At 32.7% G+C, this 119608-nt stretch overlaps 3 protein-coding genes across 4 annotated transcripts in view; 1 reads left to right on the top strand and 2 right to left on the bottom strand.

Annotated features, from left to right (window-relative positions):
• Positions 1-10671: 10671 nt before the first annotated feature.
• Positions 10672-56123, top strand: LOC140443051 (calcitonin gene-related peptide type 1 receptor-like). The gene is made up of 10 exons (XM_072534096.1): positions 10672-10835; positions 16958-16984; positions 19342-19518; positions 19667-19832; positions 29101-29223; positions 29409-29650; positions 41251-41497; positions 41589-41796; positions 43240-43423; positions 52661-56123. Exons 1-10 carry the CDS (start codon positions 10773-10775, stop codon positions 52802-52804), a joined length of 1581 nt encoding a protein of 526 aa, XP_072390197.1. The 5' UTR covers positions 10672-10772; the 3' UTR covers positions 52805-56123.
• A 3972-nt stretch (positions 56124-60095) lies between these two features.
• Positions 60096-94358, bottom strand: LOC140443046 (uncharacterized). Of its 2 annotated transcripts, XM_072534090.1 has the most exons (4): positions 94211-94339; positions 85655-85837; positions 71275-71722; positions 60097-61040 (listed from the first exon to the last, which is right to left on the bottom strand). In XM_072534090.1, exons 3-4 carry the CDS (start codon positions 71699-71701, stop codon positions 60256-60258), a joined length of 1212 nt encoding a protein of 403 aa, XP_072390191.1. In that variant the 5' UTR covers positions 71702-71722; positions 85655-85837; positions 94211-94339; the 3' UTR covers positions 60097-60255. The 2 variants fall into 2 exon arrangements, with proteins under 2 accessions (XP_072390192.1, XP_072390191.1); XM_072534091.1 differs by lacking the exon at positions 85655-85837 and having other exon boundaries at positions 60096-61040; positions 94211-94358.
• Positions 94359-101506: 7148 nt separating this feature from the next.
• The window catches only part of LOC140443049 (rho-associated protein kinase 1-like), a 63080-nt gene continuing 44978 nt past the window's right edge, over positions 101507-119608 (bottom strand). Inside the window, 1 exon segment of the mRNA XM_072534094.1 lies at positions 101507-110649. Within this exon segment, the coding sequence (XP_072390195.1) occupies positions 110559-110649 (91 nt within the window). The 3' untranslated portion in view covers positions 101507-110558.

Below are 119608 nucleotides of genomic sequence, written 5' to 3'. Positions count from 1 at the left end.
TAGCCGGCTTCGCAGATACAGACTATGTTGTCTAAGCTAGTTCTAGTGATGAATCTTCAGGTAGTTTTAACTGTCAAAATTCAGCACCTCCTCGAGTTAACCCTTCTCCATCTCCGCCAACAACACCAGTCTTAGAGATCAAAAATTCGATTGAGAAGTCATTCATTGAGCCTCAAAAGATTAGTTTTAATTTCCATAAAAATCCTGGTTTACTTGTTAACGTAAGTAAAACAATCGATTTTTCTCACTTGTTAGCAACTGATGATTTTTACAATGAACTTTTTGCCAAAGCAAATGCACATGCTGTCGAATTATTGTGTCAAAGTTCCGGAGTTAAATCAAGAATTGCATCTTGGAAAGATATAACTATTGACGAATTAAAGAAGTTTTTTAGTTTGCTGTTTCATATGGGAACAATTCGAGTAAATAGACTTAACGATTACTGGAAAAAGCGCTATCTCTTTAATTTGACTGCATTTTTAAAAATTATGGGCCGAAACAGATTTCTTCGCCTTTTAAGAGCTTTCCAATTCGAAAATCGCCAAAATCAAGTCACTCGAACACAAATCGGAAAAATTAAGAGAATGAATGCCGTTTATTGTACCAATAAAGAATTGTCATTTGATGAATCCATAATCCTATAGAGAGGCCACCTAAGATTCCGGCAATACATCACAGGGAAACAACACAAGATTGGTGTAAAGCTGTACTCACTATGTGAGCCGAATGGGCTGGTATTCAAATTAGTTGTCTACTCAAGTTCAGCTGATGTACAGTTAGAAGGTTCACAACAAACTGAAAAGCTGGTTCTATATTTATTAGAAGAAAAACTTGGTGCTGATCATGCGGTCTAGATAGACAACTTCTATAATAGTGTCAATCTCACTGAGACTTTATTGAATAACCAAACATATGCAACGGGCCCACTAAAGGATAATCGAAAATAAAATCCGCCTGAAGTTTTAGCAAATAAATTGAAAAAAGTCAACCAGTATAATTCTCGATGTATATGTGTCACAAAGTAAAAGGACCGTAGGGAGGTGTTAACCATATCCAGTGAATTTAATGGTAAGAAAATACGAATAAACTAGGTCAGGTGAAGCAGAAACCATAACTCATAAATAAGTATAACGACAGTTGCGAGCATAAAACTCTTATTTGGGATAAGAAAGTTGCTATTTATATGTGCCAAATCATGCTCTTGGATTCATGGTTTCTATATAACGGCAATAGTTCAAACAAATTAAACTACTACGATTTTCGGCATCCCAAGATTTCAAGTATAACTGCCAGAATATTGCCCCAAAAGTGAAAATGGAAAGGAGAAAAGAAGACGATGTCAGGTATGTTGGTCTAATGGTAAAGTCAGAAAGGATTCCGTTTACTATTGCTCTTAATGTCCTGAAGGTTCCGGAGTAAGTCTAACTCCATGTTTCTGTATATTTCATGCAAACCTATAGTAGTATATAGCAGGTAGTTTCAGTTATTTTGTATTAGAATAATATTTTCGTTTGCATTTTTATTACGGGATATGTACGGGATGCAATAAAACACCTAAACAATAATAAATATCCAGGAAGTGATGGTATACCCGCGGAACTTATTAAATGTGGAGGTGCTACTCTGACTAATCATATATATAAAATCATACTGAGAGCCTGGAATAAGGAACAAATCCCGGAAGAGTGGTGTATTGGGATCATTTCCCCCGGTGCACAAAAAGAGTGATCAATTGGAATATAGAAACTATAGGGGAATAACCCTCCTTAATATAGCATACAAAATATTTTCGAGTATTTTATATGGTCGCCTGAGTGCATATTCAGAGGAGCTTCTTGGCGAATATCAAAGTGGTTTTAGGCCTGGTTAATCAACAACAGACCAGATTTTTGTGCTAATTCAAATACTGAAAAAAAAACCAATGAATTCAATATCGACATATATCATATTTTCGTAGATTTTAAATCGGCCTATGATAGTGTCCTAAGAAATAAATTGTATGAAGCCATTGATAAATTCCACATCCCCGATAAACTGATAAGATTGGTTAAGGCTACAATGTGTAAAGTTGTTTGCAAAGTCGAAATACAGGGCGAACAATCACAGGAATTTGAAACGCATGTTGGGCTGCGACAGGGAGATGCGCTGGCGTGTCTCCTTTTTAACATAGCTCTGGAAAAGGCAGTCAGGGATTCCCAAATAGACAACAGAGGAAACATTTTTAATAAATCATCCCAAATTTTGGCATATGCAGATGATGTTGACCTAGTTGCCCGCACAACACGTAAGCTAGAAGAAATGTAGGAGAAAACTAATATAATGGCATTATCACCCAACAATAGATCCAGAAACATCGGCCACCAACTCACGGTTGATAACTCTACCTTTGAAGTGGTGGACAAATTCATATACTTAGGCTCCCTGATAACCAAGGAGAATGTCATGACGGAAGAAATCAAGCGAAGAATAATCCTAGCAAACAAATGCTATTTTGGTCTGCGTAGACATATGAGAAGCAGAAACTTAAGCCAAAAAACAAAAATAACCATATACAAAACCCTTATACAATCAGTGTTGACATATGGGTCGGAGACATGGACCATTTCCAAGGCAGATAAAAACCTCATGCTTATAAACGAAGGATCCTGAGAAGAATTTTTGGTTGCATCTGTGAAAATGGTGTTTGGAGAAGGAGGTAGAACTACGAGATATATCACAGATACCTATTAACATATATTTGGTGATAAAGACGTAGTATCCTTTATAAAAATAGGAAGACTAAGATGGGCAGAACATCTGGCAAGATCACAGCAGAACAACCCTCCTAGAAGAATCCTTATGCCACAACCTGTGGGAAGTAGAAGTAGGGGTAGGTCAAAACTCAGATGGAATGATGGTGTAGATGATGATGGTAAAAAAATAGGCGCAGCAAACTGGCAACATTTGACTGGCGTAATAGACTTGGGAACGTCGAGGCTCTTTCATAGAGCTGTATAAATTGTAATATTACCCAGTGCCCACAACGCGCCTGACGTGTTTCTTTTTTTCTGTAATATAAATTGATAAAAACTAAGATAAAATACTATTCTGAGAGGTTATTATGAAAGAACTGACAGCTATAAAAAAATAAAACTGGCTCACGGGTATAACTCTCCCGTCCAAGTTGGCAATGAATGTGTTAATAAAATAGAAATCAACAAAATACATAGTTAGGAAAAAGTTCAGAGAATATATAAGAAAGTACAAAATTAAACAGTTAACTGAAATGTTACAAAAAATAAAAAAAATAAAAAAAATAGATGTTAGAAAAATTATAAATATAGAGAAAGACGGAATAATAATAATGTGTGAAGGACAATCCGTAATAAAAATGCCAAGTATTCACAACACTTGGTTAAATGTTGCTAAGTATTATTATTTAAAAAAATAAAATACATAGATCAATAAGTTTTTTATTATTGTTGTAAAAACTATTTATAAAGATTTGCTGGTGGTGTATTTGGCTTTGTCGTTTTTGCTTCGTTTCGATTTTCTCTGTATATTTCTTAGTATCAAAAAAATATCAATAAAGAAATCCTAAATTCAAAATTATCTACTAATCAAGATAAAAGTTATCTTAAAATAATTCTACAAACTATTGATCATATAATGACGCATTTGCTTTATCTCAATTTTAATAATAGTTATTCTTTTCTGAGGAGAAATCAAAAACTGTGTGATAAAATATTAAATTGATAGCATATTATAGCATGTTACATAGATTAATAGAAATTACCATGTCAAAAAACAACTTCGCGATAGAATTGAATATCATTAAACAAATAACAGTAAACAATGGCTACAAAGAATAGACAACAAACCAAAAACTGCATAAGAAAGCCCTGAAATTAGTCTTTCCACCAACAGAGAAAAAATCCAGTACTTTCTGCTCGATTACATATACAGGCAAGATATCATCAAAAATAGCCAAACACATAAAAAAGAAAGGAATTACGCCAGCTTTCAGAACAAACAACAACTTAAGCAAATATATTAAAAACAACAAGAGCCAAAAGAAAAAGCACTTATAGTTTATCTCAAAATATATCGTTTTGACTTTCCCGTCGTTAAAGGATTAGTGGTATTATCGCCATTATTAATAGACAAATACGTTTTAAATTTCTACCTGACCGCTCAGGGTTGAATCAGGTACGGCTAATGTAATCAGTCATTAAAAATCTCTACTTGCTACTGTGTGTATAGTATATTAGTGAAGATTGTTCGTAACAAATATGTTTCGTCCACGGAAAAATAATCGCTCGAGATCTACTAAACATAATCAAAAGCATTTGTCATTCGACGCAAAAAAATAGTTAAAAATGTGTGTCATACTTTAATAGATAGGGGCCTAATCAAACAGAATGTTGTGAAAAGAACATATTTACTTACAAAAACGTCGATATCGTCAACAAAGGCTATTGTAAGCGAAGAACCATTGACAAGACGAAAAAAAGTAGTACGCTAATAATTATGCTCGAGAAGATAATGCGATTTTATCATCGTGTGTAATACAACATTTTTTTCTATAGCAAGACTTCAAGTTCAGGTGAAAAATATATTTTCAAAGAAAATTGTAATTTTTAGCACAAAAATCGCAATTGTGTTGCTCCGTTGCTAGGGATATGAATTACTCTGTCAACAAATGTCAAACAAATGTTACGTTTTGGTTTTTGCGGAGAATATTGTTGCGTTTTGTGTACAAAGTGAATAAATACGAAATGGACGGAAAAGAATTGACACAAGAAAAGGAAAACCTGCCATCAGATGTAGAAAATGCAACGTTGGAAGCAGAAAGTTTATTGTTGCCACAAAAATCTAGGATGATGTATGAGAAAGAATACCAGTCTTTTAAAAAGTGGAAAAGCATTAAGAATATCAATGGCGTGAGTGAAAAAATACTTCTGGCGTATTTTTCTGAAAAGTCGAAGAAAGCGATGCCATCGTCATTATGGTCGTATTATTCGATGCTGAAGCGTACGTTGTTGGTGAATGAAAATTGTAACATTTCTAAATTCAGCAAGTTAACCACCTTACTAAAAAACCTAAGTGGAGGATACAAAGCTAAAAAGTCCAAAATCCTGGAGTCAGATCACATTATTAAATTTCTGACAGAAGCTCCTGATAACGTCTATTTGTTGATGAAGGTTATTGCTATTTTTGGTGTGCATGGAGCGACTAGGTCCGATGAATTGTACAAGTTAGAAGTTTTTAACGTGGACGACAGAAAATCGGTGATAATCGTTTCATTATCTGATACTAAAACCAAGCAGGAAAGGTCGTTTTGTATTACTGACAAGAAAAGTGGACTGAGTTTCTTGGAAATTGTGAGAAAGTATATTGCCTTGCGCCCCAAAAACGTACCTCACAGTAAGTTTTTTGTAAATTACCGACAGCAAAAGTGCACTACTCAACCGGTGCGGTGTGGATTAACACTATATATAATATCCCCAAGAAGATTGCAGATTTTTTGAAACTTGCAAATTCAGAAATGTCCACGGGGCATTGATTCCGTCGTTCTTCAGCTACTATGTTCGCAAATTCTGGAGCTGGTCTAGTAAAAGTTAAACGTTTAGGTGGATGAAAATCGTCATCTGTTGCAGAATCTTATATTGAAGAGTCAATAAGCAATAAGATTGCTGTATCCAAGTGTATACTTGGCGGACCAGAAAATCAATCCAGTACCTCGAATCAAGTGTTTAAGCAAACAAGTACAAGTTGTGATGCTCCAGAAATAGATATTCCTCATAACGTTAATTGTAAAATTTCAGTTGTTTTTAATCCTTAATGTGTTTGAATTTGTAAATTTTATTGAATAAAAAAAAGTTAAAACATTTTATCTACTCTTGCTGTTAAAGTGTCACTTTATCTACCCTTGCGGTTAAAGTGATACTTTACCTACTTAAAACAGTTGTTATAGCAACACTTTAACATTAGCTATTAAAAAAAATTATTTTATCTGTTTGCAATATTCGGAAATGATGCGATACTTATTTAACTGAGTATATAAACATAAACAAAAACTACCTTCATACTTATTTACAACATTACCTACATCTAAAAATACTAATAGAAATCTAAAAAAAACTTAAATTTTAGTATTTTCTTGACCATAGTAATTTATTTATTGGACTGACTCATTTATTTTTACAGGACGTCGATATAAAATTATGAAAAAAGATGAAAACCTCAAAGAATGTAATAATCTCATTAAGAAATTTTGTATGTTTATTTTTGCCGAGGTAAATTTGTTGATAATAAAAACAATATATTGATCTATTGGTATAGGTAACGTCCATCGGCGTCTCTTTGAAGAGGTTAGAAGGGGTTAATACGAGGACGCTGAATTCAATAATTTTAATCATTTTTAAAAGTTATATAGCGCTTTCTAGTAATTTTCAACTAAAATTTTTAAGCTTATACAATCTTCTAGAAGAACAATTCTAGAATGCAAAATTGAAAAATTTGCCGTTAATGAACCGTGGAAGATTATCCATGATTTCAAAAGCTTTTTTAATAATATGTACTAATATTACTGAGTAGCCAAGAGAACAGGCTAGTTTTTAATCCAAATTCGGTACACCTGCAACTTACAGTACATAAAAATCTTGATTAAAAAATCTGTAAAACACAATAGACACCTAATTCTAAGGTTTTTAGACTTCCATAAAACGTTGGCTGCTATCGAACTACCCGCAAGCAATTCTAAGGAAAGGAACGAAGGAAGGAAGAAAGAATCTCTTATTGATGATAGATACAACACCAACATTGGTCTAGGGAAGAGAAATGAAAGGGGAGAAAGAATAAAACTATTTGTAGAGGAAGAAGAATTTGCAATACTAAATGCGTTCTTTAAACTACTACCAAAACGTTTGTATACTTGGGTCTCTCGGCAAGATCAACCAGGAAACATAATAAGAAATCAAATTAATTGCAAAATGGATGCCTCCCAGTTAAAAGTTACCCCGTTACTATAGTTTATTTTTATGAACGAGAGAGTAATTAGCATAATTTTAACTGGTAGCTCCGACCACTCCATGGGCGTGCTCAAGATTAATTGAAAAATTACTTTGAATAATTGTAAAAAATAAATGAATTATTTCAGTGTTATAAAGTGTTATGTGTATGTAAACAAAAGTGACCTCTTTTATCACACACTATATTAGAACTGACTGGCCTACATTAAAAAGGGTTTTAAAAAATTCACATTTTTTTTAATTTTTAAAAATTACAAAAGAGAAAAAGAGTTTTTAAAACCGTCTAAGGTATGTTAAATAGATGAATAAAAATATTAATATAAAACTTACAACTTGTTACAAATCCAAATCAGATTCAGAAGATGAACTTTCAGAACCAAGATTTATAATAACTGGCTCGATCATTTAATCAGTAATATTGTCCAGCTTCCACATTTTTTCCTCTTCTTTAATAGTGTGATTTACTGCCTTTTCCCCGTTTTCAGGTTTTACATTATTTACGGCCTCCAAAAACAACTGTTTAACATCATGAATTTTAAAAGTGGTATTTTTTCTTGAAACTTCACTCTTTATCTGTGCCCATACCAGTTCAATCGGGTTTAATTCACAATGATATGGTGGGGATCTAAGTACTGTCATTCCACGATTTTTGGCAATTTCATCAATTTCGTATTTTTTAAATTTTTCTTTATGAAGGGCACACAACGAATAAAGTTCCTTTCTTATAGATCGGGGATGGTACGTAATATTTTTTGAACTCAGCCAATTCTGCAAGTCTTTTTTTAACCACTTGGTTGTGGGCAGTCCTTCTATAAGTCTGGAGTGATAACTTGCATTATCCATTACTATTACACAGTTCTTAGGAAGAAGATCTATCATTTGTTCGAACCATTCTTGAAAGACATCAGCGTTCATGTCTTCATGGTAGTCACCGGTACGAGTTGATTCAAAAGTTAATAAACCACCTTCAACAAAACCGTCTGAACTGCCAATGTGTACTATTATCAGCCTGCGTCCCTTTCCTGATGGTGGGTTTAAACCAGTAGATAAGTTATTTACAAAAGCGTGCCTTTGACTTGTAACAGTTTCATCCTGCCAAAATTTATTTGGTGTATGACCCTCGTTGATCCATGTTTCATCAAGATAAAATATTTTTCTTTTTTGGTTTCTCATTTCCTTTATGGTTCTTAGAAAATGTCTTCTCCATATGACAATATCGCTTCTTTCTAATAAAATAGACTTTCTGGGATTCTTTTTCCAGCGGAAGCCTATTTCTTTTAAAAGTTTCCATAACGTACTTCGACTCATTTCTGGGTAATCCTTATCATCTCGAACTGAGACAAGAACTTTATCCAATGTTGGAAATTCTTGTCTAAAGAAGAATTCATGCACTTTCCGTCGAAGTCCTTCTTTAAAATGATATTCTATTTGAAATTTTGGTTTCCCTGGAGCATTACGTGGCATTTGAAAACTACCACATTTCTCTTCTTTAATAACTCTGTAAATCGTAGATTTCCCAACACCAAGTGTACTGCTAACTAACTCAACGGTCTCATCAACACTTTCACATAAACGTTTGTCTGTAAATGATTTAAAACAATTAAATATTAATGTTTTTTCATTAACTGTTAGAGGACCAATTTTTCGGCGTTTACACGGCACTTATAAATTTTCCATAACACTAGTATACACAATAAACTACACCTTGCAACTGAAGTACCTACTTTTAGTGAACTGTTAAGAATTTTGAATACGCCACTTGGACCTTCCTACAAAATGGAAAAACCCACTATCACATTTTCTGTGGAATAAGTTTAGAAGGTAATTATCTAGTCAATTACTGTCGTAGATTCCTGGAATTAAAGAATTAAATGTTTGATTGTTGAAACCCTTACTTCGTGGAATGCACTCATTTCAGATAAAATAAAACGTTTTATTTTATCTAAAGAATTAAACTTTATTTTGCAAATAGGTAGGTACTTATTAAACTTTTATTGGTTATATATAACCAATAAAATAAACATCTTACATTTCTTGCAAATTCATTAGTACCTGTTAACCTCCATCACTCCGACACTGGCAACCTTATTTAGGGATTAGAAACCGTCACAACTATTGTATTCTATTCTGCTCCAACCTTTATACCTGGTGGTCATACTCAATTTAAAATTGTTTTCCTATATACTTCTGTAAACTTGTTGACAAATATCTGTTTTTCATTGAGTCACCCGTATCAACAGTTTAGGGATTTGCATACATAATTTATTGTTTTATTACTCTCTCATACATAAAAATACACTATAGTATCGCAATAAACGGTACCCAACTCAAAAAAGTAAGCGAATACAAATACTTGGGAACCCTCATCAATGAAACAGGTGACCAAAATCACGAGATAAAAAGACGTATTGAAATTGCCAGGTCTACCTTTATAAAAATGAAAAAATTATTCTGTAATCGTGATATTAGTATTCAGCTACGAACTAGAATTTTAAAATGCTATGTATTTAGTACTTTGCATTACGGTGTTGAGGCATGGACTCTTAAACAGAGGAATGTTAAAAACCTTGAAAGCTTTGAGATGTGGTGCTACCGCCGTATACTAAAAATAAGTTGGGTGGATAAAATTACAAATGAAGAGGTAATACGCAGAATAAATAACGATCCAGAAGTTATACTGAATATAAAAAAGAGAAAACTTGAATACTTAGGCCACCTGATGAGAGGACAAAAGTACACATTCCTACAAAATATAATGCAAGGAAAAATCCATGGACGCAGAAATCCAGGCCGTAGAGGAATGTCCTGGATAAGAAATTTAAGAGAGTGGTTTGGCTGTACCACTAACGAATTATTCAAAACAGCTGTAAATAAAATTAGAATCGCCCTAATGATATCCAATCTCCGATAGGAGAGGCATTCAAAGAAGAAGTCATAACTTTGCCTATTATTATTAATATATACTTTTTTATTTCGTTCTTCTTATAGTTGTTAATAAACACATTTTCTCATTCAAGTAACTTGTAGTAATCTTTATTGAACCCTTATTTCAGTTGATGGGAATAACAAAAAAATTGCCAGTTTTGTATTTGCCTTAATTAGTCTTGAAAGACAAAATGTTGATGTGCAATAGTGACACAACTCAAAATAAGGGTTGAATTTAAAAGTCTGTGTTACAATTCATTAAAGGCTACTTAACGCTCTCCCAAATAAACCAAAATTTATTTTTTTTTTCAAAAATCCCAATCCATGTAGTAAAACAAATAAGACAACATTATTGGCACATAAACTTTAAACCCCTGTTTTAAAAAATTGCCAGTTTTTGTGTTGTGTCACTATTGCATACAGCCGACGATATAAAATAGATGTAAACTATGGAAGCAAATTACAGATAAAATAAATCTCATTTATTAAACAAAGTCGTTAATCGCATCTTCCTGCTTTAATATGTATTTTCCTTAAGGGCGTCTATGATCCACTTAATGATATACCGAACCTAAAAATAGTTGAAGTCCATAAACGATGTTTACTCCTTTGAAAATTCGTTAAGGAGTGCGTACCGCAATATAAACCGGTGATTACTTTCAAGCCGTCGCCGTCGCGTCGTTTTTATCTCAAAGCGAACGGGTATCTACAATTCGGATGTAGGAGCTCAGAGAAAAAAACAAATGATAAGATTCCGCGAATATCAACAGTAATTATGTTTGACTAGATAAGATTGGAGGATTTCTTCATTAAAACTGATTTTTGTGAGAGAGTATGTGGTGTTTAATGTTATTTCGAGTGGGATTTTGTGTCTTATTTTTTATTCAGATAACATTAGTAAGTACACAGATTTTTTTATACTGTACATTAGGTGTAAACTTTATAAAAATTAAAAAAATATATATTTAACCCTGAAAATACCGCATTTTTGGGATGACACGTGATAAAAGTGAAGTTTTAAGACACCATAGGTTTTTACTACAAAATACAATAAGGTTTTTTTAAACACCAATAAAATGCTAAAGAACAGTACAATATGTTCAAACAATACCAATTAGCAAATTGAATCAGTAATTTCAGAAACAACATGAGTTAGAAATTATAGTTTTGAGTAAATTAAAAAAACTGTTCTAAAGCGCTGTAAGAAAAACTGCTTTAAAATTAATTGTTGCAATAATATTTCACTATCCTGTACATTATGCATTACATATTTTTTGTAAAAATTGTTTTTTCTTAAGTCATATTACGATTTAAAAAAAAAGTGACTTATGTTGTTTCAGAACAGAAATATTTTTTTTTTAAATTTTATTGGCTGTCAAACAAAGTATAAGCATAAATCTTCATTAATTGCATCAGTAGTAGGCCACTGCATAATCTCTTCAAAAAATGATCTTTTTTCCTCTGTAATGTTGTCCAAGAGCTTGCTTATATCTTCAATTTTTTTCATTAATTGGTACTTTACCATCCGGAAAGGCCAGAACTGTTGGTAAAAATGGAATTCTATCACTTATTTTAAGTTTAAAGTTGTTAGTGATGAATCCATTAATATATTTCGATACTGTTACAGTCCGTAGTTCGTTTGAGAATTAAAAAAATTGGGAGTAGTTTGAAATCTAGAAAGTGATTTTTTAATCCTTTTCTTTTCTGCCCATTGATTCGGTAGACAAACACGTTTTTTTTTGTAATGTTTAGGTCACCACTTTCTAAATTTAAATATATTTGATGTTTGAAGCATTATAACAAGAAACATTATAACAAGAAACTTTTGTGTCATGTAGACTTTACTATCATCTCTGTATATTCTTTTGGGTGGTAAATACGGTCAAAGTTTTTGATGACTTTTTTTATTGCCGCAAAGTTTCTATCGTTCGGCAAAAAAGAATGACCACGTTGTAGAAAGTACTGGTTTTACAGTATGAGTTCGGTTTTGACCGGCACAGCTGTCAGAAAATAAGTGAAGATGTTTCACAATAGTAAGCACTTCAGACTTAATATAATTTATAATTATACGATTATATATGACTTATAAGAAATTAAACAACTTCATTGGGACCCTTTCTGGTCTGACCCTCGTGGTAGACATAAAACAACCCTTGTTTTTTGCATATTGTGAATTCCAAAGACGTAGATTAGTTGACGTAAGTAAAAGGTTGTTGGTAAAAAGGTAAGTTGAAGATTTTGCATATAATCAAACGTCAGGTCACATACAGTGGCATCTGTCTTGCATATGTCTGCAATTTCTGCCATTTTATTGTAGAACTTCTTTGTACGTCTTTTAGGTACAAATAATTCCGCAACGGCCACGCGCTTCGCTGTCTCGTTTAAAGATGGATTCTTAATCTTATATACTAAAACGCTAAGCCTTTTTCTTGTCCACCACTTTACTCAAAAACCATATTAGATAATTAAAATATTTTTTCGGAATATTATTAGTATTACGTATGGGATTGTCAAGATATACTTTTGGTACAAAAATTCACTTCCGGTTTTGAGATGACCGGAAGTTAAAATTTACTTTAAGTATTAGACCCCACAATGTATATATGGATCGAAAGGTCTCGTCGAGATGAATCTAAATATGTACTTCTGGTTGCGATCCGACACCGGAAGTGACCCAAAACGCTCATAAAACGTCAAGATAGAGCAAATCTGACACCGGATTCGTGATCAGCATGCAAAATTAACTGCTAAATGATAACATTGTATCAAAACACATTGTTTTCGACGAAATATTTCGTGATATTTAATACACTTTTTACTTGCATTATTATTGATAAATCTTATATACTAAAACGCTAAGCCTTTTTCTTGTCCACCACTTTACTCAAAAACCATATTAGATAATTAAAATATTTTTTCGGAATATTATTAGTATTACGTATGAGATTGTCAAGATATACCTTTGGTACAAAAATTCACTTCCGGTTTTAAGATGACCGGAAGTTAAAATTTACTTTAAGTTTTAGACCCCACAATGTATATATGGATCGAAAGGTCTCGTCGAGACGAATCTAAATATGTACTTCCGGTTGCAATCCGACACCGGAAGTGACCCGAAACGCGCATAAAACGTCAAGATAGAGCAAATCTGACACCGGATTCGTGATCAGCATGCAAAATTAACTGCTAAATGATATCAATGTCGACATTTGATGAACTAAAAATTGCATTCCGGTTTTGTGGTCGACTTCCATAATCCTTTTTTTTTACTTGCATTATTATTGATGAATGTTATGTATATTCTTGCTTATATTGTTTGTATTGATCTCTTAATTTTTCTCGCAAAATAAAAATTTCATTTAAAAAACTCAATGTCGAGTTGGTCCGCTAGTTTTTATTTCTAACTCTTCAGATACGCAGTAAGTGTCTACCCGTGGACGTCCAAAAGATAGAGAAAATTCTTCCGGAAAAATCTTTAGATAAAATTTATACTTCACTGAATTATTATTATTATCAGGAAATTTGACACAAAATGCTTCTCTTTCCCTGTGTAATGTAAAATCTTAGTGGGAAAACTCCCAATATTAATCTGTTCTATTAAATTTTCAGACTTAACCTTCTCTGAAATATTTTTTCCACGTTTATCTAGTGGTGCTTTTCCTTGTACAATAAGCTTAGAAATTCTTTGAATTCTTTTATGACTCACATTGTGAATTCTCATGAAAGCTTTTTTGCAATCAATAATTTTGCCACCCGAGCCTATCATGCACTAACTATTGTTATATCTTCTATTCTTTGGATTTTCATTTCGAGGTCACCTTTTTTCTATTTCACACTTTTCCGTAAGCCCGTAAGTATGAATCTAGTGCATTCTTGGTAAGCATACTTCTGAATTTGGCAAGTATTTCAGCCCGTACATCCGCATTAATTTTTTAAAGCACTTCAAGCGACAACTACAAAAAATATTTAATAATTTTACGTTTTAAAACTATCTTAACCTTAAAACTTACCGACTGTCTCCTCCTGGTTTTCTTGCAATTACAAGATTACCTTTAGAGTTTTCATATTCTGCCCCACACAGCTCAACTTTCTTAATTTTTAATTGTTTTGTTTACCTCTTTTTTTACTTTTTTCTAAATTCAGATCAATATTTGTGCCATTTATTGCAGCCATCTTGATCGTTTTGTTTACAAATGACAATTCCGCGCCGAAACAACATCAGTCGATGACTCATGTAGTTTTCGAATGGAATGGGTATTTATATTAAGCTGTAGTTCATTACAGCAAGTCGAGACTGATGTCTTTTCTGCTTAGAACTGTGCGTTCACGTATTTTTCATTTTTCCTAATTCAATTCAATTCAATTTTTCCTAACCTGAATTATTACTAAAAACTTAAGACTAAAGGCAAATACACTAATGCCCCTTAGGTTCTGTTAATTTATTGCACAAATATTAACCTGTACCATCACTTGCACTATACTCTGCTTCTCGTTTAACTACCTCGAAAGGTTTCTTTGTCTTGAGTCATTTACCCAGATCCGAGTTGTTGTGGAGCTGGACTGACGTGTTGAGAAAGTCGGTGTTCTTGACTCTTGGCAAATTGTTGAAAACAATTTACAAATATACAATTTAAAATTAATTTTACAAATTAATTTTAATTTTTCTAAGCAGAATACTATGTGTGACACAATCGAAAGCCTTAGTAAGATCTAAAAACGATGCAAGAGTATCAAGATATGTTTCAAACCCTTCCAAAATATTGCTAGTGAAATGATCAATAGCTAAAGTTGTAGTTTTATTTTTTCGGAATCCGTACTGGTTTATGGAAAACAGTTTTAGATTCAAAATGTAGATTAATTTGATTTTTTAAAATTCGTTATTAAACTTTTGATAAGATGGGCAACAAAGAAATGGGTCGATAATTGTTATAATCATCAATAGAGCCTTTATTCTTAAACAGAGGTACTACCTTTGCAGTTTTAAAAACTTGAGGATAAGTATTACAAGATATTGATTGGTTTATTAAAGTTATTAGAGGTTGAACAATTATATTTTCAATTGTTTTAAAAATTTTTGTGTTAAATCCATCAGGATCTTTGCTGTTACTATTTTTTATTTCTGTAATAGCTAAGTCAACTTCACTAAAGTTTACTGGCTGAAAACTAAAACACGGGATATTTTCCTGTGGTATATACTTTAAATAATCATCAAGAGTTAGCTGAGGAACCTCAAGTTCATTTATTACTCTCTCAGCAGTTGAGCAGAAGTGGCTATTAAAACTATCTGCCTTGAGTTTAGAATTATCAGTGAAAACATTTTTATGTTTGTTACCATTAATAAGTTTCCACATGGCTTGTTGAGAGTTGCCAGAATTTTTTATAAACTTATCATTTGCATTAATTTTTGCAAGCTTGATGGCTTCCCTGTACTCTTTTCTAAGTTTGATAATGGTACTTCTAGGTGCAGCAATGGGATCATTTTTATTTATTGCTATAATAAATTGAAGTCTCTCACGCATTTTTCTCAAAGTGTCATTGAACCAGTTTACTTTTTTACCTGGATTATTTTTATTCAGCAATTTCGATTTTTCTGGAAAAGAGATATTTATGGAATTTAATAACACATCAATTAGCATTTTAATATCCAAATTATAATTGTATACAAAATTAAAGTTGCAATTTAGCAAAATCTGGTTCAGATTGAAGAGTCCTTCATCTGTGATAGGTCTATAACAAACTCTGGTTGCACAATTTGTGGATGAGTAAGCTATCTGAAAGGAAATAGCTCTGTGGTCAGATGTGTGAGTGAGAGCCACAGGTTTTGTGGTACCATCAATATTTGCGAAAACATTATCAAGACATCTATTACTTCGAGTATTAAATTTAACTTTTTTTGTAATATTGTAAGATTAAAAAAAATTACAGAGAAAATTACAGAATCCCCTACAAAATCACTGTCGTCTTCTTTAAATCTATTAGTCTATAGTTGCTCAGATAACGTTTCGACATTATCCTCTGGTAACATAGGTAGACTGCTAACTATTGGAATGGCTGTATCAGAACAGAAATAGCAATCGTTAAAATGATTTTTTGGTTCACTCCATACCATTGGAACACTAAACTTTAAACATTTTCGTTGTACTTTTGTCCAATGTCGCAAGTTTTCAAGACAAGTTTTGCACACTACATGTGAAGCTCAGGATTTATCTCGATCTCCTAAATGAACACCAAAATAGGCCTGATATGCCCTTTTTATAAAATCACAAACTGATTTTCTACTTTGCTTTACAATGTACTCGCCACATATGTAGCAAAAAAACGTCCGGGTTATTCACACAGCAACGCCTACTTGTAGAAGTCATGATACTTAGTTGTCAAAAACAAACTCTTGCAACGAAACTTAAGTTCAAACTAAATTTTACAATGGAGTGCAGTCGACTTTATAGGAATTTATTAGGCCATTAAGGCCATTTCAGAGAAAATACTATTTACTTATCGAACAATAGTTAAGAAGCAATTAGCGCTAATTACAATGTATGGACATTTCCAATAAGTACACTTTAAGTGAAAGTCATTAGTATGCATTTCTCTTAGAATTTGTTAAATTTGTTTATAAACATATTGCAATTATAGTGCAGGAATATACAAAAATGTAAGAATATTTAAGTATTTGATGATTATGTGAGTTGATAATTTAATGAATATATTCGACTAATATTAAATGTATGTAAAAAGGTGAGTTTGATGAACTATACGTTATGAACATAGTGATCCTGCAGTGGGATCTTAGACTATTAGTAAATCGACAATAATGCATCGCCATTTTACTTTAAAAGTGTTTTATTGAATAATTGCCTTTTATTCAAAATGATTTAATTTTTACTGGTACACGAAAGTTCTTAGAATAGTGCATTTTTAAGTTATCGAAAAATTGTCAGACACCTAGCGGAGTCAAAGTCACTGAAATACCTTATTTTTCTGGACAAAAACAATTTACCAACTGTGTCTATTTGTTTTAGGCTCTTCCTGATGAATGTAGTCCTAGGGTAAGTAGACAACTTTGAATTATTAATTTTAATGAAAATAAAAACAATATGAAGTCACTTTCTTCTCCCAATCTTCTTTTGTTCTACCTTTATTGAAATTATCTACGTATATTTAATTTTCTCTGTGTTTACATCACCCTGTCTGTCTTAGCATATCATCACCACTCACCATCACCCACAATCTGATTCTTCCCTACTTCTACACCTTTATGCCTCATTTCTACACTTCTCTTTCCACGTCAACATTTCTCAAACTCTCGCTGTATGTTGCATTTTCGTCCTCCCTTTTATATTTCTCTCTCTCTCTCTCTCTCTCTCTCTCTCATACTTCTTGTGTTTCTGTTTTTTATACCTCTTTCTATCTCCCAATTTTTTGTAGCCTTGTTTATTCATTCATTTTTTTTACGTTCAAGGTGACCATAAAACGTTGATCTCCGTTTTCTCATGTTAATGACAATCAATGTCTTCCAAGTTTTTATATGTCATGATTATGGTTTTTCTTTCAAGTTTTTGTATTGCTCCTTTATTTGCCATATTTAAACATTGGGATGCATATAGGGCTAACTGCTTTAACGACAGAGTGTTAAGTCTAAAGATAAGCTTCTGCATTTGTACAGGTTTATGCATAGATGAAATGCACCTTCTAATTTTGAACATCTACTTTCAATGGCACAATGAACAATCATTTGTAATAAATATACTCTACAATATATTTAAACTTTTTTCAGTGTTTTTGACTTAACCAAAGCCTATACTGTGGTCTATTTGTTTACATTTATTGTTCCATGTTTCATGTTATCCCTTCAGTACTGCTTTTTTACCATCTTTGCATCATCTTGTATATCTTCACTGTACCATTCTTTTGTATTCCTTTGATCTATTATTTGTTCTCACAAGGCTTCTTTACCCGCTTCATTTATCTTATTCTGTAGAGGAATGCTGTTGACTCATATTTTAAACTATTTATATTATACCTTTTCTCACAAATTTCTCGATAATTTAAATTTAGTTTTAGATCATGTGTGTCATTAAAGTCTCTCAACTATCGAGTTAGAATCTATGGAGAAGCTATGAGCATATTAACGTGAGTATTAAAAACGGCGTAGGTAGGCGTGGCTAACGGTGATACCAATATGGCGGTAAGATCATGGCCGGACTCAATAATATTAAAACTACTATAAAAATATGACTAGTTATTCAGAAGATTTAATCATAATCTACAAAGTGCAATACATTTTTAATAAACTATGATTTATTTATCCTGCGGTAAACACTAAAAACACGATATATTATACATAAAGATAAATTAATACAGTCAAATACTATTAATTTATTCTCTGAAGTACGGGCCATTACTTTGTTTACATATTTGTATACTAACCTGTAGAACGTTATTCCTGAAGATTTTTAACATTGCTTCTGCCACTGCAACTACGTTGAGAACAAGAAACCATTATTATGCACTATCACAATATATTATTACAGTTTCTATAAAAGTATTATAAAACTAAAAATATTCGAAAATCAACAAACGTAAACAAACATATACGATCTGTCAAAAGTGTCAAAACAATATGGCCGAAGTGAGGTCGTTTTTAGTCACGTCCTCTCCATAGATTCTAACTCGATGCTCTCAACATAAAAATTTTCTTTCTGCTGCTGATATTATTTAAAAGTTGACTTATTTTTTGATCGTGGTCGTCACAGTTGCCGCTAAAGAATTTGGATGGTGCATACACCGCTATTCTCAGTATTTCATAATCTTTTGAGTTCGACTTTTATTATGCGTTCATTCACAGCATCCCAGGCTTTGACGCATATGGCTCTCTTATTTATAATGACTATATAAACGCCCGACTTTGCGCTCTGAACCTTTTTAGGATCACCATTTCTTTATTTACACTACTGTATAGATGTATATACTCATCATTTAATATTCCAGGTGCCAAAATTCATAATCTTTTTTCCTCTTTACTAGTAATTTTAACGTATAACTTTTTTATAACAGCAGGGATGCTGGCCCTACGTCTCAACCCCTCAAGTTGGAGGACCAGAGACTTTTCTATTAGGCTTATTCTATTAGTTTTAGGGCACCGGAAACTCGCAATCACCTTCTTCAATTAGCTACATAGTGTACTTTAATTGCATGCCAGACATTGTCTAGAAGTCAGGAACATGTATGTAGGTGTAGGATTTGCAGGGATGTTCTGATTCCGCGGGCATTTCTCAGAATTTTAGCATAGCAAAGACCTCGGTAATTTTTGATATCTCTAAGACCCAAACTTTTATATTGCATAAAAAGTTTAGAAAGTTTATGGCTTCTTCTAACATTTTTTATGTATCTTTTATCGTTTTAGTCACATGTAAGAAGTTGCTTGCTGAGGGAAAATCCCATAGATATAAGGCTGTGGAACTATTTTGCGGGTTATTTCTGTTACAAATATACAAATGAAGCCAGGCTGGACATCATATATAAAACTGTTTCTCACAATATATCGTGTGACGGTAACCTGACACCGATTCCCGTAGCACTGGTAAGTTACGCGTACTAATGTGTCAAATTTTTTTCGTTTTTTTCAGGGTCCAAGCACACTTCTTTCAACGTTTGCTTTTTTCGGTAGTTGGTTTCTCTTCTATGATCTCTATGTTAGTTATCATTAGCAATTCATAGTTTCATTTCAGGTAGAGGCAAATATAACAGCTAGCTATGACTATTCTGATAAAGACGACGTACGGTATATCAGAAGATCGTTTAAGACTGACGCGAATTTTGATAATTATATTTCTTGTTGCCAAGGAGCCGAACGGTGCTGCTATGATTACATGGACGACGTAAATGTTATTCCAAGTAAGTTGTATTTATTATCAATGTTCACTAAAACTGTATTTTTTTCGTATTAACTCCAACTATAATTACAATCTATCTAAATATAATATTATAAGTAATTTAACTGACTTTCAGAAAAGTGAACCTAGACATAAAATAATACAGATTGACAAACCTGGGAATCTACGGATGCAATTTGTAATATCACTGCACATTTTGCAATATCACAAAATAAAAATCAACTGTAAAATCTCATGGATCTCAATCGGCCACCAAACCCCCCTTTGTCCCTAGACAACAAGAACGTGATAAAAATAAAACCGCAGATTAACTTGAGTCCCTAGCTTGTTCTTTTTTATATCCGAAGCAGTTTTCTTTTTTGTAACATAATGAGATCATGGAATTATATTATCAGAAATCTGCTTGAGGCCTTTTCTTTAAACCCTTATTTCAAATGATGTATAAATAAAAAAACGGCACTGTGTTACACAATTGTTAATTATTAAATTAAGAACCTTTTAAAAAAAATTTAATTATTAGCCCTAATGCACAATAAGTTGCTAAATAAAACGCAGTCTTTTGGTTGTAAGTATTTTATATTCTTAAAGTAAAAATAACTAAGAAAATAAAAAAAAATTAAATGGCTCTCCTGAAAAGTTTGTAAAATATGACATTGTGCCCTTTACCCCCTGTACACAGACATACAGTGTGTAAAAGCCAAATGGAATAAATTCATTATTTAGGTTACTGTACATATTTATAAAAAATCCCGAAACACGTCAAATTTAAATTATAACTTGACATTCTTTAACGTGAAAATGCAACCCCTACCTTCAACCCCCTTAGAATGACAGGTACAACCCCCAATTTTTAAAATAGGAAGTGTAGGCTTGTGATATACCGTTTGAAAGGTCTTTTCATTCTCCATTCAAAAATGTTGTCGCTTTCAAGTTTATTAATATTAATTAACATAAAATAAATTAAAATCATGTGGTTACCGAAATTTGCTAAAATATACTCAAAACTTATTTACCGTTTAGGTCTTGATAATGAGAAAGTGAACAAAAACCATAGCAATGTGGTTTTTAGATGGTAACCATTAAAAAACTTTAAAGAATTTCCGTGACAACGTTATTTTAACACGCATTAGTAAATTGTTTTATTTAAGTTGTCAGTATTTTAATTTAAGTAAAAAGTTCGTTCAATTCAATTCTAAAAAATGGTTAGATTAACGGAAATGCATAAAATAACAGTTTTACAAATGATTGGTTACGGAGATAACACCCGAACACAACAGGAAGTAACTCGCCTATTTCATGAAAAATTTTCTAATTTACCGCCTATATCCCAAGGAACAATAAGTAAAATAGAGAAGCAGTTTCGCGAGTTTGGTCATGTAAGGCAGATAAAAAAAGCAGCTGCCAATGCACTGAGTGATGAACTCAAATTAGATGTGTTGCTTGAGTTTCAGGAAAATCCACATACATCGAGTAGACAGGCATCCACTACATTCAATGCTAGCCATACATCGATAGTAAACATATTAAAAGAAAATAAATTGCATCCCTAGAAGATGATACCTACACAGAAGCTCATGGAAGACGATTTTGATAGGAGAACTTTTTTTGTGAGCAAATGATGGACATGTTGGATAACAATATTATCCAATTAGAAGACGTTATGTTTTCTGATGAGTGTACCTTTTCACTTAACGGTCATGCTAATCGGCAAAATTGACGCTACTAGGCCACGGAAATCCTCACTGGATGAGAGAATAACACACTCAATACCCTTAAAAGGTTAATATTTGGGCAGGGATTGTAGGAAACAATATCATTGGTCCCTTTTTCATTGAGGGCAACTTGAATGGCAACAATTATTTGGCACTACTTCAAAATTATGTCATTCCAACGTTGGCAAATTTATATCCTGATCCAGGAAACCCTCAAGTTCCAGCGAATACGATATGGTTTCAGCAGGATGGAGCACCACCACCTTACCAACTTAATGTCCGGCAGTACCTCGATACAATATTTCCCAATCGGTGGATAGGGAGGCGAGGATCGATTGAATGGCCAGCGCGATCACCTGATCTTATATTATTAGATTTCTTTTTATGGGGATATGTGAAGAGCCATGTGTACAAAACTGAACCTTCTGATTTAAATGACTTAAAAGAACGAATAACGCTTGCGATTAGGTCGATCACGCCTGTTATGTTAAATCATGTTAGAAGACAGTTTTATTTGAGATTAGGATGTTGCCAAGACGTTCGCGGTGAACATTTTGAACATCTACTTCATTAACATTCATAGTTCTTTTTCGTGTTCTACATTTTATTACGTTTTGCATTACATTTTAGTTTTTGATTGTATTGTAGCGAATTTCGGTAACCACATGATTTTAATTTATTTTATCTTAATTAATCTTAATAAACTTGAAAGCGATAACATTTTTGAATGGAGAATGAAAAGACCTTTCAAACGATATATCACAAGCCTATACTTCCTATTTTAAAAATTGGGGGTTGTACCTGTCATTCTAAGGGGGTTGAAGGTAGGGGTTGCATTTTCACGTTAAAGAATGTCAAGTTATAATTTAAATTTGACGTGTTTCGGGATTTTTTATAAATATGTACAGTAACCTAAATAATGAATTTATTCCATTTGGCTTTTACACACTGTATACAATTCTGATTTGGTCTTTTTTAGATGTAGTTCATAATATAATGATTCGTAATAAGGCTATAAATATATATGACTTATAGGGCAGTATGTAATTTCATACGATTGTTTGCTTAGTTATCGCCACTCAGCGTTTTTTGTAATAAAAAAATCGTAGATTTCAATATAAATGGAAGTAAAAGAATTATTTTTGTTCTAATTATAACTTATTTCTCGTTTTTTCTTCATCTCTTTTTTGATAAATATATTAAGAGAATGTTTCCTTGAACATTAAAGTCACCGAACGACCTCGACCATTTTAGTGAATTTTTGAGTGTTGCGACTATTATAACTGAGTGTTAACGATGGTTAATGTAATTAAAGAGGTTATGTTATACATACACACATTTCCCAAAAAATGTTTATATATTGCTCCTTTGTTTACCCGAAAGTGTAATACTCCTACATCGTTTATTTTCTTTGATGTCTTTTATAAACAAAATAAAAATTGTTCACATAAACTAAAAGAAACGTTCGTAAAATACACTGCGATCGAAGAAAAAAAAAATACATTTTAAACGAAGCTCTAAAATTATAAATTAGCAACTTGAGACTCTAAGAAACTGAATTAATGATACTTCAGTTATATTTATGAACACAAAATTCTTAAATTCAAAAACGTTTGTTTTAATAATTATCTAAAATTTCAGGAAGCTGCTGCTGCTCGCACAAAAAAAGCTGTAAACGCAAAAAGTTGCATTAAATGGTGTTCTTGTTTTAATAAAAGTACTTCTTATAAGGAGCTATGGTCACAAGCCAACAAAATTAACCGAAAAAGTCAAAATCGTCAGTTTAAACATTACACATGCCAACAGTGAATTTGATGTTTTAAAATAAACATCATTTGTTAGGTAATTTTGACCTCCTGAATCCAAAACTGATATTAGTTTTTTTCTATCACCTTCCAATTTTTCGCAAATCGAGATCTTATAAAAATTCCTTGATTATACGAAAAGTTTACATATAAAATTAGAAAAACAGCTTTTAGTGTAAATATATATGGCACAAACAGTTGTCCAAAGATATTTTAATAAAATTCTGAATTGTGGCAACACTGTAAAATTAGTGAGCTAGTGCAATACCGCGGCTGCACCTCTCCCAGTCGTAAAGAAACTCATCAAAATCAGTTGTTTGTTTTTAGCAGTTCCAGGAAGTTTATCGCTGTGTTTCGAATTAGTGCTATTATTTGTTACTCTATTCATTTCTCGAGCTATGGAAAGGAGACATTGTGTTAATAATGCAGACTGCTTTTGAAGGGACTCGGGACGCGCGAAGCATCATTCTGCTTGAATACCCTGGTACAAAACTGTATGGACCAACGAAAAGATATAGTCATCACATTCCTCGACTACGAAAAAGCTTTTGACACCGTAAAACACGATGAAATAATAAAAATGCTACATAATGCTGATATTGATGAGAAAGATATAAGAGTTATCCAGAATCTCTATTGGAATCAAAAGGCACGTGTGAGGCTGAACAAATCAACAAACACAGAGGAATTCGAAATTTTACGAGGGGTGCGACAGGGGTGTATTTTGTCTCCTATGCTGTTCAACCTCTATGTGGAGAATGTTTTTGCAGAGGCACTTGAAGGCACTGATTGTGGTATAAAGGTCAACGGGTACCCGATAAATAACATTCGTTACGCTGACGACACCGCAATAATCACAGATAACGAACATGATATGCAGTTGATACTAAATAAAATAAACACCACAGGAAAAACATATGGCCTGAAGATAAATGCTGGAAAAACAAAATGCATGACAATAAGAAAGGGCGCATTTTTCAGAGTACAACTGCACGTAGATAATGCTCCAATCGAGCAAGTTTTGGAGTTTCCAAGGTGTGGCGTGAGCCACAAAACCATTCTGATGATTGCTACTTTTGCTCCTGCAATTTAAAGTGATTTAGTTGTAAGATTAAAAAAAGTATTTTATACCCGAACCTAAAATCTGCTATTAGGCCCATTTCTCATGGCCCTGATTTACCTATACCTATTTCACCAAAGGAATTAGAGAATGTGTTATCGTCTGATTCGTAACAGTCTGCATTTGAGTCCACAGATCCCGACGTTACTTTTGAATCAGAAGAAGGACCACACAACTATTTAATCAAATGGAATTAAACGATTTAATAAGAGAATTAAATCTTCCCAAAGATTTAATTCCCATATTTTACTCAAGAAGATTCTTTAGTATCTTGTAACAATATCTCCAACTTAGTTATTCAGCTAGGAGCTACCTCTTATGAAAAGGAAGAATGGCGACTATTTATTGACTCTAGTAAAAGTAGTCTAAACACTGTACAATGATAATACACTGGCTTCTGTTCCGGTCACTTATTCTGTTCACCTTCAAGAAACATACGAAAACTTGGAACTTCTCTTAGAAAAAAATAAATACCGAGGCCATAACTGGATGGTTTGTGGAGATCTAAAAGTTGTGTGTATGCTACTTGAGCAACAGTCAGGTTATACTAAATATCCTTGCTTCATTTGGGAATGGGACAGCCGAGTACGAGATAAACATTGGACCCAAAAAGACTGGCCTACAAGAGAAAACCTTACGCCAGGAAGTAAAAACATAAAACACAATGCCTTAGTTGATCGTGAAAGAATTTTATTACCCCCTCTGCATATAAAATTAGGTTTGATAAAACAGTTTGTTAAAGCTATTGACAAAAACGGAGAATGTTTTAAATATATTTGTTCAAAACTAGACGGCGTTATGCATCACTAGACCAAGCGCCAAAAATTGATTTTGAGATATATAACTTCAAAGTTTTCACTCTATCAAAATTTAATAATATTAAAAATATTATTGGTCATGGCAGAACTAGATATTCCGTCGCATCTAATAATATTGGTAAAGGCAACTCTTTCGAAAGTTGAGTGCAAAGTCAAGGTCAACAGTGTCAAGGTCTTTTCAAACACATACTGGATTACTCCAGGGAGACAGTCTATCGTGCCTATTGTTTAACATCGCGCTAGAAAGAGCTATAGAGAAATCGGGCAAACACCAGGTCCCGACAACATACAGAGCGAGATCATAAAACTCCTATGCGAAACGGATGACCACTTCCTCGATTTTCTGACAGGCCTTTTTAACACCTTTTACGACAATGGGGAGATTCCGGAGGAATGGCTTCGATCGACCTTTGTAGCCATACCTAAAACACCAAGTGCAAAACACTGTGATCAACACCGCTTAATAAGCTTGATAAATCACATTACCAAAGTTTTCACCAAAATCATACACAATAGAATATATAACAAATGCGAAGCAAATATATCGGAGTCACAGTTCGGATTCCGAAGCGCATTGGGCACAAGAGAGGCGATCTTCAGTCTGCAAGTTTTAATTCAAAGATGCAGAGAGATGCACAAGGACGTCCACTTGTGCTTCATCGACTTCTCCAAGGCGTTTGACAAGGTCAAACATGATAAACTCATGGAAATGCTCAGGAAGATGCATATTGATGGCAAGGATCTGCGCATAATAACCAGTCTCTATTGGAACCAAAGTGCTGAGATAAAGAATGGCAACTTACACAGTGGGAAGATAGATATTAAAAAGGGTGTACGACAGGGATGCGTCCTCTCGCCACTCCTGTTCAATATATACTCTAAACAAATCTTCAGAGAAGCACTGGGAGAAGTTTCGGAGGGTATCAAAGTAAACGGAGAGGTAATCAATAATATTAGATATGCTGACGACACAGTTATTATCGCAAATGACTGCAACGAGCTTCAAAGACTCATGCAAAGCATACACACAGCAAGTCAAGAATATGGTTTAGAACTCAATACAACCAAAACTAAATGCATGCTCATCAGCAGAACACAGCAACCTCCGATGCAATTGACAATAAACAACCGAAAAATAGAACAAGTGGAGACATACACATACCTTGAAACCACAGTCAACACAAAATGGGACCAGTCAACAGAAATAATATCACGAATTGAAAAAGCGCGAAACGCGTTCAACAATATGAAAAAGTGGTTCACAAGCAAAATCTCCTTGGAACTAAAATTAAGACTGGTCAAGTGTTATGTCTTCCCGGTCTTGTTCTATGGAGCAGAGGCATGGACCACAACGGAAGCCACCCTGAAGAAACTAGAATCCTTTGAGCTGTGGATATATCGCCGTATCTATCGCCAGAGAATAGGCAAAAGCAAAGAAATAATCTTCACCGTAAAGAAACGGAAGCTTGAGTACTTCGGACATGTCATGAGGCATACTAAGTACCGGCTGCTACAGTTAATAGTCCAAGGAAGAATCGACAGTAGGAGGGGACCGGGAAAAAGACGACACTCATGGATGCATAACCTACGACAATGGTTCGGACTAACATCGACCGAACTGTTCAGAGGTGCCGTAAACAAAGTCAAAATAGCCTTGTTAATAGCCAACGTCCGAAACGGATAGGGCAAAGGAAGAAGAAGATCAATGCTATAAAAAATGCAACATCGTCCGGTCTATTAAAATTAATAGACTGAGGTGGCTAGGACACCTTGAAAGAATGGACACTGGAGACCCCCCAAAGAGATATTATATCAAGAGCCAGTAGGAACCAGGAAGAGAGGCAGGCCAAGATATAGATTTAAAACTCAAGTCGAAGATGACTTGAGGAATCTACGGGTCAGAAATTGGAAAGCCAGGGCGAAAGATAAGGGGGAATGGAGACTAATTTTTGAACAGACCAAGACCCACACAGGGTTGTAGAGCCAAAGATGATGATAATGATGAATAGAATATTAATCAACACTTTTACACTAAACTTGATAATCAAACCAATAATGTAAATCACAAGCACGCCACGTTGATTTGGCCCAGTCACCCCCTGGATCCAGTTGCCACACATCACCCTAAACTTTTTTGCATCTTTTTTGGGGTCCCAAAATTAATATTATCCGCAAAATTCAGCTTATTAGTATGATTTTTAGGGGCAAAATCTCTGACGACTGGACTATCGGTTCTATATTACTAAATTTTAAAGTAAGAGACGATATCAATAATAATGAAGGCGGTACTAATAGTATCATCCCACCAGGAAATCTACTATTATTTTAATTCGTAAATGTAAAGAAGGTGGAGCTGGTTTGTTACTAATTGATTTTTAAGCACTTCCTTTCTATTTGTCGATTTGATTTGACACAATTTATAAAAAAGATACCACCTTATGATTCACCAAGAATTCATTGGACGTGAGCATTTTAACGTTTCGGTCTGTACTTTTTTGTTTTTTGTAGTTTTTGAATTTATGAAGAAATAAATTATTAGTAGACAGGAGTAACACATTATTTTTACTTTTTAATATTACTTGTCATTTTTAGTTTACCTAATTTGTGAAGTATATATGTAGAAGTGATAGAGTACCTACATACATATTATACAAATACAGTATTATTATTATATTAATTGCTTGCACGTTTTCACCTAAAATCAAAATTCCACCTTTTTAAGGCCCGTTTTCACGCTACGTCTTATTGTACGTTTTGTTGGATAGGACAAATCCTATAATCCAATAAAACGTGGCATGTAAACAGCAAAACGTACGTCTTGTCGAATCGAAATGAAATCCAAGGTCAGATCGTAGAAATTATGGAAGAAGCATAGTTTTGCGAGAACTGATAGGATAAAACGTTACGTGAAAATACATATTCAGACAAGTCGTCCGATCTGGACTTATTTGACGACTAGTTCCACTGCAGTCCGTTTCATTTTTCCCAAAAAAAGCCTAATAATGTCAGATTTTCGGCAATGCACCCACGATTTTCTCGGGGAATTTATCGAATTGTATTAAAAGTTTTTAAGTAGTTATGTTTTAAAACCAAGTAGATTGCATTACAGGTTTCAGGAATTATTTGGCTTAACGCTGGTTTGGATATTATGGTTGTGAACTCCAAGTTCTTGAGGCTGCGTCCTGTTGCAAGATATCTGAGAGTTGCTGTGAGTCTTTCACGGGGTGTAATCGCTTTTCTCATGCAAGTGTCTTGTTTCAATATGTATGGTGTTACCAACTCTAGCAATTGACAATAGGCTGAGGTGTCCATTCGCAAATAATTGCGCCAGTCATCTGGTTCGCCTCTCAGTTCTTTTAGTAGGCCATTGACCATCTTGTCTTTTCCCTCTTCATCCCGTAGTATCGTTATAGTTGAAAAAATAAAAGAAAGCAGCCGTGTTTCCTCCATAATAAAAAAACACTAAACAAACTTCACACAACTCAAGACTCTGAATTAGAAATGAGGTAGAAAACGGAAGGAAAAACGTAGTGTGTATACACTGGACAAAACGTATATTTTGTCGTACGTTTTATATGACCCACAAAACGTACAATAAGACGTAGCGTGAAAACGGGCCATTATTACAGAACGAAACGATGTGTAGAGATGGGAACTAATATATTTTTGTAGAGGCTTTTTAACTGTAAGAGAAGTTTATATCTGAAAGATATGTTCTGGGTTAATATTGTTACAAACACACACCTTGAAGTTTCTTTATTACTGTTATAAAATATTAAGTGTTTAATATTAAGTAATTACAATTAATTTTTAGCACAATCAGAATGTCCTGTAATATGGGATGCCTGGTCTTGTTTTTCACAAACTAAAGTGAATACTACAGCCAAACTACCATGTAGTAGCCAAGCATACCAATCCCCTGATGCAGTTTGTACTTGTAAGTCTAATTTAATTTGACTTTTTTTTAAATATATTCCAAGGAAAATACCACAAACAAATTATAAATTACTACATTAATATTTCTTTAACCTACCCTTATTTATTTTAAGTTTGTGTCTATATATTAAGTACTGACACAATTTTTGAACCTTATAAAAGGCTTCTGTAACGACTTTTTTGTAGTAGAAAGCGAAAAACAATGCATTTGGAACGAAGCAAATCAGACAGCAGAATGGGTCCAACAAACGGACTACACAACGTGTGCAATAGCTCCTGTTTATGAACGAAGATACAACTTTCATATTATATTTCTAGGAGTCTGTATCGGCTTTTGTATACCGGCTATATTCATATATTTCTTTTTCGAAAAACTCAGAAAGACCATCAGAGTTATTCTGCACAGGAACCTTTTGATAGCCATTGTGGTAAGTACAAAATTATTTAGTATCTAAGTCTGTAAGATCATGAGTAAGTCTGTCATTTACTTCTACTACCTAGTTTTCAATGGACTCACACGAGCAACCAATTCATTATTCTTATATTTTTTAAATTACTATAAAAATTTCTTAACTAAAGCATGAGGGTCGTTTGTGAGTTACAGTCGTCCCATCACCATAACCACAGAAAATAATAAAGATAATATGCAAGTTGTTGCTCAAGCATTCATCGAGATACCAACCAAATATAATTATAGCAAAGTCACGGTAAGCAGTTCAGTGGATTTCTGCAATGAGACATATATTCTTTTGAGCAGTAAAAGAAATGTTTCAGAAGATATTTTTTTATAACTTTTTCGAAACAATTACAGCTTAGCTGTTTAATACTTTTTGGTAAAATATTGTAATGGCAATTTTTATCTGAAAGACGTAATCTACAGCGATTTGTTCGTAAGTACTGACAGGTTCGCGTATTGTGAATGTGAACATCAGATTGCTTTATTAAATGGGCGCGTTTGTTTTTAATGCAGATGAAAGTGGCTTTGCGAACAATCTATCGAGAATAAAGGCGATTGGAGAACGAGAAAAAACTCTCTCAAGAGTCTCTGGTGGTTCGGGGAGAGAGTCCAGTGTTCTGGCTTGCGTTGCGGCTGATGGTTCTTTTCTGCCACCCTTCATTGTTTTTAAAGGATGTGCAGTGCAGGCAAGGTGGACCTCAGAAGAAGCTTTCCCACGAACAGTTTATTCTGTGTCAGCAAATGGATGGATGGAGGAACCTCAATTCTATAATTGGTTCCACTCTGTTTTCGTAAAGTGGGTGAAGGATTTGCGAGCGACAAAACATCTACCTGACCAGAAAGCGTTATTGTTATATGACGGACATAAGAGTCACCTAAGTTTGAGGATTATTGAGTGCGCACTTGAAAATAAAATAGTATTAGTTAAATTTCCCAGCCATTTAACAGACAGGCTGCAGCCGCTGGATAAGTGTGTTTTCGGCTCGGTAAAAACTTGCTGGGAGAAAAAGCTTATTGGTTATGGAAAGAAACATATGAGGCATGGAGCAACACGCCTACAGAAGAAAGAATTTACTGAGCTTTTAGAACAAGTGTGGAGTGAAGCTTTAACTGAGAATAATATTAAAAGCGGATTTGTAACTACAGGGGTATTTCCAGTCAACCCTAAAAAGTTTCCAGAAGATAAATTTAATCCTACTGATTTGAAAATATTTAAAGACTACCAGCGGAGAGCCATTCAAGATCATAACATTCAACAGGGCGAACATAATGAAGTCGAACTAGAAACAAACAATAGTGACGGAATTCCCATAGAGGCAGAACCACTACGAGTACAGCAGGGTCCGTCCGGATCTGCCACTTTAGATGTTACCACTTTAGATGTCAAGTGTATTACTGCTGCTTCAAATATTGTTGCTACATTCTCATCAGCAATTGTTAAAACACTAAATGTGGGCCCAAACAGAAATTCTGTAGAACCCATAAAAGTTACACCAAGATTAAAACACATGATATAAATATGTCTGCCGTGTACGCGACGTAGATGAAGAAAATGGTGACATTGCAGTCGTTGAATTTAGGCGCAACGATAAATTTGGAACTGAATTCGTCGAAAAGGAAACCGATATTTCGTCAATTGAATTTGAAATGATCGAGGCCTTGCTACATGAGCTCACAATTTCAACGAAAGGTAGAAAAAGAATTCACATTTCTCCGGGCACTGTCAGTGTTTTCGAAAAATAAACTTTGATTCAGCTTATTTTTGTCGGCATTTGTGTGCACCAACTGTATCTAGGGGTAGGTACTTGTGAACATGATTGTAAAGTACATTACATGTGTTTAAAAGGTTCACTTACATTGTCGTTCACAATTTCCTCGTAAAAATTCAATATAAAATTAATAGGACAACGAATTGCGTGTTTCCATTTACCGCTATATTTTTGTAATTTGAATTTTTGGTTCGGGTAATTGTAAACAGCCCCTGAAGCCCTTATAATAACCAATACGAACACGAAATTTCGAGAAAATGGGTAAAACAACTGAAACTAAGAAGGTATTACCAAAGATATAGAATTTTCTCTGTTAAACACAAAATATGTAAATTTTTAGTTGAAAAGTACAAAAATCGTTTACATTTACCTCACCTGACCCTATAAGCTTAAGAGGGATACCTCTGATTCCATAATAATTTAATTTGTAAAGCAAAATGTCGTGTGAAACGCAGTCAAAAGCCTTCGACAAGTCGCAAAAAGAAATTGCTATGCGATTGCCGCGTTCAAGCCCCCCAATAACTTTGCTAACAACGTTAAATACCGCGTTCGTAATATTAAGCTACGGTTTGTTAGAACAGTGCGCAGAGCACAGCATACACGTACAGCAGAATCTGTTCTACTCGACTTACGGCAGTTTTGGGTGAGTCGGTTTGTTAGATTAATTCGCATCAATATTCTGTCGCTCTGAAAAGAAGTGTAGAAATTAGTTTCACATAAATTCTCTCAAAGGTTGTATGTTTAAAAAAATGAATTCTCGCAAACTTAACGCAATAATTTTATGACTCCAAGAAGAGGAGGAAGAAGAAGAGTTGATAATGTTAAATTTAAATAAAAGAAATAAAAATATAAACGAAATTTTTTCATGTCTTAATACAGAAGGTGCTTTTAAATTAACAGTCGAAGAAAAATTGTTTCAAAACGAGGAAAAATTTCGAGAATATATTAGACTTTCCAGGAATTTGTACTAGATCCACTCGTCTTTCATCTTCATCGGGAGAAAATTTAGTAGACATCACTTAATTATTACAATAATAATAACTATATAAAAATACAATTATAATTTCGGTATGGATGTGTACGCTGTGAGCTCAGCTGAACGTTTGCGTCCAAATCAAATCGCAGTGGATTCCAGCGCACACCGTCGACGTACACAGCTATCGGTCTGCAGTGCGCGCAGCTCAGCAGAACCTAACAAAACGTTCTCATAGAGAACCATTTCTTTGATTTTGACGAACGTGCGCGGCGTTCGACTGACTGTGAGTTATGCGTCGCTCACTGTTCTAACAAACCATAGCTTAACGAGCACTTCTGAATCCATATTGTCAGTTGTTAAAGTAATTGTTTGACTCAAAATAGGCATAACACGAAAAAAAGGACTTGCTTGGAGAAAAATAATTTCTATAATTAAAGAGTACATCGACATTAATAGTGGCAAGAGATGTAATTATATATTCTCCAACTGTTGTAAAAAATTGATTTATTTCATCTGGAGGTAGATCAGGTTGTACCGAACTGGATCTTATTTTGTTTCTTTCGAAATTTAGTATTTTCCAGCATACTCTAGGTTTATTATTGGGATTAGTAATAAAATCACAGTAAGCTGACTTTTTAGCATTTTGTAATTGCCGATTATATTCAAATTTTTGTTGTTTATATACTTTGAATAAATCTTCAAACCTAACAGCCTTTAAATTCAATGAGAAAATAAACTCCTTCAAGAAAAAGCTGGTTCTTTTATGTTCTTAAATACAGGGGAAGAATGTCTCTGCATTTCCTATACTGTCATCATTTTTTGAAGAAAACAAAATATCTACAATACCAGATGTGGTTGCTGATAACACTTCACTTGGAACCTCTTGAAGAAAATTTTAATAAATATTTCTCTGTAGATTATTCCAAACTTGACTGGATCAGAAATCCTTTTGCAGGTACCTCACCAAGTGAGTTGGAATTAAAGGAAACATTAGACATAAAAAATTAGGATCGGGGGTGCTAACACAAGCAACAACGTTATATGAACTCTTATGAAGTTCCTTAATTATTTCTATTAATATTCCAGCTGTCATCTTTTTGTTAAAATTGATATAAATAGGTTGTTTTCAAGAATCAAAAAGACTTCTAACCATATATAGCTGCATTTGTTTGTGTGGACTGTAGACCCAAAATCATATCTTTAGTGATTTCAAACTTTTCAACAGATTTTATTTTTACTTCATGGAAATGCAGCAGTCATTTTCATAGTCGTAAAATTTTCTCCAACCAATTTCATCATTAACAATATGTCCTTCAAGAGGCCTTCACTAACACTAATCTTGAAAGCCCATTTTCTTAAAGATGATAGAGAAGGTAGGGGATAATGCAAAGAATTTTTTAAATAGAAACATTTCTTACTGAAGTACCTCAAAGTAAAAGCTCCAGATATTTCTTCTGCAGTCCAACAAACTCTCTTCTTCTTTTCAGAGAGAAGTGCAATTTGGTTTCTGGTTAACCATGTATTTAACAAATTTTCAGCTGTTTCAGATTTTTTTGATTTTTTCTGAACATTCTTATTTTTTTATTTATAGTACCTACCTCAACTTGTTAACCTTTTTATTTTCATTTGACTCTTTTTCTTTAACCCATTATCTCCCACTGGACCCATTTGGGGACAGCAAACAAAATTTCACTGCAGCGCCTTCTATTGAGAAATAGCAAGAGTTCACTACGGCAGAATGTTATTTTACATTGTTTTCTTTTTAACTTCTAGCGCTGATGTTTCTCAGTTCGATCAACTCAACAGCAGGTACAACTTTGTAAGCAAGGTCACGCCTTTGTCTGGAAGAGCGGTACATGCTTGTACTAAAAGACACGTAAAATTAAAATTTCATTTGTAAGCAGTGTTTATTATATCGAAACGTGTAGTTGTGAGTATAAGTTATTGTGTTTTCAACAAATTTTATCGAGTTTGCTGAAATTGTATATTACACAAGTTAGGTAAGTTAGGTATCCTCGTTTGGGGACACTGGGCGGAAGCCGTCTATATAAAATACGTTATTATTTTTACAATAAAATTTTATTATTTCAGTTTGTTATGGAATCAGAACATTTAGCACCAATATCTCCGAAAAGTTTTTATGGAAGGAAGTATCGTCATTTAGATGCTGCTTTACAAGATGCTGCTACAGCAAATATTGAACATTAAGTAGACATTGTTATTATACCGCCCGATGCTGACCCACAGACCGATGAAGAGGACTTTGACGAAAATGATTTAGAAGGTGTCGAAAATATATTTCCTACAGACGTAGTTGGTGAAATCGAGTTGCAGCATATAAACAGCAGTGATGAAGAAGAAAGTGAGGACGAAGACAGCTTGCCACTGTCTGAAAGGTTAAACAACTTGAAATCAAAACGGACCAAAAAAATTAAGATAAGTCAAAAATGGACTAAAAATTTTGTTGACACTAGTATGCCAACAACTTCCGGTTGGGCTGACTGTTTTGAAATTCTAAACAGTGAACTGGAAAACTGTAGTCCAGTTGAAGTATTTGAAAAGTTGTTCGATGATGAAATTTTTAACTATTTGATGCATTAAACAACTTTGTATTCATCACAAAAAAATAGGCATGACTTCTTTGTTTCAAAAGCTGATCTAAAGCTTTTTGTGGCAATGTTACTCCTAACAGGCTATCATAAACTACCAAGCGAACGTAATTATTGGAGTCTTGATGAAGATCTTGGAGTGCCTGTAGTTGCAAACACTGTCAAGGAACCGATTCCAGGAAATCAAAAGGTATATTCACTTAGTAGATAACGATAATCTGGATACCCACGACAAAATGGCTAAATTGCGACCTCTAATGTCACTTTTAAATCAAAGATTTCAACAATGGGTCGTGTTACATGAAAACCTGTCAATCGACGAAGCCATGGTAAAGTTTTATGGTCTGCATTCCAGTAAACAATATATAAAGGGAAAACCAGTACGCTTTGGATATAAGAACTGGATGCTGTGCAGTTCCACAGGATATTGTTATGCCTTTGACACTTATTGTGGTGCTAAAGGAAATCCTCAAGTTAACGATTTACCGTTAGGATCTCGGGTAGTTCTTGATCTTCTCAAAATTATTGCTGTGCCTTCTGATCATGTAATTTTTTTGACAATTATTTTAGTAGCCATGGTTTACTAAAAATGCTGAGACAACAAGGTTATCGTGCCACTGGTACGATAAGAGAAAATCGAACTAAAAAATGTCCGATGACCAAAGTGCAAATATTCAAAAAGAAAGAGAGAGGTTCATTTGAACACTATTATGATAGTGAGTCAGCGCTTCTTTTTATTAGGGGGCAAGACAATAACACTGTAAAGCAAGGTGGAGTTGCACAAAATGCACTGTGGCCTTTTGCATTAAACGGGGCTGTTTTAGAGTTTATCATTCCTAATATGTTTATTGAAAAAATCTCTGTTGTTTATTTTGCAGTAGGTACTGATTGATTTTTGTTTAGTTTTAATCATTATTGTATTTTACTTTGTACTTAAAAATATTAAATAACGTAATGTAAAACTTTAACTTTTTTTAACACTTTATCCCATTGTCCCTATTTGGGGACATATATATATATATATATATATATATATATATATATGTTGTATACCGTAAGTTATTAAGTATGACTTACATTTAATTTTTTGCTTATAATAATACCCTTATTAAGATTCAGTAAACAATTTTAAATTTTTTTCAAAAAAATTTCTTGGGTTTTAATGGGTTAAATTGGAATGATCAGCTATTAATTTTTCATACTTGTTCAATAATTCCTTCTATTTTGCTTCAAAATCTACTTCAGGCATTGAATCTATATTGTCACCAGCTTGTTGAAAAATTATTTCAGATTCAGTAATAGTATGTTGATTAAATGCAATATTCAAAATATTTGAATCAACTATTGTAATTTCTGCTACAAGTTGCTTTCTGTTTATAACATCTAATCTACTTTCACGAGGAGAGACAGAAGGTGTGTCAAAGATCTCTTTTATAGTCATTGTTTGTAAAATGAACAGAGCATATTCTACTAGAATTAGGATTCAAATTATCGGCGCTCCTACATCGATTAACCCATTCAGCTTTTATAGTTTTCGACACTAAATCCTTTCCTTTTGAAAAACTGTAAACAATAACAGACATGTCCTTAGTTTTTACACTCTTAAAATTATTGTCACAACCATATATGGCATATCTATTACCACCAATATTTTCACACAAGTAGATCGAAATATATAGAAACAGCACACAATAAATAAATAGTCTTATATGTCGAGGTCAAATAGTCTTAATTCGGCAACAGCCGGCAAAAAAATCGGCAACACCCACAACTATTCTATAGAAAACAATAAGAAAACGCCTACGTTACACTCAACACAAACGCATTTCTTACCTTAGATAAACCGTATTCATTTTACAAATTCCCAATCGTCAATAGAACCACGTGTAAGCCAAACAGGGTCGTACTGATGTACGACCTATGTGTCATATGATTTTTAAAAATATCTACTTTTGAAACTGTTAGTGTAAGAATTTCTTGAAATTTAATCATTAAATCACAATTAAACCAAACTCTAAAAAATAACACGACCAGTAAATAACTTAACAATAACTATAACATAAATATAACACAATATATTAACTTAAAAATCAACACGATACAATTTGAATTTAAAATGCTGGCAAGTTTGGATCTGTAACATGAGAATCTGTCTGACTTAAGGTAATAAATTATATTTAATAGCCTCTTGACGAATGAGACGGCAAATATCAACACGTGCTCATGTTTACTGATGGGAATTTAGTAAACGAATGTACTTTAGAGTACACTATAGGACAGAATCTATCCTTCTAGTTAACCATTCTGGACTCCGGCGGAATAACCATAGACAAGGAATGTCTAAGTGAATATCTCTCGGGTAACTCCAAACTTCCTGTCCTTGACATGTCGTAAGGACGATATATGCTTTGAAATGCTTCGTAGGAATGGTTTAGGTTTCTGAGTTTCTAGTATCACAGTGTGGGCGGATGGTCCTCGTCCGTTAAATCCAGAAAATGTCTTTGAACTTCTCATGTATTCTGTTTTATATGCGGTCTATGTTTTTGCATTGATTGTTTTGTAATTTTTCTTATAAACTACCAAACGTCCTTTAATGTAGTGTTTTTATTTACCGTATTTAAAAATGATATCCAATTATTTTGCAAACTCCAAACCTAAACATCATATTCTGTCTAATATTTAATGTATTGTTGATAAAAGATTTATGTACAAGTTAAAACATTAATCATATTCATTCATAACCACTATTTTTTTCCTGCTACCGTTTACTACATCGTTTTTCAATTATAAAAAGGAAGTATACACTAAAACGTTAATTAAAGTTTTGACTACAGCATTGCGATTGTTGGCACCGTACAAAGTAACAATCATAAACAAACTGTAATTCACGCGGTACAAAGAAATGGAAACATAGTTTTTAAACATAATAAATTTACTTAGCAATTAAATACTCTAGTGAATTAGCGAAATTGGCTCTAAAATATCTTGATCTTACTGTCATATTGTCTTAATTTTAATAATTGGTCAATTTGATAATTTTTCACTTATTTTCGACCTACAATTTGACAAAAGTTTTTAATTAATTCAGCACATTTGCTATTTCGTTCATGGTTTTACTAGTTTTGAATGTTGGACGCGTTCAAAAATAAAGCTTTTTTTAAACACTTTATTATTTGTTCTACCAACTGACCAATTCTATGACCAACTACAAGTAGAATGTGAAAACGCACAGAAGAGAGATGCAGTTATAGTTCTGGGTGATATGAACGCGAAGCTGGGAAAAGAGAAAATATATGCAGAATCCTTTGGTAAGCATAGTTTACATGATATTACCAGCAACAACGGTATGAGAGTGGCACAGTTGGCAATGGCAAACAAACTAAGAGTTGTTAGTACGTGTTTTCCCCATAAAAATATTCATAAAGGAACCTGGATGATACCTGGTACTAATAAATTTAATCAAATTGATCACATATTAATATCTAAGCGGTGGGCAACCTCCGTAACAGATGTTAGAACATATAGAGGCGCAAATTGCGATTCGGACCATTTCTTGGTTATATCGAAGATAAAACAAAGAATATCAATGGTAAGAAAAGAGAAAGGCGCCAAACAAAGAAAATGGAATACATATATGTTTAAAAATCCTAAAAAGAAGAATGAGTACCAGCAGAAAATAAAAGTAATATTAAATGAAAGAGGAGAACAAAACAACATTGAAGAAGAATGGAATATCATCAAAACGACAATTATAAATATGGCAAAGGAAACATTAGGTGAAACCTTAAGCCAAAGAAACGAGGAATGGTTTGACCAAGATTGCCAACAAGTAATAAATAGCAAAAATATAGCTAGACAGAAATGTCTACAAAGGGATTCCCGATCGAATAGAAAGGCATATGAAGAACTCAGAAAAGATGCAAAAAAATATGCAGAAGGAAAAAGAGAGAAATGTTGAATAGAAAAATACAACAAATTACAGATTATAATAACAGAAGAGAGGCTAGAAAATTTTACAAGGAAATCAAGCAATGCACCCAAGGATACATAACAAGATCAACAGTTTGCAAGGACAAAAATGGGGCAATTATCAGCGAGAAAGAGGAAATAATGGAAAGGTGGAAGGAGCATTTTCAAGAGCTGTTAAACCCAGAAAAAGAACAAAACGAAGATGAAGAGATAATTCACCACACAGCAGAACAACTAGTTGAGCAACCAACATTGGAAGAAACGATAAACGTCATAAAACATCTAAAAAATAACAAAGCACCTGGCACAGATGGAATAACTGCAGAACTGATAAAGAATGGTGGACATGCGCTATGGAGACGTATCCACAAACTAATCGACCGCATATGGACACTAGAAGTCATCCCAGAAGATTGGAAAGTGGGAATCATACTTCCTATGTACAAAGGGGGAGACAAACGACTCTGCAAAAATTATAGGGGCATAACAGTTTTAAATGTCATCTACAAGATATTATCAGGAATTATATATAGCCGCCTGGAATCGTTTTCGGAGGAGATTATTGGTGAATACCAATGTGGCTTCAGACCAAAGAGGTCAACTATAGACCAAATACATATGTTAAGAGGTATACATGAAAAATGTGTTGAATATAACATACCTATTTACAACTTGTATATCGATTTCAAACAGACGTTTGATGGAGTAGATCGACAAAAGATGTTAAAGCAACTATCTATGTTAGGGATACCCAATAAGTTGGTTAAACTTATACGAATGACTCTGGAGGGTTCCAAAGCTATGGTGAGAATAGATGGAGATATGACGCAGGCCTTTGATATTGAAAATGGAGTTAGACAAGGGGATGCCTTATCAACAACACTTTTTAATCTAACTTTAGAAGCTGTTGTTAGAAAACTGGATGTAAACGGCTGTATTAATACAAGATCTATGCAAATATGCGCATATGCGGATGATGTTGCCATAATAAGCCGCAACAAAAGGGTATTGAGCGAAAAAGTCATAGAACTGAAACGAGAAGCTGCTACGTTTGGTCTATATATAAATGAAAACAAAACAAAATATATGGAGTGCACAAAATCGAATGAACATGAGAATCTGAAGGTAGACAACCATACCTACAAATATGCCTCCACTTTTCCCTACCTAGGCTCAATAATAAATGACAACAACATCAGTCAAGAAATACAAGCACGGATTCTTAGCGGTAATAAGTGTTTTTATGCATACAAAGACTTAATGAAAAGTAAGTTACTGAATCGTGAGTCTAAGCTGAGAATCTACAAAACAGTAATTAGACCAGTGGCCACATATGGATGTGAAACGTGGACCCTCTCAACCACTGATGAAAATCAACTGAGAATATTTGAGCGCAAAATACTAAGGAAGATATTTGGACCAACCCAATGCAGCGATAGTTCGTGGAGAATTAAAATGAACCACGAGCTGGATGAACTAATGCAGAGCGCAGATATTGTCAGATTTGTAAAATCACAAAGACTAAACTGGCTTGGTCACCTAGAAAGAATGCCAGATAATCGAGCTGTAAAAGTAGTCCAGAGATGGAAGCCCCAAGGAAACAGAACAAGAGGAAGGCCCCGTAAAAGATGGATAGACGACGTAGAGAGGGATCTTAAAACCATGAACATCAGGCAGTGGCGAAGGAAAGTATCCGACAGGGCAGAATGGAAGAACATTGTTAAGCAGGCCAAGACTCACAAAGGGTTGTAGCGCCATTAGAAGAAGAAGAAGAAGAAGATTATTTGTTTATTTCACGTTGAAATATTCGATTTGGAATTTGACAAATAAGAAACTAATTTTCATGAGCTACAACTCTTCTTTTACTGCGTCTGCGGTCTTCATATAATGCACCATCATTTTTTTATATAAGCTATTTTTGCTAAGAATATTTTTTTCGATAAAATACTTTTTTTTTGAGTTATTTGTGAAAAACCGTCTGAAACGTGGTTTTTATTTTGAAAAATGAACATTTTCACTTGCAAATAACTCAAAAAATGTTGACTTATTAAAAAAAATTGCCTAGAACTAGTCAAGTTATCCATTTTAGGACTTATTTTACACGTATGTTTTTTCACCTCCGAGAAGGGGTGGATTTCACCCCCGATTAAAAGCAATCATGAGCACAAGTCGTGACGAGGAAAATTACACTACAAAACGGTCTTTTACAGGCGTAAAATTGAATTAAATAATAATTGGTCGTTTTCAGGTAAGGAATGTTTTGACCATTATGTGCAAAGAATTAGTCCTATTGGACGCTTTAAAAGCCCCAGCCCAAAGCCATCGCACAATGGAAAATAATGGAGTACCATGTCGGATATTGGCTTTTATGGAAACCTCAGCTATTAATAGTATATATGCTTGTATGTTTCTAGATGCTTATTATCTACATAAGGTAATAGTACGAGCATTTGCCAAAGAAGTTAGAATGGTCCATATTTATATAGTATTAGTAGGTAAATACAAATTATTATAACATTACATTTATGTGCATTGATTCCTTTCTGTAAAAGTTATCCAAATAATAACGATACTTTATCCTTTTAGCTTTAACTTTTACATTTAGCATTGTATGGGCGATAGTTATGGGCGTCAAAAATGCTCCTCATTGTTGGATGGTGGACGTAGATGGCCTCCAGTGGACCGTTGATGGTTTTAGAATAGCTGTCTTGGTTATCAACGGAGTAATGTTAGCAGATATTATAAGAGTGATGATATTAAAAATAAGACACGGAAGTACTACCAAACAAACTATGTAAGCTCAAAATGTTACTTTTATAATTACTTCTATGAAAAATTACGGACAAGCTTCGGCAATTTGCTGTCTTTCTGTGTATGATGAAGAAAATACTGAAAAATAATAAACTTATAGACACTTTCTAATACCAACTGGCATGTATAATTTTTACTATTTTTCCATTATTGTCATCGTCGATATCGTCTCCAATAGGTCCTTTCCATTGCCTTTATTTTTGATATGTTTCTTTGATTTATTTTCCAGAATTTCTTCAATCCAATTCAATACTTTCTTAATATATTTGATCAACAAAAGCCAAAAGAAAAAGCACTTATAAAGTGGTGCATACAAACTTACATGTGGTGATTGCCCAAACACTTACATCGGTCAAACTGGTAGAACTTTTGACAAACGTATTGCGGAACACAAAAAGGCTTTCAATATTAAGAAAAAGATTAACACAAGCACTAGATTATAATCATTCTTTTAATGACTAATTTTAAATTCTCCATATTCAAAATTAAGGCCTTAAGCTATTTTTATTAGAATCTACGGAAATTTTTCCGTCCGTTTTCCGAGGCTGAATTTAAGATTTTTTTGCAGTATTTTCTGTTGGAATTTACTTCCTCGATCATTGTGGTCCAGATTTAGGTAGATACTCGCCTTACTTTGCAGGCTTGTTGGCGATATACTACTCTAACAGCTTGTTAAAAATGACATTCTCCCCAGGTGTATAATGATTCCAACAACGTTCGAAAAATATTTGAAGGATATTATTAGTGCCAATTTGTCAACCACAAATCCTTTCACATTTGTTTCTAGATTATTAAATTTGATAGATTATACAAGTAAATGAGATCTTCTGAGCATTATAGGTAGAAAGCAATCGGGTATAGTTCAACCCATTGCCCATAGCCCATTTATGTTTAGGTAATAACTTGTTTTGATGCCAGCCATATAAAATAATTCAATAAGTACGAATAACTCTTCAGTAGATCTGCAATCTCTTGGTTGTTTGTATGAAGGTCGAAGTAAATCCAATTTTTTGTTCGTGTAGGTTACAATATCTTTAATAAAATCATTTAGGGAAAAAGTTTCCAATAATTAATAACTCCCTTTGCTTTTTTGGCATAACTTTTTACTCCATGAAGCTTTGATAAAATAATCAGACCACCAAGTTTCATAGCAGGAATTTTTAGTATGTGTTTTAGCCACTAGAATGACCCGTAATTATAAAAATATTGGGAGGTGTTAAAGTAGAAGAAAAACAAGCGGAGAAGACGAATAAAGCTAACAATTTCAGTGCTACATTTCAATTAGAACTAAAGATTGAAAAACTTCATAAATTATTGATAGTTTAAAAAACAATAATTCTTCTTTTATTGAATAATTAAAGATATGAACAAACTTTTTACTGTATATATATTAACGGACATTTTAGTCGTATTTTATTTATTTTAGGGCTGCGTTTAGAGCTACAATCTTTCTGATCCCACTTTTTGGCCTTCACATCATCGTAACTGCTAAAAAGATCGTTTATGATAACTCTTGTACTGCCGAAGACATTTACGATTATTTCAGATATGCTATGGAGGGCTTGCAGGGGATCATCGTGTCTATATTGTTTTGTTACGCTAATAATGAGGTAAGCGAAAGTTTAATTAAAAATTTATTTTTACTATTCCTAGATCCAGGTAACCTCATTGCAGAACGGTAAAGAATGTGCTGAAATTAAAAAAATCATACTGAAAATTATCAGTTATTTAGTAAAGGCAACAGTTATTCACATATTCTGAACAGCTTTAGCCAATGTGAGCAGTTGAGCAGATTAAATCATTTCAAAGAGTTTAGACAAAGAATAAAAATTTCGAAAACCGGATTTATGCGCCATATTTCCAATATGAAACATTCAAAAAACATCAACAAAAAATGGATCAAGAAAGACGGTAATACTCTGATCCAAAAACAGATGATTTTGCCGTGAAAATCGCTGACCTAAGAAGGTATAGCAGCTAGGATGAGATGGAGTAAAAGCGCAAAAACTTTAGTTGTATGCTAATTAGGTACAAAATTAGCTAGAAAGAAAACACCAATATCACGATAAATGTATTTATAGTGTCATTGCTGAACTGGTTCTGGAATATTTAGAAGAATCTGTCATGAATCATCTAAATTTTAATGTACCATTCTTCTAACGCTATATCGATGACTGTATCTATGCTATCCCAACAGATAAAAAGAACGAAATTTTAGATAACTTTAACAGTTCCCATCCAAAACTAAAGTTTACTATAGAAATTGAACAAAATAATAAAATAAATCTTCTGGATATCAACTTCCATCCATTAAATGGCACTACAGCCCAAATCGGGCCTTGGCCTTCAACTTCAACAAGCTTCTCCAATCATTTCGATTTACCGCTGTTCTTTTCCATGAACGCGTTTCCAGGCAGTTCCTGGCATCCTCATCGACTTCGTCTTTCCATCTCTTTTTAGGTCTTCCAACAGGTCTTTTTTCCTGCATTCTTGCATTTCTTGGATATCAACTTACATCGCATTAACAACACAGTTAAAACTATATGGTTTACAAAAGAAACATGATCTTCACGGTATCTCAACTATAAATCTCATCATCCATTCTCCCATAAGAAGTCTGTTTTTATGTCTTATAGATTATTATGGCTGATAGATCTATAGAATTAGCAGATCCAGAATACAGACGAAATGCAATAATTAAAGCAAAAAATGCCATCCTAAATAATGCATATCCCGAACATCTAATCGAAACTATTTTCAAATCAAGACTAAATAAATTTTACAACGATATAAATAACAATAAACCCAACAGTATCAACACTACGTGTACACCTATTTCATATATAAAAGGTTTATCAGAACAACTAACGAATCTTTCAGCCAAACATAACATAACAGTGGCTCACAAAGGCAACAACCTTTTAAATAAATATTTCACTAAACTAAAAATGCAAACTCCAAAACTCAAAAAATCACATGTTTTTTACGAGATACCATATATTACCTGTGAAGGTGTCTATTGTCTATGTTGGGCAAACCAGTCAACTGCTTCAATCCAGAATTCGTTTTCACAAATATGACAAGAACAACATCACTGTGCTCACAAAACATGAAAATGAGAACAAGAATAAATTTGACTTCGAAACCATCAAAATTTTAAAAACCAAGCAAAACAAAAATAAAAAGGAGATATACGAATCAATAGGAATAAAAAGAAATACCAACGCAATCAATGACAAAAAAGATACACAGAAACTAAATAAAATATATTTCCAACTGATTTAAATAATAATAAATATAACACCATAAAAGACTCTTTTAAAGTTATGACATATCTCCACTTTACCTTTTCTGAAAACATAGGCCCATATAAAAATAATTAAGTATATATATTAATGACAGTAAACCATGAGATATCAGATCATCATCATCATCATAAGTGGCTCGACAATCCGTTGTGGATCTTGGCCTGCTCACAAAGAAGTCGCCACTCCTGTCGATTCCTGGCAACTTCCCTCCATCTTCTAACCCCTAGAATCTGTAGGTCTTCTTCCACATCATCAATCCATCTCATTCGTGGTCGTCCTCTGCTTCTTGTGCCCTCTGGTTGTGAAAATGTTAATCTCTTCGTGTATTCGTGATCTGACATCCTAGCAATGTGTCCAGCCCATCTAAGTCTCTGCACTTTAACTAATTTCACAATATCTGGATCGGTGTATAACTGATACAGTTCAAAGTTGTATCTTCGACGCCATAGCCCATTTTCATTTACGGCCCCAAAAATCTTTCTAAGAATTTTTCTCTCAAAAATACCAAGAAGTCTTTTATCATTTTGAGATAAGATCCACGTTTCAGCCCCATATATCAAAACTGGTCTTATTAAGGTCCTGTATATATTAAGCTTTAGTGCACGTTTTATATTTTTATTTTTTAAATGTCTCCGGAGGCCGTGAACAGTTCTGTTTGCTATTGCTATGCGTCTTTTTATTTCGTCGCTTGTCGTGTTTGTTGCGTTTACTAGCGATCCAAGATATGTAAATTCTTTGACTTGCTCAAAGATATGGTTGTTAATTTGAATTATTTCTTGGATATTTCGAGGGTTTTTAGAAACCAACATATATTTGGTTTTTTCCTCGTTTACCACAAGTCCTAATTCACTTGCTGCGTCCGCAAGCCTTGTAAAACACTGCACCATGTCTCTCATACTTCTGCCCACTATAAATATATCGTCATGAGGTATCAGATATTAATTTTTATTTCTGTCAATTCATTAATGTCAGTGTCCCGTTTTACGTTTTGGTAAGTTGTTTAATATATTTTACAATAACTTTTAGTTTCTAATCTTGTACATTTTAGAATCTTGACAAAGTCAAGGGTTATCTGCCGAAACGTTGATTTCAATGGCACAATAAAATCTAGTTCCAAATTTAATATTACTTATTGAACCTTATAACTTATTAAACTCAAGAAATACGAATTTTACATTAAATATATATATGATAAATACTTAATATGACTTGTGATGAGAATATGGGTACTAGACATAATAACAGTAGTGGCAATATGAGGGGGGGATCTTGGTATTGGGCACAGCAATAGTAATAAAGGTAGGGAAAAATTAAATATTAGTATTCAAGTAAACACGGTAATAAAACAAATAATGCACATAGTGGTAATACAAAAATCAGGTAGCATGAAATCAACGGTTAATGACACTAGTACTGGAGAAGAAAACTTTAATGAGGAAATATATCATAAAGAGACAAATCATAAAGGAATAGTGACATCTGTGACCGGTAAGGAAATAGAAACTATAGAAGAAATTGGAAAAATGGATGTACAAATACTGGAAATAAGCGAAACAAAAAAAAATAAGGAGGGGACACATCAATATCAATGATGAATATTACCTACACTATTCTGGAGTACTGCAGGAACACAGAGCAAAAGAAGGAATCGGTATATTAGTAAATAAAAGAATAGAATTAGGGATACAGTTCAAATAGAATTAAAAGACAAGATAAGGATAATACAAATATACGTACCAACAGGAGGTAATGAGGAAGAGACAATGATAGAATTCTACAACGAACTTCAAAATGCATTAGATAAATTAAGAGAAACAAGAGAAAAAATTATAATATTGAAATTCAAGAGTAGGTAAGGATGGTAGTAGGAGATTAGGATGTATTGGACAATATGGGGAAGAAACATTAAATAGAAATGGAATTAAAATGCTAGAATTCTGCCAAACGAATGAACTAATAATAGAAAACACTAAAACAAAACATACAAAAACATCTTAACGAAAAAGGAACTGGAACTGTCTACACAACACAAAATGAATGCAAGACTGTAGGATGAAAAAATGGATGAGGTGCAAAAAAAAGAGTACAAGAAAGTAAAGGTAGACAAACTTAAGATAGAAAGTGTGCGAGAAATTTACAAGAAACAATCTAACAACAGATTGAGGTAAATAGAGGGCCAAAAGAAACATGGGCAATGTAAGAAAGATGGAATATTTACAGTGAAGTGTTAAATAAAATATCAACTGAAGTGTGTGGAATCAAAAAATGTAATACAGAATTGAAAAAGACAAGATAGTGGAATAAAGAAATGAAAAACTAAAAGAAATAAACGCAGTAAAAGATACATCAAAGCAAATCCAAATAAACCCAAAACAAATAGCGGTTATGGAGAGAGTATTATGAGAAAAAATTTGATACCGAAGTAACGAAGAAGAAAGAAAGAAAGAAATGCGAAGAAAACATAAGGCTAGAGTAAATAAGTAGAGAAGAAGTAATAGAAGGATTATCAAACATAAAAATAGGCAAGGCAGGTGGAGAGAATAAAATTGAAACGGAAATGGTAAAATACATGGGAAAAGAAGAAATAAATTGGCTATGGAAAATATATAAAGAGACGTGGGAAACACAGACAATCCCTAAAAACTGACAGAACAACATCATCGTGCCAATATACAAAAAATGAGAACGTACTAACTGCGACAACTATATAACAATACGTCTGTCATGGGTATGCTTCAAAATATATACGAAAATAATAGAGAAGATACTAAGACAAGGAGTAGAGAGCAGACGATGAGTAGATTATTATCATTCGGTACCTAATAGAAAGAAGCGTAGACACGGGAGGAAAACTATTATTCTATTATTAGCATTCATAGACCTAAGAGCAGCATTTAACACGAAAGAAAGACAAATTATGGGGAAATGTTTGAGGAAAATAAATGTAGCAAATACACTGATCAAAATTATAGAAAGTACTTACGAAGAGGTAAAAGAAAAAGTACAAATAACGTGGGAAAGATCGAAACAATTTAATTGGAAGAGAGGTATTGAACAAGGAGATAGTTTCAGCCCTTTGCTATTCATAATAGTAAATACCGAATTGATAAGGAATACTAGAGTAAGAACCAACCAACTACAGACAATAATATGATACCATAGATTAAACCGGTAACAATAAAGTCTTTTTAGAGTTATATATATATATATATATATATATATATATATATATATATATATATATACTAATATCTGTCTATATATAATTATATATTAGTTTAATTTGCTAGATTGCCAATAAAGCTTGTGATTAATTTTATGAGGTTTACTTAACAAAACCCAAAAATAACAATTGACTAAGATAAAAATATAGCCCGTGAGATTATTGACATAAGGTAGCAAAATTCAGTCTATTGTTTTAACAATATATCACGCTGTTGATAAACACGAGATAAAATAAAAGTTTACAATGACATAAATGACGCAAGGCTCAAACGAGATTACGATCGAAATATTTGTTTTAAGACAATACCAAAATTCTGGTAGGCTGAGGAAAGATAAACAAATGCCTACGGTCGGTCGTGTGTATATGTGTAGTTGATAAAATAGAATCGCATAAAATAATATAGATTAGGGAAAAAAGTATTTCACGGGACTTCAAAGTAAATTTTTGTAAATAATACACCTATAGTACATTTAAAAATGATTGATAGCACAAAATTTATACCAAAGGTCTATAAATGCTGAAAAAACGTAGTAATTGATATCTTCTTATCTGCATTTTTACTCGACTTTAATATGAATAGGGGAAAGTGTTGTGTCTTGGACCATTTTTTTTTAAGTCGATATTTGGGTAAAGATAACGTTAAATAAAAAAATTATGGATAAACAAGATTCCTTTATTTAATCAGTTTTGTAATAAGCATTTAAAACTTTAATATAATTGAAATAAGTACTAGGAAAATAACTAAATAAAATAATCACTCTCTGGTCTGAGGTACAACATAAGGTTGTACCTTGAAACAACTTCTAAGAGAAAACTGTACAATGTAACTTAAAAATAAACTTCATTTAAAGATATAAATGATAAACTGATAAACTAAACAATATTGTGTTGACTAAAATCAACTGCAAATATAACTTTGTTATGCCTCTTGTCGTTTTGACAAACCTACAGATTTAGGTTCAAGAAGACGCAGTATCACATCAGAGTTGTTGACAAAAGAAGGGTCTTCATTACTAAGTATGCAATTTCTAGATGCTACCGTAATATCAATTTTCTTGTAAAATTTAACATTAGAACCGTCATCCAGGACATTAATAACTTTAGCTACAAAAAGGGCGCTTTATCTTTTTGTGGCTAATTCTACTAAAACAAAATTATTACTGTTAATTTGATAATTTTCTTTGTCTTCCGCTTCTGCTATAATTTTCTCAAAAAACTCTTCTTTGTCTGATGACGAATCTTACAGTGAGATTAAGAAGACTTACTTCACTTTCATCTTTGCTACTTTTATCTTTATTTTTGTTTATTATTTTCCTTTTAGGGATTTATTCCCACCATAGTTATGTTGACTTCTCGTTCTTCTTTCTATTTGTTTTTGACCTTTTTGTGCTAATATTTTTGGATGAACATGAACGGTAGTAATACCAGTTTCATCAACATTATGTATTTTGTTTGCCTCAAAATGGTAGCGATCGTAACAACGTTTTAACAGAGAACAACCGAACACAGAGAAGCGACAGTCCTTTGAAGTTACGTGGCCAAGCCGCCAATGACAGCTTACAACCAGAAAATTAATAGTTAGTGGGCATATCACACAATATAAATTCACAACGAAACAAAGAAATTACTAAAAATCTTAAAATTACAACAGAACAAGACTCCAAAATTGCAAAAACATGGTTGCATATAAACAAACTTACATTAAATTATGAAAAAACTAAATAGGTACTCATCTACTTTTTGCTATATGCAAAAATTGTCTGCCAATTTTTAATTCGTTAAATATACATTTACATTACATTTCTTTTGTTGGACTAAGGTACATTAAAAGCAGATACCATTTTCCAAGTTGATATTGTGTTTTAGGTTATGTTTAAAAATTTGGCCAGTACTGCATTTAAATGAAGAATATAAAACAAACTTACCTACACAGGAACTGTTACCTAATATTAACAGAAAATCCGGTTGAGTTTACCACAGACCACTAATAAGGTGATCTGTGGAGTTTACCGAAGGTACAAGCTGAATATAGCCGCAAATGTCAAAAATATTTGGGTTTGGCAGTGTTGAATGTTTTTATAATGCATATGTTGTATGCTTCAAATATATAGAGAGAAAGCTTTTAAAAAGTACATTTTGATTATACTATTTTATGAACTCTGCAATTTTAAATTTATATGAAGCAATAACGAGTAAATATTTGTCTCTTTCGAGATTAATTGCAAACATCTATTGCAATCTGGCAACTGCTGATTTGACGATTGCCAAATCTATTCCCTAATATATCAAAGGGTAATTGCCAAAAAAAAATTCTAATAATTAACTGCAATTTATCTCCAAAGAAACAGAAACAGAACATTTCAACAACAACAGGATGTGGCGACATCTCTTGGAACCACCACGAAACTGAATAATGCGAGAAGTAATATAAATATATAATTACATAGATACAAAAGTTGTCTTCTTCCGATAAGGAGGCATCATCAACATCATCAGTTTCTTCAATTCCTACAGAAATCATAATTGGTTCTATTGTTTCCTCTATTGAAATATCGAGTTTCATGAATGTTTTTTCCTCTCCAATGACACATCTTATAGCTTTTTACCAATTGCCAGATAAACTTTTTGATATTTAGTCAGATAATGGTTGACGAACATCTTGAAGTGTAAAATGTTATATTATTTCTGGCGACATATTTCTCATTTGAGCCCAGATTAGTTCTATGGGGTTAATAAGTTCACATTGATTAGGTGGTAATCGCCTTTTAATATTTCATCTACACTATACTTCCTAAATTTTGGTAAATATTGTTTACATAGCTGCAACAATTCTTTTTTGAGTAAACCTTCTGCTAGCACTATTGTTTCTTTGGTTATTAGCCAATTCAAGAGTTCTTGCTTTCTTCATTTAGTATTAGGTAACAGTTGATTTAATCTTGAATGGTAACTGGCATTGTCCATGACTATTACAGAATTGTTGGGTAGTAAATCTATCATCTGACTGAAATATTCCTCAAAAACATCAGCAATCAGTTGTTCATGGTAGTCGTTCGTAGGAACGAGTAAAAAACTCTAGAGATCGAAAATCAGGGTCTACAAAACTATTATCAGACCAATAGTATGTTATGGATGCGAGACATGGGTGATGACAGAAGAGACAAAAAGAAAACTGGAAGTCTTCGAAAGAAAAGTCCTAAGAAAGATATTTGGACCTATTAACGAAAACGGAATATGGAGATCCAGGTATAACCATGAACTCTACCAACTGTTCAGAGACACCGATCTCAGAATTCGTTAAACTTCAGAGACTTCGATTGACTGTTCATGTCGTGAGAATGGAGACTGAAAGATTGCCAAATGTTAAATGTTAGTAAAAATGTTAAACTTTTTGGGGTCCCAAAATTTAGCTTGTTTATTAGGGGTTCAGTGGCATTTTTGTCTCTAAGGACTAGACTATCAGCCGGTTTTTGAAAGGCTGATCATTATCAAAATTAGGTAATCTACTGTTAACAATCGATTATGGCGAATGGATTTAGTGTCCGCAGTCATATAAACCCAAACAAACAACAAACAACAATCGATTAAATGCATTTTGAGTTGCAGAAACATCGATCAAACTTCAATCACATAACACACATTAACGATTAACAGCCTGTCAGAAGTATTTTGGGTTTCCGAAACGCTAATTATCGTTTTATCTATGTCAATCTTCTGTCATACTAGCTTGTCAGGTAATCTGAGATTTTTGGACGATTAATCTTATAATCTTTGGTTATGTACCAATGGTTGTAAGTAAGTAAAATAAAATCTTTGGTTACGTTGTAAGATACATAAACCTAAGGTGTTTTATAAAAAACTGTTGTTTAGAAAGAACCCAAAAATATTGTTACAAAGGTTCATTTTAAGAATTAAAGATGATAAATGACAAATTGGTAAACATTAACGAACGACACAAAATTATTAGTTAGTTAGGTTATGTTTGTTTGTTGATTTTCAGAATGCAGATTACACATAAACAGGAATAATGGTAAAGTGAAACAGCAACATTACTTTCTTAATTCAGAGCAGGATAAAGAACAATTCGTACAGAAATAATAAACGATTACAATCGATTCTACTGTTTCCATGTAAAATCGTATGTCAAATAATCTATAATCGGTGATCACGTAATTTTACCATAATTTTCGTTTCGGAAACCTGTCGCTTGTTAACAATTGATCAAATTTGATACTTGATTACATGATTGGAGATTTGAATAACGTTTCGGAAACCGGCCGTATATCTATTAAACTCATTATTTTATTTGATTTTAGGTACGAGGTGAAGTTAAAAACGGTTACAGAAAAGCGTGCATCTATCTAAATCAAAGGTACGGCTGGAATTTGGGAGGTGATCTGCTTTATGACAAAAGACGAGCCACAACCGCAACTTTTGTTCAAGAAGGAAATAATTATTAAACATTCTACAGCTTTATTTACTAAAAAAATAAGAGCCTGGCTTTAATATAAAATTCACAGATAACTTCATAAGATCTAGAAAAATTTTTAAGATAAATGTGTAAGGGCATAGATAGTTTCGGCATTTACTTGCAACAATAAGTAGAAAAGTTAAAACAAATCTCAGTAGCTGTAGATATTAGTCACGAGATTACCTCATATATTAATCGATCGTTTATTTTATTTATAATGCATTTTTTATAAAATATCAAAGTTCATTAAGTTTCTTTTTATAACTATTTCTCCTACGTACCATATCTATTGAGGTTGATGATCAGTATGGTAAACTCTTCTTTATTATGGGTTTGGTCTCATAATTCAATAATTATGTTTCCCCCTCCTCCATTATTTTTCCCTTAACTCGGAAAATATCGACCGCACGAAAAAATTTGTAAAAAAGAAATTGTAGAAAATCGCAAAAACGTTTCTCCTTTAAAATCAAGATGGCGTTTGACACAAAGACGGAAATCAGTCTTTATTTATTCTTCTTCTTCTAATGGCGCTACAACCCTTTGTGAGTCTTGGCCTGCTTAACAATGTTCTTCCATTCTGCCCTGTCGGATACTTTCCTTCGCCACTGATTGATGTTCATGGTTTTAAGATCTCTCTCTACGTCGTCTATCCATCTTTTACGGGGCCTTCCTCTTGTTCTGTTTCCTTGGGGCTTCCATCTCTGAACTACTTTTACAGCTCGATTATCTGGCATTCTTTCTAGGTGAACAAGCCAGTTTAGTCTTTGTGATTTTACAAATCTGACAATATCCGCGATCTGCATTAGTTCATCCAGCTCGTGGTTCATTTTAATTCTCCACGAACTATCGCTGCATTGGGTTGGTCCAAATATCTTCCTTAGTATTTTGCGCTCAAATATTCTCAGTTGATTTTCATCAGTGGTTGAGAGGGTCCACGTTTCACATCCATATGTGACCACTGGTCTAATTACTGTTTTGTAGATTTTCAGCTTAGACTCACGATTCAGTAACTTACTTTTCATTAAGTCTTTGTATGCATAAAAGCACTTATTACCGCTAAGAATCCGTGCTTGTATTTCTTGACTGAAGTTGTTGTTGTCATTTATTATTGAGCCTAGGTAGGGAAAAGTGGAGGCATATTTGTAGGTATGGTTGTCTACCTTCAGATTCTCATGTTCATTCGATTTTGTGCACTCCATATATTTTGTTTTGTTTTCATTTATATATAGACCAAACGTAGCAGCTTCTCGTTTCAGTTCTATGACTTTTTCGCTCAATACCCTTTTGTTGCGGCTTATTATGGCAACATCATCCGCATATGCGCATATTTGCATAGATCTTGTATTAATACAGCCGTTTACATCCAGTTTTCTAACAACAGCTTCTAAAGTTAGATTAAAAAGTGTTGTTGATAAGGCATCCCCTTGTCTAACTCCATTTTCAATATCAAAGGCCTGAGTCATATCTCCATCTATTCTCACCATAGCTTTGGAACCCTCCAGAGTCATTCGTATAAGTTTAACCAACTTATTGGGTATCCCTAACATAGATAGTTGCTTTAACATCTTTTGTCGACCTACTCCATCAAACGCCTGTTTGAAATCGATATACAAGTTGTAAATAGGTATGTTATATTCAACACATTTTTCATGTATACCTCTTAACATATGTATTTGGTCTATAGTTGACCTCTTTGGTCTGAAGCCACATTGGTATTCACCAATAATCTCCTCCGAAAACGATTCCAGGCGGCTATATATAATTCCTGATAATATCTTGTAGATGACATTTAAAACTGTTATGCCCCTATAATTTTTGCAGAGTCGTTTGTCTCCCCCTTTGTACATAGGAAGTATGATTCCCACTTTCCAATCTTCTGGGATGACTTCTAGTGTCCATATGCGGTCGATTAGTTTGTGGATACGTCTCCATAGCGCATGTCCACCATTCTTTATCAGTTCTGCAGTTATTCCATCTGTGCCAGGTGCTTTGTTATTTTTTAGATGTTTTAGGACGTTTATCGTTCCTTCCAATGTTGGTTGCTCAACTAGTTGTTCTGCTGTGTGGTGAATTATCTCTTCATCTTCGTTTTGTTCTTTTTCTGGGTTTAACAACTCTTGAAAATGCTCCTTCCACCTTTTCATTATTTCCTCTTTCTCGCTGATAATTGCCCCATTTTTGTCCTTGCAAACTGTTGATCTTGTTATGTATCCTGGGGTGCAAGTCTTTATTTATTAGCGATTTTAAATTTACACTACCATTCACTCCCCTCAAGGATAGAATAATAAAATTTGTCTATGTTGAAATGCCTTTCACTCCTCAGATGCATTTTTAGGTTAGCTTTTTCTGATTTTTTATATAATTTGTTTTAAAATAAAACCATTGTTAATAATCTTAAATTTACTTGTAAATTCTCTTTTATACAGTGCCTATACAACTTCTATACAAATGTTGTTCGGTAATGACTTATATGTCTGTAGTATCCTTTTCCGTTTCGTCCATTTGTTTTATCAGTTTAATAGAAAATGTTTGCCTTGCATGTAAATCATTGTCAATTGGGCAAATAAACTTTTCTCATGATTGTTAATTTGTTTACTTTAAAATGTATTTGACTTAGTTCCGATCATTCCTCTCTGCCTGTGTCTTATTTTGCAAATAACGCATGTCCCTAAAGTTTTCGGAAAAAATAAATATGTATTTTCTAATTGTAAATTAAGTTTATTTTATGAACTAAATACAGGAAATTAAATCTACATATTTAAGGTTTATAATGTATTTTTATAGAACAGAAAGAGGTCCATGATCTTCAATGGCACGTAAATTTGGTATTGCATGTGCAATAAGCCTTTGGATTGTTTCATTTTGGGCTTCCCAGCCATTATTATACACCATTCGACTCAAAACAGCCCAAAACTCTTCTATAGACCTCGCCTGAGGCATTGGGGTGATGAGTATTTATAAATTAAACAAGCTTTGTAAGACACCTCTTAACATAATTGTCAGCATTGAGAGCTTCACCGCGAACACGCCCAACAAACGGTTGTGAAACACCAGCTTCTAAGATGGCACACCATACCAAAATTTTATCGGCAAATTTCACTTTTCCCTTAAACCTTACTTTGTCCGGTAAATCTTGTACATTGCATATATAAAATCTGTCGTTTTTGCTTTTATGTCGGAATTGGAAAGTAAAATACTTTTCATCATCAATAATGAGAATTTTACCAGGAAAATGAATACGTCTCAGACACGGCAAGATCTAGGAATTTTTTGTAACTGGGCTGGTGTGTAATTAGGAGCCTCTTTATTTTATAAATATCATTTTAAATTATTTCTAGAAATTGTTCTACTTACAGTCATTGGTGAAACATTATATCTTTGGCCAACATTTCGGAAAGACTTTCCTAACTTGTTCTTCATATTCTGAATTAATCTCTGTTCTTTTACATTTTTAATTCTTACAATATTGAGTTTTGGTACATGTCCAACTAAACGATAAACACTTTGACGAATATTAAGTTTGTACGACATACTAACGAACCGTATTTGTCAAAACTGACATTGTTTATATCGTTTAATGTGTTTACTAACTTTGGTTTTCAATGGCAACTTGATCCACTGCTTCCTACCTGATATGCTCGTTTTAATCCATAATCCTTTCCTTCTCCCTATTTTAATTTTCTTGCCTAACATTCCATAAGCTACCTTTTCTCTGTCTCTCTTTCTCTTTTTCTCTCTCTCTCTCTCTCTCTCGCTCTCGCTCTCTTTCTTATTGAAACGCAATATCAAAAATAAACTCTGCTATACTTAGAGGGTTTTCAGACGAGGATACTGTATGCGAGATACTGTATGCGAGATACAGAATTTTCGATGGCTGCTGTATCGGATTGACGGGCATGCTCGTCAGTATGAAAATAGTAGCAGTGCAGTTCGGTTATATTTTTGGATTATGGATGTAGAAGAGTATTTTATGCTGTGGTACATATTAAATAAAAAGAAAAAGAAACTGAAAAGACGACGGTATTTGTGGGTTCATCCTATTGTAAAATTAAGAGAAAACAAGGGCACGTATAATTTGCTGTATCAAGATTTATTGCAAGATCCATCGAAGTTTTTTAATTATTTTCGAATGTCTGTGAAGTCGTTTGAAGAACTTCATAAAATTTTGGAAATTCAATTGAGTAAAAATGACACAACTATGCGTAAAAGTATTTCATCAAAAGAACGGTTTTCTATGACTTTAAGTTAAAGTTACAGTGTATGACTTAAATTTAAAATAAATCTGTGTACTTTTCTCCAATTTGTAAATTGTTTACCTCACCCTAAATAAAAAATGACCGTATTCCTTTCACAATAATGTAGTTTTATATTCGTTAAATAATCAAAAGTCCAATTAGAAAACTTTTAAAACTAAACTGTATACGTATGAAACAAAATACCTATGTATTTATAATAAAAATATCTTTATTTCTTTCCATATTTATTTTGCTGTACTGCAGTCATGGCCTCAAAATTGTCGCACGTTTTCTTAGCAATTTCGACCCAGCAATGCTGCTTTTTATTTCTATTGCAGTAATCTGGCGATGCTGTATCCCATAGACAGGGATTTAATTATACCAAACAAATAAATTTGTCATTATCCAATACAGCACGCTCCATTATTTAACTATATTCAGAAAACACCTTCTTTCTTTCGTTGCTCATTCTCAATTATTCGACAGAAAATCGCGCGTCTATGGAATGTGGTGCAAAAGTATTCGTGTCTGAAAGCGTTCATTTAACGTAATGTTTCTTCTGTATCTGGCATACGAATTCAGTCGTCGGCGACAGGAATGTCCGAGATACTGAATTCGGTATCTCGCATACTGTATCCCTCGCGCGTCCCGTCGTCCCGTGTGAAATCTCCATTTGAGTCTATGTCATAGTACATAAAAAGAAATATATATATATATTCATAATCTCCTCCAATGGGCGAACGAATGGGGGGGTATATACTATGGTCTATGTAATATCTGCGTCTCGGATACGCGTATCTCGGATACAGTATCCTCGTCTGAAAGGGGGCTTACTTGATATAAGACAGAGGTTCTATAAATTGTCCAGTCTATGTTAATATATTACGTCTATTGTCCAGCTATCAACAATATTGTAAGTTTATAATTACTGAGGTGTCTGCAACCATCATTACAACGGTGTGCAGTTGTGAATGTCTAATTTAGAAGATATATATATATATATATATATATATATATATATATATATATATATATATATATATATATATATATATATATATATATATATATATATATCGATTATTATTTAATATTGATGATTCACCACGCGATATATCTACTAGATTTGTTTCCAGTTTTCTACTATTGCTCTAAATATGTAAAATTTATTTATTTTTTAACTTATAAATATTGTAGCTTTAAAAACATTCCTTATTTTGTGTAAGTTTAACATTTGAAATAGATAGCAAAAACGAAGCCTACAATCAAATAAGTATAATAGTTAAAAGAAATAAAAGTTGTTCTTCTTTTAAGTTTATTTTAAATTTTAGACTTTTAGGTATACTATTCAGGTGAAAACAGTAATTATCGTCGAAATGGAGTAGCTTTCATAGTCTTCAAACAGACTTAGAGCTGTATTAAATCAGTATGCTACGTATCCCAGAGTTATCCTGATGAAATTGAGGTCCAAAACTTGTAATTTAAATCTCGTTCCACCAACAGCAGAAAGCGATTAACGACGTATTGGTTAAGAGAAAAAAGAAAATGTAAGAGAGTTTGTTCTTGTGGAACGCAACGATAGAGGGGACTATTTTGTAGGAATGTGTAAAAAAAGTAAATCTGTGTATTATGAATATTATGAACAGATGAAAATCTGAATCTAAAAAAATCAAATTATTTCAATGAGCGTTATCATAAAACGCTTATATAATTCAGTAAAATTAGTCAAAACATATCTTAGATCTGATGTCCCTTCGGACCGTAGCCTCTTAGTTGGTTCTTTAATACTAAGGCTCAAAAATCTTACACACTGTTCACAATATTGAACATCACTGGTATCGATTTAAAACTGTTATAAACATCTGCATAGTATCTGCACATGGTACTCGAATCTTGTTGATTGGAACTGGTATATATTGTATTTTTTGTTGGTAAAAAAATGAACGTGAACAGATTTATCTTTATTTAGCCTATTTCTCCATTTATTGTCCATTTATAGATTTGGTTAACTGCTATTTGGACCTTGTTGGTCGCCTCTTCATTAGTCGTTCCTACTGCTTGGATAGCCGTATCATCAGCATAGGTGGCAACTGTGTTGTCTTCCAGTACAGGTATATCACAGGATATACGGACTTAACACACTGCCTTGTGGAATACCAGCTCTAATTTCTTTTTTAAGTATTAAAAACAATTTTTGCTTAATTTTAAAATCTTGTTCATTTACGTAAAAGTTGTGAGTACTATTTGGGCCAAAACTTTTTAATTTATGTAGTAAACCTTCATACCAAACTTTATCGAAAGCCTGTGCAGCATCAAGGAAGACAGCTCAGCAGACTGTCTTTTCTTTTGGCTATCATTCGATAATATTTGTGATTCTGTGCACCTGGTCCATTGAATGCTTATTCCAGAACCCAAGTTGATGTGTCGAAATCACATTTCTTGCTTCAACAATTGGTGCAATTCTCTTGAGGAGAAGTTTCTTAAACAGCTTCGATATCATAGGGAGCAGAGATATCTATCTGTAAGAAGGAACCTCATGTACTGGTTTTCCTGGTTTAGGAATCATAATGACTTCTGCCACTTTGCATATCATTGGTACATATTTTAATCTGCATGCAGCATTAATTAAGTTTATTAGTTTTACGATACCCCTTCAAAAAAGATTTTTTTGAAGGGCTATCGGGCCTTTTTGAAGGGGAAAGAAACAGTTCACCCGTAATTAATTCATAGCCCGAAGCTTCCTTCGGGTTAATATTTTTCTTTATTTCTATAAGCACTTCTTGGTGTAATTAGTCGAATTTTTTTCTCGAATTGAACAGGTTCCTCTCATCTTTTTTTATTATCTTCACATGCATCTGATTTAAATGTATTTTCGAGATATGTAGCAAATAGCTCTGCTTTTTGTGTACTACTTCTGGCTAAGTTTCCATTTCAGAACAACACATAAGAAAAAAGGAAAGCACATCAAGAATTATGAGATAATAAATGTACTAATAATATATCTTGGCTGAATGGATTAAGCAATCCAAAACCTTTAAGAAAACTATAGGCAAAAAATAGTTTAAAAACAATTAGTAGTACAAAACAATTTTTTATATCAAAATATAACACTTTTATTAAACCTATTAACACATAATATCTTTGGTTTCTATACTATCATATGCTAAAATAAACTACAAATTTTTCTATACATATTCAACAAGTTCTAAAAATTTACCCACCCCCTTTTATCGAATTCTTTAAGAAGCCAAAACAACCTATCCTTATCTTCCCGATTTAAATGCTTAACGTTTAATTGCGGAATTTCCTTTGGGTCACTGTTAGGGTGGCCACCCTTTGGTCCCCTTATAATGAACAGCAGCATAAACATCATTTTGCCCAGCTCTGTTTTCATACATGCACTGATTTCTTCCAATAACTTTTCGTATGTAAACGGGGAAATATCACAACCAAATATCAAAAGTGTTTGAGCCAGTATCTCATGGTAATGTTCGATCAATTCCTCAAAATGTTGTTTCAGTACTTGCGTTTGGACACTAGTAAATAGAAAGAACATTAGGTCTGTAGCAGGAGTATCGTAAGTGTACATCTGAAAGTCCACTATTTTAATATTTTTAACAGCTCCCTCCTCAAATTGTAGCATAATGTTATTTACCCAGAAGTCTCTGTGAACCACAGTTGAAAACGGTTCCCTAAAAGTCGTCCTTAATGTTCCCATATACTTTATGCTTTTCCTAAACTGTGGCATTAACTTTCTTCCGATTTCTGCTTCTTCTAAAACTGACGCTAGTTCGTTTGCTTCGTAATCTAACTCTAACGAAGCTGGATGTTTTAGGAAGCAGCTGCAGTGAGGCTTGATTTTTTTCTCGAAAGTAGCAGGTTCCTTTAGTTTAATCGCTAATGTAGTGGCATGGAAGCGAGCTAAGTCTTCTAGAATTAATTTTGAAGTTGACAGATCGAACCCGACGGTTCTATCCAGATTTATATAACCTGCAAAATAGAAATAATGTATTATCTTGTATATATTAAAGTCTCTAATGGATATACGAGCCCCTTTCCACATTAGCCCAGTCTGGTTAAAAAAAAGGTGGAAAAATGTTTCGCAGATATCTGAAGCTTTTAAGACATAGGTGGGGGATACTAGATGATGAATAGATGAAAAGATACTCCTAGTTTTACGTTGCGTTTTTTTTAAGCAATAATTTATGGTCACAATTTAATTTTTTGTCTATAAATTTTTTCCCTTATATTTTAAATAAACAATATTTATGTCATTTTTTTATGTCAAGAATATCTTTATTTTCCGGTTTTTTTAATTAAAATTGATAAATAATTTACAGAGATATTTGCAAAAAAGCAGTTTTTTTGCACTAATTTATAAATTTTATTAATTTTTTTATTAACAAAATAAAATGGTATTAATACATTTAAACATCAAGGAATTACCATCTTTTAGATTTGTGCGAAATTTCCCCCCGATCAGTCAAATATTTTATAAGCTATTTAATTTGTTTATCCCTGAGGCTAATTATTTAAACTATTGAGCTTGCCCTATGCATGATGCTGGACACATTCAGCAAATTTCATAGGATTCTTTAAGACTTAGACTATCTCAGAAGTTAAATGCATATTGAGTTTTCATCGAAATTATTTACAAAATAAACGTTTGAAAAAGGGGTATGTTTTTTACTTATAAACAATTGTCATAACTTCTATATGTCTCAAGCTACAGACTTGTACGTACAACCATTCGATAGCTGGTAAAAAAGCTCACATTAAAAAATAAAAAACCTTCTATGACCAATAGGAACGAAGTTAGTGACTATTTTAAAAAAAAATCATATCTCCATTGTTTATAAACATTAAGAAGTAAAATTTGCACAAATTTTGAATAAAAATCTATATAGGATAGCTGGTAAAAAAGCTCACATTAAAAAATAAAAAACCTTCTATGGCCAATAGGAACGAAGTTAGTGACTATTTTTAAAAAAATCATATCTCCATTGTTTATAAACATTAAGAAGTAAAATTTGCACAAATTTTGAATAAAAATCTAAACTGTATATTGAAACTTATAGCTATAAAATTTATCTAATTTTTCGAAACGACGGTACTTTCGAAAGATCAACATAGGAAAGTGGAGAGGATATCTGGAGAGATAACTTCAAATCGCAACACGTAGGAAAAATTTACATTATCTCGGCTTCCTTTGCAGCTGCAAGCCTCTTTTTTTTTATTCTGGGGTAGCTCGTCGAAATATGAATAACTACATAGTTTTCACTGGCCGGAAAATATGGAAAAACTCGGAAAAATTGAGTCCATTTGAAATTCACCCTAAATAGTTCCTTTTTTTTAATTTGCTCGAATAGTCTGTCGCAGTATTAATAATGATGACATAATTTTCACCCCCCATAAATCTCGGAAAATCCCGGAAAATCAACATATGTTTTTTCATTTTATATCAATGATGTAATAATACTTATATATTTTATAAATTAAATTTCAGGTAATTTTTTACACATTATATTATTATATTCCTTATATTATTTATAATTGTTTGTATTTTTATAATTAACAATATTGATTTTTATTCTATTTTTCTTACAAATATGATATACAATAATTAATCTAATCTGCCTTATTGCTTTGATAAAATAAGTCGATTTTTTCATCACTTGCCTTATTAAATTTTGCAATGTTTATTGAACTTATATTTTTTTATGTTCTTTACATACATTGGTTTAAAAGTTAAAATTTGGATCATTTATTCGACTTCACTGTCAGGTCTGAACCTTTTTGTTGCAGGTTGTTTGTCTTCATTTATTAAGTCAGTCTTTCCATACATTAACATATTAATGGGCGATCTTAATGCCAAGGTGGGTCAAGGGTAATAACAAATACCTTTTTCAAATTACCTCCTCGACGGTTATATACATGGACATCTCCACAACATACCAAAGAAAAAATAGTGAGAAATCAAATAGACTACATTATGATAGCAAGCAGGTATCATAATGCTGTTAAATGTACTAAGACGTACCCAGGAGCTGATATAGACTCAGATCATAACTCGGTAGTTACTGTGATAGAGGCGAGACCAAAAAAGATTAGAAGACCACACAGAAAGGCACTAGATTTAAATAAACTTAGAAACAAAAATATACGACAAGAAACAGGAGAAGAAATAAATGAAAACCTCCGTTCAGTGCAGCAACAAATTAACGATACAAACAACGTTAACCAAAAATTAAAGTACATAAATACAGCTATACAAACAGCAGGAAAGAAACATCTTACAAAAACAACAACAAAGAATAAGCGGTGGATGACACAAGATATACTAGACTTGATGGAACAAAGAAGAAAGATGAAGAATTACCCAGACAAATACAAAGAAATAAATAAACACATAAAAAAGAGAAAAAAAGAAGCCAAAGAGGAGTGGATTAAAGAACAATGTGAAGAAATGGAAACCTATGAGAAAAAGTACGATGCGTTCAATATGCACAAAAAAGTAAAAGAGATAACAGGAAGCATAAAGAAATGCCAAATAGATAAACTTAAAGACAAAGATGGAAATCTTATTGTAGATCTAGAGAATAAAATAAAAAGATGGACAGAATACCTGAATGAATTATTTGAAGACGATAGAAACAACTTAACTCAGATAATCAATGCAACCGGGCCAGACATATTGAAAGAAGAAGTAGAATACGCAATAAGAAACGCTAAAAATGGAAAAGCAAATGGACCTGATGAAATTCCTACAGAACTGTTGAAGCTTTTGAATGATAAATCCGTAACCATAATATTAAATTTTGTAGCGAGGAGCTAAAACAGTTTCCCCTCCACTTCCCTATGTCGATCTTTCGAAAGGTTTTAAGTTTCGAAAAATTGGATGAATTTTATAGCTATAAAATTCAATATAAAGTTTAGATTTTCATTTAAAATTTGTGCAAATTTTACTTCTTAATATTTATAAATAATGGAGATATAATTAACAAAAAAATTGTCACTAACTTCGTTCCTATTGTTCATAGAAGGTTTATTTTTTTTTGTTAAATGTGAGTTTTTTTACCTGCTATCGAATGGTTGTACGTACAAGTCTGTAGCTTGAAAAATATAAAAGTTATGACAATTGTTTATAAGTAAAAAACATACCCCTTTTTCAAACGTTTATTTTGTAAATAATCTTAATGAAAACTCAATATTCATTTAACTTCTGAGATAGTATAAGTCTTAAAGAATCCTATGAAATTTGTTAAATGTGTCTAGCATCATTCATAGGGCAAGTTCAATGGTTTAAATAATTAGTCCCAGGGATAAACAAATTGAATAACTTTTAAACTATTTGACCAATCGAGGGGAAATTTTGCACAAATTTAAAGGACGGTAATTCCTCAATGCTGAAATGTATTAATAACATTTTATTTTGTTAATAAAAAATTAATTAAAGTTATAAATTAGTGCAAAAAAAACTGCTTTTTTGCAAACATCTCCGTAAATTATTTATCAATTTTAATTGAAAAAACGGGAAAATAAAGATATTCTTAATATAAAAAAATGGTATAAATATTGTTTATTTAAATTATAAGGGAAAAAACTTATAGATAAAAAATCAAATTCTGACCATAAATTATTGTTTAAAAAAAAACGCAAGGTAAAAATAGGAGTATCTTTTTATCTATTCGTCATCTAGTAACCCCCACCTATGTCTTAAAAGCTTCAGATATCTGCGAAACATTTTGCCGTGAAATCGATGATTTTTGTATAACCAGACTGGGCTACATCAGTTGGCCCAACGTTAGATTGATAAGAAAATTAAATTTTAGAGAACAAAAATAAAAGCGCAGCGTAAATTTTAGAAGTTTTATTGCATCGAATAACATTTTTGAATTTCCTAATTATAGAAAATATTTTATAACGTAATGAAAACTATTGATTATACAGAATAATAATAAATTTTAAAAAACGCATAGAATATGTAATATTAACAAAAAAAATGTGAAAATGCACCGTTGATCCCATCCCATAGAAAGTAGTGTACATATTTTGTAGCTAAATTAAACACCAAGCTGAAATACAGGGTGTTTTAAAAAGGTATGTCATAAATTAAATCACGCATTTTACAAGTATAGCATAGTACAAAAGTATACACAAAAAAAGTTACAGCCCTTTGAAGTTACAAAATAAAAATTGTTTTTTTGCATCTCCTAAATTACTATCTCCTAAACTACTTGACATTTTGTAATAAAAATGGACACGTTACTTTCTTGTTCTGAAAGCATTTTTCATACAAAAGAAACAACAAAATCTAAGAGCACAGAAAAATTTTAAGGGGGTGTGCTGCTCTAAATCCCCCCAAACGTTCAAATCAAATGAATTTTGTGGCATCATTAGTTTAACACATTATTTTTAAAACTTTTTTGCCTCCTTTCACTTTTGTCAAAAAACAGTTTTTATTGAATTACGGCCCTTTTCATTAACCTTTAAAAAATTATATGCAACTAAATAAATGGCTTAAATGAATTAGCAAGTACAAAGAATATCTATAACCTCTATAAATATGATATTACAATAAATGTTTAAAATGACCCCCATTTTCTTCAATACACATTCGGTATCGTTTTAATGAGGAAAACCGAATGCGCTGAAAAATCATATTTTTCTGACGAAATTAATTTGCAGCTTCAATTATTCTAACCCTCAATTGTTGTTCGTCCTCTATTGTTACAGAATACACCTTCCCTTTCATAAACCCCCAAAAGCAAAAGTCCATGGGGTTAAGACCTGGACGTCTGGGTGGCCAAGAAATAGGTGCGTCACGACCCCTTCGAATCCACCGACCAGGATACTGCCTGTAAAGGTATTCCCGGACTTCATTACTGTAATGCGGTGGAGCGCCATCTTGTAGAAACCACATATTTTGCCTTATTGCAATATTCACTTCTTCCAAATACCCTTGTAAATCGTTTGCCAAGAACTGCAAATAATTTTATCACCATTTATATTGTTGGGAAGAAATACTGGGCCTATCAGATTGTAATCCACAATTCCTGCTCAAAACATTAACTTTGAAAGTCCTTTGGTGATGAGTCGTTTTTTTGGCGTGAGGATTTTCGTCGGCCCAAATGTGCTCGTTATGATGGTTTGTTATTCCATTTCTACTGAAGGTAGCCTGGTCGGTAAACAAAATATTTCTAATAAAATTGACATTTTGAGTATTTTTCATTAACAATCAATCGCAAAATCCAATCCTTTTAGGATAATCTTCAACCAATAACTCTTGAACCGTTGTTAAGTGATAGGGTTTAACCAGCTGATCCTTCAAACGCCTCCAAACCCTTACGTGAGGAACATTTAGTTGTGCAGCTATTACCCTTGTACTTGTTTCAGGGACTTCTTCAATGATTTCTAAAATGTCTTCATCAGTTGCATCCATTATTGGACGACCACTATTGCCAGCAACTTGCGGTTGGAATGTACCCGTTTCCCGTAAACGACGATCAATGGTCAGAAATAATCGTCTATCGGGTGTATTTCGATTGGGATATTTTACTGCATAACCCGGTTTACTGCGTAACCCATATTCCCGATAGTTTATTGAAATCATAATTTAATCTGATCCAACTTACCCAAAGCATTGTTTACCCAAAGTTAAATGCATATCTGCCATTTCCTGAAATGTGTAGGCCATTAAAATATCAAAATTTTTAATATTAATCTTATTCACACAATAAATGATAGCTTCAAATTATTGACTATTATTGATGGAACTGTTTTTAATTATTGTATCCGTAGAAACTAATTGTGATTTTATGGCCAACTAGGAAAAAAATAGTTTTTCGAAAAAGTAATAAGCGGCAAAAAAGTTTTAAAAATAATGTGTTAAACTAATGACGCCACAAAATTCATTTGATTTGAACATACTCAAAAGTTTGGGGGGATTTAGGGAAGCAAACCCCCTTAAAATTTTTCTGTGCGCTTGGATTTTGTTGTTTCTTTTGTATGAAAAATATTTTCAGAAGAGAGTAACGTATCCATTTTTATTACAAAATGTCAAGTAGTTTAGGAGATAATGCAAAAAACCCATTTTATTTTGTAACTTCAAAGAGCAGTAACTTTTTTGTGTACACTTTTGTACTAAGGTAAGTTGGATTCAATAAATTTATTTTTGTCCCCCGAATGCGTGATTTAATTTATGACATACCTTTTTGAAACACCCTGTATAGCAGAACATCACAAATAAGGAGCAAGTTTACTGCTTGCATATGAATAGTAAGCCATAAACTCTGTTTCTTTATCTTTTTTCTTTTGTTGTCTTGCTTCTGTTTTTCTTTTCTGGTGTGCTTCATATTCTTCATTTGTTTCATGGCCATGTTTGTAGGCCATACATAAATCGTACTGGTCTTTTTTTGGTCGAAATATACCCAAGTTTTGCTTGTTAAATTCAGCAGTAAATGAACTTCAGCTCAAAGCTCCTATATTTGTCTCTTTTGCAAATTTTATATATTCCCTAAACACCTTGCTTTTAGATCGAAAAACTGGTTCAAGGTATAATTTTGTCGTAGAGGCTCTACGGTAATGACTCGGTAGTAGTCTATAGTATTCCTTGTACAAATTCTAATTTACAATACATTGGCCATTCTTCAAGGCGATTAAAAGACCGTATCACCTCCCACAAGAGTGATTCGAAGAAATATCCAGATAGTTGTAGTTTATCTATGCACGTTAACCAAAACGATCACACAATGAAATACATAAAAGCCAAGGTATTAGCAATTGAAAATAATTATTTTAAAATATTGTTTCTTGAGATGACTTTTATCTCCGAAACATAGAAAACCGTAAATAAGAAATCTGACATCAGTCACTTAAGTGAGATTTATTTTCGTTACGTTTAAAAGTTATGATTTTCTGTTGTTTCTGATATAGAAATTCTTCTGATTAACAGTAAAGATAGAGTCCAGCTATAAATTAACACAAAACAAACTGTCACATTAAGTCATTGCCAACTTTCACTTGTTGTATCATGGAACACATATCTTAATGCCTCCAATTCAATGTCACAGAACAATAAACAATTGTTATTTATTGTGTGTCAATGCAATGCCAATTTTTCCTTTGTCGAAAAAAACTTTCTGTAAAAAAAGACTCACATCGTACCTAGCAATCGAAGTTGCTGATAATATAAAGTTTTTTAAAGTCTCCTGTGATAATGTTATTGTTATTAATTTCTTAAACCAATCTTTGTTTTTTAAAAAAAGAAATTATAACTCCACTTAACATATTTTTTGAATAAAATCCTTTATAAAAAGGTATATAAAAACCCAGTTGGGTTATGTTGCATTGACAAAACGTTTTCGGAATAAATATTCCATCATCAGTGTCAAGTTAATACATGGATGTAGCCACTAAATATGTGGGTAAAAACCCTTTAAAAATTATTAAATAAGATTTGATTTACATTATGTCTAATTTACAGTTAAGATGTTAAAGTTACCGTTGGATTGGTAACATGGCGACATATGACTCTACATTAGTTGCGAGTCCTGAGACGGTATGTCTACGAGGACTTTGTCAAAGCAACTAGTTAACAACAGATAAAATTTCACTGAACAGCACTGATTCCGTTTAAAACATGGCTGATTCCGTCTGCGCGAACGAGATGCGCTTACTTATACTCGGTTCGCTATTCCCAGTCCGAACTGTCTAGTGAATTTAGTAATTATTTTTTTGCGAAGTTAGTTACTTTTTGACAGACTAAAAGTGGCTGGAAATTACTATACAACCAAGCACACGTACTCATAGCCAATATTAATAGTAAACAAACTAAATAGTAAATAAAATAGAACTTTGCAAATTACCAACAATCAATATTTATTTATCTGCACCATATAATAAATAGTTATGTTAAATTATAATAAATAAAATATATTTTTTAAATATATACTACCCAAAATTTGATGAGTTTAGTATACACTTCCACTATTTAGAATAATTCTTCTTTTTTTAAAGAAAGAAGTCTGCAATAGAAGGACACATGAGCTATTAATACTGAGAAGTAGGAATAGCTATCAATACCAATACTGAGAAGTAGGAATTGTTGTGTTGTAGGTTTCCGACAATGAATCTGTCAAAATATGCCCGAGCTAAGCGAATGAAGTATATCTAGACAAGCAGTGTGGGCGTTTTGATTGTTTATTATCCTGTGACATGGTGATATGTTTGTTTTTTTCGAGTATTTTTTTACATACCATTTCAATCTAATGGCCGCAATCTTAAATATGCAAGTTAATTATTTGCTTATATATACTTAATGTCACTCATCATAAACTTTTTAGCTATCACTGAAGATGGTATAAAGTATACCGAAATATATTTGTATTGTAACTTTCACCGGTTTTGTATTCTGCATTCTCTAAAGATGACCCCATCAAATGAGTTTCTTCCTTCTATATAATTTAATGTTGACTCTATTTGCAAATCTTCTCTTATTTGAGTGTTCCGTAGTCTATCTCTTTTGGTAACTCCTCGAACTTGTCTCAGCTCTTTTGTCGTTCTGTTAGAACTCATAACTCGCAAGCACAGGTTAGTACAGGCCTATACAAAATTTATACTCGAATCAATCAGCCCAGAATCTACAAGGCGTTAGTCGTTTGCTATATGAGTATGAAAGACGGGTTACAGCACAGAGAGGTAAAGTCTAATCTATGCTAACCATGAATAGATGACAAAATTTTGCAAATATAGATGGCAGAAAACTAAAAAACAATAAAGCACCAGGAACGGACGGAATTTCGGCAGAAATATTAAAGCATGGAAGATCCGAACTCTGGGAAAGAATCCATTACCTAATAACATTAATATGGACGAAGGAGCAAATGCTAGAGGAATGGACAGTTGGCCTCATACAGCCAATATATAAAAAAGGAGATAAGAGTGAATGCCAGAATTATAGGCCAATTACATTGCTAAATGTAATATACAAAATTCTTTCTGGTATAATCTACAATAGATTATTAGAATACTCCGAAAATATAATTGGTGATTATCAAAATGGATTCAGACTAAATAGAGCCACTACAGATAACATATTCATACTAAGAACGATACAAGAAAAAGCTTATGAATACGACATGGACCTATATAATATGTATATAGACTTTAAACAAGCTTTTGATAGTGTGAAAAGAGACAGAATGCTGGAAGACCTTTGTAATCTAGGTATACCTAAGAAATACATCAGCCTCATAAAAATGACGTTGCAGGGTTTAAAAGCCGCAGTCAGAGTAGATGGAGAACTGACTCCCCTGTTTAACATCAACATGGGAGTAAGACAGGAAAATGCCCTATCAACCATGCTATTCAACCTAGTTCTTGAGGCAGTCATCAGAAAAACCAATATAACCCATATATACATCAAATCAGTACAAATTACTGCATATGCAGACGATGTAGCCATCATTAGTAGGAATAAGCCACGACTAATGGAAGGGTTCAAACAAAGAAAAAGAGGTCTGAAAATAAACGAAGCAAAAACGAAGTATATGACAGTCAAAAGAATAACTGACAATGAAAATAATATCACAATAGACAACTATACTATCGAACGAGTGGATGCCTTTACATATCTCGGCACAGAAATCAATCAGAAGAACTCCGTAAGTAGCGAAATTAATGCACGTATTTCCAGCGGGAATCGTACATACTATGCTAATAAAAGATTGATGACATCGAAATTATTAGACAAAAGAACCAAAATGACTATCTACAGAACACTGATTAGACCCGTAGTAACCTATGGATGTGAAACTTGGGTAATGACGAAAAAAGATGAAGCCCAACTCAGGACATTCGAGAGAAAAATACTGAGGAAAGTATATGGCCCGGTACAAGAGGAAGATGGCACATGGAGAATCAGGAGAAACGACGAGGTTAATGCGTTAAATAAAGGTTATGACATTGTAAGATTTGTGAAAAGTCACAGACTGTCATGGCTGGGACATTTGCAGAGACAAAACGATGCAAAAACAACAAAGAAAATGTTACAATGGAAGCCCATAGAAAGGCGAAAAAAAGGAAGGCCCAGAACGAGATGGTTGGATGACGTGGAAGACGACCTGAAAACAATGATCATAAGACAAATGGCTAAATCAATGTTAAAACCATCATAGCGAAACAATAATTCATTGTACCATATTAATAAAATAGAGAATCCTACCTTTAATTTTTAAGTTTTCCAAAACAATTAAACCATCTTTATCAACTACGTTATTTACACCATTCAAATTATTCCTTGCTCCGTAAAATCTCGGAAAACTATCTGAAGCCGGTACATTATATTTCTTCTGAAACTCATACAGCGTCGGTACTATAGTATTATAAAACTCTTTTTCAATATTGAAAGTAACTTGGATGTTGAAAACTTCTTGGTAATACTCGGAATCTGGTATTTGCTTGGCAACTACATTTAAATCTCCTATATCTCCACTTTCCCTTTTTACCTTCATGTCAACTTTATAAATTTGGCTTCCATAGTTGTCACCGGGTGCAGTTAGATTGCTGATTTTTGTTTCTACAATTTTACTTCCTTTGGGAATATGTTTGTATATCATTTCGTCCAGTTTTTCTATTGTTTGAGTCCCCATTTTTATAGTTTATGGATGGAACTATAAACAAAATTGAATGCGAATTAGAAAATATTGAAAAACAGAAACCAAAAATGATAAAAATAAAGACATGAAATTTTTAATCTCAAAGAAAAGCATTGGTTTAGTAATAATCTTGAAATTTTTTATAATTAGGAGAAGGGCTATAAGCTTTTTATAAAACGTGCTGGAGAAAAATATTCAAAATACATTATTAAGTTCGTGCGAAATTCTAGTGCCTACCTTGCAACTAAAACCTGAAAGAAAAAAGTCAAATAATTAAGTAAACTTCCCACAGGATAAGAGTGGGAGTCATCCATACGCAAATGTTTTAATTCCTACTAAAATGTCACCATAAGGTAACTCCTATTCATACTCCTTGTATTTTCCTATGTATTTTTGATTCATCAGCATACAAAATTAGGGAACCTGTTGTAAGATGAGCGATTTCGTTTTGTATTAACTTACACTCTTTATTAACAACACTTTGTGAATTCAAAATTATATTTCTGGATTGCGCTGTTCCACTAAAATCTCTTGATGTGCTGTACGAACTCCTAGTTTCAGATGCTGAGCTCACGTTAGCCTAAATGCAAGTTTTTAACCTGGTGAGTTTCACAACATTTCAAAACATTATTCTTTTTAGGGTGTTTTAGGGATTTTTCATAGATCCTTTGGCTTTCCAGAACCGAAAATATGATACGTAACAGGATCTACTTCCACAGATGATTAAAGCTAGAGAAATAATGGTCACTCAAGATAGAGTCCTATATACTGAAATAAGGCTAATGAAATTCGCTTAGCCCCGGAACGTGAGTTTTTAGGCTGCATTAAGTCTCCAGCTCACGTCGTTCCGCCAATGGCTTGATGAGAATGTTTCTGTAGTTTATTCCGTACAATTGGCTGGCCAATTAAGCTTCTTCTTCGTTGCATAAGAAGTTTATCTTTAGCCACAGACTTAGGAATCCTCTGTATAAAGTGGGAAGTACGCCAAATTGGGCGCCCAACTCCAGATCTCAATATTCCTCCTCTCTTTCTTTTTTGAGAACCCTCCTTAACTTCCAATCCACCAGACTATATCACAGTAACACAATTGTAGCAAGTGCCTCATATTTTCAATGTAGATCTATGCTGGTTTGAGGGGAAAGGAAATCGACGAGTCAAAGGCGTTCGGTTATTATTAAAAAAGTAAATTAAAAAAATAATCAGAATTTTTAGAACGAATTAATTATCATAAAAATTATTTTCTTATTTTATAGATGCCTTAGATAAAGAAGACTAATCCTTGTTAGGTTAGGTTAGGTTAAAAAATTGGATATATGTTGCTCAGGATAGAGACCGATGGAAGGAGTTGGGAGAGGCCTATGTCCAAACATGGACGACAGAAGGCTAAGAAGAAGAAGAAGAATACTTGATAAATATTTTTTTTGGGAAAACCCTTTATCCGATTCAATTAACAAACTTATGACTGGTTCAAGGAATAAATTTAATTCCTATTATCAAATGAGATTTAATGACATGGGATTAGAAAAAGGGTTGTCTAGTAACTTTTAGTACAGATAAAACTGAATTACTTAAACAATTTTTGGTACGAAACAGTAGGTACTATACTTCGTTCAATTTCCAGATAAGCTTGAGGTAAACAGATTTAGACACGTCATCGGTAGGTGTGTAAAATTGGCGCAGCTTATCATTGGTTAGCACTTAATTTTTAGCCAATGATAAGCTGTGACGATACTACACATCCACGTATCACGTGTCTAAATCTGTTTACCTCAAGCTTATCTTGAAATTGGACAAAGTATAGTAATAAATGATTCACCTTAACTGAATATTTATTTCCATAAACTATAAAAAATATGTTCAAATAAAAATTAACATTAATACAGTAGACTCCCTCTATAACGAGAACTGAAATGGCAGACTAATTACCTCGTTATAAGCCGATCTCGTTATATCAAACAACAATAATACTGTGCATACATATGAATATGTAGTTTTCTAAAACAATAAATTCCTATAGTGAAGCGATTCGGGGCAATATAAGATGCTAAATAATTGCTATTGAATGGAGTTTTTGAAAAAAAGTTGTTTACTTTTATTGTCAATGATATACGTTAAAACAAAAAATCCTCATTCTGTAAATCTATATAAAGCGTATTTTCAAGGACAACATAAACTATTGCTTCTGCAATTGGAAGAAGTCTGTCATTTTTGACTGCTTCAAATTGTCCAGTATTCTATCTATCATATTTTCTAAAGATGTGAAAGTTGTATACTTCTTTATTTGCGTTTTGTCTTTAGATAAAGTTTCTTATAACGTTTACAGCACTTTCCACTTGTTCTCTATTAGGACCTTCTTATTATTATGTGCGAATGGTCAACTCCCTACAATGAATACTTGTGAATCATAAATTGGAAATTTCGGAAGAAGTTTATTGCAGGTGGCAGTTAAAAAGAGTATTTATTTATAGCAACGGCCGGACCAAAAACGTAAAAAAACACGTTTTTCGATCTTATTTTCTCTCGTTATAACCAAATTTGCCTCGCAATAGGGAATTATAGTTCAAAAGAAATTTCACGGAACATCTAATGTACCTCGTTATAAGCGAAACCTCGTAATAACCGCATTCGTTATAGAGGGAGTATACTGTATAATCTAATCTTTATGTCATTTCCAGATTCATCAGTAGCATCTTCACCTAGATCCACACCTACTGGTTCCGTGGTAATTTCAATGAAGTTATCAAGGTTTCACATATTCTGCTCTTCTTTCACTAAATGTCGATACATAATTATCCACGACTGTGAGGTCACATTGCTGATGGCACTATTAAGCAGATTTTTTACATCATTTAATTTGAAAGTAACATTGTTCCTTGCTACTTCACTTTTTATTTGAACCCATATAAGTTCTACTAATCGTAGACCTATGTACAGCACTGGAGGAAAGAAACGTAGACCTATATAGAGTACTGGGCGAAGGATCTGTGTCGAGCCTATATGTAGTAGTGTATAAAATATTGGATTCACATGTCAAGCAGTGGAGGTGCAATTAGTGAATATAAGAAGGTGACGTGAGACGAAAAACAGATAATCTGACAAAAAAAGACGAAAAGAAGAAATGACTCGACTTGTCAGTGAGAGTGACGTCACTTGAACACCTGAGCAAGTGCAAACAATTGGCAATACAATGGCAATCGAACTGTAATTATGTCTCTTTCTTGCGTCATTTCATCTAGGTACTACATCTAATATATTTGTCTTTCTGACACTGTGCTAAGTTTAGTAACTTGATTTTCAAAATACAGGCCTCCGGCTGTCGTAATATGAAATATTAGTCTATTTTCAGCAACAATTTGACCAATATAGTATTTTGGTAAATTTACTTTTAAAACCACGAGAGGCATTTATTTTATTAAACATTTTTATTTATATTTAATAAAATCTAGTAGTGCCATCTTTGAAGCAATATCTCAATTTTTAGAAGATCTTTACCGCTAATAGCTAATTTTAACTAACAGTAAAGCTTTAAATATTGCTCAGTAGAGGGCGAAACTAACAATTTTACTGAAATATACAAATTCTGAGAATTTAAAAAAAAGTGGCTTATGTCAGGAAATGTTTTTTACATTTTATAATATTTGTTAAGATATTTTCACAAATTTAAAATTAGTTCCAAATAATAGAAAACATTTAAGCAAAATTTTAATTCTTAGAAGCAATAAAGGTTTTATTTTATAAAATGGAACTTGGTACAAATTGACGTGTAAACAAAAAACGGATGAAAACAATTTACAAAATCATCTTAATAACTGTCGTGTTAGCTTCTAACAACTCAGATTATCTTAAAAATCGTCGCATGCTAAAAGTAATACGTTTTAGTTAAAAATGTAGTGGATTGCGTGTCTATTAAAAAGTATTAATCAATTACGATGGTGTGTAGTATCACTATACAAAATATTATTTATTGATTATGATACGCGAAATGAAAATTTCCATTAAAAAATAAATAAAACCCAAGTGTATAAAAATCTTCTTGCAGTGCCTGTGCCTATCCACAGTATAGACAACAACAGACGGCCTATCCTTTACGGATGTTGTACTATTGGATTCTTAGGTAGTGTAACCAGGATATTCTTCTTTTCCTGGACCTCTTTTTCCATACACCTTACCTTGAAGTATGGTCCGAAGTAGGTCGTATTATTGTTCATTACGCATTATATGGGTCAGGCATTCCAGTTTGCGACTTTGTATGGTCATGACTACTTCGCATTCTTTAGGGGAGAGTGTTGTACCTTGGGTCAATTTTTAGTTTTTATTTTTTTCTAAATCCTAAAATTATATATTTGCAAAGTTTATCCAATGTATTAGTTACTTTGTCTATTTGGCTACATGCTTTCTTTTTATTGACACATTTTAAGCTTAGTAGTTAGTTAAAAAATATAATTTAGCAGGCCCTTGCATGTTGACCCAAGGTACAAACTGGTAATGTACCTTGGACCAGCATATATTGTACCTTGGACCAGCATTATATTGTACCTTGGGTCAGTTATAAAAAAAAATAGAACAAATCTTGAAATGTTTTATTGAATATCTCAAAATAATCAGAACATTATGATTAACTAATGATTAATTTAGTAAATAAAAACTTATTTGACATTATATCCGCTAAATTTAACATTAAATTTCAGGTGCGCATCGTGACGTGCAGTTCCGCTTATTTTGTGCGGTTGTGGAAGTTTACGTACAATATCATTGCGTAAAAAATCATAAGTCTCGGTTGAGTCGTTTATAAACTTATTGGAATCTAGAATTCTACGTAAATATCTAAGTTCATTATTAATTCCACTGTTCAGTATCTCGGCAACATAATAAACAAATGTTTTTTGGTCATTTAATAATTCTTCTTCTCTAGTTACCAAGTCCTCAAATGTACCTCCATCACTTGAACTTGATTCACTATCATACTTAGCAGCTCTCTTTGGCACATTTTGTATATCTTCTGTCGCTATTTGCTTTGTAACTGCCTGCACTTTCTCAAATGATACCGTCTTTCCCTTTTTAAGCGTAGCTATTTCATCTTTCTCTGGAGTATCTGTAAGTATTCGTGACTTTCCTCTTGCTCTTCCTAACTTCTTTTTGCGAACAGGTGCCATTGGATAGGGTCGCAACATTTCAGGTGTAATAGAACTTTCTGAAGTTCCTGCTTGACGAATATTTGAGGTAGAAGGAGTAGAGACTTCCATTTCATTAACTGTAGTTTTAGTTTTTTCCCCGTCCTGTTCAACATTGACTTGCTCGCGACTGTCAGTAAGCTGGTTTAAAGGACGATCAGTTACATAGGAAGACAGAAACTCATTATCTTCAAAAATGTTTTCATTGACGGGATAGAGACCGCTCACCTCAAATCCCTTCTGGATATTAGATGTCGCTCACCTCAAATCCCTTCTGGATATTAGATGTAGTAAATGCTTTTGGAAATGCCTTACCTGCAAGTTCGGCTATATCGTAAATCGTAATAGGTTGTCCAGGGTGCATAATCATCCACTCACTACAGGCGGTATTATAGTAAGTTTTCATCGGTCCAAAAACTGTTCGATCGAGCGGTTGCATTTTGTGGCTGGTGTGGGGATGAAACGTTATCGGTAGAATTCCATTCTTCTTACAGAAATTAATGACACTTACATTCACGTGGCTATCGTGATTATCCAAAAGTAATATAACTGGATTTTCAACTGTTGATTTCACATGATTTTTAAAGTGTTGTAGGTATTCCAAAAACAATATTTCGTTTGACCAGCCGGACGAATTTGCACCTCCTATAGTTCCAACTGGACAACCTTTTAGCATGTGAGGCTTAAAATTAACCCTCGGAAATATCATCATTGGCGGAATATGATTTCCGATTGCATTTATTGAGGCTATCAAGGTTACATTTTGACCTCGCTCTCCACTTGTCATTTGACCTAATTGTTTTATTCCCTTAGGTCCTACAATTTTTGGTGGTGCATGGACAGTCGTTAACCCTGTCTCGTCACAATTCCAAATTTTTTCTGGGGAAAAATCTCCACGAGACAAAGCTTCTTTGTAGTTCTTAAAAAAGGAAGATATATTTGTTTTATTGAAGGATGTTGATCTGGCCAAACTTGTAGGTTCTGGTTTACGAAGTGATAAATCTTCATGTCTTCTAAGAAACTGCCTCAGCCATTCCTTGCCAGATATCTTTTTTTGGTCCCAAGAAGGCGGATAAGACTTGTTATTTGCAGTTGCATACTGGTATGCTAAAGTACGAACTTCCATTTTCGTCAAACCATAGTGGAGGCGTGCAACAGTGAGAAGATATATTTTTAACTCAGCTTCCTCTTCTTTATTAAAAACTTGTTTTACATTATTGGCAGCAACATAAGAAAATTCTGAAGCCCCCGACTGCCTGAAGGATTTTACGTGCCTGATCAGCGTGGTTTTTGATATGTTATAGCACTTTGCTGCTTCCCTAATTGATAATTCACCACTTATGCATTTATTTGCGGCTGCAGTTAAATCCTGGGCATTTAAATGTGGTCTTTTGATACCCACTTTACTTCTCGGCATTTTAAAATGACTATCTGAAACAATAATAAAAGGTTTTTTTGGTAACAGACACACCAATTAATTTAAATAAAAGTCAAAATAATGTTAATTCGCAATAAGATTGTACCTTGGTCCGGTCCAAGGTACACGACCTACCGGTGACCCAAGGTACACAACGTAACAATTTCAGCTGTTTTTTGTTTTCTAATATTAGGTTATGCGTTTAGACAAAAAATACATTCATGATTATCAAGCGTAAATATATATTGTCCATTAGATAATAATAAAATATATATATTTACATTTGAAGCGGATTTTAACAGATAACAAATAGGTAAATAATTTACTTACGATCAAACAAAACACAAAACGCTCTGCAAGTCACCACGCTGCAATTTTTTGATAAGTGTATTTAGATGCCATCTACCGCTGATATTATTAAACCACTAATTCAACCAAATCGAAGAGAAATCTGCAGTGGGTAAGAAAGAAAGTCAACTGACCCGAGGTACAACCCGGTCCGAGGTACAACACTCTCCCCTACCCATTTTGTGCAGAACTTCTTCATTGGTAACTTTGTCTACCCAGGAAATCCTCAATATGCATCTATAGATAATGTTTACTTTGTCAATCTCACTCTCAATTAATATTATAGCTGCCATAGATAAAGAATATATATTACTTAATTTTCTATTAGTTATTATCATTTTATTGTGATTTAGTTAATCATTGTTTGTTTTATGTTGTTTCAGCTAGTAGTTTTTAATATAAATAAGACTAATGTACTGGGATCTGATGATGAACATATTTTGTAAGGCTTAAAATCGGTAGTCAAAAATTTACCAACACTAAATAATAAAATCTACTTAAGATTGTGAGTATTGGCTCATTTCCCATATACTGGTATAGTTCTAATGAACTAAACAGTTTCCATAATCTAATTTCTACTTTTGGCTTAATCATAAATATTAATGAATTTAATAGAATCACAACTAGATCATTAACTTGTTTAGATAACATCTTAACAAACATAAGCAGTGAGATAGTTGGTTGTAGAATTGTGGACCCATGTATTTCTGATCATCTTGCTCAATGTCTCTACTTAAAAACAAAATCTCAAAAAAGTCATAGTGCTAATACATACAGAAGACATATAACAAGTAATGGCATCCTGATGTTAAAACAGTCGTTAAATAACGTTGACTGGGTTTCAGTTGTTTCTCTCAAAACAGCAACAGAATTAGTTCAATTTATTACCGAAATGTATGTACCTAGTTATCCGAAAATAAATTTGTCAGTAAAAAAATTACGAACTCATAGTAAAGCTCCAATTTCTTGGTTTGATGATGAACTAATAGTAAAGAGAGAAAATCTTTCCACAGTCAAGATACGAAATTGCTGATGTTACAACAGATTATAGTGGGGGGGGGGAGTATAAAAAGTTTAAAAAGCATTATAAATCAATAATTTCATTAAAGAAAAAACTGGCTTATGAGAAATTCTTTTCCAATTCAGAAAATACTTATATCTTGTGACAGTTGGAAAGTTGTAAATTATCACAGATATAAATTTCAAAATAGAAAAGTCTGTCCAAGCGCGATTACATCAAACGAATTCAATGATTACTTTACTTCAGTAGCTAAACATATTAGTTCTTTTAATTCCACAAATGAAAATGTAGCTATAGATTTTTTGAAAGATGTAAAGAGAGTGAGTCTCCTTGCTACTCTTTATTTCTATTACCTGTTAGTCATACTGAAATCAAGAGTGTTTTGCATAGATTGAAAAATTCACACTGCACGGATTTGTATTTCTTAAGCAAAAAAATAATTGTGGAAATAATCGATGTGATTATTGACAAAATTATACTTTATAATAATTGTCTTACTAAAGGGATTTTTCCAGATGTATTAAAAGTAACAAAAGTGCTACCAATGTTAAAAAAGGGAGCTTTAGATGAAATTGGAAATTATCGTCCCATCTCAATCATTCTCATTTTCTGCAAAATTTTTGAGAGTATTCTAAATGTTCGTTTAATAGAATATCTAGAAAAATACAGAATACTTCACTGTAATCAATATGGCTTTAGAAAAAAGTGTAGCACTACACTAGCTATACAGAAAATTGTGAAAGATATAGTTGCATGGCTTGGAGGAAGGTAATTTTGTGTCTTTGACATTGTGTGACTTATCCAAAGCTTTTGGCTTGTTTCACATGAATTACTGTTGGAAAACATGCATAAATACGGTATTAGGGGAAACACTCTTAATCTATTTAGATCATACTTAACAAATAAAAAACAGGCAGTTTTTCTTAATAACAGCTATTCTGAGTTTAGCACTATCAGATGGGGTTTCTTAAGATTCGATTTAGGATCCACTTTGTTTCTATTCTATTATCTAAACGATTTATTTTACTATACTTTTCCTATAAAATGTGTTTGCTTGGCAGATAATACAACTCTCATTAATACTAATATTAATCAGAATAATTTAAAAATTAAAATAGATAGTGATACCGATACCCAGAAAGCAAAAAACTGGTTTTTACATAATGAAAAGAAAAATCAGAATTTGATGTTAAGTTCCGATTGGAAGTATATCTCAAAAAATAGTGTTAAACTATTAGGAATTTTTTTTAGATGATAATATGGATTATAGTGCTCATACAGATTACTTAAGTTCTAGACTTGTAACAAATATATTTTTAATACGCAACTTAGTTTATATGATTCCTAAAAGTACCCTTGGAATGTGCTACTTTGCACTATTTTGTAGCCATCTACAGTACGGAATAACTATTTGGGGTAATTCTTATCACGCAGATCGAATTTTTAAACTACAAAAAAGAGTAGTGTGGATACTTGCAAAAGCAGAGTATAGAGGACACTGTAAGCCTTTATTTCTGGATTTAGGTATTATGCCACTATCTTCACTTTATATATATGAAACGCTGATTAATGTCAAGATAAGTTTAACATAAACTCCAACTTCCATGATCACGATACAAGATCTAGAGATGCTATTAGAGCACAACGTTTTAGGTTGACAAAAAGCATAAAAAATTCGACCGATGTTGGTTTGTATAACTTTTTACCAGATGAAATAAAGGTCTTCACTTATTATCGTTTAAGCTAAAAATGAAATCACACTTTTTGAAACATTGTTTCTATTTAAAAACGGAGTAACTAAGTACACATTTTACACAATAGTACTAGTTTGGTCAGGTTATTTGCCTATTATGACGATATTTCATGTTTTTGTAATTTTATTTAGTGTGTTTGTCGTTTCTTATGTATACATTGTCAAATTGTCACTATTCCTTTGACTTGTCAAAACAAAACTAGGTATTTTGTATATTGACTTAAGAAATTCTGTTCTATACCTAAGTAAAAAATAAACATTTTTAATGACATTCAATTATCAGAACAACCAGCCGCCGCACTATATCTGAAAGCAGAACTATCAAAACCTTCAAATCTGAGGACCGCAACTATACTTTATAAGGAATACTAGCTTAGAAATAAAACACAGCGAATTAACTTTAATAATAAAGTTAAAGTACATTTATTAATTAAACTAGTTTGAATTTCATTTTTTCATTATTATTATTAAAAATTATAATTTTGATTTGCATTAAACATTAAAAAACACATAATGAATATGTGTACTTAATTTATTTCTACATATAAATTTTCAAACTGCTGATTATTTCAAAATTAGTTAGGAGAGAACTCTGAAATGACACACATATTCATTAAAAGATCCTTAATATAAGTACGTGGTTAAAAAATTTGTATCTACACCAAAAAGTGTTAAAAAAGCTCAAATCTAAACATGTTTTGACTTACAGAAGACATACTAAATAAAACCAATGGTAAAAATAGTCAAGGAAGTTGTCAAGGAGAAAAGAAATTTTATATGAGTTTACATTTATTATCACTCTATTTGTTGGAAAATAAACAGAATTATGCAAATATAAAAACATATCGATGTACATGTGATAACTTATATAATTGTATATATAGAAATATTGCTAATTACCTCTTTATCGGTAGAAAATTGACTGATAAAAAAATAAAACTTAAAATAAGTGAAAACTTTTTAATACTCAAGGATATTTAAAAACATAACTGGAATTACAATAAAATGAAAGGTATTCTCAAATTATTGGAAATGAATACATTATGAAGCATAGCTGGTAAAACTAGACGAGACCATAGAAGAACATCAACATCAACAGAAAATCAGCGGCGGCTCGTGGCCTAAAAAAGTAGTGAAGATGAGGAAAGCTTGCCGGACCAAAAGGAGGTTTGGTACCTACTTCGCGCCCAAATCTCATAAAAAATTCGTTAAAAAAAATATTTAGAGTTTATGGCCCTAATAACTTAAAAACAGTTTTTCTTGTTCAGTTCTGCTTGCCTGGGGTATTTAATTCTGAGGTAATTCTTCAGTAATTCTGAACCTCGACATTTCATTGAGGGTTTTTTGGTGATTAAAACACCACGCCTGGGGTTGGTGAGTTTTGATTCAGCCGCCCACTCTAAGTCAGATGCTGATTGCAGCCGACCACTCTGGATCAGACGCAGATGTTTAAAATACTGGTTGGTCGACAATGTAAAAGAACATCCCTTTTATCTTCATTTTTCCAATGCCTAAATGGAGTCTCTAATATATTACACACCAAGTCATTAATTTAGCCACCATTTAATATAGTCTTCTGCAGGTCATCATGTAGGGAAGAGTCGATGGCAAAAAGGGAATAAGTAGAAAGAGGAAATCATGGCTGCGAAATATTCGAGACTGAACAAACATGACTGTAGACGAATTATTCCACGTTGCAAAAGACAGAGAAACTTTTAGAAATGTGGTCGCCAACCTCCGTTAATGGAGACGGCATAGGAAGAAGAAGAAGAAGAAGTCATTAATTGGATTCATGTCTCTCTAAAATTATTTTTGTCCAAACGAAATCCACGAGAACACTTTATATCCGAAATCCGAAACAAACCACAGAGAAATGTATTAATAAAGTGCACTAAACAAATAAAAGTAATATTGTGACTAAACTAAACTAATAAATACTATACTATACACTATACTATATAAAAATATCTATATAATGGACTAAATTTCAAAATAATGTCGCTTAGAGAAATTTCCAAAAAATAGGAATACCAAATACACATCCAACAGTGGGTGAAGACGAATAATATATTTTTAAGCGGAACTGCACGTACCAGTTTTCTCAGCTATCACTAAGGATAGGCTGACGTCATGTTGCCATGGCAACCGTGAACGCTGATGCAGATGGATTTTGCATTTCAAAATTTATATTCACCTCTTCCTGAATCCTTTTATACACGGCTAGTGACACAGGTCAGGACTTGACCGTCAAGTACGTACCGCTAATAACGCTAGTTGTCTTTTTTTAATTTTTAGATTAATTAAAAGAGAATAAATAATTGATTTCAGAATTTAGATATAATAATGTTGTTTTCATTTTTTATTTCTTTGTCTCAATTTAATTATATTTTTTGGTGAACCTCACCTTCACCTTCTTCACCTGGCCGGCCGCCGCTGCAGAAAATAATTCAAGGCAACCACAAGACAATGCAGAAGTCAGAATGGCGACCTATTAACAACAAAATGTATTGAATAAATGGGTGGAATACTTTAACCAGGCACAATATGGAGGAGAAAGAAGAAAACCTGGAAGACGAAAGAGGTAAGATAAGGGGAGCAGATGAGAGAGAAGAGGAACCACCAACGATTTTTGAAGTTAAAGATGCAGTCAAAAAACTAGCCAGAAGCAAATCACCCGGAATAGATAATCTCCCAGCAGATCTATGTAAAGAAGGTGACCATGATACCATGATGGCATTACAGCACCTTATTAAAGAAATCCCCTAACCACAGAGGAATTACGATGGAAATTGGAAAAAACACTGGAATATGGCATATATACTCGTCACATTTTTATGGACTACAAAGAAGCCTACGACTCTGAGAATAAAAGAGAAATGTCAAAAGCAATGAAAGAGCTAGGAATACCAAATCGTTGGTAAATTTAACAGAATTATATCTTAAAAAAGTTGAATATCGAGTGCGAATTCAGGGGGAACTGTCTGAACCTTTTAAAACAAATAATGGGCTGTGCCAGGAAGATCCTCTCTCCTGTATACTGTTCAATCTGGCTCTGGAAAAAGTAATACGTATATCACAAATATATAATAAATCAGTGCAAATCCTAGCCTATGCTAATGATATCAATATTGTTGGAAGATCGGAAAACGCTGTACGAAAGGCGTATGTACCATTAAAAGAATCAGCTACAAAAATGGGTTTAATAATAAACACCAACAAAACGAAGTATATGAAAATAAGCACACAACAACAAATCCTACGACCACTCGTTATTGAAAACGACGTCATCGAAGCAGTGAACGAATTTGTATACCTGGGAAGGTAGCTACAAATGTAGTTACAATATAAGCTGTTCTCTGATTGATGGCATTAAATAAACACAGAAAACTCACAACTATATGCAGGCTACGATACATAGAAAATCATTTTTAGCTAAAAAAACTAGTGCATTCTATGTTAGAAACTTAAATATATTCAAATGCGTGCCGTCGTACCAAATGAAGATGGATTGAGCCAAATTAATAAACTATAATGAAGCAGTGGACTTAAAAACAAAGAAAAATGCTTGATTGTACATTAAGAGCGTAGGCGCAAAATTTCGGGCCAATGCTTTTTAAATGCATTAATTTTTTTCGAATCCTGAGAAAACTAATAAATATTTTTGAACAATTTAAACGCAGATTGAAAGATTACAATATAACCGAGGGCCGAAGGTCCCTTAGAATAAACAAAAAGTTTTTTTGAATGAGATATTTGAACTTAAAAATCACAGTAAATTTTCTCTTCTTTTTCACCCCTGTAAATTATTAAAATAAACATTATAGAAGTTATCAGGGACTTTCGGCCCTCAGTAATAATGTATTTTTTCATTCTGCGTTTAAATTTTTCAAAAATATTAATTAGTTTTCTCAGGATTCGAAAAAAATGAATGCATTTAAAAAGCATTGGCCCGAAATTTTGCGCCTACGCTCTTAAGTCAACTGTTTGTATGAGCGTTGTAAACATCGCAACATTCGAAAGAACAGCACATGATAAGAAAATTCAAATTTAAAAATGCTGTATCTTAAAATTAATATTTAAGCGTTAATTTTCTGACCTAACATCTTATGTTTATAATGTTCGTGCTAAATATAACTTGATTTGGTTGCCAACGATACGCAGAGACATGAATGCAACAAAACTGGCGAATGCAGCTAACAAATCGTAGGAAGTAAATTACGTATGCAATAATACTCACATACTAAATCGTCGTAATCGAAACCACCGGCACGAAATGATATGTTCACTGCACTGGATCGCACCTGTGGATGTTTATATTTTTGTACTCGTCATGTGCATAAATTATCAAATTTTTTAGTTGTAAGTAGTAGATTATCGTTGGGTATAATTACATAAACTGCAGACTGCATTCAATCTGAAACTAGACGAGAGTGCGATAGTGCAGTTGATGATTAGGGTAAATTATGATTGATAGATTATTTGCAATGAAGACAACAGAAAATAATAATCAAATTATAATCTAAGTGATTGATGATATATAATAAACATCGTTGCTGACTTGACTCTGATAATCCAATCGAAATATTTACTCAATTTTTTGTGTAAGCTTCTTATTGTTTGACATAGGCTGCCCATTGGTTCTTGGTGACTTTGACTCACTTTCGAAGTTTAAATGTAGATTTCGGTAGTCTGAATATATAAAAGTATGTTTCTTTATTTATTTGTATTTGAATTTTTGACTAATTTTTTAAAAAAATTACACTAAAACACGAAGAAGCGCCTACTTTTTTATAAAAGAAAATAAATATGTGGTGTGCAAAGTCACCCGCTAGTGTCGGGTGACTTTGTCTCAAACTACATTGTACATTTAGGCGAGCGGTTTACCCCTATAAGCAGAGCATCAACCGACTAAAATTCTTTTTGCATTTCTAATGCACCAAACCTTTTTGACGTGACAACGTCTTAAATTAGGTTGTGGCTCGGAGTCATTTAAGAAAAAGTGTAACGCCCGCTCACGTCTGTTACAGTGAGTCGCCGAACGAGAGAGAGGCCCGCCGGACCGGCGAATGCCTTGCGTCTCTCTCCCACTCAAACATGCTCGGTCCGCTGCGCGCGGCACTAGAGAATTAAGCGCGTTGAATCGCTAAAGTTGAAAATCGTTGAAAGTATCGTCAGCTGTGTCTGTAGTGAAAATGTGGAGTGCTTAGATTCGTCATTTACAACAACTACAACAATAAAGGTAAATAATTGTACACTAATATTTCATTATCGTAAACTATGATTGATTGATTAATTGTTAGATTGACACAAAAGTTGAGAAACTGAGTTTATAGGTTATGTCATACTATTGACAAATGTTGATAGTGTTAAGTAAATTATTAGTTTAAATCACTCTGCAATCAATCGTAATTCAGTCGATTGAGAAGAAACAGCGCGTATTGCTAGTCAAACATTTAAAATAGCAAATTATAACTTCTAACCTGTCAAAACAGGGCGACCAAACAAACGAACTAAACCGACCAATCACCACGCGCGGAGTTAGAATTTAACTGTGTTTAGCAAGAATTTCAAATTCCAATTTTAGTAAATGTTTTAATTTTCAACTTTACCATTTACATTTACAAATTTTAATTAATTTCAAATTTATTTAGCAAAAATTTGAACCTTCGATCTGAATAAGTGTTTTGATTTTCAAATTGATTCTTTAAAATTAAAAATATTAAAATATATATAATCAGAAGTGAACGTCACATAACATTATCTGTACTTATTATTATTTAATATGTAGGCAAATACATGTGACCATACTTGGTAGACACAATTGGAAATAGTAATTTTTTATAACTGAAAAAAATAAATATAATAAAATATAATAATATAAATATATATAAATAAAATATAATAAAAAAATAAAATACTGGTAGCAAACAATAACTTCAATGATCGATATCTCCGCAACTAATTGATATATCGAAAAAAATTTCAAATAAATTTTGTAGAAAATAATAAGATCAATAATATAATATAAAATAAATAATATATAAAATAATATATAAAAATATAATATATAAAATATAAATAATATATAAAATACCTAATAAATCGGTAATGCAATTCTTATTTTCATTCAATTCCTTGTTCTTATTGTGCAATTTAATAATATTCATATCAATAAATATTCTACCGAGAAAAAGACGTTGTCACGTAAAATCTTCGCCCGTAAAACCGACTTTACAGGCAACCGATTTTTTTACCAACTAGAGCCAGCTGCAGCAATGGTTGCTTGTTCAGAGATTTCTTGATCTAGACTACTGCCAAATACAACTTCGTTATTAACATCTCCGATGACTTCATTTTGTAGATTCTCTTTCTCTGTTTCGCAAATCTAATTATTGGCTTGATTGCTCGGCTGTTCAGTTTTTCTTCCAATGTTACGTTTTGCTGCCATTCCAGTTTTCGTTTTTGATTTTCTTGTAGTGACATTTTCTTTTACTGGCGTCTTCTTAGCCGCTTTTTTTGCAACTACAGCACCTTGTTGGCTTTTAACATCTTCAGCACAGATACTTTTTCCTGCTGCAATTTCTATTTTTCTTTTCTTTTAACAACTCTATCAGTTGTGGACTGTAATCCCCTTTTTTCTGCAAGAAAATTTAAAACAGCGTCACTTACTCTCGAAGGTACTTGCGCAGCATCAATTTTATAGTTTGGAATTCTGGTTAGTACTTCCTCTGCTTTTAGGGGGAAAATGCCACATTTTCTAAAGCTACTTTCCAAATTTTTTCCGCCATTTATACTAGTTATTTTAACCAGTTTTTTTAAAAGGATGGGAAAGGTGCTTTTTGGAATTAAGTTAATGTTAACATTCAGTGTTTTGTATTCTACCAAAATATTTCACCAAGCTATTTTCATCGGTCGAAAGTAGGCGACATCTAATGGCTGTGTTAGGTGCGTAGATTTGGCGGGAAGACACACGAATTTAATTAACACTTTAATGTCAGGAATGTGTTTCAATGTTGGCAATGAAATAGAAGTGAACGAGTCTTCGAAACAAGCTGTGTCAAACCATCCGCTTTTCGATCTGTTGTACCGTGCCCCATTTGGGCCATTTTCTACCCAAATCGACCACAGTTTATTGGATTTATATACGACGTATGGAGGTAGCATTTTTCCAGCCGCATTTACACAAAACATTATTGATGTTGCCGATTTACTAAAATTCATCATTCTTTCAGGATAACTTATATGAATTAAGTTTTAACAAGGATTTTGGAGCTGGAGTCTCGAGTGTCGTAATAGGAATTAGCCCATGTTTGTTTCTGTTTCATCCCTATTGTTCTACATTTTGTTCATTCTCGTAACACTGCTAAACATGATTATAGGTTTGGAATAAATGTTGTCGTGCTGCTGCTTCTGTCGGTGATAGCGTCGCGATATTAAATGTACTATTATTATATGCTCATGTTGTAAATATTTATACTCATTTAAAGACATGCTATTCTTACTTTTTACAGCACTATAACCGTATAATTTAAAAAGAACGCTTTTTTGCTTTAGTAGTGATTTCTGAATCAGCCACTGAAGGCATACAAAAGTAAAATATGATCTGCAACTGTTTTTTTTTGTGATACTTCTAGTGAAATGACAGTAGAACCTTTTGGAATATGAACAAAGCATTAAGAGGGCAAAAGAGAACAGTAATATACGGCATAAAAGATAAAAATAACAAGATATAACATAAACCATACGAAATGATCAAGGAAATAAAAATTTAAGGGAAGAGAACAGGAGAAGATGGAATAGAATCAGAAATGATGAAATGGATGGGGAAGGAAGCCACAGACTAGTTCTGGACCAAGTGTAAGGAAGCATTGAAACAAAATAAAATACCAAAAAGATAGGAAAAATAAGGTTTTCTAACAGTTCAAAAGAACAACCACTAGACAGAATCAAGTAGAAGGACTATGGAGCGATATGTCTACCACAAGTGGGATTTAAAGTAAATATTAATTAATTAACACGTTCCCTGCCTGACATAATTTAGCATTTTTACCCCGTGGACTGTTTATGGTACAACACAGATTATAAAAAATCTTAACCGTCACAATATACCGTATTACTCTAAAAAAAATTTGTGTTTTTGTAATTATTTTATTAGTTATCATAGAAATAATAATTAATCATAGAAATGATCATTATTAGCCTACGCTGCTGGGCTACGTGCTCCTAGCCTTCGCTGTTCGTAAAGAGATACACAAATATTTGAGTTTTAGTGTGCGTTTGGGTTGTAATCATTGTAATAATAAACTTATATGTACGTATAATACATAAGTCCAGTGGCGGATTCAAGGGGGGGGTCACGGGGGTCATGACCACCCCCAAAACAAAATTAAATAAGAATCAAATAATCCTAAAAAAATAATTTAGTAAACATCAACCTTATAAGCAGGAAGTCAAGAGTTGAAATGATTCAAACTCATTTATTCTAGGGTTAACTGTAGAATTATACGGAAGTCTTCTTAAACTGCTCTTTAAAAAAATCAACAATTCTAAATACAGTACTATCTCGACTAAGACATCCACGAATTCAGAGTTACGCGATTTTCAAATTTTGTCAATTAGTCATTTTCGATGAAATAGAATTTCCGCCCACACATTATTGCTCATTCAATGTACATGACATGACTTTTCGCACGAAATCAGCACATTTTTATTTTGTATATTAGGTATTTCTTATCTTCAGTTTTGTCTACGAATTGGTTGTTTGTAGTTTGAATATGTATTATAATTGTTGAGACTGTGTGCTACATTTTATAATTTATCTATAATAAATATCAAAGTGAATATTGTTGTTGCATTAGCTCTGTCTGATAAGTTAGTAAATACAAATAAAGGAACTGGAGGCTGCTGTCCAAGGTATTTGTGAAACTCGTTGGGTTAAAAAGCATGAAGGTTATTTTCAGTCCCAGGCCGAATCAATCATCAAAATATACAACACTCTTGAAACAATTTCTACGTGGAAGGACAGTAAAATGTCAGCTGATGCATTTTCATTAATGGAAACTATTAGGAGCCCAGAATTTCTCATTTTAGTAGTTTGTCTTAGTGATGTGTTAGGTACAACTGTATCACTTAGTCGTCTTCTTCAGTCATCAAAATTAGATTTGAAGTAGGCTACTGAGGCCATAGAGGACACCAAATGCATTCTTCAAAATAAAAGATCAAATGCTGAATCTGTTTTTAGCAAACTTTACTATGAAGTAAACAAAATAGCTGAGCAACTAGACATTCAATTGAAGATGCCTCGTATAGTTTCTCGTCAAACCTGTCGTCAAAACCAATCTGCTAACTGTTGCGAAGAAAATTTCCGAAGATCTATTTATTTACCCCTTTTAGACAATATCTTAACTGATTTAGAAGAATGAATTTCACCGAAAGTTATGAATCTATTTTTCTATTTTTCTCCTCTGTAAATATGTCTTAGATCACTCGTTTTTCTGTTGTTTACAATATTTGGGAGTTCTCTGCCTTCATTACTCTCAGCACCTCGTTGTTGGCCACGTGCTCTGTCCACGAAATCTTCAGCATCCTTCGAAAAACACACATCTCAAAGGCTTCTATACGCCTCATACTTGTAATTCCGGGAGTCCATATTTCCACTCCGTATAGCAATAAGGAATAAATGAATGTTTTTACAAATTGATATCGGATATCCAACGCTAAGATAGAGTTTATTAGGAATGTTTAATACTGTATCTATTGTATTGTAGTGTACTGAATGTACACTTGATTTTACTGTCATAGAGTATGTGGGATTAAATTTTTTTTTTCTGGCTTAAGTTTAAGATCCCTTAATGTTATATCCTTCTTTGCACCCGTAGAGTATTTGAGTTTTAATAATTTCTCATTCGTTTAATACATCGCCTAAAATAGTTATTGAGAAAATGGTTCCCTTACATAAGGCACAAATCATATCAATCGTAAAGGTGCAAAAATCTAAATCCTATATCAAAATCACCCTCAAGATCCATGACCCTTGCCCCCCCCCCCCCGACAAAAAAATTCTGGAGATCAGCCACTGAAAGGTGCAAAAATCTAAATCCTGTATCAAAATCACCCTCAAGACCCATGACCCCCCCCTGACAAAAATTTCTGGATCCGCCACTGCATAAGTCATAAACGTACATTTGTTGTTATTATAAAGGTAAGACTAAAACAACAAAATATTTTAGATGTCCAAACCAAATAAATATTAACTGTAGCTGATATTAAAGCTGATGAATCTGATGCCGATCCATGGTATATGCCCTCGTCGGACAATGACTATCCAAGTCCACTGAGTAGTATTTGCGATAAAGATACTCTGGTAAATACCGTTAACAATATTCAAGATCTACATACCAGTACATTTATCATGGAAAATAATTTTTAAGGGAAAATAAATAACAGAAATGTCGATATGTGGGGTCCGATTTTAAAAGCAGCGTTGCCAAGTCTTATGGAATTTAATGAGACTTCGGGAATAGAACCAGAAGTTGCTTCGTTGTTATGTGATGCAACGGCTGGTGAGTTTTATGAAGCTATGGTCGATAGTAAAATAATATCTCTTATTGTGGAATATACCAATCTTTATGCCACCCAGGTTTCTCACTTCTACTGATGATGTTGAACCGTTATCACGACTTCACGAAGACATGCCAACTACTCAAGAAATAAGGTCATTTTTAGGTACCATTTTATATATGGGTCTAGTAAAATTACCATAACTGGTTGATTATCGGAATATTGATGAAATGTTTAATTTGCAATTTCCCAGAAAAAGCATGAGTCGTAATCGTTTTGAAATACTTTTGAGAATGATTCATTTTGCCAAAAATAATAGTCCTAAAAAAACTGACAAGCTATATAAAATAAATCGATTGGTACAGCAATTAATACCAAATTATAAATCATTATATAATGCAGATGAGTATGATGAAACACTTTTACCATTTAGGGGTCGGTTTTTCATGAGACAATATATGAAAATAAATATGGAATAGAAAATGATATACTTATGACCTAATGATATATGTATACTGGAAAAACTACATTGTAAGAAATAAACACAACCCCATTAGGCGTAGTTATGTCTCTTAAAACTGACATTGTAAACAAGGGAAGAGTAGTAATCACTGACTACTGGTATAGCAGCGTTGAATTGGTTCACAATATGATAGATGCAAACACACATTTTATTGGAACCGTTGCAAAGACGTTAAAAGTAGGAGAAATATACGGAGAACAAAATCAAATGGGTGTATGTATGCTAGAAATGTTTTTATTTTGTCAACAAAACACGATGACAGTATGATAGATGTAGCAGGGCGTAGAGGAACTAAAAAGAAACCAAAAGTGATAGTTGATTATAATCATGGAAAAAGTTCTGTTGGTCTCTCATATCAAATGGGTGCATAGTCAAATCCATTGAGAAAATCGCTAAAGTGGTTCCGCAAGGTGGCCATTGAACTGTTGTTGACAACGTCTGTAGTAGATGCATATTTACTACATAAATCCGTTACAGGAAGCACTATGACAATAACTGACTTCAAGAAGATCTTAGTAAAACATTTTACATTCGTAAAAAACCACCGAAAACAACATCAATAACAACCGAAAGCATAAACAACACTATTTGGAACAACTTGAAGGTGAAAGTAAACATAAGAGGCCTAAAATTCTAAACAATGTTATAAAACAAATAAAAATGAACACGGAAGAAAATTCGCCATCAATCGGACGAAAACAGTTGACACCTACTACAAGGACTGTCCAAATAAGCCTTCTTTATGTTTACCTTGTTTTAATAAAATTCATACCAATATTGAGTAAGCAGTAAAAATAATTAACTAGTTTTGCACGTGCTAAATTTCTTTGAAATGCCAATTCATAGTTATTTACCTAATTATAACGTGTGTACCGCTAATAAGTTATATTTATTGTTTTTATAAAAGTATAATTAGATTAAAAACCAAATAAATAACATAGTATATTTTTTTTATATTGGGTATTTGAGACCGGGAACATAATTCGCTATGTTTACAAATGACTCAAACTGTTATTAAAGAACTATTATATAAAGCCTGGCTGATCCAGTCAGTGTGAAAAATCCACACTAATTTAAACCAGGGACCTGATACGATTAAATATTTGTGCTGGTCCCATCAGACCAACGCTGTCCATTAAAATAAACTGGGGCTGGCCCAATGGGACCAGCGCGGCAGGGAACGTGTTAAGAGCTGAAATTGAAAAATATCTAGAAGAAGAATAAGCGTCCTTAAGAAAACAGACAGACAACGGATAATATTTTTGTACTGAGAAGCATATTAGAAAGAAAATTGTACTAGCGTTTGACACAATAGATATTATATGAAAATACTAGAACGAAAATAGAAATCGGGGAGTAAAGATCAGAAAATTTTATCGTAGAAAGGCGAGTGAAACAAGTAGATAGTCTGAGCTCTCTACTATTTATAATAATCATGGATATATTTCTAATTAGCGCCTAGTCCTGCAAGGCGGGTTGAGATTTATAAATAAATAAATATCCAATCGTTGGAAAGAAGAAGCAATTGTATAATGTAGAAATTGTCTATAAAAATAAAAGCATTGAGTTCACGCTCGCGCCTACATATATACACAATCTGTGTCATTGTGTACCTACATCATGTTATTGTTGACTTTTGTGCAAAAAACCAACGGAAAACATATGATGGGGAACGTATGTCCTTATAGAATTCATTATAGTTTTACTTACCTAAATTAAGAAGAAATAATTTCAAATGTAGATACCTAAAATATGTATGTAAAAAGAGTTCAAATAAAATATGTACTTGCGCACGAATTGTATTGTTTCATGTGACAATATACAATTATTTGAGTTTTCGATGCGACTCAAAAACAACGAACAAAATTATAAATTTTAATTACCTATGCTTCAAATTATTTTCTATTTTTTAATGATATTATTTGTGGAATGTTTATTTGTATCGTTAGTGTAATAGTAACGTAGTAAATTAGGAATATACATGTATATCTTTAAAGATAATTGTAGCGTAATCTGGTATTTACATATATTATAATATTGATTCTAAAAAACCTGGAATATACATAAAAAAAATTATGAATTTCAGCATGTAACAATGAAATGGAAATTGGAAGTGACGTCAACATAAATATACAGGGTGAGTGGTGAGTCATGAGGAACTTTACATACTTCTACCATATGTAGAGTCCCTTAGGAAGCATATCATGTGGCCACTAAAAAAAGTCAACTCCTCTTCTTTATTAATTAACAGGGTGATTTGTGTAATTGACCATTTATTTCATTTTACTATAGTGTTTATACGGCTCATTTGATTTTTTTAATTTTTGCATGATACAGTACACTACTATCAAGCATTCGACTGGTATTAGCTAAACTAAAAAATTCCAGGACTGGCTTTGGAAAAATTAATTTAGGGATTCGTATTAAATATTACGCCCTGTATAAATTTTTTTTAAAATGCAATAAGTGATTTTCAAACTACATAAATAGCCAATGAAAACGACATATGCGACAATGTTGTCGCACTTTTATTAAATTTTTAGTGAACGATCAAATCTTACCAAAAATAGAACAACCATAATGAAGTATCAAATTATAAGGTATTAATTTAAACAAATGTTATAAATTTCAAACATTTTAATTAAAATGAGTTCCTACAACATAATCTAATACGTAGAAAATTAACATCTTTACTGTCACTTTGTATTATCTCTACGATAGAATCAATTGTTTTTCAATTTTAAATTTTTACTCATAGATCGTATTGGGGCATTATTTTCGATAAATAATAAATTAAATTGATTAAAAAGTCAAACCTCTTGTATGTGTTAGTTTTTGTTGATTGTAAATGATTAAAATTTTATGTCAAATAATAATACATTGCATCAACTGTACTAAATAAAAATAAATCTAAAAAAGTTTAAAATGAAGGTTGGCGTTGACCGTTTGACGTTTCTTGATATTTTATACCCATTGTCATTATTGTCATTATCAATTGTTATTTATGTGTACAAGAATACATATTTCTTCTGTTATATCTACGTTAAGTACATTGTGTTTTGGTAGAGCTTTTGTTACTTTCGTTCAAAATGCCACATCAGTTTTCGACCACAGAATATACAGACATAATATTTGTTTATGGATTCTGTAATGGGAATGGTAGGGCTGCTAGTAGAGAATATCGCAGGAGATTTCCTAATCGTCGAACTCCCAGTCATCCAACATTTGGGTCAGTTTTTAATTATTTGCGAGAAAATGGCACTTTTCCTAGTGGAACAACAGAGCGACATGTAGATGAAGCTCAGGAAGATGACATTATGGACGCCGTTACTATGAACCCTACAATAAGCACTAGACAAGTAAGTCGAGAACTCAATGTTACTCAATCAAAAGTAAGTAGAGTCTTACAAAAAAATAATCTATACCCATATCACATTCAAATGGTTCAGCGACTACATGCTGGAGATGAGATCGATAGGTTGGAATTTTGTAGATGAATTAACAATAATCGACCAACGCTATACAGGACACTATTTACCGATGAAGCCCAATTTACCAGAGACGGGATAAATAATTCACGAAATTCACATGTGTGGGCAGAAGAAAATCCCCATGCTATTCGAGAACGTCGTTCTCGGTTAAGGTTTTCGGTTAACGTGTGGATTGGTGTCATAAATAACCAATTAGTAGGTCTTCACTTTTTTGATGGTCCTTTAACAGGGCAGGTCTACACCCACACTTTTTACTGGCAGTGAGACAACATCTCAATAATGTTTATGGCAACAGGTGGATAGGACGTGCAGGTCCTATTTCGTGGCCTTCAAGATCCCCTGATTTCAATCCCGTTGATTACCATATTTGGGGACGATTGAAGCAACTAGTTTACGCAGTGAATATTAATAACCGACAACAATTAATTGATAGAATTATACATTGTTGTAATACTATTAGAAACGATCCCCAGAGTATCCGTAATTCAATACGTCAATTAACAATTCGGCAACAAAAATGTTTTCAGGCTGCAGGGTTCCATTTCGAAAATCTATTTTGAATTATTTTTATTTTGTTACCATTATTGTATCTTTTCCAGTTCTAATTTATGGGTTTATCATAACTATGTACATATTTTTAGTTTTTTTTTTAAATTGTTCTTCGTTATTGTTAGTAGTTACTGTTTTTTGTTGTGCAGTGACTCAGTTTATCATTTCAATTAAAATGTTTGAAATTTATAACATTTGTTTAAATTAATTACCTTATAATTTGATACTTCATTATGGTTGTTCTATTTTTGGTAAGATTTGATCGTTTACTAAAAATTTAATAAAAGTGCGAAAACATTGTCGCATATGTCGTTTTCATTGGCTATTTACGTAGTTTGAAAATCACTTATTGCATTTTAAAAAAAAATATATACAGGGTGTAATATTTAATACGAATCCCTAAATTAATTTTTCCAAAGCCAGTCCTGGAATTTTTTAGTTTAGCTAATACCAGTCGAATGCTTGAAAGTAGTGTACTGTAACATGCAAAAATTAAAAAAATCAAATGAGCCGTATAAACACTACAGTAAAATGAAATAAATGGTCAATTACACAAATCACCCTGTTAATTAATAAAGAAGAGGAGTTGACATTTTTTAGTGGCCACATGATATGCTCCCTGAGGGACTCTACATATGGTAGAAGTATGTAAAGTTCCTCATGACTCACCCTGTATATAAACTTATAAACTGTTTCTTGACTTTTTCACTCCAATATTTAAAAAAAAAAGATTGAGAATAAGCTCTATCTAAGCTAAAACTTGATTGACCTATAGAGTTTTTCAAATGAATTGTTTAGCGATACCTGAAGCTAAAGTTTATACGGAAATAAAATGAAACAAAATACGCATAGTACTGTAATTTATATTAAAAAGTACAAAAAATATTATTACAACTAAATAAAACAAAAAGTTGTAATCATTCACCTTCTTCAGGTATATTATTGGTCATTCAGGTATATTAAAATTATTCAGAATCTATACTGGAACCAAATGGCAAAGGTGAGGATTGATCAAGACCAATATACGGATGAATTTGAAATCCGGAAAGGTGTCCGACAAGGCTGCATACTCTCTCCGATGCTTTTTAATTTGTATGTTGAAAATATATTTGCAGAAGCATTAGAAGACACGAAAATAGGCATTAAGGTGAACGGCATACCAATTAGCAACCTACGCTATGCGGACGACACAGTGATTATAACTGATAATTTGGAAGATCAGCAGTTATTACTTGATAGGGTGAATAGCATAGGTAAAAAATATGGCCTCAAAATCAACATTTTGAAAACGAAATATATGGTCATTAGCAGAAACCCTCCAGAAAACCCGATAATATGCATAGGTGACGATCGCATAAAACGCGTGAAAACTTTTAAATACCTTGGCACCACAATCAATGACCAATCGGATCCACAACAAGAGATAAAAACCCGAATAGAAATGGCAAGACAAGCTTTTGTGAAATTCAGACCGCTCCTATGTAATCAAAACCTAAATTTCGAAATACGCTACAGAATGGCCAAGTGCTATGGCATGGAAACGTGGACTTTGAAAAAAACATCTATCAACAAACTTGAAGCATTTGAAATGTGGTTATTGAGAAGAATGATGCGCATACCTTGGGTGGATAGAGTTCGAAACGATGACGTCCTTAAAAGAGCCGGCGTGGAAAGAGAACTCTTTGAATTAATTAAAAAACGCAAGATTGGTTACCTTGGGCACATATTGAGAGGAGCAAAATATGAAATACCACAGTTAATCCTACAAGGGAAGATCGAAGGTAGGAGAGGAGCCGGCCGCAAACAATTGTCCTGGTTAAGGAATATTAAAGAATGGACATGAATACACAATACAGGCGAGCTGTGTCACGCCGCCAAGAACAGAATTCTAGTAATGAGATAGTCGCCTACGCACTCTGGTGTATGGCATGTTAAGAAGAAGGTATATTAGACCAGTTGAACAATTCAATATAATAATCCTGGATATTTTCTACATCCGATAGATAACTGTGTAGTTTTTGTATATCAACAATCTGCTTATAATTAATCGGAATCTTTCCACTGGGATACAATACTTCAGACAATATTAGTGTATTTTTTTATTATTGTTAAGCCTGAGGTGTGATTTGCTAATCCGTTAATAAAAGAGTGTGCTACGACCTAAGTTCTCGTAGGAGTGGTGAAAATGCATGTGAATTGGCTTATTTTTAGTTGAACCTTCTGATTCCTTGAAACATTTTTGCCACTGGATTCCGCGGATAACATGTTTTTTTTGTAGTACTCTGGCCACCAACTTTTGTAATCAATTACATCTTTAGCATTGACCAATACAAGATTAAAGAGGTTATTTTTACTTAAAGTTTTTATCAGCTATCCATATTCTTCCATAGTGTATATACGATCTACTTTTCTAAATTTTCGTTTAATCACCGCAAAATCCCTATCACAGGGTAGGAAAGAATGACTCCTAATAGCAAAATAATGGTATGGTCTTGAATTTTTCGAGCGAAATGAATGCGGAAAAAACCTTAACATAGTGTGAAAACATGAAAATATTTCACTAACGGCATGGTCTCTATACAATACCTCATTAGAAATTATCAAACTTCATTCGGTCATATAATACATTCGGTCAGTTAATACAAAAAACGTTTACTGTTACCTGGCGAAGATAGAAAATCTCTTTCACTGGAATTTGTGGAAGAATCTATAGAAATAATTCTAATTTCCTCGTTGGACTCGGCCATTTTTTAACAAATTTCATTTGAGTTGAAAACTTCTTAGCTTGACGTAGATGAATCATTTTCTCGGCGATTGCAACTCTCTGCATTATCGTTGCAGTTTAAGAACATCTGATTACATCCAGTAATGTAATCAGATGTTCTTAAATTCTGATATATAAATCTTTAGTTCAATTGTGTTTGGAGGAATTTACAGTAATGCACTACATGCATTATCCCCAATAAGAATTATGTACTCGAAAGAATCGCACAAGAAAGAATCTACTTTTAATTTAATTAAGTAGTAGTACTATTCTACTACATATATTTAGTTGCAATTATATTCTACGATTTCTATAACTCTGCAGGTATCTCCCACATTTTTCAAAGATGAATGATATAAATAGTCATTAAAAGTCTAAAAGTATTTTTTTAATATACATAGAATAATATATTTCAATCATTGCTGCTTTCCGGGTTAATTTCAACCAGTATAATGAATGAATTTGAATGTAGCATTCTCAGTGACGTCATTCCCGCCATCAGATTCTCGACGCTGATTGGTGTGGTTATCAGACAACCTGTCTATTTACTAACCTTGACACGTATTTATATAATTTTTGTTCTTATCCTGTTAGGTATATAACCAATAATACAGTAGTAACAATTTAATTTTACTTTGTTAATACTGTAAATGTTCTATACATATTTTGTTAAAAAAATAATTATATCTTTAATCGTAAATTTTATTGAAAATATTTATGATTCTTTAATGATTTTGATTGGAATTTTCATCATTTAGGTAGATTTGTAAAACGTTTGTAATTGGCAATATGGCCCTTACCATTACCTAGATAACGGTATTTTACTGATTAAAACGATTGTCTAGCAATATTTAACGACATACAATGATATGTTGTTTTCAACATTCGACTGGCACTTTCCCCAATTTTTTTACATTTAAAGTTTTATTAGCCATTACTAATATTTTATTTTACTTTTTTTAAACTGTATTACATTATTCAAATGTATTTGATCTTGCATTTTTTACATTGTAGAATCATGTTCAATAATTATTCCTTCTCTTTAAAATCGTAGACAGGTTGTTTATTTATTTTTATTGTGGCTTCTTCCTTCAATCAAGAAAGCCTGTACCTATATTAGGTGTATCGTTAGTTGCGTAATCATTAGTACTCATAATAGATAGGCTATTGCGTCCATTTTATTCATTTTCTTCTAGTGCCGTCTCCACTAATGAAGGTTGGCTGTAACCATTGCAAATTCGTCTCTATCTTCTGTTTTTATTTAGAGCGTCTGTGTTATCTGGCAAAAAGACAAAAGAGGGAATCTAATCGTTATGAAAAGGAGACCAAAATTCATAAAAGTGTCCTCTTAATGTGGCGGACATATCCAGAAATGCAAAGGCGCCAAATTTAAATTTTACGACACTTCACAATAATAATACTGTGGTGTAGGGGTTCTAATTTATCTAATGGAATTAGTACAAAGTTTGAAAATTTTAATATAATGATTGTTTTAATTAGAAAAATATTTCATGTATGTTTATAAGGTCATAAAACAGTAGCTATAAAATATTTTTCAGAATGTGTCTTAGACGAGAAAGTTTTAATTAGATAATAACGATAATAGTCTAAAATGTGACAAAATTGTTAAAAAACGTAAATATAAATAAGCTTCCATGTGACAGTTGGGACAAACAATGGCATAACCCAACTAAATTTGATTTCTTAAACAAGGAAAGAGACTCTCTTTCAATGTTTAATGTGGCCTCTCAAAATGGCACTTCCCGTAACAATATTTTTGCCCCCACTACCCTTACATTCCCACTTCTGTCTTTTTGCTCGATGGTCTGTGCGTTTAACCTGGCCCAATGGAGAATGTTTTTCAGCCAGGATATTTGTCGTCTACCAGGACCCCTTTTTCCCTCGATTTTACCCTTCACAATCAGCTGTAACAACTCATACTTATCATTTCTAAGTATGTGCGCAAATATGCTGTCTTTCGCCTTTTAATGGTGGTCAAAAGTTCTCTGTCTCTTCGCATTCTGTGCAACGCCATTTGCATGCAAAAACTTCCAGTTTTCTCATTAAGTCAACATTAACAGTCCAGGCTTCGACACCATTAGAGTGGATATAACATTTTACCATCCGATATCGGATTTGCAGATTGAGTCTTTGGTTTATTCATATCTGGTAAAAAAAGGTGAAAAAATAAAACAAGCAACAATAAATAAGAACAATTTATTTTACAATTGTCCATTTTGGTTTACGATTTGTATAGATAAGGCATAATCTTAAATTCTACTTTACATCACCATGATCACTTCAAATTATCCGGTAGTTTTACACAAGTAACAACTACTTAAAAAAAATAAGGCACAACTGCTTGACCCAAATGACCCATTTCGAAGTAACGACATACTCAGACTTTAACAAAGCCGGGACGACAATCGGTTCAAACATATCGTGTATTTCTATGATACCAAAAGTGTTTCAGCTCTAGTATACACAAACCTATTCAATATTTAGCCAAAATCGCTAAATAACAAGTGTTAGCGTGTTTGTCACATACTTGGAGATAATTTTTGATATCATAGATGACTCTTCAATTCGATATTTATTTCAATTGTTCGAACTCTACTCTTAAAGTATAAATAATGTTAAAATTTAATAATAAGCGAAAATTGTTTCCTAGACATTAATGTTTATTTTAGGATATTGAAAGTATTGTTAAACTAAAGATAAAACGGACAGTTTTCTTTAAAAAGAGTTGGCAATATAAACTTTTGTGTTAATAAAATATCTGTGAGTCGTTTAAGAAAAGAGACACGCAGCAAAAAAAGTATAGTATCCCCATAGCATCAAAGGAGCCTCACCAAGCAACTGCTATAGTTTAAAAATTATGAAGATTAGGTGCTCAGAAATGATGGCGGTGTTTCACAAGTATTCTAGGTGTTGAAATAGCATAAGCCATTAGCAGATCAGGCGTTTGACATCAAATGAAAAGCGAGAGGACGAAGAAGATGAAAGGTAATTACTGGTAATAAGCTTAGGTTTTGTCGAGTTTACGATGCTCTTTAAAACCCTCAAGCGCCGGCTGATCTACCATTTCTTAGAAATTTGGTAGATAAGTGAAGGAATTACAGAAAACTATCTGAAATGTATAGAAAGGCATGAGCCTAAAAGGTTTTACGTGAACGTTAAAGGTCACCGTGTGATAAATGAAATCCCAAAATAAAAACAAACATTGCTTTATGCCACAAAAGGCGTCACTCAGAGTTTAGCGCTATTAAAGATCAGAAAAGGGCGTTTAACATCAAATAACAGGTGAGAAGACGAAGATGGAAGGTAACTGGATTTTTTACCACGCCGTTTATAACTCTCAAGCCTCGGCTGTTCGGCCACTTCATAGAAATTTGGTATAGAAGTGCAAGAATTATAGAAAAATATCGGAAATGCTTAGAAAAAGGCAATATCTTAAAAGTTTTCACGTGATTTATGCATTTTTCGATTATTTGTGTGCAGTAAACATATGTATGGTATACTTAAAAGTAAAATGGAAAGTAAAAAGTAGAAAGGAACCGCGCATGTTCGAAAGAGAGAGAGAGAAAGAAAGATGATGCGAGAGAAAGAACATGAAGAGATTAATTATTGAAATTTGTAGGATTATCCTATAAAACATAGTTAATAACATACTTATATTACATTAAAAAAAAAACAGCCACTGCTGAAATAAGAAACTGATAATTATGGGAGGAACTATTCTTTTTCGACAAAAATTTCAATATAACCAACTTTAATAAAGCTCTAGGGTCTATAAAATATGTTGTATAATTTTCACCGTAATCTCTTAGACAGAGAATTCAAACAATTGAAATAACACTGTACAATTTCCAAATATTCGTCGAGAAAAAGGTCATTTCAACTAACTAAATGATTCTTCTTTAAAATCGATGATCTGTACAAGTTAAAACAGAATAAAATATACATAAGTCGGTTGAGAAACGTAATATTAAGGAATGTCTAGTTGTTAAAAATATGTTAAGAACATTCTACCTAAACGAAATAGATAAATACACCAATCTTAATGTCATAAATGTGTAAGAAGAGTGTATTTGGTTGAAGATATTAAAAAATTATATCAAACCTACAACAATGTTTAAGTTATGTTCTTAACAGTTGTTAGTGTTTTGGGACGAGTATATTTTGAGTAATATGTTGAAGAGTTGCTTCAAATTTGTAAAGGCTGTTCTATTGAAATCAAAGACTTTCTTGTTCAAGGAATATAGGAGCTTTTTTGGCAAACGTCTAAGTACATATTCTAATATTCCATTGCATGTACAATTTTAATTTTTTTATATCGAGAATGAATCAATATCATATAGACCTATTAATATGTTTACTTAATCGTCTATACAAACTGTTCGATATAATTATTAAAATACGAAGAAAAGTTCGTACAGGTTATAGAACAAAATAACTGAGTAGGACTTTAGTATTAACGATCTACTGCATAATGATACCAATCGGGAACACAAATTTAAAATATTAAATACATAATGGTTGCCAACATTTTCTCCTGTATCTACTGTTCCTTTGCAGAAGGAAAGTAAATTATATAGTGTTTGCATTTTTACATTGCTTTTTTTAAACCCACTTTGTTTTACCATAAAATTAATGTTGTTACTTAGGAACAACTAATAATGATATCTCATACAAAAGAGTGGTAAGAATTAACAATATTTCTGTAAAATGATAATTATTTGTGTTCCCTCTTGGGGAATTTCAATTTGTTCTCTTCTCAGATAAAGATATTTGTGATGGCAATGACGCTATGACTGAATTTCCATCTAGAAAACAGAAACAAAACAAACAAATGCTAAAATGAAGGAAATAAAATAATTCTTGGGGTCTGAACTATTATCAAACAGAATTCTGAAACTGGATATCCATATTATATTTGGTTAATTCTGTTCAGAAAAAATCCATAGCAAAGCCATATATAAATAAACTGAAACTTTTATGGAAATAGTATTGTGATGTTACTACTACACGGCAGTTAAGAACTACTCCAAAGAAAATGTCAAATATGTATTGAGCTACGTACTTGTCAGCACATTAGAATAGATTGTATAGTATATTGGTCTATATAATAGGGAAATATGTGAAAGAAAATTGAGTCAACATGTTATATGAGCAAAAATGTCAGACATTTGTGTTTGCATTCAAAAAGTAACTGGTACGCAACTGTAATTTTAAAATAGAATTAATTCGATTTGTCTTCTTCATTACTTAGTTTAAGCGTATACAGTTTCCAACCGGGAACAAATACTTATTTGGATATAAAATTGATTTTTTGGAATTGTTATATGTAAACATGTCATGTCAATTGTTATATGTAAACTAAACACCCACACACACAAATAAGCACAGACAATTTTTTGTTCTTGCATAAAAGAATGTACAATTAGCGCAATAGATGGTTAAGCTGAAGGTTAAGGCGACACCATGTTACCAAAACTGCTCTTCAAAGAATTTCCAGGAATAAGAGGCACTTAGAAATACAATATATTAATAACTGTACATAAATACCGGATTATTACTATAAATAATTGAGTTATATCAGAAAAACTTTACAATGCCTCAAAAGGAACTTGATTATAAAAAATACCCATGCAGTTGAATAAGAAATAAAAAAGGACAAACCAGAGTTAAAATTCTCAAAATTATTATTTAATAGTGTTAAATACGTATAACTAACACAAAATCACCAAACAATGCTAACCACGATCACAAATTTTAAATTTTGTAAATGGTGCTACAAAAAGTATTAAAAAATACTAGAAAATTCAGGACTTCTCCTATATTTGGTTAACTATACTCCATGTAGGGGAAACTTAAAACAATAATCGTTGATTTTTTATAAAATTAAAACGCATGCCTATTTTCCGTAGTTTTGAAAGTGTTTTGATATACCACCGCAGCCAAAGCAGCGTAGCGTCTACATATGGCGCATGCGCGATGGATATCTACATCTGGCAGATTAAAACCTGGCGCCATTGTAAAACCACAAGACCTTGTTTACTTTTCTTTCTAATCAAGAATGCGGCCGATTATAAAATAAACAATATATTAGTAACGAAGGTCAGTCAAGGTCAACGGTCAGCATACGCTCTGAGAAAGTGTCGAAATTGTTAAAGAGGCACCAAAAGCAACGAAAAGGTATCAAATTCGAAGAAAAAGCGTAAAAATGGTGAAAAGCCTCGAAACTTCACACTTTTGTGACTTTTCTGACATTTTTTACTCCTCTTTCAACGAAGCTTCGGAATTTTAAAAAACAGTGCAAATGCAATGACAACATTTTGACATTTTTGTATCTTAACTCTTTTTTGTCAAAAGTTCACTGTCAAAATTGTTACGTTTACGTCTCTTGTCGATTTTGGGTCTTTTTTTCGTTAAAATTTCGATAAAACTTCAAACTAGTCAAAACAACTGTCATAATCAATTAAAAACTACAAAAGTAACGAAAAAACGTCGAAGCATCTGTTGATCTTTTTTGTCATTTTGATACTTTTTGTTACCATTTTGACGTAACGGGAAGTCACGTTATTGACGTTTTTTGTTAAAATCGTCTAAAACGTTATGTTTTTGACTCTATTTAAAGTTTTTTTGACAATTTTTGTTATTTTTTTTTCGTCAAAATCGTAGATAAATCGTTACAATCGTCAAAAAGAAGGTCATGAGCGACGAAAAAGCACCAAAGATAAAGAAAAAGCGTCAAAAATCACTAAAACCATTTAAATGTCAGACTTTTAATACTTTTTTCGTCACTTTCGACTTGGTTTTTGACGCATTTTAATTTTTTTGTCAAAAGATTTTAGAAAGCTCTAAATCATTAAAGGGCAGTAAGCAGTAAGTGGCGAAAAACATCAAAACCAATGAGAAATGTCCAACACTTAGAGCTTTTATTTCTTTTTTTTTGTGTCGATCGAACCGCTCAGTGTCGATATTGATTTTTTTCGTCAAAATCGTTAAAAAAGAGGGTAAACTTTTTTCGACACTTTTTAACAATTCTGATGCCTTTCCGCAGCTTTTATACCGCTTCCATTTTTTGGTAACGCCTGACCTTGACGCGTTTTTAGTGAAAAGGATATGACGTCAGCTGATATTTATCGTGAGATTAGTGATTTTTACGGAGAAAAGTAGTTTTTTTATATTAAAGCAACACTTACTTTTTTTACAAGGTAATACAAGACCGACAAATACTCTAAAATAAATAGGAACTAGGGTTTTACAAAAGAAAAACAGTATTGTGTGTTGGTTATCGAATGGAAAGTGAAAGCAAAATAATTTCCCGTCTCTCACAAGTGTTTGTCATTCTCCCGTCTGGGTCTTTCTTGTCAGTAATACAATTCATGGCTCTTATCAAGGATTTCTTAATGATGTAGTAATAACTTTTCTATTGAATAATTCTTTTAGTCGCACATTTAGTGGCATTGGAATATCCTAAACTGATTCTTCAGGAAACTGACAAGTCCAGTAACTGATTTCGTTAGAAAATGCATCTGGTTTCCTATACTTTATTGAAAAAGAAGCGGTAGAGGACACACAATCTCCTGACCAAAAAATTAAGGGGAATGACACGATTATAGATGAAAGAAACTCTTGTTGTGGACTGTACAAAGTCAAAAACATATTGCTGACATATTTGTCCTAAAAAAAAAAACAAGAACATAAAGGAATATAAATGTTTTCACCTCTGGGTATATTGAGCACTTGAGCTACTATAACTAAAACTCTGCGCTTGCCTTATGCATTCCTGAAGGAGCAAAAGATCGAGGAGTATTGACAAATGTCATAAAAATAGCAGTTATTAACCTCTGAATACCATCAATAAATATCGCTCAACTTGAATAATTCTAGGGGCACACACATAGAATTTGAACGGTCGATAAAAGTTCGATCGAACTTTTGTCGATGATGCTTTGCACGTACACTACACATTGAATCGGTCTTTTCAGAAATAACATTAGTCAATTTTTGGCAATATTGACATTTCTTCATAAATCCGTTCTTTATACGTCAACGCACCAGTCTAAGCAGAAACGACATCAGTCTCGACTTGCTGTAATAAACTACAGCTTAATATAAATACCCATTCGAACTTTTATCAACCGTCAAAATTCGATCTGTGTACGCCTAGCGTAAGTCTACACTCTCATAGAAACGATTGCCTTTGACTCATCGTCTAATATCAAATTTAGTAACACCCGAAAGAAATATATAGTTTTCAAAGTCATAGGCGTCCCATCTCCTTAAAATAAAAAATACCTCATCTCTTGGCGACTCTTTTAATAACCTAAAACACTCTAAACAGGCTGAAAAATGTAATATGTAAAAAGTATTGAGTACAAACATAGATAAAAACAAAATAGAATAATTCTATATGAATGCAAAAAACGTTTTTATAAAATATTTAACAATATAAGTAATTAAAATTAAGTTTAACAAAGATTTGTCAATTTAAGATATAGATAGACCGATAGTTTCATAATAGAACGAAAAAATAACAAAATAATTGCAAGCAATAAACACTAAAAACCTTTTGTTCTCAGTGTTTTATTGCTTGATAAAATGAACTTCCATCAAGTAACGGTCGAATTGATCACATAAAATAACTGCAGTTATGTCAAATATTTATTTGTTTTTATTTGTCAGTTCGTCAAATATAGTTCAATAAGATTAAAGAAAATCATATAAAGGTGGACCGATGACATATAGTCGATGAAATTCTTTAAAACATTCTCAGAAATCGAAAAATTTATTTAGACAACTAAAAATCAGAAAATATTTGGTCTCAAACAAAAATTAAAGTGCTTTAAATAATTTTGATCCCTCATATTCGATTCTTCACTTAAAATTTTTAAATTTGATATCAGATTTGTATTCAGCGATGTCAAAAACATTAAAATTTTTGAAGAATATAAGAATTTTGGATAGATTCGCCATTTTGAATGTTGATCTGTCATATTAGATCCAGCATTTTGAATTTTGAAATTCTATAGCCAAGCATTTCACCCAACTACTGTAACTTCAAAAGAAAAAAGAGCTTGAATAAGTAATTACAATCCTAATTTGATCAAATAAAGCTAAAAGACTGGCAAAAAAACCAAAGAAATACAAGAATTGCTCCTTCTGACAATGTTTACATAAAATATTATGTCTTTTAAGTCTATTTTTGACGAACTGCACCTTCTTCCACACTTACACCTATTATACATTTTGAAACGCTTCAAACACATTATTGGACCTGAAATTTTGAGCAAAATTGTTAAATTTTCGCTAGATTATCGCTAAAAATTAGTTTTCTAAGTACAATTTCTAGTTTTAGTCGCAGGCAGCACCAATAGGATGAGCTGTTCCATCGTAAAAAAAAAGCAAAACTATTCTAATCGTTTTGGCATTTCTTTCAATTTGATTTCGAACCGTATTTGTCAAAAAAACAGATGCGAATCAAACGATATAATAATTTTTTGACACAATATATTAAATGGGCCGTTTCAGAACGATTACTTCCACAATTAACTAATAGATCCTTGTAAATATGGAGAAAATTTTCCAGTGTCATTTCTTCTTTGTTTTACAGGCCGTTGGCCTTAAATTGAATCTAGGTTAGTCACATAAATTCGCCAGGAACTACTGTGCAGTTGCCATTTGGTAACTTTATTCCCCACAAATCGATACCAATTTCATATAGTACCGTTATATTGTTTAAAGTTAATGTTAACGCTCCATTAGTAAGTGTGGAATTATTTTAGATTCGTGAAACCGGCCACAATTGTGATTTTTAATTCAATTAATTATCTAAAGTTGAGAAATTTAAGTTGGCAATACAATTTGATATAAATTTACATATACACATTAATAGAGAGAATAAATAAGGCCTGTACATTGCTCCAACTTAAGCAAGATTCATCAGCAACCAATAAAAACATTTGTTGTTCAACTTTAACTACTTAAATATGCAGGAGAGATCATCTTTATTCCTTAAATGGCCCACCACAAATATATTTCGATTTAACTGATTTAAAAGATGCTGCTAACTCTGTTCTAACCGGAAAATACTTCGCAGTAATATGAATGTATGAGTTGAAAGTGAAAAGTTCTCAGTCTGACACGTAGATGGCGCTGTTGCAACTGGAATTACTTATTAGTTATGTTGGTACACTTTTTTCAGTCGTATGTAATGTTGGATTACAAAATTCTTCGATTTTGACAGTGTATATCTAACAATTTTCTGTTCTTTAACTACTAAAAGAAGTTTATTTCAAATTATCACTTGTGTTCACATTCATTCGCACAATTCTTTACATATATTGAACATAACTGTTTGAATATCTTGAGGTTAATTAAGTCTATAGGTATATCATAACAAGGGGAAAATTTAATTTCTGATTTTACTCCTAAAGACTATCAACTTTTCATCTTACCCTCTTGTAATTACTTTAACATTTAAGGAATAAAAATGATCTAACCTACCAGATATTCCAATTGTACAATTATTAGTGCCTTATTAAATAAACTATCTAGTAACCAACAACATGGGCTAACACCGATACAAATAATGTTCGAGAACTATAATCACAAACTTGTATCAAGTTATTAGTAATGAAACGAAGCATTTTCGATGATGAAGATACGATATGAGGGGAATGTCCCAAAAATCTCAATATTAAAATAAAAATAGGTGAATTAAAATATTTTGAAAGGCCCATGTCACGCTATTATAGCTTGTTTTCTTTCTCACTAGACAATCGCTAAAAGTTTTGTGTTTCTGAAGAATAAATGATTCAAAAATTGAGGCCAGCATGAATCGTGCCTGAATAGAATTTTTCACTTTATTGTCATGGTGTAGCCCGTGATAAATTCTATCGACATTGTTGCAGATCGTATTCATCAGTGTTGAGCCAGATTTAACAGTGTTGCGTACAAGATTCTTCACTATGAGTTAACTAGATTCGTTACTGCTACAAGCTCAAGGTCCGGTCCTTACTTTGAGACCACACCTGAAGTTTATATATATACAGAGATCAAATCAACCATATTGGCACAAAACTTTGTTAAACATATTTGATAAAACGTAGAAAACAAGCTATAGGTAAGCGATCCACTAACGAGAACCCTTTCAAATATCTCCTTGCAGACTTTTGGGAACGACACTTCAATAAATAATAGCTAAAATATACCACAATGATAGGTTTTAAATGACTCTGAGATGTCATTTGCTGTTCATAGATGAGTTAGCAGGTAAAGTGGCTGACCTTTGCTGGGCGTTCATGTATGGCTTCATGTTAGAGCGAGTTGATTCCCTATTAATAAAAAAAACACTGAGTATTAGTCGAACGTACGTATGGATTAAGAAGAATTTATGAAAGCGTGCAATTGTTATGAAACGATGTAAAGTAGAATTAGTAGTAAAGTAAAAAAATTGCGATCGGTTACAAAAATCGTGTAAAAACTTACCTAGAAATTTTAATAAAATGTTTAAATCTTTACTAAAATAAAAAATGTATTAAGTGGACCTTAAATAAACATATTCTTATGCTAAAAGAAAGCTGCAACTTATAGAAGTCAGTTTCTGTCGATAGGTATTAATTACTTTCAAAATAACAGCTTTGCTCCTCAATAAGATACTGAGCAAGATTAACAAATCTATTTTTATAATTATTTATCTAATAACCACTCTGACAAGCAGTCTACCCGAGAACATTTTCTTAAACATCTCTAAAACATTTTCACGTCAAGAAAACATTAGCGTTATAGGAAATAAAGTTCTTTTTATTAGTGATACATATAAACAAAAATATGGAGCTATCAACAAAAAATAACTAATTAGGGTAGTGTGTGCAATAAAAATAACGTAGGATGGCATTTTAGCCACTTGTTCATACTGACATATATATAACCTGCTTTTTTTAATAAAAATTAAAAAAATCTGTTTATAAACAACGTATATATCACAATTTCTGTAGAAAATAGGTTTAATTTGACGTTTAACATTAAAGCCATTAAATAACAGCGATGTAACAAGGAAACTCTTTAAGAACGTTTATACCGACAACGATAATGACATAAACGTCATGCAATGATGTTTATGATTTGCGAAATGACTGAAATGCCATCTATCGATATTTAGGAGTAGTAGTAGAAAGAGTATTTTTTAATTACGATTTTTACTCCACTGTGCTTAAATCAATTAAGGCATTTCAAATCTAGATATTGCAAAAATATCGATTATACGATAGGAATATGTTCAAAGACTGCAATTGAAAAATCTACTGGCTTATACGAAAAGAAAATGGTAAAATCGTGAGGCATCTCTAGAATATGTTGCAAAATCTAACTAAGTACGACGACGAGGCAAAGTGCATTCCTTATATTTTAATAACGCAATTTTGACTTAAGGTACAGTGAAAGAAGGCATTTTTGAAATAAAAGATAAATTTTGGAAAACCCGACGAGAATTACAACTTTAAGTGGGAAATATCTATTACCATCCCACTCGAAATGTACAAATTTATTTCTATTAACATTTTCAGGGTGAGGAAGACACACAGACAAAAACTTGGATTTAACTGTTAAATAGAAACCTATTAACATATTTATTCACTTTGTAAGCTACTAACATACATAATTGAAGTAAATAACTCTCGTTCAATATCAAATAAAGTGTAGCTACATACACAATTGTATGATACGAAATAATTAAAGTTTTAATTATAACCAAAGGCTGTTCGTTACTGATGGGTACGGTAAATTGTATTTTACTGATATTACAGCTTTCTAAAGTAAGATCCACTTAATGTCGTAAAATCAATATTTATATCGCTATTATCTAAATTCAATCCCAAAGCCATGCAATGCTCAGCCACTAGCTAGGCACAGTCGTCTCAGTAGTGGTCCCTGACAAGAATTGAGTAGGTTCTGTACAGACTGAAAAACCAAATAATACCTTTAATCTACCATTCAGTAATTTGCAGTAACGAAAAACTAGTCCGGTCAAAAACTGTTTTGAGATAATTTGTGTTTCTTTTATCTACTGTCTTAAAATAACTATTACTATACTCGAAATTCACTAGGATTGTCGATGACTCAACGCCAAGTCCTAAATACTGATTTTTTTATAACCACATAAATTAATAATTTGCCCCTAAACTAACATATGTTATAGACACAGTAATAGAAATTCACTATTTACACATAATGGACAGGGAGAGCAATATATTTTTCGACAGCAATACAATACTTGTGTAACCTCGAATGAAAACAAACAATGACATCGGTTAATCGGTAGATTTCCTTTGTTCATCTTGTTTTCAATTTTGAGTGTTAATTCTAAGTATTTCAATTTCATACTTCGATTTCTTCTTTTCTACAGTATTGGTGGTGCTTGGTAGACCTTTTTATTGTAGTCAACCACCCACTATCTAATAGATTGTTTAGTCTATTTCTTACATTTACACTCTATGTCCACTTCAGTTGCCCCCAAACTAACACCCAAATTATTACTAAAAGGTTTGAGTGTGAGATCTGGATTATGCAGTCTACATAAAAGTAATCTATACTCGTTTTCATCGTTCTTGGCGTGTGCCTGAAATAAGCTACTACGGAATTTTTAATATTCGTCTCTCTCTGATACACAGATGCGTAATTCAATTGTGCGAGTCACGTTCGTCATGGTAAAGTGCGATGAGAAGGGAATAAAGAGACCACTCACGTCTCCCAGTATTGTAGCAATAACACCGATGCGTTTGGCCGATACGGTGTCGGTGATAAGTTCGGCCTCTTTACGAATACAGATAGCTGGCAGTGACGTGTTTTTTTTAACATGTTACCCTGATCTGTACAGGTTTGAAGTAGCTGATGAAATAGTTTTTATAAGTAAACAGTTTTTAATTAATTAATAGTTTGAGCTCTTACTGTGTGGAATTCCATTACATAAAATAATACTCTCGACACCTTAAAAATTCCAGTTTATTATAAATGGGTATCGGAAGAGAGTTACTCTCTCTTCCGATACCCATTGCAATAATGACTTGTGGCATTGTTCTTGAATGAGCTGGCTAATAGGCTTATAATTGTAGCAATTACCATTGATATTTTATGTTGTTTTAGTCGATTTTAGTCAGTCATTGTTGGAATTTGTTCCGAACAGTTTTACTTATTATTTTTTGTTGTGAATAACTAATTGTTCTATTTAATAAAAAAAATGCCGGGAAAAACGATAACAGGAGAAATGCGACAATGTGTAGTTCATTTATTGGAGTATTTTAAAAAAGAAAAAGAAAACAGGGGCAGCTCTTACTACACCAGGAGAGTCACGTAATGTACAAAAAAAAAAAGACTAATGATGTCAGCGATACTATAAAAGGAGAGATTAGAAATGTACTGTATGGCATGAAAGCAAAAGGAGAGCACGTTACAATTAAAGTTCTAAATACACAATTAAGAAACAAGCATCTCTATGACGGTTCTGATACAAGTTTGTGGCGTCTTATGAAAAATTGTGGGTTTTCATACAAACTAGAAAATAGTAGACGAGTGCTATGTGAGAAACCATGTATTTTCTCCAAACGACTGTATTTTTTGAGGCATTATATGAGAAATTTTTAAAGTCCAAGCCCACTTCAGTTCGTTTTTTTAGATGAAACATGGATATTCCTAAAAGGGGCATATAAACGTACTTGGCAAGATGACTGTGTGAGAAGCATCAGAAAAGGACACGAAAATACAGGTAAACGCTTTGTTGTTTTACATGCCGGAAGTAGGCAAGGATTTGTTAAAAATGCTGGATTACTGTTTTCTACGAAATCGAAGAGTGCAGACTATCATGATTCTATGGATAAAGAGTCTTTTAAAAAGTGGGTCTCCGAAAAGCTGATACCAATGTTGGAGGAACCATTTCTAATTATTATGGATAATGCCTCATCATAGCTCTTTAATAGAAAAGTTACCGAATGCCAGTTGGAAAAAATCGGACTTACAAGAGTGGTTACGAGCGAAAAAAATAATTTTTGACGACGATTCGGACAAGACAGAGCTATTGCGTCTTTGTCGCCAGAATAAACCACAAAATACCAGGTACGTTATAGACGAGCTACTCCAAGAACATGGGCATCAGGTTTTGAGATTGCCTCCATATCACTGTCAATTTAATCCGATTGAGTTGGTCTGGGGCATTTCTAAACAATACTATGATCGTCATATTGGAGAACATGGACGTGGAGATGAAACAGTGAAAAAAGTTTGGGGCGATGCATTAGCTGAGGCAACACCTGCAGTGTGGGCGAGTTGTGTTAACCATACTGAAAAATTAATTCAGGACGACTGGGCAAAAATGGTCACATATGATGAAAATGAAAGTAGGATTATCATCGATTTGGCGGAAGATTCCAATGATGAAGACAGTTCCAGTGAAGACGCTGACTGATTAGCTAATTAATCAAGGTCAGTACGTTGTAACAGTTCAGAATTCGCTACAGTGCTTAAAACTTAAAAAATCTGTATCATTTTTTAATTAAAGTGGGTTAAATAATTAACACTTTTTTGGGTATATTTCAAAATCCTTTTAAAATGTACTTTTCGTTATATCTTGTCCTATTGTACTGCAAGCTAGAAAAATACTTCTTCGCAATTTATACGTATATTCCGTTATTAGAAATTTAATGAAAAATAATTTATAATTTTCTTTTATAACTATTATTTCGTTTGACATGCTACATTTTGCTCCGCCACTGGAGGAGGTAAACGAATCGAGCTTAGACAAGGAAAGACAGATGAAACAACTTATTGCAAGTGTTTTTACACGCACACGCCAAGAACGATGAAAACGATTATATATAATTTTACATTTCATCAATTGACGTCATATAGTAGTGTCAGTTGAACCTTTAGTCAATGTTCAGTTTCATAGAATTTTGAAATGTGCAGATCACATCACCATGATTGTGACTGCCCATCCAAGTTGTTATATATGCCAGATGCCACTTTAACATTTCCGTTAACACCAGGAGCCATTCTCTCTCCTGCTGTCACCCAATATGTAGCTTCTTCAATTTTATAATAATGTTTAAACTGTTTGTCCTTTGTCTCGTGTTGTGTAAATGTATTAGTTAATGTTTATGACATTCACCAAATTATTGGATAGCCTAATTTTGACGATAAGTCTAAAACGTTACATTACAAAATGTTTTATCAACCATCAACGAGTTTTTTCGAAGTAAATAAATTTTCCTTCAGTTGAAAAAACGTTTCTTGGCTTATTTCAGATGCCCCTGAAGATGCTCTAGGAGCGAAAGTACTTGAGCAAGATTTAATAAAAACTGTTCTCGATATCTGTCTTTTATTTGATTAAAATTCATTATTTTATTGACTACACATCGCTGATAGAGATAGTCGTCATCGCAGTACATGAAGGTAATGACATTTTTTTTAAAAGGATTCGATATAACATAGAATACAGGGTGAGTCATGAGGAACTTTACATACTTCTACCATATGTAAGAGTCCCTCAGGGAGCATATCATGTGGCCACTAAAAAATGTCAACTCCTCTTCTTTATTAATTAACAGGGTGATTTGTGTAATTGACCATTTATTTCATTTTACTGTAGTGTTTATACGGCTCATTTGATTTTTTTAATTTTTGCATGATACAGTACACTACTATCAAGCATTCGACTGGTATTAGCTAAACTAAAAAATTCCAGGACTGGCTTTGGAAAAATTAATTTAGGGATTCGTATTAAATATTACACCCTGTATAATTTTTTTTTAAAATGCAATAAGTGATTTTCAAACTACATAAATAGCCAATGAAAACGACATATGCCACAATGTTGTCGCACTTTTATTAAATTTTTAGTGAACGATCAAATCTTACCAAAAATAGAACAACCATAATGAAGTATCAAATTATAAGGTATTAATTTAAACAAATGTTATAAATTTCAAACATTTTAATTAAAATGAGTTCCTACAACATAATCTAATACGTAGAAAATTAACATCTTTACTGTCACTTTGTATTATCTCTATGATAGAATCAATTGTTTTTCAATTTTAAATTTTTACTCATAGATCGTATTGGGGCATTATTTTCGATAAATAATAAATTAAATTGATTAAAAAGTCAAACCTCTTGTATGTGTTAGTTTTTGTTGATTGTAAATGATTAAAATTTTACGTCAAATAATAATACATTGCATCAACTGTACTAAATAAAAATAAATCTAAAAAAGTTTAAAATGAAGGTTGGCGTTGACCGTTTGACGTTTCTTGATATTTTATACCCATTGTCATTATCAATTGTTATTTATGTGTACAAGAATACATATTTCTTCTGTCATATCTACGTTAAGTACATTGTGTTAGTTTTGGTAGAGCTTTTGTTACTTTCGTTCAAAATGCCACATCAGCTTTCGACCACAGAATATGCAGACATAATATTTGTTTATGGATTCTGTAATGGGAATGGTAGGGCTGCTAGTAGAGAATATCGCAGGAGATTTCCTAATCGTCGAACTCCAAGTCATCCAACATTTGGGTCAGTTTTTAATTATTTGCGAGAAAATGGCACTTTTCCTAGTGGAACAACAGAGCGACATGTAGATGAAGCACAGGAAGATGACATTATGGACGCCGTTACTATGAACCCTACAATAAGCACTAGACAAGTAAGTGAGAACTCAATGTTACTCAATCAAAAGTAAGTAGAGTCTTACAAAAAAATAATCTATACCCATATCACATTCAAATGGTTCAGCGACTACATGCTGGAGATGAGATCGATAGGTTGGAATTTTGTAGATGGATTAACAATAATCGACCAACGCTATACAGGACACTATTTACAGATGAAGCCCAATTTACCAGAGACGGGATAAATAATTCACGAAATTCACATGTGTGGGCAGAAGAAAATCCCCATGCTATTCGAGAACGTCGTTCTCAGTTAAGGTTTTCGGTTAACGTGTGGATTGGTGTCATAAATAACCAATTAGTAGGTCCTCACTTTTTTGATCGTCCTTTAACAGGGCAGGTCTATTTGAACTTTCTACAAAATATTTTGCCGAATTTGCTTGCCAACGCGAACGTTGCTATCCGAGGGATGTATTTTCAGCATGATGGGGCACCCCCACACTTTTTACTGGCAGTGAGACAACATCTCAATAATGTTTAAGGCAACAGGTGGATGTGCAGGTCCTATTTCGTGGCCTTCAAGATCCCCTGATTTCAATCCCGTTGATTACCATACTTGGGGACGATTGTAGCAACTAGTTTACGCAGTGAATATTAATAACCGACAACAATTAATTGATAGAATTATGCATTGTTGTAATCCCCAATCCCCAGAAACGATCCCCAGAGTATCCGTAATTCAATACGTCAATTAACAATTCGGCAACAAAAATGTGTACAGGCTGCAGGGTTCCATTTCGAAAATCTATTTTGAATTATTTTTATTTTGTTACCATTATTGTATCTTTTCCAGTTCTAATTTATGGGTTTATCATAACTATGTACATATTTTTGGTTTTTTTTTTTTAATTGTTCTTCGTTATTGTTAGTAGTTACTGTTTTTTGTTGTGCAGTGACTCAGTTTATCATTTCAATTAAAATGTTTGAAATTTATAACATTTGTTTAAATTAATTACCTTATAATTTGATACTTCATTATGGTTGTTCTATTTTTGGTAAGATTTGATCGTTCACTAAAAATTTAATAAAAGTGCGACAACATTGTCGCATATCTCGTTTTCATTGGCTATATATGTAGTTTGAAAATCACTTATTGCATTTAAAAAAATATATATACAGAGTGTAATATTTAATACGAATCCCTAAATTAATTTTTCCAAAGCCAGTCCTGGAATTTTTTAGTTTAGCTAATACCAGTCGAATGCTTGATAGTAGTGTACTGTATCATGCAAAAATTAAAAAAATCAAATGAGCCGTATAAACACTACAGTAAAATGAAATAAATGGTCAATTACACAAATCACCCTGTTAATTAATAAAGAAGAGGAGTTGACATTTTTTAGTGGCCACATGATATGCTCCCTGAGGGACTCTACATATGGTAGAATTATGTAAAGTTCCTCATGACTCACCCTGTATAAATAAGATTATCAACTGACATTCAGTTTTCGGTACGTCTAAATCAAGAGTAAAAGGGCTGCGGAGGTTCAGCCTTTTTATTCAGGTGAAATCCTATATGAAAAAGCTAAGATCCATTCTGATCATTTGTGGCTGTTTTCTTGGTAGATGCGTATGTCAGTGACAACTAACTGACAAGTGGCCGACACGTAAAGAAGTAAGCGATAGGTTAGGTGTCACTTAGTTGTCGCCATAGACATATAATACAAATAGACTGAGCGCTGCAATACAGCCGTTCACCTAGAGTGCGACAGAGAAAACTGACGCAAAGCAGTATCTGCATCTCTTTCTAATGGGACTGTTTTATGTCAGTTTTCCCTGTCGCACCGGGGAACGGAACCGGAATAAAAGAGCCAAAAATGGACAGAATGATAGTTAGCGTCTTCTGTAAAACTGAACGACAGCAATTACGCCGATCCTTCAGAACTCTTTAACATATAATCTAACCTAACTTTGTAATAATCGAATTAAATACCCTTCGCTATCGATTATATGTAAAATATTCTAAAAAACATTCTAAATTTGTTCAACATCATGCAAAAGTATTGTTCTGAAGCTATTTTCTTGTGGCATTTTAAATTAATTACTATTTAACTGGGAATAAGCCATAATTAAAGTCGTCCCAGGAACGCAACTCAACAATATTGGCAATATCATTTTAAAGTCGTCTACTTTAAAATGTATAATGTATGTCTGAATTGTCAATATAGATGAGTCAGATAAAATTAATTTATTAGAAGAATTTTTCACTAAGTAACAAAAACAAAATTTGTTTAATTTACTAATGTTTGTATTTTGAGAACGATTTCCGAAGTGGAAATTGAAACGTCAATAAATGTATTTTAACCTTTAATTGTGGCTTATTCCCAGTTAAATAGTAATTAATCATGCAAAAGAATAGAATATTACTAACTACCTACTAACAAACTAGTGTTAACTTTTACGTAATTTGTTTTTGTTAAAATATGAAAGAAATGTAAGTAAAGCACAACTGAACGTAACGGTTTTTTTAACATCAAAGCCACGCCCACGTTCAGTTTTTTTTTCATAGTAAATGAAATGTTAAAGCAGAATGTTAGAAAAAAAAAATGAAACGATACGTTTTAAATGT

The sequence above is a fragment of the Diabrotica undecimpunctata genome, chromosome 6 (assembly GCF_040954645.1).
Source record: "Diabrotica undecimpunctata isolate CICGRU chromosome 6, icDiaUnde3, whole genome shotgun sequence".
NCBI classification, from domain to species: Eukaryota; Metazoa; Arthropoda; class Insecta; order Coleoptera; family Chrysomelidae; genus Diabrotica; species Diabrotica undecimpunctata.
The sequence above is the reverse complement of the archived record's forward strand: the minus strand, read 5'-3'. Positions and strand labels throughout refer to the sequence as shown.

Coding starts and splice junctions, on each gene's coding strand:
- LOC140443046 (XM_072534091.1), bottom strand. CDS start 71,701: ATGGGGACTCAAACAATAGAAAAACTGGACGAAATGATATACAAACAT. Junction 61,041..71,274: donor GGAAAACTTAAAAATTAAAG/GTAGGATTCTCT, acceptor TCTATTTTGCAG/GTTATATAAATCTGGATAGA.
- LOC140443051 (XM_072534096.1), top strand. CDS start 10,773: ATGTGGTGTTTAATGTTATTTCGAGTGGGATTTTGTGTCTTATTTTTT. Junction 29,224..29,408: donor CCCTGATGCAGTTTGTACTT/GTAAGTCTAATT, acceptor ACTTTTTTGTAG/TAGAAAGCGAAAAACAATGC. Junction 29,651..41,250: donor ACCTTTTGATAGCCATTGTG/GTAAGTACAAAA, acceptor GGTCGTTTTCAG/GTAAGGAATGTTTTGACCAT.